Here is a 137,545-nt window from a genome sequence, read left to right on the forward strand (position 1 = left end):
TAGGACCCATGACATATGACTGAAACAGAGTTTTCCGAGAGTAGGCAGTATGTTTCCTCCCAGAATTCTTTGATAGTCTTGAGATTTTATTGTGCCCAGCAGAGATTCAACTCTGTGACAGATGCAGCAAACCAGCCTCAAAACATTACAAATTCTCTATTTTATTTTAACTGCAAGATTTGTTCAATGTAGAACTGATGTAAACTGTCAAACAGCTCCAGTTTTGTCTCATCTGTCTAAAGGACTTTCTCCCAAATGCATTCTGGCTTGTCAACATGCATTTTAGCAAATTCCAGTCTAGCTTTTTTATGTTTCCCAATAAACAGGGAAGTTCTCCTGGGTCTTCTTCCTTTGACAAGTACAATACTGTTGTACTTTGATCTTCAGTTTGTCTACCATTTGCACTATCCTTTGGTTCAATATGGGGTGGATTTCCCTAGTGTGGCCATGTTTAGCTAGTTCGGGACCACCCAACGCATATATACTGCGGCAGGGCGACCCGGCTGTGCAAAATCACGAAAAGGTACATGATGCGTGCTCCTGGGTCAGGGGCGCGCTCAGGCCGAACTGATCAGTCATCAGGTCCGGGCCAATGATTTATGGCCTGGACCTGGTGATCCCTTCTGACCAATTGCAGAGCGTCCTGTGCCTGTGTAATGTAAACACAGGCACAAGAAATTATGCAATCTTCTCTCCTGGTGCCCTATTCGATTCTAGCGTGAGAGAAGAGAGCATCACAGTGAGTACACAAGCACTACACTGACACCAATACACATAGGCACACATTTAATCCCCTGATCACCCCCCCCCCCCAGTTAACTCTCCCTGTCACAGTGTCACTATATACAGTATACAGATATCTTACTGATCACTGTATTAGTGTCACTGGTGACGACAGTTCGCGCCAGCGGAAGTCCCAGATAGGTTTAGGGTTCCCACCATATATCCCCTAATAAAGGTTTAACCCTTGATCACCCCCAATTAATACCCTTAAATTTCCTGTCACAGTGTCACTATATACAGGATAAAGATAAGTTACTGATCACTGTATTAGTGTCATGAGTGACGCTACATAGCTAGTTAGCATCAGTGTCAGTCTTAGTATAGCATCAGGGTCCCCACATATTTTATAATAAAGTTTTAACTCCCTGATCGTCCCCAGTTAAACCTTTCACTCACTGTCACAGTGTAACTAGTAAAGTGTACAGATCTTTTTTTCTGATCACTGTATTAGTGTCACGGGTGACACCAGCTAGTTAGTGTCAGCATTAGTTAGGGTCAATCCCAAATAGTCAGATTTTAACCATTTGATTGCCAGTAACACTAACACACACTCTATATACCTCCATTACTAGTATAGTGTCTGAACAGATCAATAGATTTGATCTGATCAGAACTATACTAGCGTCCCCAATAATTTAGTGTTCCCAAAAACGCAGCGTTAGTAGGATCAGCCCTGACACCTGCCAGCACCTGCATTTAGCCCCTCCGCCCAGCCCCCAAGAAGTGCAGTATCAATAGATCACTGTCACTTCCAATATACAGCACACAAACCACAGCGTTAGCAGAGTCAGGCCTGATCTCATCTAGCACTAGCAGTTTTTTTTTTTTTGTAGCAGTTCAAACATTCTCGACAAACAGGTGCTTCTTTACCTGTGAGTCACACTAGTACCTAGTGAAGAGGTCTACAGGATACTGAGCATGACAGATGAGAGCAATAGGGAGCTCACTGTGAGAATCAGGCTCAGTATACGAATCTGTAGAAAGCAGCGGCACCCTGACAGATAGCCCTGACGATGGAGTAAGTAGAGGTCCCTGCTAAGGTCAGGTGAACGCTACACCGCTCTTCTGTTGCTGAGGTGCAAAAACCGCATGATTCTCGTATGCAGCAGAGTGTCAGTACTAGTGCCTCTCAACCTCCTGGTGAACTGGCACCAGCAGCCCAGTAAACCCTGGTTGTAGACAAACCGGCACTGCAGTATCACTTGGTGACGTGCTAAGTCCCATAAGTACAGTTCAAGCTGGTGCGGCGGCTAGCACAAGTAGTGGCCTGCAGCCACCAAGGATTCCAACGCAGGCCTGTAGAGCCCATAGTGCACTTCCTGATGCGCTTGCAAATCCTGATTGGCAGCCCACAGATACTGCAGCGCTCGTACTTCCTCCATTCACTGGCCAACCCGGAATTCAGGTGGAAAAAGCACATTTTACTCCCCTTTTCTTTTTTAGCTGTTTTTCACAGAAGATCTGTACGGATCTATTGTGGACCAAAGCAATTTGTATGCTAATAAATTTATCGCCGCAAATCCAAATTTGACCCTTGCCAGACAATTTGGCTGGAAACCTAGAACAGTTCCCGAATTTGAAACTTTCTGGGTCTATCTCTCAACATGGGCATTATTAAAAAGAGTAAGTTGCGGTCATATTGGTCCACTGACCCAATTCATCATATGCCCGTATTCTCTGCTGCCATGGCCAGGGCTCAATAAAAGCAAATTTTGCGGCTCATGCACTTCAGTGACAATGAACTCTGTCATCCTTGGGTTGACCCCTGGATATGACCGGCTCCACAAAATTCAGCCCCTCGTAAACCACTTAAATCAAAGATTTGCAGCCTTGTTTATCCCCCCACAAGATGTCTGCTTTGACGATTCCTTAATTGCGTTTCCAGGCCGCCTTGTTTTCAAACAGTTTCCCCCCAGCAAGCGTGCCAGATATGGGGTCAAAATGTATAAGGTCTGTGACAGGGCAACAGGCTATACATGTAGTTTTATGGTTTACGAGGGAAAAGATAGCAATCTGGAGCCCCCCAACTGCCCAGACTACATAGGGAGCAGCGGCAAGATTGTCTGGGACTTAATATCACCCTTATTTGGAAAGGGGTACCATTTATATGTGGACAACTTCTATACAATCATGCCACTTTTTAGACACCTCTTTCAATTAGGAATTGGCGCATGTGTCACTGTGCAATCTAATCACCTGGGCTTCCCCCAACGGCTTTTAAATGCCCCACTTAGTCAGGGGGAGAGAGCCTACTTGAGGTGCAATGAATTGCTTACAGTGAAGGCCCGACGCTGGTATATGAAAGTGTCTGTATACCAATTGGCTATTTTCAACGCTTATGTACTATACAAAGCATCAGGAAAAAGTGGATCCTTCCTAAAATTCCAGGAAGAGATCATCACAGCTCTTCTGTATCCAGAAGGTGCTGTGGCCCAATTTCTCAATCAAGATGCAGTTAGTCGGCTGCATGAGAGGCATTTTCCAGATGTCCTCCCTGGTACCCCTACCCAAAGAACACTCCAAAAAAGATGCCATGTCTTTATCAAGCACGGATATAGGTGTGACACCCGCTATTTTTGTCTTGAAAGATGTTAGATGGCTATCACATTTTAAAAGACCCTAACCTGGAACATTTATAGTTACAATAAAAGTGTAAAATAAATAAATAAATAAAAAAAAAAAAAGACCAACATTTTTTTAAAAAGTGAATAAAAAAGAAAAAAAAAAAGCCAAAAATAGTTGTCGTTTTATTGTTCCAACTGTTTTATTCTATTTTATGCTACACTTTAATGTTTTATTGTTACTGTGGTTTATTGTTAACCATTGTTTGCTTTGCAGGTATCACTGTCACAGTGTAACTAGTAAAGTGTACAGATCTTTTTTTCTGATCACTGTATTAGTGTCACGGGTGACACCAGCTAGTTAGTGTCAGCATTAGTTAGGGTCAATTCCAAATAGTCAGATTTTAACCATTTGATTGCCAGTAACACTAACACACACTCTATATACCTCCATTACTAGTATAGTGTCTGAACAGATCAATAGATTTGATCTGATCAGAACTATACTAGCGTCCCCAATAATTTAGTGTTCCCAAAAACGCAGCGTTAGTAGGATCAGCCCTGACACCTGCCAGCACCTGCATTTAGCCCCTCCGCCCAGCCCCCAAGAAGTGCAGTATCAATAGATCACTGTCACTTCCAATATACAGCACAATATACAGAAGTGGATACTTCCTAAAATTCCAGGAAGAGATCATCACAGCTCTTCTGTATCCAGAAGGTGCTGTGGCCCAATTTCTCAATCAAGATGCAGTTAGTCGGCTGCATGAGAGGCATTTTCCAGATGTCCTCCCTGGTACCCCTACCCAAAGAACACTCCAAAAAAGATGCCATTCAGCTGCAGCACTGATTTGTTTATTTTGACAGCAACATGGTTTGTTCTCACATAATGTGAAATCAGCGACTCAAGCCCTGTAGGAGGTGATTTCACCACCACAGTTAAAAAAAGAGCAAATTTGGCGAAGCATAGGGGCAGGGGTGAACATAGGGGTGGGTTGCCCCTATGCTTCCCTATATATTTTTTTACTCTTTTTTTTTTTAGCACAGATTTCAATAAAAAAAGTAGTTTTATTCAAACTGTGTTTGATCATTAACCGTTGTTTGCTTTGCAGGTACGCCATTCAGCTGCAGCACTGATTTGTTTATTTTGACAGCAACATGGTTTGCTCTCATGATTCATGAATTTGTGACTTCAGCACTGTAGGAGGTGATTTCTCCAACGCAGTTAAAAAAAGAAAAGAAAAAAAAAAGCATATATGCTGGAGCATAGGCGATAGGGTGGACACAGAGGGAGGATCTTCGCTATGCTTTGCTATATATTTTTATTCGCTTTTCTTGGCAGAGATTTCTTGATCTATATCGATCGATGTGAATAGAGGAATCTGAAAGGTTCTTTTTTTTTTTTGATCAGTCCATGGGCTAAAAAAAAAAAAAAAAAAGAACAGTGCATGTATGCCCATCATTAGAAGTGGGTGGATGCAGGGCGGTATTCTAATGGTGGGCATACCACCAATCGATCAATGTGAATGGAGGAATCTGTTAGGTTCTCTTTTTTTATTTTTTTTTACACAAAGTTATTACTTAAATGATATATTGCTCAAACATGCCTCTTTTTATCATTTTTCAATCACTTGTGACACAAAAAAAAAAAATGCCTCCCAGCAAATTCCTTGGGGATAAACTAAAAGCTGCGTAAATTCAAGTAAATGTACCATAGTTTGTAGATGCTATAACTTTTTCGCAACCAATAAATATACACTTTTTGGAATTTGTTTTACCCAAGACATGTGGCTGAATATATTTTGGCCTAAATGTATGACAAAAATTTAGTTTGTTGGATTTTTTTTAAAACAAAAAATATAATTTTTTTTTACATTTTTCTGTCTTTTTTCATTTTATATTGCAAAAAATAAAAAACCCAATGGTGATCAAATACCACCAAAAGAAAGCTCTATTTGTGGGGGAAAAAAAGGATTCAAATTTAGTTTGGGTACAGCGTTGCATGTCCACGTAATTACCAGTTAAAGCAGCACAATGCCAAATTGCAAAAAGTGCTCTGGTCAGGAAGTGGCTAGAGCAGTTGGCAACAGTGCCATGAACTTCAGTCCAATAGAGCTGCTCTTATAGTCTTTACCTTTGACATTCTTGGCTACAAGTCTCTTTTAGTATCAAGACACTCTCATTTAGTCATTCTGGTTCATGTCCAGTGTGGTGCACATGATACCAAACAGCAGAGAGATTACTTTTCTCCATTTAAATAGACTGATTGACTACAGTATTAAAGACATATGTGATACTATTTGTAGAAACAATTTGTTTGAAATATCACTATGATCCAAGCATTTATGATCTTTTCTACAGGTACCATTAAATCTGTCCATGGCATTTTAGAATATCTTCAAAGAATAAACAATCATGCCCATCATCAGCCATCATCATCATCCTCCATCATGCACCACCGTTAAGGATTAAGTTTCCTGGCCTGCTCCTTAACAACCAGCTAATGTTAAAGATGCTGGTGGGCGCTGGTTCCAAAAATGTGCATCTGAACTGCATCTAAATGGCAGCTAAACAGCTGCTTATGAAAATTGCAGTGAAAAAGGAGGGGAAATTTACACCAGACATGTGTGAACCTAGCCTAAGGTTTTACAACCACTTTAAATCTGCTCCCACCACCATTATAAATCCTATAATAACTACCCTGTAGAAGGAAGATTATTATACTTTTTTTTTAATCTAATTGGTGGCTGTACTAACCGTTTTAAGTAGAATTCCAGGCTATTACTAACCTAAAATTTGCTCCTCCCCTTCTAAATCCTATATGAACTACCCTGTAGAATGGACTACACATTACCTATACTTGCCTATTCTTAGAGCACTCCGGTTTGGTCACATGATCAGCTCCCAGCGGCGGCTTCTGGAGAGAGGAGGGACAGCCGACAACAGATGCCTCATAGTAAGCCTATGGATAATGTCACAGCACAGGTATTGCAGCTATTGGCAGTGCTCTTTCCTCTCCCCTGAAGCCAGCTGCTGGGGACATCATATGACTGGCCCGGAGCGCTCTGAGAAGATGCAAGTAGAGGTAAAGTGTAGATCATTCTACAGTGATGTTCGTATAGGATTTAGAAGGGGAGAGTAAATTTAAATTAGTAATAGCATGGAATTGCACCTAAAACGGTTAGTAAAACCACCAATCAGATTCAAATGTTTATTCTTCAGCTATCATGTTCAAGTTCAGATTCTTAATATATATATATATATATATATATATACAAATATATATATATACAGTGGGTACGGAAAGTATTCAGACCCCCTTAAATTTTTCACTCTTTGTTATATTGCAGCCATTTGCTAAAATCATTTAAGTTCATTCTTCTTCCTCATGAATGTACACACAGCTCCCCATATTGACGGAAAAACACAGAATTGTTGACATTGTTGCAGATTTATTAAAAAAGAAAAACTGAAATATCACATGGTCCTAAGTATTCAGACCCTTTGCTGTGACACTCATATATTTAACTCAGGTGCTTTCCATTTCTTCTGATCATCCTTGAGATGGTTCTACACCTTCATTTGAGTCCAGCTGTGTTTGATTATACTGATTGGACTTGATTAGGAAAGCCACACACCTGTCTATATAAGACCTTCCAGATCACAATGCATGTCAGAGCAAATGAGAATCATGAGGTCAAAGGAACTGCCTGAAGAGCTCAGAGACAGAATTGTGGCAAGGCACAGATCTGGCCAAGGTTACAAAAAGATTTCTGCTGCACTTAAGGTTCCTAAGAGCACAGTGGCCTCCATAATCCTCAAATGGAAGACGTTTGGGACGACCAGAACCCTTCCTAGAGCTGGCCGTCCGGCCAAACTGAGCTATCGGGGGAGAAGAGCCTTGGTGAGAGAGGTAAAGAAGAACCCAAAGATCACTGTGGCTGAGCTCCAGAGATGCAGTCAGGAGATGGGAGAAAGTTGTAGAAAGTCAACCATCACTGCAGCCCTCCACCAGTCGGGGCTTTATGGCAGAGTGGCCCGACGGAAGCCTCTCCTCAGTGTAAGACACATGAAAGCCCGCATGGAGTTTGCTAAAAAAAACACCTGAAGGACTCCAAGATGGTGAGAAATAAGATTCTCTGGTCTGATGAGACCAAAATAGAACTTTTTGGCCTTAATTCTAAGCGGTATGTGTGGAGAAAACCAGGCACTGCTCATCACCTGTCCAATACAGTCCCAACAGTGAAGCATGGTGGTGGCAGCATCATGCTGTGGGGGTGTTTTTCAGCTGCAGGGACAGGACGACTGGTTGCAATCGAGGGAAAGATGAATGCGGCCAAGTACAGGGATATCCTGGACAAAAACCTTCTCCAGAGTGCACTGGAGCTCAGACTGGGCCGAAGGTTTACCTTCCAACAAGACAATGACCCTAAGCACACAGCTAAAATAACGAAGGAGTGGCTTCACAACAACTCCGTGACTGTTCTTGAATGGCCCAGCCAGAGCCCTGACTTAAACCCAATTGAGCATCTCTGGAGAGACCTAAAAATGGCTGTCCACCAACGTTTACCATCCAACCTGACAGAACTGGAGAGGATCTGCAAGGAGGAATGGCAGAGGATCTCCAAATCCAGGTGTGAAAGACTTGTTGCATCTTTCCCAAAAAGACTCCTGGCTGTATTAGATCAAAAGGGGGCTTCTACTAAATACTGAGCAAATGGTCTGAATACTTAGGACCATGTGATATTTCAGTTTTTCTTTTTTCATAAATCTGCAACAATGTCAACAATTCTGTGTTTTTCTGTCAGTATGGGGTGCTATGTGTACATTCATGAGGAAGAAGAATGAACTTAAATGATTTTAGCAAATGGCTGCAATATAACAAAGAGTGAAAAATTTAAGGGGGTCTGAATACTTTCCGTACCCATTGTGTGTATATATATATATATATATATATATATATATATATATATATATATATATACACACACACACACACACTGTATTTTCTGGCGTATAAGACTACTTTTGAACCTCAAAAAAAATCGCCCAAAAATGGGGGGTCGTCTTATAAACCGAGTATAATATCTCCAAGGTAACCTAAGTATAAGTATTACCGGTAGATGAAAATTAGGGGGGTAGTCTTATACGCCCAGTCGTCTTATACGCCGGAAAATACGGTATATTATATATATATATATAAATAAACTTACACACAAAATACCCCACAGCCTTGTAATACAAATTCTACTTCAGCTCCATGTTGTAGAAATGGTAAACTACAAATTTCAATATCCTTTGCAAACCGTCTAGATTTGAATTCATAATAGGCTTTAGGGCCTAAGCACACTGTATGCATTAACACGCATTGCTTTAACAAGCGCATTTTTGTGCTCCGAGGCGTATTGCCTTAAGGCAGCCATTTATTTTTAATAAGGTTGTCAGCGCAATGAAAAAAAAAAAAAAAAAAATGTGCCAGCAAAAACCTTTTAGAGCAGCACACCACAGCATAAAGATGGTTGCATCTGTTTGTTGTGGCACGACATAATGCAATTGTGTTGTAGTGCGCTAAGTATATGTGTTGGGACACCATTCAAAATGAACGCTTCTTTTAGTGCATTATTGAGTGTTTTCCATGTGTTGCTGCAGTACATAAGTACATAACCTTCCATACATGAACTCTCCATCTGAAAATACTAGTTGCATGGCTGTTACATTAATCCAACTGCTTCAACAATTTAGGAGTCAAAACAATTATGCAAATCAGGACTTCTGTGTATTCTTTAGGTTCACTAGCTACATGCTGCTGCCCTGTAAGTGGCCCTGAGGCCAAACACAGCAAGACAACTAGTACAGTTGTATTCAAAATTATTCAACCCCCCCCCCCCCCCCCAATGCTGTAAAGGGTTTTAGGGAATTTAGTGTACATTTGTAATTGTATTCAGAATGAAATCCTACAAGGACTTCTTAAAGAACCATATGCAACTAAAATGACATCAATTGGTTTTATAATGCAGTAGTAAATGTTTCTTTTGTGAATTCTTCATTGACACAATTATTCAACCCCTTAAAGACTACCACTCTGAAGAACAGAGGTTCATTGAAGTGTTTTCAATCAGGTATTGAAAACACCTGTGGATGTCAGGGAGCAGCAATAAAGCCTAACGCAGAGGCGTCAGCCATATATGCCATTCCCTATTCTATCAAGAGCAGGGAGTCCAGCGCCTCCTCTGTGCCAAGGACTTTTTCCAGATCACCACGGAGTTGTTTGAGCCAGAATGACACATTCCCGGCTACCCAGGTATTGGCCGCGTTAGGCTGAAATCCTGCTGCCCCTGCCTCGTAAGCCCTCCTTGCCTTAAGGAGTTCCTCCGTTTCTTCTGCTGGAAACAGGTGTTTAGGTATCTTTTGGGGTTCTGCACGGCCTGAAGAGTCCTATTCGCTTTTCTAGTTTGCCTTTGGAATCAGAGCCTTCTTTAAAGAGGCGATCCCCTTCCTCTTCAGAGTTGGAGGAAGTCCGCTGCAGCTGAGGGACAGCTGGAGATCTCAGAGTCTTCTCTCGAGGTGCACACCTCGGGTTGATGGTTGATCCACACTCTTGATTTCGCTAACAGATGCCTGAAGGGATTTTAGAGTGGATATTACTTCCTTCTTAAAATCTAGGAAGTCTTTTGCCAATGGTTTAGACTCCTCGTTGATAACCTTTTTTTATGCATCTATGGCACAACAGATTGTCGGTATCCAGGGGAATCTTTACGTACTTCTTTTTTGTTTTGTCTGCCGCCTCTGCAGCTTCCTGGGTTTTGGCTGTGAGATAAAAAAAAAACAAAAAAGCAAACAGAGGGGAGGGTTCCACCAGACCTGTGCCATTGATGGAAGGTGCCCCCCCCCCCCTTGGAGCTGCTGCACACATAAGGCAGTGCCCCATCCACATCCTTCCCTTCCACTTACCATTATAAAGCTGGGGCCTGATTCTGCAGCCTCTGGCAGGGGGGCAAGATCCTCCGCCATTAAGACCGCCTGGAGGGAAGCCTCTCCTGATAAACGCCACCGCCATCTTGTGAATATAGAGAGATATATATATATATATATATATATATATATATATATATATATATATATATATGAATAGAGGAGGGAGGACCCCGATATACCCCTCACTCAGCTGCTGGCGAATCAAAGCAAGAGAGGGCTTCCCCAGTGCTGGCCGTGGCTTTTCCCCCTATTCAAGATGGCCACCGGACTACTTCCAGTAGCGGCGCCATCTTCAAAACGCAATTTCCGTTGCGACCGATCGGAAGGCAGCATGCTGTGCGTGAGATCCCCAGCCCTTTGGCGTCCCTCGCGCAAGCCAAACACAATGAGTGGTGGGCAGCCTGACACAGAAACCTCCGACTGGCCAATGAGTGACCTCTGGGCTCTTCACCCTCCCCACACTTGGCCTGAAGCAGGGGTGAGTGAAAAAACGTTGGGGGGGGGGGGGGAGAAGACATAGCAATCCCCTTCCCCTGCCACTACCACAACATCACCTAGTGCAGGAATGGCAAGGAGAATATCAGCAGAAGGGAGGGGAAGCCCCATGGAAACACAGAGCTCTCCCCAGAGTATCCTCCATCTCTTCTCCAAAAGGTGCCTGAAACTGGCTGCCTCACCAGCTGGATACAGGCAGAGGGAGGAGTTATCCAGGGACGCCTGCCTTGGACCAGATATAAATAAACTGGGGATGAATGTCATCTTCAGTGCTCATGCTTGCAGGACAGGAAACACAAGAACTAAGGGGCAGCTGGTGGGCGGCCTTTTTAAACCTATCTGTGCTTGTGTTTCCTGCAGGAGGAGGAGCCTATCTCATGTGACCGTCCTGGAGGATGACTTGGGAAATTATCCTGGTTGTTTGGTAAGAGAGATTTGCTGATTTGTATAATAGTAGCCCTCCCATCTTCAGAATCTAAGAGATGGTTGTAATTGGAGTTCTTTATAACAGCATAAACCGCTCTGCAATGCAAAACTAAAGGTAGGTTTTCATTTACAGTATAGTAAATCTTCCATTTACAATGACTAAAATGCTTCAATAAAGGTGTGTCATCCCATAACGAAACCATGAGCAAATGTTTTCTTGTGATTATAAAACAATATAAAGAAAATACTGAGATGATTCAGAATCATAATACACACCATTGTTAATACCCAGTACAGATGTCACACTGCTAGGTCACCATCGTATGAAATTATGAGATGTGAAATATCAGGATCACACCATACTAATAAATACACCAAGTTCACTTCAATGCCATTGCTGATCATTGTAAAACCTGAACTCCAGGAAAACTACCAAATGCACCGATGAAATACACACGAGAGCAGTTTTACCTGCCAAATGTTCTGTATTTTTGTCTATCCAGCCTTGAGATTTACACAACATAGATAGACAGCACAGTCCAGTGGATAACACCACTTAAAGTGATTGTAAAGTCTTGTTTTTTTTTTTTTTTAATAACAAACATGTTATATTTACCTGCTCTGTGCAGTTGGTTTTGCACAGGGCAGCCCTGATCCTCCTCTTCTCAGGTCCCTCTTAGTTGCTCCTGGCCCCTCCCACCCATCGAGTGCCCCCACAGCAAGCAGCTTGCTATGGGGGGCATCCGAGCCGAGCTGCAGTTCCGTGTGTCCATTCAGACACAAAGCTGTGGTTTAGCCCCGCCCCCTCTCTCCTAATTGGCTAACTGACTTTGATTGACAGCCGCAGGAGCCAATGGCGCCGCGTCTTGGTCTCAGCCAAACAGGAGGGAGAGTCCCAGACGACCGGCAGACTCGTGGACATCGCTGGATAGAGATGGGGCTCAGGTAATTATTAGGGGTGCTGGGGAGGCTGCTGCACACAGAAGGCTTTTTATTTTAATGCATAGAATGCATTAAGAAAAAAAAAAACCTTCCGACTTTAAAACTCCTTTAAAGTGGAGGCAAATCAAAATCTAACCAAGCTTAAATCTACTTCTACCCCATTCTAAGCCAATTCTATCTACCCTGTAAAAGGAAAGATTATTATTCAACTTATTACTATAATTACCTATTCGGAGGATGCTCCGGTCTGGTCACATGACTGGGTCCCAGTGCCAGCTTCAGCGTAGAGGAGGAACTGCCCCATGGTAAGCCAATGGGTGAGGTCATCACACAGGCTCTGCCACTGTTGTTAGGCCACCTCTTCTCTACACTGAAGCCAGTGCTGGAAAGATCATGTAACTGAACCAGGGTCCTCAGAATAGGCCAGTATAGGAATCTTTCCTTTTACAAGGTAGATAGAATAGGCTTAGAATAGGGGGTGGTAATAGATTTAAGCTTAGTTAGGTTTTGACTTGCCTTCTACTTTAAAGCTGAACTCCATCCTTACCTTTGCCACACAGTTATAGCAAGACCTCTCCTATGTTGAGACTGGTTACTCTCATTTCACTGCAAACTTGAATATGTCCAATATAATCCCCATAATAGCTGCAGCAGCTATTTTGAGCCCACCTTTAATCATTTATCAATTACCTCTCATTTGATCTGTTTTGCTGTTAGTTGCCTCTCTCATCTTTCTCTGCCATCAATCATTTTGTTTTTATATGAAAGAACACATCCCGGCATTCCTTTAGATGTGCATGCTTCCGTGGGTGGTTTAGACCTTAGCTGTACAAATCAAGCAACTGATCAGCAGACTGTACAGTTAGCAACAACCACCCAGTAGCCAGCAGGGATGAGCATGCACCTCTAAAGGGATGCCAGGAACATGTTCTTTATTATAAATACCTCAAAAGAAGATTTGATGAAGAATTCTATGACATTTACAGGAACCGTCTGGCCCTCCCACCAAACTCTGTGCAAAGGTCAGCAGACAAAACCATTGATTACATCAATGGGTTCAAAAGAGGTATTTGAAAACAAAATAACTCAACTGAGATTGTAAATATGTGTGTGTTATATACAGTGTGTTTATTACATTTCAGCTTTAAAGTTAAAGTAGATCTAAACCAAATCACCAAAAAGTCATAAGCTTTCAAAAGTTGCTTTCTATCATTTTATGTCTTCAACCTGGTGATCCTGCCATGAAGTTTGGATACTCCCTGTTACAGGGTGGCATCTGTCTCCCAACTGTGCTAATGCATTGTCACCCTCTCACCTGCACCCCAGCTAGAGAATATAAGCAGCTATGCATTGTGCAGGGATGGTAAACTGTGGCCTCTAGCCACAGACACCCAATGATGTGCAACCGACACTGTAGTATGTGCATGTAGACAGGAAGTGACCGAAATAGCCAAGAGGAGATTCGCAGCACTGACATAAAGAAAAAAATAAATAAATAAAAAGGCCCTGTTCACACCTGAGCGTTTTTCAGCTCGTAGAACGCTCATCTCTGAAGTCTCAAAACGCCCAACAAGCAAAATCCCATTCATTTCAAAGGCCCCTGTTCACATCTGAGCGTTTTGTCACCTGAAGCAAAACGCCTGAAGCTCAAAAAAGTACATGAGCTTCTTTTTTGGCTGATTACAAGCGTTTTTGTTAGATGTTAATGACTGCTTTCAAACACCTGAAAAACACCTGAAAAACTATACGCTCAGGTGTAAATGAAGCCAAAAGGTGAAAACAGTATTTTATGACAAAAAAAATCCAATTGTTTATGACAGGAATTCCCAAACTGTGGGTCGGGACCCACTGGTGGGTCGCGAGCTGCATTTGAGTGGGTATTGCTGAGTCGGGTATCGCTGAGCCGGGCCCGCTTAACCGGTTGCCGACCGCCGCACGACGATATACGTCGGCAGTCAGCCCCGGCCAGGCAAAGTGACGTATATATACGTCACTAGCCTGTCACTTGCTTGGGAGCCAATAGCGGGCGAGCGCGCACCCGCGGAGGCGCGCTCCCGCCCCGGCTCGTTCCCCAGCAAGTCCGTGCGTGTGTACGGCGGACCCAATGTCCGCCGGTCACTCGGCGATCGTCGGTGGAGAGGGAGAAAGGCAGGTGGCTGATGTAAACAAGCCGCCTGTCATTCTCCCCTGTGTAGAAACAGTGATCATACGGTTCTACTATGTAGGACCGTTGATCACTGTTCCTACACCTCAAGCCACAGCCAATCACAGTTAGAATCACGCCCCTAGGGACACACACCACCCCTCCCGCTCAAATAAAGTTAACCCCTTCACTAACAGTGTCATTTAACAGTAACAGTGCATATGTATAGCACTGATTATTGCAGTAATGTCACTGGTAACCCCAAAAGTGTCAAAAATGTCAGTCAAGGGTCCGATCTGTCCGCCGCAATGTCGCAGTACCGCAAAAAAATCACAGATCACCGCCATTACGCGTTAAAAAAAAACACCAAAAATGACAGAAATCTTTCCCTTAGTTAGTAAACGCAATAACTTTTGCGCAAACCAATCAAAATACGCTTTTTGTGATTTTTTTTACCAAACATGTGTAGCAGAAAACAAATTGGCCAAAAATGTTAAAAAATTTTGATTTTTACATTTTTTTGGGGGAATTTCATATAAAAAAATGTGAAAAATATTGTTGTTTTTGCAAAATTTACGCTTTTTTTTGTTTAAAGCGCAAAAAGTAAAAATCGCACAGGTGATCAAATACCACCAAAAGAAAGCTCTGTTTGTGGGAAAAAAAGGACGTCAAATTTGTTTAGGTACAGCGTCGCACGACCGCGCAATTGTCCGTTAAAGTCACACAGTAAAAAATCGCATGTTCATGGAGTGCAGAGCCAGCTCCTCTGTCCTGCTGGCGGCAGCGGGGGTGGCAAGACTGGCAGCGGGATTCTCTCAGGCTCAGCTATAGCGGGCAGAAACGGCAGCCTTGGTTTCATAGGAGGACCAGGTGGTCCGGCGGTGTCAGGAGTTCATGGCAGCTTCTGTGACCCCAGTAGAGGATCTGAAGGAGAAGAGCCAGAACACCAAGACCAGCATAGAGCTCCTCATCATGGGGACTCTGGGTTTCTGTAGCGCTTTACAATAGTCAATTACAAGCAAATGGGTCCAGAAAAATAACTGTATGCAGAAGTGGGTCTTGGCCCAAAAAAGTTTGGGAAGCCCTGGTTTATGATATTCAGTGATTTAGCAAAATATCATCCAGTTAGTCATATTTTTCTAAAAGTTCAACTTTAAATGAGGTATATTTGTTGGCTGGCACTGGCAGGTTGGTTGCTCTTGCAATAAATTAGCCAGTCTTTGGGGATTTCTACAGATCCAGGCTTCAGGAGACTTATCTTTATTGTGGCTTCACTACAGTGTTACTCTGAGCTGGAACAGGCATGCTGCCAGTGAAGTCTGCAATGTTAAATCTCCTACCCTGAATACTTGTTACGTGTTAGGTCCCCTAAGATTGTGATGACAGACTTAGAACGGGGGGTCATCGCTGTGCCTATATTATGGAAAAAACTCATAATACACGCTACAGCAAGCACTGTATGCTGGCAGAATGCCCGGGTGACATTGTCTAAACCACCGGAAGGACCAAGTATTGTCATCTCATCATCAGATTCATCACATGCCACTCTGTGTAAACATACACACTGACAGGACCAGCTCGTTTACAATTCACACCACACCCTCCCTTTATGTACACTCACAGGGGAAGACAATCTGTGTATATCCTTCCCATTGCCTAGAGAAGCTCCCACCGCTACGGACACTCACCAGATGCAGCTGAGCAATGAAGTCTGCATTCCAATTCTACATGGTATTGATGAAATTATTGTATGTGACTGGCTGCATGGTATTTACATAGTCAGTGGGTAGAAGTGCAAATCACAGCTACGTGTATAAAATAAGAGATTATTGCTAAAAAACTTCCCAGCCAGTGTCATTAGTATAGAGACAGTATTATCACTGATCACTGTATTAGTGTCACTGGTGATGTCAGTGGCAGTTAGTCTACCTCCCAGCCAGTGTCACATATCCCCTCCAGTGTCAGTTAGCCACCGGTACTATCACAGTCCTACTATAAAAGTCGCTGATCACCACCATCGCTAGTATAGAAAAAATAATAATAATTCCACTTTATACTCCAGAATTTGTAGACACTAAAATTTTCAAACAAGCCAATCAACATACACTTATTGTGATTTTTTTTTCTACCAGGACATGTAGCAGAATACATTTTGGCCCAATTTTATAAGAATTTAATTCTTTTGATTAAATATGTTTTATAGTATAGCAAAATTGTCAGTCTTTTTTTTATTTATAATAAATAAAAAACCCCATGGTGATCAAATCCCACCAAAAGAAAGCTCTGTTTCTGTAAAAATAATAATAATATTAATAATAAATATATATATATATATATATACATACATACACACACACACACACACACACTATATATATATATATATATATATATATATATATATATATATATATATATATATATATATATATATACATATACACACACACACACATTATATATATATATATTTTTTTTTTTAAGTGATTGTAAAGTCTTGTTTTTTTTTTCCTCAATAAAAATAACAAACATGTCATACTTACCTGCTCTTCAAGGTTGGTTTTGCACAGAGCAGCCCGGATCCTCCTCTTCTCGGGTCCCCCCCCCCCCTTTGGGTGCCCCCACAGCAAGCAGCTTGCTATGAAGACACCCGATCCGAGGCACAGCTCCGGGTATCCATTCAGACACAGAGCTGTGGTTCGGCCCCACCCCCTCTCTCTCCTCATTGGCTAACTGACTTTGACAGCAGCGGGAGCCAATGGTGCCGCTGCTGTGTCTTACCCAATCAGGAGGGAGAGTCCCGTATGGCTGAGACATTTCTGGATTGAGAGGTTGCTCAGGTATTAGGGGGGCTGCTGCCCACATAAGTTTTTTTTTTATCTTAATGTATAGAATGCCTTAAGATAAAAAACCTTCTGACTTTACAACCCCTTTAATCTGCATACAGTGTTGCATGACCGCAAAATTGCCAGTTAAAGTAGCGCAGTGCCAGTAGCAAAAAATTGCCTGGTCATTAAAGGGACAAAACCTTCTGAAGCTGAAGTGGTTAAAGCAGAACTAAACCCTCCAATCCTTTTCAGCTAAGGAAGCTGCCATGTTGGCCTCTGCTTGATCTGCAGTTGCCATGATGCTGCACATGTGATCAGTTATGACATCAGCCATTGGGTGGTTTGACAGTTTGGTTGAGATGAGAATGTAACTGTATTCTGAAACCGGTAAATTGATGGGTTTAGTTCCATTTTAAAATATAACTAAAGGCAAAACTTTATTTATTTTTTTTAGGCCCCATTCACACTTTGCATAGCAGAAATGCATGTTCCGGTGTTCTATCAGAATACCGCTACCCATCAGAGAATGCAACGGAAGTGACGGTGCGAGCAAAATTGCTAATTGCGCATGCTCTAAGCGTTCCAACATGGCCGCTATGCGTTTCAATAAGTTTCCCAATCTGACATAACACGAAGGCGGCAGCGGACATCTTCTTACACCCAAGCAAGTCTTCAATCTCACACTTTTTTTTAGCAGTTAACTCATCTTATATACTAAAATAGACTACTTCACCACGACTGAGTAAAATAGTCTATTTCACTATATAATCAGTTCGGCGCTGAGCAGTGCTGGGTGTACCAAGATGGCCGCTGCCCCCTTCTGTCTGCAGGCTTGTCGCTGTATTTACTAGAATATTATAGGAATAAAAATGTATTAACCACTTAAGGACCAGGCCTATTTCTGACACTTGTTGTTTACAAGATAAAATCTGTATTTTTGCTAGAAAATTACTTAGAACCCCCAAACATTATATATTTTTTCTAGCAGAGACCCTTGAGAATAAAATGGAAATCGTTGCAATACTTTATGTCACACCGTATTTGCTCAGTGGTTATACAAACGCAATTTTGTTTGGAAAAAATAAACTTTTTTGAATTAAAAAATAAGAAGTTAGAGTTACAGAGGAGATCTAGGGCTGGAATTATTGCTCTCGCTCTAACGATTGTGCCGATACCTCACATGTGTGGTTTGAACGCCGTTTACATATGTGGGCGCGACTTGCGTGTGCATTCGCTTCTGCGCACGAGCTTGGAGGGAGGGGTCGTTAATTTTTTTTTTCTTATTTATTTTACCTTTTATTTTTAGACTGTCCCTTTATAGAGGAAGTAAACCCTCCTCTGCAACTTTTACCTATAGGTGATCCTATGATAAAGCTTACCTATAGGTACTGTAAATATCTCCTAAACATGTACCGTTTAGGAGATATTTACCTTACATGCAGCCAGTGACGTCACTGGCGCATGCGCTCTGAAGGAACGGCCGCTGGTGCCGTTCCTTCAGAGTCCCGTGCCGTGACCGTCGGCTCCCGCGTGCATGCGCGGGAGTGACGTCACCGCGGCTCCGGCCAATCAGATGGCCGGATGCCGCGATCCCGGAAGATGGGCGACTGGACATGTCGCCGTCATACAGGTAAGCGGGCAGCACGGCGGGGGCTTGTTCTAAGGTAAGTATTTCATAATGAGCTAGTATGCGATGCATACTAGCTCATTATGTGTTTCTCTTTCAGGTTGCAAAAAAAAAAAAAATTGTATGGGTTTACAAGCTCTTTAAAAAAAAATTGTAATCACTTTTATTTCTATTACAAGGAATGTAAACATCCCTTACAATAGAAATAAACAGGACAGGTGCCCTTTAATGTGTGATTTGGGGTCAAAAAGACCTCAGATCTCACATCTACACTTAAAAGCAAAAAAAAAAAAAATGGGCCCCTTAAGGCCGTTGGGCGGAAGCGACGTATGACGTCGCTCCGGTCCTCCAAGACCATAGAGTTGAGTGGTGGCCATCTTGCCCTCACTCGACTTCCTGCCTGGGACATGGACAAACCGGATCGTTTTCCCTGCTACCGATAGCTCCAGTAAGCGGCCAGGAAGGGGTGCGAGGGGGGTAAAATGACTGGTAAGCGGCGTTAGGGGGCACCTCTCCCGCCGTCTATAAAAGTGATCCCGCTAATGGGACCACTTTTATGTGAAAGAGGACCGCCCTCCCTGTAAGAAAATACTGGCATTATGGTAGCTATGTGCTGCCACAACCCCGGTATTTAACGTCGCATAGCGACGTATAACTGCGGTGGGCGGTCCGGATGTGGTTAATGTATTAACCACTTGCCGACCGCCGCAAGTAGATATACTGCGGCGGTCAGCCCCTCACAGGCAGAGTGACGTATGGGTACGTCACTAGCCTGTGAGGCTCTGGGGAGCGAGTGCGCTCCAGCTCCCGCTCGGTCACGGACCCCGATGTCTGCCGGTCACTCGCCGATCGTCGGTGGAGAGGGAGAAAGGCAGGCAGCTAATGTAAACAAGCCGCCTGTCATTCTCCCCCGTGTAGAAACACTGATCATACGGTTCTACTATGTAGGACCATTGATCACTGTTCCTACAGCTCAAGCCACAGCCAATCACAGTAAGAATCACGCCCCTAGGGACACACACAGCCCCTTCCTCTCAAAAAAAGTTAACCCCTTCACTACCAGTGCCATTTTACAGTATCAGTGCATATATATAGCACTGATTACTGCAGTAATGTCACTGGTAACCCCAAAAGTGTCAAAAATGTCAGTCAAGGGTCCGATCTGTCCCCCGCAATGTCGCAGTACCGCAAAAAAAAAAAAATTGCAGATCGCCGCTATTACGCGTTAAAAAAAAAAACAACAAAAATGACAAAAATCTTTCCCTTTGTTAGTAAACGCGATAACTTTTGCGCAAACCAATCAAAATACGCTTTTTGCGATTTTTTTTTTACCAAAAATATGTAGCATAAAACAAATTGGCTGAAAATGTTAAAAAATTTTGATTTTTACATTTTTTTTGGGGAATTTCATATAAAGAAATGGGGAAAATATTGTTATTTTTTCAAAATTGTGGCTCTTTTTTTGTTTATAGCGCATGATCAAAAAAAAAAAAAAAAAAAAAAAAATCGCACAGGTGATCAAATACCACCAAAAGAAATCTCTGTTTGTGGGGAAAAAAAGGAAGTCAAATTTGTTTAGGTACAGCGTCGCACGACCGCGCAATTGTCCATTAAAGTCACGCAGTGCCGAATCGCAAAATACCCCCTGGTCAGGAAGGAGGTAAAATCTTCCGGGGCTTAAGTGGTTAATATGTTTTTTTTATATATATATATGGGGAGTTTACTGCTAAAAATAAGTGAGAAATTGAAGACTTTCCTGCGTGTAGGAAGATGTCTGCTGATGCCTGCGTGTTCTGTCAGATCAGGAAACCTATTGGAACGCATGGCACATGCGCAGTAAGCATGTTTTATTCAGATCACTTGCGTTACATTTTCTGATGGGTAGCGGTATTCTGACGGGACACCGGCTCATGATTTTCCAAGTGTCACCCATAGGGCAGCCCAGTCATTACAAACGTTTATCGCACAGAAGAAGCTCCGCATCCTTCCAAGCTTCACACGATATATATTTTCTTACACACCATTGCTGCGATTTCCATGGATTTTTTGTGTCACGGCAATAGTGGAAAAATTGCAGTTTTTCTAGGTAAAATAGGGCCTACGTTTCGGATAGAGCAGAGAGGGATTAGAACACCTGACAGTTTTTATTGCGGTCCGTGTCAGCCGTAACTGTTTACCGTTATCATCAAAAGTGAAAGAAAACCTAAATTCTGGTCAGGAATAGAAGGGAAACCTTCCAATGGAGAGTTCTAGTGACAACTCTCACTTTTTAAAGGATTTCCTCTCACTTCCTGTTTGGGTTATAGGACAGGAAGTGAAGGGAAATCTCCCAATGGGGACACGGATAAAAACCTGTCAGGGGTGACAACCCTCACTTACTCTATCTAAGATGAAAACAAAGTTTTGCCTTTAGTTGTCCTCTCTGTCAGTAGAGGCTCTCTCCCCTGGTTGAAGTGTCACACACAGGCCTGAGCGGAGTGTCATGGTAGTGTCACAGCTCGGAGTGTACACACATCCCCCCTCCTATGTCACACACACATAAATATACACATACGGTGATAGAAGTAAGGAACACACACCTGCCGGTGACCGCCGCCGCCCTCCGCTGTCTTCTCTCTCCACCTCTCGTGTCAGGAAGAGCCGGCGCTTCCGTACTGCCCAGCTGTGACACTGCTCCGTTGCCATGCCAACAGCCGTGAGTGACACGGCGCGAGAGGAGGAGCGGCGAAGGGCGTGGCTAGCGCGCTGTAAACAAAACTTTATTGACAACGTGACTCGTCAGCTGAGGGGAAATTCCGGGCTTGCCAAACAAAATATGGCGGCCAGGATGTACGTTGTAGGCTTGTGTTTGGGTTCCGGGTTGGAGTTGGCGGATGTTTAATGGTTGGACTCGGTAGGTGTTGAGCGGAGGGGGCTCGGTGTGTGTGGGGGGTTGGAGGCTGCCATGTAATGACGCCATAGAAGTCAGTGTTATGGAAGGGAGAAGTACGTGGAGGTGATGTGATCATTATATTTACTATGGTGTGGTCACACCTCATATGACATGACTTCTGTCCTCTGCTCAGGCAGGTGGAGTGACAGTGGGAGGATTTGGGAAGGGAAGACTTTGCTGGAGGGGCTTTCAATGGTCACATTTTATTTATAGGCACAGTTCATCATGTGGGAAAATGCTAAATACACCCAGTGATGAAAGAACGAAAGGGGCATTTATTATGGTTTTACATTTAGGCCTGCAGAGCATTGAGTCCATCATAGGAGCAGAGCAAGATGGGACTTGTAGTTCATTTCCAGGTCTCTGTGAATGAATGATGCCACGGTGTGAGTGTAACATGGTGTAAGAGATGGAGTTAGCCTTTAACCACTCTAGTTCTCGGAATGGCCCCTGCGCGGCTCCCTAGTTCTCAGGAATGGCCCCTGCGCGGCTCTCTAGTTCTCAGGAATGGCCCCTGCGCGGCTCCCTAGTTCTCGGGATGGCCCCTGCACAGCTCTCTAGTTCTCAGGAATGGCCCCTGCACAGCTCCCTAGTTCTCAGGAATGGCCCCTGCACAGCTCTCTAGTTCTCAGGAATGGCCCCTGCGCGGCTCCCTAGTTCTGGGAATGGCCCCTGCGCGGCTCTCTAGTTCTGGGAATGGCCCCTGCGCGGCTCCCTAGTTCTCGGGATGGCCCCTGCGCAGCTCCCTAGTTCTCGGGATGGCCCCTGCGCGGCTCCCTAGTTCTCGGAATGGCCCCTGCGCGGCTCTCTAGTTCTCAGGGATGGCCCCTGCGCGGCTCCCTAGTTCTCGGAATGGCCCCTGCGCGGCTCTCTAGTTCTCGGAATGGCCCCTGCGCGGCTCCCTAGTTCTCGGGATGGCCCCTGCGCGGCTCCCTAGTTCTCGGGATGGCCCCTGCACGGCTCTATAGTTCTCGGAATGGCCCCTGTGCGGCTCCCTAGTTCTCGGGATGGCCCCTGCGCGGCTCCCTAGTTCTCGGGATGGCCCCTGCGCGGCTCCCTAGTTCTCGGGATGGCCCCTGCGCGGCTCCCTAGTTCTCGGGATGGCCCCTGCGCGGCTCCCTAGTTCTCGGGATGGCCCCTGCGCGGCTCCCTAGTTCTCGGGATGGCCCCTGCGCGGCTCCCTAGTTCTCGGGATGGCCCCTGCGCGGCTCCCTAGTTCTCGGGATGGCCCCTGCGCGGCTCCCTAGTTCTCGGGATGGCCCCTGCGCGGCTCCCTAGTTCTCGGGATGGCCCCTGCGCGGCGCTCTAGTTCTCGGGATGGCCCCTGCGCGGCTCTCTAGTTCTCGGGATGGCCCCTGCGCGGCTCTCTAGTTCTCGGGATGGCCCCTGCGCGGCTCTCTAGTTCTCGGGATGGCCCCTGCGCGGCTCTCTAGTTCTCGGGATGGCCCCTGCGCGGCTCTCTAGTTCTCGGGATGGCCCCTGCGCGGCTCCCTAGTTCTCGGGATGGCCCCTGCGCGGCTCCCTAGTTCTCGGGATGGCCCCTGCGCGGCTCCCTAGTTCTCGGGATGGCCCCTGCGCGGCTCTCTAGTTCTCGGGATGGCCCCTGCGCGGCTCTCTAGTTCTCGGGATGGCCCCTGCGCGGCTCTCTAGTTCTCGGGATGGCCCCTGCGCGGCTCTCTAGTTCTCGGGATGGCCCCTGCGCGGCTCTCTAGTTCTCGGGATGGCCCCTGCGCGGCTCTCTAGTTCTCGGGATGGCCCCTGCGCGGCTCCCTAGTTCTCGGGATGGCCCCTGCGCGGCTCCCTAGTTCTCGGGATGGCCCCTGCGCGGCTCCCTAGTTCTCGGGATGGCCCCTGCGCGGCTCCCTAGTTCTCGGAGAATGTTCATGGATGTCCTCCTGGGGCACGCATCTGGGACCACTGTGTCCATGGGACATAGGTGAAGGGCCAGTCACAGCTGATCACATGTAAACTGACTTGCCAGGTATCGGGATCTCTTTCCTTGCACGCTGTCTCTGTGTGTGCACAGGAGAGCAGATAAATAAAGCTGTAGGCACATTGTTTACACTGTTCATGAGTGCCCTGATTATCAATACAGCATCTTCAGTGCCTGTCAGCACCTCCTTATCAGCGCCCGTCAGTGCAATGTCCTAAGCACCCATCAGTGCAGCGTCTTTAGCGCCCATAAGCGCCTCCTCATCAGCACCCGTCAGCGCAGCGCTCTAAATCGCTTCTCAGCACAGCATCCTCAGTGCCTCCTCATCAGCGCCCGTCAGTGCAGCGCCCATCAGTGCAGCGTTTTCAGCACCCCTCAGAACCAGTCTCCTAAGCATCCATCAGTACAGCGTCTTCAGCGACCATAAGCGCCTCCTCATCAGCTCCCGTCAGTGCAGCATCATCAGCGCCTCCTCATCAGCACTCGTCAGTGCAGTGCCCCTCAGCACTGCGTCCTCATCGCCCATCAGTGCAGCGTCTTCAGTACACTTCAATGAAGAGGAAAAATTACTTATTTTAGTGTAGCACTGATATATATCGGCTGCCAAAAATAGGTTTAGGGGTTTTGCCAATAAAAAAAAAAAAAAAGTGGACATAATTGCCACCCAAAACGCTATTTTGTTTTTTTTTGCTATTTTCTGGTGCGTTTTTCTTAGGTCGTGTGACTCAAAAACAACACGTGTTCTTTTTGATGCGTTTTCAGTGAGATAGGGTGTTTTTGGTGTGATTATCTTTTTTTTCTTTCTGACCACATATGCCCCAAAAAAGCAGCAAGCAAAAAAGCAGCAAGGATTTTTAACACCACGCAAAGGACCAGTGTCAAGTCATAGAATTTAAAGGGATGCATTTTTCTTGAGCTTTTTTTATTAAACACAAAAGCATTTCAAAAACTGCACAGTGTGAAAGAAGCCTTTTGCAGAAAAGGTGCCAATAATGTCCAAAAAGAAATTCACTTTCAATTAAATTAATGATCTTATAAAGTCAATTATAATACTATTATGTATACAAAAAAAAAATGTATATATTTTTTTAAAAACTGTCCATTTTGGTTTTCAGCCAAATACATCCTGAAATTTTGATTTCGGTGCACCACTACTTATTCACAAAATTGTATACCAGAAACTAAGAAAAACATAACATTTTTAGTATGTTTAGTAGAAAATTGGAAAAAAAAAAACAGTGGTGATTAAATACCACCAAAAAAACTCTGTCTTTAAAAAAAAAAAAAGATACAAATTTCATTTGGGCACAGTGTTGCATGACCACGCAATTGTCATTCAAAGTGCGACAGCACTGAAAGCTGAAAATTGGCCTGGGCAGGAAGGGGGTGAAAGTGCCCGGTATTGAAGTGGTAAAAGCTGAACTCCAGTAAACCTGATAGTCCTCCTTTTGCTGTTGGGCAATGCCTGCACCGCAAGGGTTAAAGTGTCACTAAAGGCTTTGTAACCCCTGCCATTTTTTTTTTTTGCCATATGTGTCCTATAGGGGAGATTTCCCTTTATTCCTGTCCCATAGCCAAAAATAGTCAAAATGTCACCAGAACTAGTGTCCCTATTGGAAGATTCCCCCTCTATTACAGTGCATTTGAAAAAGTAATCATACCCTTTGCAATTTTCCACATTTTTCTCATGTTACAACCAAAAACATAATCGTTTTTATTTGTGATAGACCAACACAAAGTGGCAGATGATTGTGAGGTGGAAGGAAAATGATAAATGGTTTTCAAGCTTTTTTACTAATATATGAAAAGTGTGGCGTGCATTTGTATTCCCCTCCCTGAGTCAATAATTTGTAGAACCACCTGTCCCTGCAATTACAGCTGCAAGTCTTTTTGGGGATATCTCTACCAGCTTTGCACATCTAGAGAGTGAAATGTTTGCCCATTCTTCTTTGCAAAATATCTCAAGCGCTGTCAGATTGAATGGAGAGCGTCTGTGAACAGCAATTTTCAAGTCTTTACAATGGTGAAAAGATCAGGCGCCTTAGAAATCAATTAGGCCCCTTTCACACATATGGTCCGATCAGTTCAGTCACGTCAAAATGTATCAGTTTTTCGTCCGTTTTTTTTTTTTTTTAAATCCACTACCAATGAAAAAACGGATGAAAAACGGACCGTTTGTCTTTCGTCCAATCCGTTTTTTTTGACGGATGAAAAATAGGGCATTCATCCGTTCCAATTGACATTGACGGAAGCAGATGAAAACGGATGTTAACGGATGATCATCTGTCATCCGTTTTTACATAGAGATGCATCGATGTACGTTTTTCATCTGTCAAACGGACCGTATGTGTGAAAGGGGCCTTAATTATACTTTGATGGAACACTCAGAATAGCTGCTGATCAGCTATAGATGAACTATATATAGATGAAGGAATTGTAAAAAATCAGTGCAATATCTGTTGGTTCACCAATACTAAGATAAGTTATTATAGTACAATCCGTGGGGCTCTATCTGTGTATGAGATGTTATGCAAATAAATAAGATAAAAACCTCTAATAAAATCCAAAAATATGGTGTCAAATAGAAAAGTGCAAATGCAATATACCACTCCTAAATGTCAGAATACGTCACCTAGTATTCTGACAACAATTATAAATACAAAAAAAGTGCTAGTGCATAAATTCCAATATGTTAACACTATTGCTGTGTCATATATTGTGCAATAATCAAAGAATATATGGTAAATGGTAATAACAAAACAGTCCTCTGAAAACCTTCAAAGCAAAAAGTGCTAGTGCAATAAAATAATTTGTACTGTGATCACAACTGTAATAAATACAATAATTTTTGAAAAGTCAGAATATATCAGAAAATGTAGTAAAAAAATGTGAATTATATTCCGAAGTTCATCATAAAAAAAAAAAAATCCAGTGACTTTTGCAATAGTGCTGAAATCCAAATGGATGTTCAGTGTCCACATGTGAGAGACTTCCACCAACAGTGCTCCACTGATTCTGCTAGATAGAACTCACCAGAAGCGGAGCTGGTAAAATTATAAACCAGCAGAAACGCTCATCCAAAACAGAGGCCAGCCAGATATTAATCTCCTTCAACTTATTTGTGCTCACAACGGATGGATCAAGGATGGTATATATGAGGAAAGAAAACAGGAATGCCCACAATAGCATAATTCTGTATGACTATTTTATTAAATCAATAAAATGTTACACTCACAAAAGATGGTGACTGCCTGACACTAATTTTCAAGTCTTGCCACAGATTCTCAATTTGATTTAGGTCTGGACTTTGGGCCATTCTAACACATGAATATGCTATGATCTAAACCAGGGATTTCCAAACTATGGCCCTGCAGTTGTTCAGGAACTACAATTCCCATCATGCCTAGTCATGTATTGGAATGTCAGGGTTTTACATTGCCTCATGGAATGTGTAGTTCTGCAACAGCTGGAGGGCCGTAGTTTGGGAATCCCTGATCTAAACCATTCCAATGTAGCTCTGGCTGTATGTTCAGGGTTTTTGCCTGCTGGAAGGTGAATCTCTACCTCCGTCTCAAGTCTTTTGTAGACTCTTAACAGGTTTCCTTCTAAGACTGCCCTGTATTTGTCTCCGTCCATCCTCCCATCAACTTTGAACAGCTTCCCTGTCCTTGCTGAAGAAAAGCAGGCCCACAAGATGATGCTGCCCCCACCATGTTTCACAGTGGGGATGGTGTGTTCAGGGTGATGTGCAGTGTTAGTTTTCTGCCACACATAGTGTTTTGCTTTAAAGGCCAAAAAGTTCAATTTTGGTCTCATCTGACCAGAGCAGCTTCTTCCATGTTTGTTGTGTCCCCCACATGGCTTCTCACAAACTGCAAACAGAACTTCTTTATGGCTTTCTTTTCAACAATAGCTTTCTTCTTGCTACTCTTCCATAAAGGCCAGATTTGTTGAGTGCAGAACTAATAGTTGTCCTGTAGACAGATTCTCCCACCTGAGCTGTGGATCTTCAGCTCCTCCAGAGTTGCCATGGGCCTCTTTGCTGCTTCTCTAATTAATGCTCTCCTTGCCCGGCCCGTCAGTTTAGGTGGACGGCCATGTCTTGATAGGTTTGCAGTTGTGCCATACTCTTTCCATTTTCAGATAATGGATTGAACAGTGCTCCATGAGATGTTCAAAGCTTGGGATATAGTTTTATAACCTAACCCTGCTTTAAACTTCTCTAAAACTTTATCCCTGACCTGTCTGGCGTGTCTCTTCACCTTCATGATGCGGTTTGTTCACTAATGCCCCATACACACCTGCAGATTATCTGCAGACTTTTGTCTGCAGACTTACCAAAACCATATAATATGAGGTCAAACCTAAACACTTTCAATTTGTATGCAATCCGGCAGGCCCTTGCACTACATAGAAAAGGTAAGTCTGCAGACAAAAGTCTGCAGATAATCTGCACGTGTGTATGGGGCATAAGGTTCTCTAACAAACCTCTAAGTGCTTCACAGAACAGCTGTATTTATACTGAGATTAAATTACACAGGTGGACTCTATTTACTAATTAGGTGACTAATGAAGGCAATTGGTCCCACTAGATTTTAGTTGGGGCTATCGGAGTAAAGGGGGTTGAATACAAATGCATGCCACACTTTTCAGATATTTTATTTGCAAACATTTTTAAAAACCATTTATCATTTTCTTTCCACTTCACAATTATGTGCCACTTTGTGTCTGTCTATCCCAATAAAATACATTTACGTTTTTGGCTGTAACATGACAAAATGTGGAAAATTTCAAGAGGTATGAATACTTTTTCAAGGCACTGTACTTTTTTTTGGGGGGCAAGCCAAATTTTGAGCTTTCCTTTCACTTTCATCGATAACAGTAAACAGGGCAGATCTCCTTAATGGGAGCAGAGGTGTGAATAAAAGGTTTGTGGCAGGGGAGTGGCAAAGGCAGGCCTTGCGAAGTGCTGTGCAATGATTTTGGCTGAAGTCAGCAGATCGGCTGTGACCAATCACGAGAACTCTGTGTACTGTGAGCAGTGCTCTGGCTTTTACTTCTCCCTGGTTTAAAAAACAGCCCTATAGTAAAGTAAACACATTACACGTAGTTAGACACACAGTTAACTCCTTGATTGCCCCTAGATGTTTACCCCTTCCCAGCCAATGTCAGTGTACAGTATTATTAGTAAACACTGTATTAAGGTCACCAGTGATGTCAGTGACACTTACAGATGGGGTGGAAGGCAATCTGGCGCCAAAACACACAATCAGCCACCTTATAAGTCGCTGATTGCCGCCATTTCTGTATAGCATCTATAGCTGTCTAAATTCCAGTATATATACTATACGTCGCACAAACCAATTAATATACACTTATTGGGAATGTTTTAATTTTTTTTTTTTTTACCAAAGACCTGTATGTTTTGGCATAAATTTATGAAGAAATTCGATTTTTTAACATTTTTATTGGATATGTTTTATAGCAGAAAGTAGAAAATAAAAAAATATATCATTTTTTTTTTTTTTTTCCAAAAACGTCTGCCTTTTTTTGGTAAATAAAAAAAAAACCCAGCAACGATCAAATACCACCAGAAGAAAGCTCTATGTGTGTGTAAAAAAAATAAATAAATAAAAATTAAATTGGGTTCAGTGTAGCATGACCACGCATTTGCTAGTTACAGCAGCACCAAGTTGAATAGTAAAAATGCCCTTATCATAGGTGGGGGGTAAAACTTTCCAGAGGTCAAGTAGGTAAATATTTCCACGCAAAACAGAACAAGTTCACTCCCCCCCTCCTAACAGCTATGTTGACTAACCTGTGTAAGTAAGATGTATGTACTACTTATTTTCAGGCCGCTCCAGTCCCATCACATTAACTCCTCTCTGTCAGCCAGTGGCTGTGTAGAGAAGGGTAGAGAGCACTGGGCAACGGCTGGTAATACCTGGGAGTTGTGATGTCACCCATAGACTTCTTATGGCCCATCTGTGGACAGTGTTCGCTTCTCGGCCTTTTGGCTAAGATCAAGTGTAGTATCTATTCTTATCAGTTGGTATGGAACCTGATGGTTAGTATCGGTGGGGGCCGAAATGAACCAGGGCGCTCCGGAACAACCGGGGGACTGGGAAGTAAGCCACATCAGAGAAAGCCGGATGGGTCCATTTCCTTCTGATTTGAATGGGTCCGCCCCTATCAGTTTGAAGGGAGCGAGAAAACTGGATCTGTGGCCAGTTAGTACTGCTCCTGGATGTGATTGGTAAGGAACGGCGGATGGCGGTGGGAGGGCCTTTCCTCCTGGGTTGAATCTGGCCTTGCAAAAGGCTTGTCCCCAGTTGAAGGCAGGCTCACCCTAAGCTGTCTAAAGTTCTGATGCCTCCTGGTAGGTTAGGGCTACACTCGGTCTGGCCTTAGGGCCGGGGTAGAAAAAGCCCGTAGTGTACGTGCCCCTGGGGTGGCAGCCCAGGGGTGCCTTAATTCTCACTGGTGAGGGGCAGCTCGCCTTGAGTTTTTCGGCACCATGGTCACTGCACCTACACACTTTTTTAAGCACCTGCCTCTTGGGCAAGGCCTTTTGGCTTCGACCAGAGGAATTTTTATTCCGGCCGGAAGGCCTGCCTTTGTTTTTCACTTAGGCACTAATTCACTCCTCCACTCCCCTTTCCCCACCTTTTTGTTTGTGTGTTTTTTTTTCTTTGTGGTGTGTCACTTCACTTTCACTCTTCTCTTCCTGCACGACGAGTACGGTGTGGGTCTCTGGGCCTACATTGAAAGTCTTGGGAGGGGGTGGACATGGCCTTTTGGCTTAGTTCGCCCTCTCTCATGGGGGTCTCCCTTCGGGGGAGCCCCACCCAGTACTTGGGGTGGGCTGTTTCGGCAGTCCCCCTGGAGAACGGGGTTTGCCTGGTCTCGGCCAGGCAAACCATAGGAAGTACCTCAGTCCCTGTCAGGAGTCTTGCGCCCCGGGGGATCAAGGTATAGGTCCAACCTCTTCGGAGGCCAGACCATTTCGCACACCCTGTGCAGTTTTTGTGTGTTCACGTTTGCGTGTGTGCACTTTTTTATGCACCGGGTGCTAAGTCTTTTTTGAGTGTGATTCACACGCTTCGGGCTAAAAAAAAAAAAATCTGTGGACAGTGTTCCATCCTCTCCCCTGCAACCGCCAGTGGCTGCCCCAGGGGTTCTTGTGACCGAAGTGGTCTACAAATAGTTGTATATACATCTTTCTTACATAGCGTTAGTATAGGTGCTAGGGAGGGGGGTGGGGACAGTTTTTTAAGAATGGTTGCTGTTAAGCTTTACAGTTATTGTAAAGGGAAAAGGTATTTGTTTACCCTAATGCATTCTCTGCATTAAGGTAAAAAACCTTCATATAGCGTCCCCCCCCTTCCCCCAGGCTCCTCCCAAAAACTTGCCTAGTTCTAACTCGCTCCATTGCTGTGCCTGGCTTTACTACTTCTTTCCCCTCTTCGTGATCTCGCAAGCTTGGCTGAGAGCACCATTGGCTCCTGCTGCTGTCAGTCAAATCATGGAGGGGGCGGGGCCAAACCGCAATATATGTCTATAGACGCACACAGCCTGTCATTCAAATCATGAGGGGGGGGGTGCAGGCTGCTTGGAAGCGAGCCCACAAAAGTGGAATGGTAGCTCGGCCTTGTGAGCTGTCACTCACGTGGCCCACCTCTGCTCTTTATTAACCACTTCCCAACCACCCGCCGCCTATTTACTGCGGCAGGACGGCTCTCCTGCGCAAACCGACGTAGATCTACCTCGGTCGCGCGCAGGAAGCCAGGGAGCCGATGCGTGTGTCAGGTGGCTCCGATTGTCGCCTGACACCTGCGATCGCTCTCCGCTGAGAGAGGACGGTCGGCTATTGCAAACACAGCTGACCGTTCTCCCTGCAATGATCACAGAGCTTATGTGATTCTTCTATATAGGATCACATATCTCTATGGTGATTTCAGAAGCCACGCCCCCCCACCAGTTAGAATCACTCCCCTAGACTCACATTTAACCCCTTGATCAACTATACTGTTAACCCCTTCCCTGCCAGTGTCATTATTACAGCAACAGTGCATATGTATAGCACTGATTACTGTAGTAATGTCACTGGTACCCCCAAAAGTGTCAAAAATGTCAGGGGTCCGATCTGTCCACCGCAATGTCAAAGTCCCGCAAAAAATCACAGATTGCCGCCATTACTAGTAAAAAAACAAAACAATTACATAAATCTTTCTCGTAGTTGGACGCGATAACTTTTGCGCAAACGCTTATTGCGGGGTTTTTTTTTTTTTACGAAAAATATGTAGCAGAATACAAATTTGCCTAAAATGTTACAAATTTTGATTTTTAAATAATTATTATTATTTATTTTATTTTTTTTTGAGAATGTCATATAGCAGAATGTGAAAAATATTGTTTTTTTTTTCTTCAAAATTGTCACTCTTTTTTTGTTTTATAGCGGAAAAAAATACAAATCGCAGAGGTGATCAAATACCACCAAAAGAAATATGTGGGGAAAAAAGGAAGTCAATTTTATTTGGGTGCAGCGTCGCACAACCGCGCAATTGTCCATTAAAGTAATGCAGTGCCGAATCGCAAAATAGGGCCTGGTCATTAAGGGGGCAAATCCTTCTAGTTTTAAAGTGGTTTAAAAAAAGAGCGGCACATATTGCACACATTACACATTGTTAGGCACACAGTTAACTTTCATTGACCCTAGATGTTAACCCCTTCCCAGCCAGCATTATTATTACAGTGAGTGTGTATAGTATTAGTACTGATTAATGTATTAGTGTCATTGGTGATGTCAGTTCCCACTTGCCTGCCGCACTATCACAGTCCTACCATAAGTCACTGATCCCTTCTATTACTGGTTTTAAAAAAAACATAGTGTATATATACCATAGTTTGTAGAACTTAATGTTCATGCAAACCAATTTATATACACTTATTGGGATTTTATTTTAGCAAAAACATAGTAGAGAACACTTTGGTCTAAATTTATGGAAAAAATGTGGTCTCTCAATTTTTTTTTTTTTTTTTTCTTGGATATGTTTTATAACAGAAAGTAAAAAATATTCCTTTGTTCACTATTTTCTTTTTTTGTTTTCATTTATAAAAATATCAAACCCAGTGGTGATCAAATACCACCAAAAGAAAGCTGTGTTTGTGTGGAAAAAAAAGATATAGGTTTAATTTGGGTACAGTGTTGCAATTTGCAGTTAAAATAGCGCAGTGCCGAATAGGAAAAAATGCTCTGGTCGTGAAGGGGTTAAAACCTTTCAGAGCTTAAGAGGTTAAAGTGATATTAAAGGCTCCTGCTTTATTTAAAAAAAAAAAAGAACATGTCACACACCCCTGCTCTGTGCAGTGGTTTTGCACAGAGCAGCCCCGTCCGATCTTCCATTTCTTGCTGGCGCTCTTGGCCCCACTATCCTGCTGAGTGCTCCCTGAGCAAGCAGCTTTGCAATGGGGGCACTCAAGCAGGCTTGCTTCCGAGTCGCGGCTCTGCGTGCCCATTCACACACATAGCCGTAGCTCGCCCCGTCCCTTCTCTCTCCTCATTGGCTCACTAGCTGTGATTGACAGCAGTGGGAGCCAATAGGGAAGAAAAGTCCCCAAAGAGCCATGGCTCTTGTGTGCATCACTAGATCGATATGGGGCTCAGGTAAGTATTGGGGGGGGGCTGGGGGGACTGTTGCACAAAGAAGGTAGATAGGATGCATGAAGGTTAAAAAAATAACTTTGAGCCTTTAGGACCACTTTAACCACCTCCTACCTGGCCACTGTACATACACAGCTGGGTGGGCCTTTTGCCATTCTAAATGGACATTCAGGAACGTCCCTTAAAACGAGTGCCTGCAGCGCGGCCCAATCCTGTAATGGCTGTGATCACAGGACACAGCCAAGACAGGATCGGGATATGGACCCTGTGATTGGCGCTCCCGATCATGTGATGGCTGTGTCCAATCACAGCCTGCACACTGTAAACAGAGAGCTCAGTGTGGGGGGGGGAGAGCGGGGGAATCTGCAGGGTCTGTGGCAGCTCTATTTAAAGCGGAGTTCCACCCATGTTTTAAACTTTTTAGAAATTGCTGGCATTCCTCAATTTAAAAACAGCATTGCCGACTTTTTATTTTTTATTTTTTGCCTTGATTGGCTTACCTTGTTGCTACGGGGTAAGCAATTTTCTTCCTCCTCCGGCGCCGCGGCGAGCTACGTCACTTCCTGCGGCGCACAGGCTCCTGGGAGATGTGCGTCATCAATTTTAATACAGAGCAGACAGCTTACTGACAGGAGGCGGGGCTGAGGCAGGACGGAGTTGGGTCCTTAAAGGGGGCGGGGCCGATGGGAGAGCTGAGAGGAGGCAGGACGGAGGTGGAGGAAAATTTTAATACAGAGTGAACAGCTGAGAGGAGGCACGTCTTCGGGTCCTTGCAGGGGGCGGGGCTGGGCGGATGGGAGAGCTGAGAGGAGGCAGGACGGAAGTGGAGGAAAATTGGAAGAGCGGAGAGCTGACTGAGAGGAGGTGGGACGGAGGTGCGGGCGTGTCAGTAATGCAGGGCTTCTGGCTATCAAAAGCTAGAGCTGCATTACTGACACGGCCGCACCTCCGTCCCACCTCAGCCCCGCCTCCTCTAAGTCAGCTGTCCGCTCTGTATTAAAATTTTCCTCGACCCTCGAGTATGTCTTCTGACTCTGGTAAACCAGCAGCACCTATTCCTGGAAGAAGGTACATGTGGGCTTCACATGCCCACATCTAAGATGGGATCCCGCTGCAGAAGAAATATAAAGTTAGTTTGTTAAAAAAAAAAATAATGTATAACACAGCACACAATAATTATATTAGCTAATATAAAATAAACATGGATTAAAAAGAATATCTCTGGGGTTTAAAAAAAAAAAAATTGTCTGGAACTCCGCTTTAAGGACGATTTTACACATACAGCTGTCACAGATTCTCCCCCTTCCACACACACAGTACACCAATCACCACTGTCCCTGTCACCAAAAACCTCTGTCGCAGTGCCCTCCTACACATCTGTGCCAGTGCACAAAACATCTGTCGGTGTCCCATCACATCTGTACCAGTGCACAAAACATCTGCAATAGTGTACCATTGTGACATCAACATCTGTCAGTGTCCCCCAATGGCCGATCAACATCTGTCAGTGTACAAAAACATCTGTCAGTATCCCACCAATAAATAAATAAAACATTTAAAGCGCCCCTGTGCTCGCGTGCAAAGGCGAACAAACCTGTTGGTCCCGTACGCAAACATAAACATCGATAGCACCACACGTGAGGTAACGTCAGAGCGAGATCAATAATTCTAGCACCAGACTTCCTGTGTAACTCTAAACTTGTAACCAATAAAGAATTATAAAATGTAATCTATGGAGACTTTCAAATCCCAAAGTTTGATGCCATTTCACAAGCGTGTGCAATTTTGAAGCACGATATGTTTGGTATCTACCCGGCGTAACACCATATTTTACCAATAATTTGGGTATTCTGTTGTCTCTGTGTGCATTGAAATTCATTAAAATGTATTAATGTGTTAGAGTGTAAAATTGCAATAAAAAAACTGCTACGCAAATGCTGTGTGACATACAAATTTGCAAAACCCACCATTTTATTCTCTAGGGCCACTGCTACAAAAATGTATAATGTTTGGGGGTTCCAAGTCATTTTCTAGCAAAAATACAGATTTTTACTTGTAAGCAAAAAGTGTTAGAAGAAGGCCTGGTCCTAAAGTGGATAATAACTGAAGGTGCTACATTGATGTTGCGCTTCTCTATGTGGCCAGGCTGTGAAAACGTCTCACATTTAGTATTGCTACACTCAGGAGGAGTGGCAGAATGTATTTTGGGTTGTAGTTGCAAGTATGCATATGCGGTTTTTGAGTAATGACTTGTTAATATGAAATTATTATGAACAAAAATGTATTTCCTATTTTTACAAAGAATTGTAGTACAACTTCAAAAAACTTGTCATGCCTCTTACTAAATACCTTGGACTATCTATTTTATAAAAAGGGATCATTTGGGAAATATTTGTACTGTCTTGACATGTCAGGGCCTCAAGAAATGAGAGAGGCCGTCAGTACCTCAGGTGTTATCAATTTTCAATGATTGATACCATAGCTTGTGGACTTTCACACAGACCAAAAAATATACACTGATATGAGTTATTTTTCCCAGAGAAATGTAGCAGAATAAATTTTGATGAAAATTTTATGAAGAGAAATGACTTATTTGCAAAATGTTATAACAGAAAAATGCATTTTTTTTCTAGGATTTTTTTCATTTGTAGCGCAAAAAATAAAAACCCCAGTGGTGATTAAATGCCACCAAAAGAAAGCTTTAGGAACTGTACCAGGTGACTGGAGGAAAGCTAACATGATCCCAATATTCAAAAAAGGGCAGAGGTATATCCTGGGCAATTATAGCACGGTCAGCCTGACGTCAGTAGTATTTAAATTTACTGGAAGGCATGATAAGAGGCTATATCCAAGAATTTGTTAAAGTCAAAAGTACCATCAGCAGTAACCAGCACGGGTTTACAAAAGGACGTTCTTGTCAGACCAATCTGTTGACATTCTACGAGGAGGTGAGCTAGATAGGGGGAGACCTGTTGATGTGGTGTACAAACTATTAATTTACAAAATAAGGTCTGCAGGCTTAGACCACAAGCTTTGCTTTTGGATAGAAAACTGGTTAAAGGGGCATGTCCAAAGGGTGGTAATAAATAACGCATACTCAGACTGGTCTGGAGTGATAAGTCGGGTTCCCCAAGGCTCAGTCCTGGGACCAATTTTGTTCAATTTTTTCATTAATAGCATGAGGACAGGATCATTAGCTCAATATCAGTTTTTGCAGATGACACAACATTAAGCAGGGCAATAACTCCACATCATGATGCAGAAATCTTTCAGCATAGCCTGAACAAAATAACAGAGTGGACAACTACATGGCAAATGAGGTTTAATATGGAGAAGTTTAAGGTATTGCACTTGGAGACTAAAAACATAAACACAAAATACGTGTTGAGGGGGAACCTGTGGGGGAATCAAAAATGGAGAAAGATCTGGCAGTCTTAGTAGAAGATAGACTAAGCAATAGCATGCAATGTCAAGCTGCAGCTGCCAAAGCAGGCAGAATATTAGCATGCATAAGGAAGGGGATGTATTCCAGAGATTAAACTATAATCCTATCACTTTATAAAACTCTGGTCCGGCCACATCTGGAGTATTCTGTCCAGTTCTTGTCGCCAATCCTCCGAAAGGATGTGCTTGAACTGGAGAGAGTCCAGAGAAGGGCAACAAAACGAATTAGGGGATTGGAGGACCTAAATTTTGAGGAGCGTTTACAAGCGCTCAATTTATTCTCCCTAGAGAAGAGACGCCTGAGAGGGGACATGATAGCGATTTACAAATACCTCAACGGTGATCTCAGCATAGAAAAAAAATATTCAGTCGCAAGGAATGTAAGAGGACACGAGGCCATACAATGCGATTAGAGGAAAAGCGATTTAACCTCAGGCTAGGCAAGGGGTTTTTTAGAGTAAGGGCAATAAGATTGTGGAACTCTCTTCCACCAATCGTGGTAACTGCGGGGAGTATGGCAACTTTTAAAATACTTTTGGACATACATCTCAAAGATCAAAACATTCAGGGGTATGGAAAAGAATACGTCCACACACACACCTACACAGGTTGCTGTGGAAACAAGGATTGGTGATCAAGCTTCAATGGAGACACCTTTTTCCCATGAGAACTCTTACAGGAGGGAATTTCCCTTCCTAGGGCTAGATTTCTCCTCACTTCTTGTTGTCTCCCTCCGTTTGTAAGTAGGAGTCATTTGTAAGTCAGATGTTTGTAACCCGGGGACCGCTTGTGTACTGCACCGATGTACTTAGAGTGTTAGTGCAGTGGTGTGAATTTGTTCATATACTGAATACTGTTAGTACATGCATTATTCATGTACGGCTATTCAAATACAATAGCATTTTGTCTCTTTACGGGACACTCTCTTAGCTACTAGCCGATGACTGGTTGCTTTGGGTTACTAGTAAAATAGGGTGAGTATTTCTGCGCTAAAAAGTGATAGTACAAAATGTGATGGGAAAAAAAAAAGGGTTTGTTACAAACGAAAAAGCAGCTAAACACAAGATCTACAGACAGTGATCAATAATGCAATATTAATAAAAAAGTGTAGCGCTAATCAAAAACATAAGTGAATAATACAAAACAATAAATCATCATCCAGAGGGATGAAAAAATTCCAAAGGAAAATATTGTGAATATAGTCCCAAAGAGCAGTATAAGGGTCCTTTCACACGACCGCTCAGCTGCTTAAGTCCGCTGCGGGACTTTTTTTTTTTCACGGAGCGGATGACATTTGTGTCATCCGCTCCGTGTGCCCGCATATCATCCCATCCGTTTGCGGATGATATGCGGACATAATGTAAGTATATGGCACTGCGGATGTCAGCGGATGACACCGCTGACATCCGATTTTCCTTCCTTTCCGTTTTTTACACGGAAGAAAAAATGGGGTTCTGTTCCATTCGAAAAAACGGAACAGAACTGAAAGGAGGAAAATCGGATGTCAGCGGATGGTATTCCGCTGACATCCGCAGTGCCATTCACTTACATTATGTCCGCAAATCATCCGCAAACGGATGGGATGATTTGTGGACACACTGAGCGGCCGTGTGAAAGGACCCTAAATAATGGCGAAAGTCCCAAAAAAATCCAAGCTGAAATAACATGAAAAACGATCCTTCTTGTGACACCCAGGGAAGTGTGTAGAATGGGGACACCACAGTGCACAAATGTGGGGAGCAGCTTACCAAAGCGCCATGGCTACTCAAATAAATGAGAAAGCCTCACCAAGCAAAGGGATGTTTCATATGAACCTCAATAGCTCCAAGGGGAAATGGTCAGCGCCATGGAAGGGTCAGTCCCTCATAATCACTCCGTGATGGTCAAACAGGTATATAAAGGGAAATGGAGGACCATAGTGTAATCCCGTAAACACATACAAAATATTTTATTAAAAAACTACTCACAATGACACGGTACAAGCAAGCACATAAATATGGCAGCTGAAGGTCCGACCGCGGCGTCCCGCGTGTATCCAGTCAGCATACAAGGCAGTAGGCCGGCTCAGTAAGGGGGCGTGTGGACGATGCGTCTCGTCATCAAAAGACATCGTCTGGGCGTCGTATGATTCTCTATTTATTTCCCTTTTATATACCTGTTTGACCATCACGGAGTGATTATGAGGGACTGACCCTTCCATGGCACTGACCATTTCCCCTTGGAGCTATTGAGGACCATGTGAAACATCCCTTTGCTTGGTGAGGCTTTCTCATTCATTTGAGTAGCCATGGCGCTTTGGTAAGCTGCTCCCCACATTTGTGCACTGTGGTGTCCCCATTCTACACACTTCCCTGGGTATCACAAAAAGGATCGTTTTTCATGTTATTTCAGCTTGGATTTTTTTTGGACTTTCACCATTATTTATACTGCTCTTTGGGACTATATTCACAATATTTTCCTTTGGAATTTTTTCATCCATCAGGATGATGATTTATTGTTTTGTATTATTCACTTATGCTTTGGGTTACTGTACATGGTTACAGCTGCAGCTCCATGTTGGTGGATGGGCAGGAAGAGGTCCTCTGTGCATAGAGTGGTGGGCTGCTTGTTTGATCCACAGCTCTCCCACACTCTGATAAACAGACTATGCAGCAGTTGTGTATTGTACCACGTTTGCCATTAATTGATGCAGATAGTTTGGAATTTGTGATACCCTTCATTGAGCAACTTAGGTTATTTAAGTTGCTTGCTTGTGGGTTTCCTTACTCAGGCTTTATATTGTGTGTGTGTGTGTGTGTGGACTTGGCATAAGCACTGCAGATCTTTAGGTACATCTTTCTTTCCTGCAAGGAGAATGAGCAGTGACATGCAAATCAGAAAAAAAACTGATTGCACACCGCAGTTGTAATCCAATAAAAACGTCCTTCTATTCTTCAAATATGGGACAATGGCACAGGATAGGCTATGGTGGACATGTTTCAGACGTAGGAGTGCTTCGTCATAAGTTAGTGACATTTTTATTGGATTATAACTGCGTTGTGTGACCAGTTTTCTTCTAATTTCCAAAGCCTGTCAACGCATAACCTAAAATTTGACTCCAGATGCTATCAGGCTAGCACTAAGAGGCACCGTGCCTTAGGCTGGCTGTACATCTTCAATTTTCTTGTACAGCACAGGTGTCAAACACAAGGCCCGCGGGCCGAATCCGGCCCTCCAGACCATTTCATGTGGCCCTCGCACCTCTCCTGCAGCTGTAGGAGAGTTCTAGCCCTCCTTTGGTCCTCCTCTAGACCCTGAACTTTCTGCTTCCCAACAATGCCCCAGCACAAGGTAAGGGAGGGTGGGGAACTCTTGACTTCTGATGGTGGGCGGGCGGGGTGCCCTGGACATCTAATCTTACAGATTCAACCGGCCCTTTGAGGGCAATCATAATGCTGACGCGGCCCAAGAAGAAATTGAGTTTGACACCCCTGTTGTACAGTTTTCTGTTAGATTTACCAAAATCTATATAAAATGAGGTCAAAACTAAACAACACTTTCAGTTGTATCCTATAAGGAAGGCCTTTGTAATACATAGTTGAAAGTAAATCTAAAGAAAATTGTAAGAAACTTGTATAATGCATGGCCAGCCTTAGATGATCTCACGCTGCAGATATACAGCTCTATGGCGAGAGTCAATAGAAGTGCACTTATTTATTTTTTTAAGGTAAAAATTAGGTTTTTCAGGGTACAATTTTAATTTTGAGGTGTTCCCAATTTATTTTATTTTTATTTAAAACAATTTTATGCCATGATACCGATTGATGCTACTTTGAAATTTATGCTACTTCACTTGAAGTAGCACAATTTTCAGTTGCTACTTGGCAAAGAGCAAATGACTCCTGCGCTTGAGGGGTGGCCTTGCGGCTGGTATCCTGAAAATGTGATTCAGGTCGAATTGTAGTAAATTCAGGCTGTGCTGCCACTCTCAACTGGTCGTGGTAACCCAAAGCAGATACTAGAAAAGAGAAATTGACAGAGGGTGCACCAGCCTAGCGCATTATCTTTAAAACAATTTATTGTAATAGACATGTATACACAGAGCTCTGATGAAGGGGGAACACCCGAAATGCGTAAGAGTTTTTACATCCTTCTACATCCTTCCATGGCCTGCGGCAGCTGAGGAGGCCCAGTAGAGACCCCTGGTGGTCCCTCATTGCTTATTGCCCGTGTTTTATAATCGTTTTGTTGAGTATAATGTGTATACATGTCTATTACAATAAATTGTTTTATAGATAATGCGCTAGGCTGGTGGGCCCTCTGTCCATTTCTCTTTTCTAGTAGCTACTTGGGTGACATCTGTGTCACTTCATGCACAGATGTCTATGCAAGTCGCACCTGAAATCGCAAAAAATAGTGCAAGAGCCTGTTTTTCAAATCAGGGCGGCACTGCAAAGTTGGAGTCACACCGATTTGAATGGTTCCATTGCTGACAATAGGGTGCCAGTTTTTATGCAATTTGGAACGGTCAAATTGCATGACACGTTGCACCAGTGTGAACAGGGGCTCAATGAAATTTATCTTAAATGATCATTTGTTTTTGAATTTCAGGTATGATGTGAAGCAATGAAACACGCTGAGATTGTTTCAGATTCCTTTGATTTGTCTCCTGCTTCTGCAAACCACAAAACCATTTCTGTCTGTGAGTATTCCATTTTGTTCTTCAGCTTATACGTTTTTAAAGTGTTATTTTACCATAGAATTTTTAAATAAATTGCAGCAGCTTAACTCCGTACTTGTGTGCTACTTCTTTTTAAAATCTTGCCTTTTATTTATTTTTTTATTTGAGTCAGTCCAAAAGTAGCTGGTTCTCAGTTGGCTCCAGTGTCTTCCAGGATACTATCAAGCCACCCTTACATACATGCTCCTGGACGAGAGACTCCAGGCCAATGCTTTGATGTTGCCTGTGCCAACATGCACAACAGCCAGGGAGCAATGACAAGGCATGCATAGTGTCAAGAAGGGAGACTAAAATAGAGGAGCTTTCTCTAAAGTAATGTGTGCTTGCTCCCCAACCAGTCGTTTGCGGAAGTAGCGCATAGGAACCCAGAGATTGTTTCCTTGAGTGATGCAGCCTTGGTATCCTTGTCATAGCTAATTGCATAGTTGCTGTTAAGATAATACATGGAATTTATTTTGTAATCTCAATGTAGTCTCGTAGTGTGAAAATCCACACTTGTGAGACACAATATAAAGATTTTGGGGGCGATTAAGCAAGGAATTTGTGACACAGTTCTGGTGGTATGTATGCATTCAAAAGACTTATGCCAAAATCTTTTTTTTTATTGATTAATACTGACATGTGTGAAACTTATACAGCATGACCCTGTTGTGTTAAAATTCTGCCATATCAGTGGAGGCAAATCAGAGCTCTTCTGTATAAGAGTAAATCGTTGAAAGAATTGTTGTTGAGTAAATTGTTGAAAGGAAAGAATGACATACTGCATCCTCAAGTAGCCTTCTGGGTTACCAATGTCCCATCCAGGGAGGTTGCAGAAGGCTCCCCACAGCTCAGAAAGAGGCATACATTTCCTCAGGGCATTGGCCAGTGCCGTGTTATCAGAGGATGGCTGTAAGAACCTGGAAGACATGGGTGTCTTTCAATTATGTAAATCTGGCCATAGACGAATCACTTTTTTCACTCACCCAGTAGGCTGAACGAAATAAAACATGCATTCCTCTATCCACACAAGCCTGGAAGATGGCGGAATCCCCCCCCCCCCCCAAATTCTGTTGAGCAGTGTCAGCCACACATGGATTAAACTTTGGCTGGTCCCTGCTGAAGTGGCTGAAATTTGATCCAAAAATACACAGATAAAGTCCATTCAGTTCAATAAAAGGATCAAGTCCATGAAAATTAAGTCCATATAAAAATGTTTTCCCTAATGGCTGCCGGCTCACAGAAGATCTAGAAGGGACTCTGAAACAGGAAAGGAAAAGGGAAACAGTGCCATTTAAGTGTAGCAATAAAGCGACTTAATAATAAAAAAGTCACAGATACACTTACAAGATCAGGATAAAAACCAGCATGAAAATATGGGGTTCATCCCCTGCCCCAGGTTGAATGCTGTGGATATGTCTGTGGCCGCAGGCTGGCAGCATCCATGGCCACACCCACAGCACTCCACACGTGGCAGAGCGGATGAACCCAATTTCTCTTTCATTCACTGACGGACACAACTCCACGTCTTCTAGTCCATTGAGCAGCATAAGCCCAAGGATCTTGAAGACATAGTGCCGTGTCCGTCAGTGAACCTCAGAGAAAAGGATTTTACGGTAAGGGAAAAATCCAGTTCTTTTCTTTCCACTTCACTATTATGTGCCACTTTGTGTTGGTCTATCACATAATATCCCCAAAAAATACATTTATGTTTTTGGTTGTACCATGACAAAAATGTGGAAAACTTCAAGGGGTATGAATACTTTTTCAATACACTGTATACTGTAGAAAAACATAAAATGAGTCCCCCAGAAAAAAAAATGTCCTCTAGATCGTGCTTATGATAAATTAAAACCACAAAAAACCCTCATCCAACTTATACTTTCACAATTTGACACAAAGTAATACATAAAGTCCCACGGAAAAGTAGTAGCAGCAGATTCATGAAGTGAATCTGTGCTTTTCTCTTTCCTTATCTCCTTGCCACACCACCAGAATCCACTACAGTTTTCTTCCTGACTTGGTCAGTGATGCAGTGTAGCAAAAGTATGCTAAATGTTTTGTCCCCAAATAAAGGGGAACAATCAGCTATGTCAGTGCAGACCTTTTCACAAGTGTCAGCAATTTTTTTTTTTTATTGCCTCTGAGACCTAATTGGAGCGATTTCCCTGTGCTCTCTGTCAATCTGACAACAGGAGAAGAAATTAGAAGAAAGGGTGTTGTCGGGACTAAGAGACTTTGACACCAGTTAAATAAAAGATTCTAAAGCTGCCTATGGATAATTCAAAATATGGTAGTTCAGCAGGGACCAGTCAAGTTTCAATCCATCTATGGCTATTCTGTTTGAGAGGAATCCATCAAATAATCTACCCCTCTCAAACAGGACTGCTGGTAAATTTCCATTTGGTGAACATCTGCAGCCAATTGGCTGCAGCAATAATCAAGGTATTCTGGGAGCAGAGGAGTCCCCACTGTCAGAATTTTTCCATCCACCTTGAATGTGTGGATGGGCCAATCTGTTCAGTTTTTTGTTTTTTTTTTTTTATCGGCCTGCTGACTAATCAATGTATGGTCAGCTTAATTTTTCCATATTATAATCAAAGGCTAAGTTTTTTTAGTTAAAAAAAAAATCTGCACGAGAAATTACTTTCTAACAGTCTGTGCTTCTAGCACCTGTGTTTCTTGAAAACTTCTTCCTCTGATGCCCCTCACCCGCCGTCATTATTTTCCACTGCGACGGGGTTTAATAGAGTTGAGGAAGCTGTGACAAGCTGTCAAGAGTATCCAACTATGCCCACCCTCTTTGCTCACCTTCTCCATTCGTAGAAGCCATACTATAGCTTCTATAGCTAAAAAAGGAATAGAGAGGACTAACCTTTCAATCATCCCCCCGTCGTCGTCCTTTCATAGATTGTTTAATTCATAGAAGCTATGGTATGGCTTCTACTAATAGAGTAGGTGGGCAGAAAAGGGAGGGCATAGTCTTGATGAGAACCAATGGCCAAAATCTCTTGCGCTCGACAGAGATTTGGTGGCGGTGGGTCTCTAGAGATGCGTGTGTAAGCACAGATTTTGCTGCCCTCCTGGGGTCAGGGGATACCTGATAGGAAAACTGTTTAAAGAGCAAAAAGAGGGCGCAGCGACACGGCGAGCATCTTCTACGTGTGTTTTCCCTATGTGCAGCATCCATCAACTCCGGGGGCATAGTGCCTCCACTAGTAATTTCCCATTACTTAATTTCCCTATGGCACGCTGTCGGAGACCTAAAATAATGGGACAAACAAACAAAGGTTTGGGGGGCACACCCTAAACATACATTCCTAAGGTTGGTGCTGCTATAGAGACCAATATACAAATTAAACCATAGATAATGGCACACGCAACAAAAAAAAAGTAACTTTTAAATCTTGCAAGGCTGCTTAAAAACACCTGATCTACATAAGTAAATATGGGGATATTTGTTTGTTACATACTGAGCCCTGACCAGACTTCTGGGTAGAGCACCCCACTCTCTCACATCGGTACTTCATTCGCAGTGTCCACCAGTAAGTAGTTATAGGAGGAGTGCCTTTATAGTGCAGTTTTAGCAGAGGATTCTGCAGCTTACACATGTCTCCCATGTAAGGGGTCAGTATGCCCCATGGTTTTGAGAAGTGGCATTATCTTCCATTCTATGAATAGCGTAGGACCCACTAAAAATGGGGTACTTTGATGTAGCTGTGGGCTTAAGCACGGTATGGCCATATGGTGTGATTAAATCCTCCTATTAACTTAATAAGTTGTTTTTAGGTAGCCTTGCAAGATTTGAAAGCAACCTTTTTTTTTTGTGTGCGCTATTCTCTATGGTTCAATTATTAAAATAATGGGACACCCGCCATAATTGGGCAGTATAACAAGAAAGGAGAGAACAGATATTTTATACAAAATAGAAAAAAGGTGTTTTTTTTTTTTTTTTCTTCTTTGGGCTGAAGCTGGGCTTTACAGTATATCTAATCCTACGAACAAACGAGTCTTTAGATGTGCTGGCTGAATTAGGCAAACTTTTCAGGTTAAATTGAATCTTTAATTTAAAAAAAAATTGTGAACAGGCAGGTTTCTCTATCATTCATTGACAGACACAGCTCCATATTCTTCTTGACCATTGGGTTATGCTGCCCCCTACAGGAGTAGGACACTAGGCAGGAAAAATCTTTACCATGCCTATGGGGCACTCCCTGCAGGCATACACCCGCTCACTCTGCTATAGGATTCAGTTTGTTTATGCCTAGTTTAGGAGTAGGACCTAATTCCCGGCTGGGACTTCGGTCTTAGCTTGTCTTTTTTTATTTTAAAGAGAAACTTTGTTAAAAAATTAAAAACATTTTTAGCTAGTTTTGTTCCTGAGAGAACTGCAGGCAACAGCCGGCTGTGGTTTTGGACTGGATAATCTAGATCATAAAGATCTCCCAGCCTGGCCAGCAAGCGTGCGCAGGTTATAGCCCAGCGCTAGGCCTCGCCACGACAGAGCCCCAATGGACGGGGGCTGGCCTGCAAGTGAAACACCTCGCCGGGATGCACATGACCTGATTCGGCCTGAGCCACAGCGTAGCCTTTGGCCGTCAGCACCCCCACCCCGAGTGGAGAGGTAGTCTGTCCGGAGTGGCGCCCACCCGATGTCGTTGGGATGGTGAGTAGTGTCTCCCCATAGCTCTGGTGGTCTTGGGGCAGATATGGGCCCCTCCCTGGGAAGGTCGGACCCTCGGGTATCTCTCATTCCCCCTGGCCTCTTGGTATGTACCAGCCTCCCCCAAGGCCTCCCTCCCAACCATCATAGAGGTCCCTACCTCAGCGACGGGGGTTCTCGGGGAAGTGAACACGCGGATCCGCTGGGGGGGGGTTAATCGAGGTGGGGGTCCTGATGCCCTGATCCCGGTGCCACTAATCGCTTGGACTTCTTAGGGGGTCCTTGAGACTGCATGGCACGCCCAGGGGGCCGCCATTTTGCTATAGAATTGTTCAGCCTCAGTATGCAGAAGCTCCCATTAAAATGCATGGGCGGCCATGTTTTTGTTGTTTCCCCGTAGGAATGCATTGGGCGGCCATTTTTTCGGAGTCCGTGAACGCTGGACAGCAGGGAGCAGCTAGGTCTTTACTCTAGTTATGACCCAGGTACTTCCTCTTCCTGTGAAGATCGTTTTCTCTGCACAGCTGACCATTCCGTTTTTCCTCCATATCGAATGGTGGTATGTCTTTTGGGGTCCCTGTAGGTCTCTCTCTCACCCTGCTATCTGCAGTGCTAGTTGCTGGAACTTGTAGTAACGCTGGTGCAGCGGTGTGGGTCCGTTTTTTTTTTTTTTTTTGCAGTTTTCTTAAAGTTTCACTGCGCTATTCTAGGGTTCATATGGAGTCCCAGGAACACATTTCACCTACAGATTCCCTCCTTGTGGTTTCGGGGACCTCCGGTTCGCAACCCCTGTCTGCCTTAACATTGGTTTTGGAAAACCTGGTATCAAAAGTGGATTTGGTGTTTAAAGATACCACTAGTAAAAAGCGCCCTATGCCCTCCCCTGCCTCTCCTGTATCCTCAGATTCTGAGGTAGATATGGCCGCCGCGGACGCATGTCACCCAGGGGGTTCTGCGTCATCACACTTGGATTGCGAGGACGACATATCCTCATCTGCAGCCACGTGGGAAAGCGTGCTGGTGGAGGCACTTATAGTGTCAGTGCGGGAAGCTCTAAAAATGGTGGATGATTTTACAACGTCAGGGACACAGGTGTCTTTTGGCACTCGCAAATCCCAAAAGTCAGGCAAGGTCTTCCCTTGTTCAGAACTTTTTGACAAAATTGTCTCTGACCAATGGGGGCACCTCAAACAGATGTTAGTGGTGCCGATGCATTTTAAGAGGCGCTATTCATTCCCAGACGCTGTATCCGCAAAATGGACCATTCCACCGAAGATGAAACATCCGGTCTCCAGACTTAACAAATCTTCTGTGGTCCCGGTGTAGGAGTCCCCGGTCTTTACAGACCCTGTGGACAGACAGATTGAGTCTGTTCTGCCAATTACATGTGATAGCAGGCTCAATACTTAAACCGATCTTCATGATCACTCTGGTGTCCCAGACCATAACGGAATGGGCAAAGTTACTAAAAAGTGACCTAGAAACAGAACAGCTACCTCCGGGTCTGGCATAGCTAACGGACCAAATGGTCCAAGCCCTACTATTTATACGTGATGCGTCGCTAGATGCGGCCCCTCTTGAAGACAGAGTATCCGCGGTGGGGGTAGCTATTAGAAGCATGGTGTGGCTAAAAAGCTGGTCTGCGGATCAGGCTTCAAAAAAGGCTCTATCAGAGCTCCCCTTTACGGGGGGGCCGTTTGTTTGGGCCTTCATTAGACGAAATGATCAAGGGTCCTACAGGAGGGAGTACTCTTCTTCCTCAATCCTCCAAGAGCAAATCACCATGTAACAGACGGGGACCTTATTTTACAGCCCACAGTTAGCCTTTTTGTGCCTCCGGCACGCAGGAGAAAGTATCTAAGCCATTTAGGTCTTCTGGGGGTTCCAAGAACAGATTCTTCCCATCCAATCTACGCCTATCTCCAGATTGGTTGAGGGATCTACGAGATGCGATACAAGATCTGCTGTTGCAAGGGGTGATTGTGCCGGTTCCCTCTCAGAAACTTTTTCGGGGGTTCTATTCAAACCTGTTCACTGTTCCCAGGAAAGAAGGCAAAGTGCGTCCAATCCTGGACCTCAAGGCTCTGAACCACTTTTTTCGGGTACAGACTTTTCGAACGGAGTCCATTCACACGCTAGTGGCGTCCCTACACCAAGGAGACTTTTTGGCCTCCATTGATATCAAGGACGCATATCTACACATCCCTATTTACGCTGGACACCAGTGTATTCTTCGCTTCGCTGTAGGAGAGGAGCTTTATCAATTTTATTGGCATTACTGCGACAACGGGGGATTGCGGTACTGGAGTACCTGGATGATCTCCTCTTAAGAGCAGATTCACATTCAGTCCTGTTGGGCGACTTGACAATCACTGTACGTACTCTGCAAGAGTTCGGTTGGAACATCAATTTTAACAAATCTCCTCTGGTACCATCTTCAAAACTGGATTATCTGGGCCTGATTCTGGATTCAGCTTCCGCGAGTTCCCCCGGAAAAGCTGCAAAAGTTGCAGAGGGTGATTAGTTTGCTGTTATCTAGCAACCTGTCCTCTCTGTGGACTTTCATGCGAGCCTTAGGCCTGATGGTGTTGACCTTCAAGGCGGTTCCATTTGCTCAGTTCCACACAAGACCCTTACAAAGGGAAATTCTTGTCAAGTGGAACAAAGATCCAAAATTCTTGGACACTATGATTTTGGTTGAGTCACAGCACAAAGAGTGCTCTTCTGTGGTGGCTTCGCTCGTTGGCCCTATGCCAGGAAAAGTCCTTCTTCCCATTGTATTGGACCGTGGTAACCACAGATGCCAGCCTGACCAGCTGGGGAGGAGTGCTTGGGAAGCTGTGTGTCCAAGGGTCCTGGATCGTGGAGGAGTCCAGACTACCGATCAATATTTTGGAACTCAGAGTGATAATGCTTTGCCTGAGTCACTGGACAAATCGTCTGCAGGGTTGTCCAGTTCGGAATCAATCCGACAATGTCATGGCTGTGGCTTACGTCCATCATCAAAGGGGCACCAAGAGTGTCTTGGCGGCCCGGGAGGTGGCCGAGATCCTGAAATGGGCAGAAATATTTGTTCCAGCCCTTTCCACCATGCATATCGCAGGAGTGGAGAACTGGCAGGCAGATTACATGTGTCGTCAGGTGTTGGATCAGGGGGGAATGATCACTGCACCCGGAGTTGTTTCACCTGCTGTGTGTCCAGTGGGGGACATCCAACGTCGACCTATTAGGCTCTTGACTCAACAAGAAGGTACCGAGGTTTGTAGCCAGGTCTCGGGATCCTCTGGCTGACGCCACAGACGCACTGGTGGCTCCTTTGGGTCAGTATTGGCTAATCTATGTGTTCCTTCCGCTACTGCACATAATAGAGGCAGAAGGGATTCCAGTCATTCTGGTGGCCTCAGACTGGCCTTGCCGGTCTTTGTACGCAGATCTGGTAAGGCTGGTCGCTGATGCTCCTTGGAGACTTCCTCTCAGGGAGGATCTGCTGTCTCAAGGGCCTATCTTCCATCCTGCTTTATAGTCGCTGGCTTGAACGGCATGGCTGTTGAAAGCCAGGTATTGAAGGACAGGGGTTTTTCTGTCTCAGATTCCTACACTGTTGAAGGCTAGAAAATCTACCTCCAGGAAGATCTATCATCGTACGTGTAAATCGTCCATCTCCATGATGTGAATCGCTGAAGGTGCATCCTCCCCTTTTTTCGGTGGCTAGGATTTAGACCTTTCTCAAAAGAGGGGTTGAACCGCGGTTGGCATTGGGTACTATAAAAGGCCAAATGTCGGCTTTGGCTGTGTTATTTTTCCAACGCCCTTTAGCTATGCATGCTTTGATTCACACTTTTATTCAAGGGGTTTGCCATATGGCTCTTCCAATACGGGTCCCCATTACTTCCGTGGGATCTTAACTTGGTACTGTCTGTTCTTCAAAAACATCCCTTTGAGAACATTAGGGAGATTCCTCTGCTTACACTGTCACAGAAGGTAGCCTTTTTGGTGGCTGGTACTTCGACCTAATCAGTCATTTCTTCCTTAGGTGGTTTCTGATTTCCATTTGAATTAAGACCTTGTGCTGCCTTCACTCTGTCCTAAGCATAAGCATCCCAAGGAAATTGCCTTGCAATCTTTGGATGTGGTTCAGGCAATTAGGGTTTAACTGGCGGCAACTGAATCTTTCAGGAAATCAGTCTTTTTTTTTTTTTGTCCTCACGGAAAGACCTCGAAAGGATTTGCTGCGTCTGCCATGACCATATCCAGATGCACAGACGTACAGGCTTATTCACTGAAGGGTCAGGCTCCAACTTTCCCTGTGAAGGTGCATTCTACTAGGGCGCTGACTGCCTCTTGGGGTTTTCGCCATCAGGCGTCTGTAATGCAAGTTTCCAAGGCGGCAAATTGGTTGTCAGTGCACACGTTAGAAAAATTCTACAAAGTAGATGTGTTGGCATCCTCGGATGCTGCTTTTGGCTGCAAGGTTTTGCGGGCTGCTGTTTAAAAGAGAAAATATTCTCTTTGAGGGTGTATGTTTTCTAGATGAGCTCCAGTTGTACCTGGTTGAGCTCCAGGTTCACTGGTTGGCTAAGTTTAGCCTTTTGGGAATTACGTTCTTTTCTGCATTGTTTTCCCACCCCTCATGCAAGTACTGCTTTGGGATGTCACAATGGTCAAGAAGAATACGGAGTTGTGTCTGTCAATGAACAATAGAGAAAACTGAATTTTTGACCTACCTTAAAATCCTTTTCTCTGAAGTTCAATGACAGACGCAGCACCCGTCCCTCTAATTATGAGTGGGATGGGGTTTTTTCTTCTAAACACTGCTTGCAACAAAACAGAATCCTATCGCAGAGTGAGTGAGTGTATGTCTGCAGCAACTGCCCTATAGGCATGGTAAAGATTTTTCCTGCCTAGTGTCCTGGGGGCAGCATAACCCAATGGTCAAGAATATGGAGCTACTTCGGTCAATGAACTTCAGAGAAAAGGATTTTACGGTAAGTCAAAAATCCAGTTTTTTTCAATGCAGGAGAGACCTATTTTCTCTCTTTTGCAAAAAAGTTTTTACCTGCCTGTCCACACTGTACACTGAGCTGCGCATCCACTTCTACTAAGATGAATGAACGTCCTCTTGGCCTGGCCAATCAAAACAGCCACAGATCAGATCCCAGAAGAAGATTGGCTAAAGATGCCAGTGGTCAGTAATGGAGCCCTAGAGTATCACAGCCCTGGAGTGGAGGTGAGTATTGTCTCGATATGAGATGCATAGAAATACCTGTTGATTTTTTCCAGAAACCCAGTGTGCTGGTAACATCCTGTGCAATGAACTGAAGACTCAAACATTGTTCCAATCCTTTCCAGCTCTTGTCTGTGGAGTACAGACCCCCCATATATCCCTTCCCACGTTATAAGGAAAGGAGAAAGTGTTTTGTAGACAAAATCAGGAGCGCATAGGGTGACAACAGTTCCTCTCCATAAATGCAGTGTCAGTGAGTTAGCGTTGTCACCCTAGGACAGGAATTATGGTGGCAGAATTACGAGGTTAAAAATAAAGGGGGGGGGGGGAGGCCTGAAAACAGATATCTAATGCGACCACCACATCCAAGATTTGGCAAACGGGAACATGTTCAATATTTGTTTTTGGATTAAGATACTCTTTGGTGTCTGGCACTTTCATGTTGCTTTGCTGTGTGCTGCTGTTCTTTCCTGTGGTTTATGCTAGTTGCAACCCCTTAAGTGACCTAATACACAGCTAAAATAATTTATTTATTTTTGTGGCTTGGTTTTATTGAAGGTGAAGCAAAAACATTCTGGCAAGATCAGCATGCACAAGGAAATGTTGACGTATTATTTGAAAAAGTAGAGAAGAAACTTAGGCTGCTGTGCCAAAAAATCAAAGACGAGTCTGCAACTGACAAAGGTATGTTAGCAAATCATTTTTGGAAAATGGCCAGATCCATTTATCTTCTTTTATTGTGTTTTGAATTGGTATTTCCTTTCTAGATTTTAATCATGCACTTGCAGGACCCTCTGAAAATTATACACTGGAAGAGTCTTCAGATGCTTTTCCCAAAAGCTTACCTTATGCCATTGGCTCCTGCTGCTGTCATTTAAAACCTGAGCTCTTGGGAGCAGGAATAAGCTAGTGTGTGTGTGTGTGTGTGTGTGTGTGTGTGTAGACTCATACAGTCCAGCTCAGGATCAAGCCTGCAGGGGGAACGCAGAGCAGGAGTGAGGAGGTTCGGGGTTGCCCTGTGTATTGCACAGAGCAGCAAAGCACATGTTTGCTATTTTAATTAACAAAAAAATACCTTTACAAACGGTTTCATTTTATCTGGAGGAGGCCGCAGGCCACTCCCCTTAGGGTCGCTTATACTCCCACCACAATATTAAAAGCTATTAGCAGTTCCTCCATATGAGAACAAAATTATGTACACTCTACATGCCAAAACAAACACCTGCTGAACTACCCATAAATTGACACTTGCATCCCTGCCTCACCACTGACAATATGTGATTCTGTTGACTACAACCCAGTAAGCCCTGGACTGCCCACCCACAGCTTATTTACAGTGCTTTGCGAAAGTATTCAGCCCCCTTGAACTTTGCGACCTTTTGCCACATTTCAGGCTTCAAACATAAAGATCTAAAACTGTAATTTTTTGTGAAGAATCAACAACAAGTGGGACACAATCATGAAGTGGAACGATATTTATTGGATATTTCAAACTTTTTTAACAAATAAAAAACTGAAAAATTGGGCGTGCAAAATTATTCAGCCCCCTTAAGTTAATACTTTGTAGCGCCACCTTTTGCTGCGATTACAGCTGTAAGTCGCTTGGGGTATGTCTCTATCAGTTTTGCACATCGAGAGACTGAAATTTTTGCCCATTCCTCCTTGCAAAACAGCTCGAGCTCAGTGAGGTTGGATGGAGAGCGTTTGTGAACAGCAGTTTTCAGTTCTTTCCACAGATTCTCCATTGGATTCAGGTCTGGACTTTGACTTGGCTATTCTAACACCTGGATATGTTTATTTGTGAACCATTCCATTGTAGATTTTGCTTTATGTTTTGTATAAATCTTTTTATTAACATTTTCAACATAAAAGTACAAACATTCGGGAAGTACCATTCCCATAAACAGTCGTCCAAAACAGTATAACCATAATATGCACATGGAGAGCAGTAAATATGAGTACAGAGATAACATCCTTAAGTAAGTAGTCTTCCTATTGGCACAATCTGTTGCATAATGAAAACGACAGTGGAATCAAGAGAACCAAAGTTGGAGCAATACCTATCCACCACCACTAGATGTCGCCAACATCACAAATTAAGCAAAAATGGGAATATAGCCCTTCGGTAGGGTCGCATGCCGCCGGCATCCGGGTGTCCCAGAGACGCACACCCCTAATGGGAACCACACTGTGTCCATCTCCAGGACACCGGACCCCAGCAGAGCAAACCCTTAATAACCTAATGGGAGTGGGTCACGGATTATGACCTGTTTAACCAAGAAATCCAAGGTTGCCATAGCTTAGTCATACGGGTGGTGGATTGATTTTTCAGGGACAAGGATCGTTCGTAGGAGTGATTTGTTGTAACCATCTCAATCAGTCCCTGAATTAGAGGTGGTGACTCCTGTTTCCAAGACCTGGCTATAAGTAATCTGGCTGCAAGCAAGCAGTGGGTAATTGTGTGCCTCAGTGAGTGGGGTATCTTCTCAGAGCTCAGAGATAACAGTGCTAGTCCAGGTTCTGGAGTGAGCGGGGTGTTCGTCACGTTGGATATTAAGGAGAGTACCTCCTGCCAAAAAGTCTGGATACGTGGGCACTGCCAGAAGATGTGGAAAAGAGTACCCACTTGATCGCCAGCACTCACCGTTACAATTCTCGTCGAATTTATGAATTCTGTCTGGAGTGAGGTACCATCGGAGGTGACAGTTTCAAGGTCAATTCCCATAAGTTGGAATTACATGTCGTCGAGTAGATAGATTTCAGTGTGAGATAAATTGGTTGAATTGTGCTCAACACTCAAAACACAAAGTGCTTGTGTGCATAAATATAATAAATATAAAAAATATAAATACAAATAGTCCTTAGGTGAATAAATACAGTGATAAAAAGTCCTTAAAGTGCCCAGTGCAACACGGATCTCTCAGCGAAAACTGAATACACTTTATCTTCATGTGAGGGACCTCCACCATAAAAACTCTCTCCACCCAGTGCTCAGGGTAAATACTCCTTACCGGAACTGTTGGACCCCTTGGTTATAGGGGGTCTCAAACAGCATAAATAATCCACAGATGCCTCCAAGCTATCCTTAGGATGTCCTTATAGGTAAGGCTCAGCTAGCATAGGGAACTCCAGGATGTATGGAGAAAAAGATAAAGGAAACTCCAATAGCGTAATACGTTCTAATACTCGGGGTTTAATAATAGAATTGCACTTACTCAAACACAAAGTTCATAATGCCTTCATTCAAAAAGTACAGCATAGGTTCGGTGTACGAGACGCTCCTCCCGCTCCTGCGTACCACCAACCCGGAACTCAACGGTCTCACGTTCCCGACGCACGTTTCGTCAGGCGTGCTGACGTCATCAGGGGATCATGTGACCGTACGTTTCCATTCACAATAAATAGAGGATTTCAGCTGACAACATCCAATCGCTGGCCAGCGGTTCCTGAACCGCCCATTCCCCACGGAATCATAGGTTCTCTCCCATAGCCAGGAAGTTCACCGTGGCCATCTTTTGTTTGGGCAAATCACCAGTGTAACTCGTCTTGCAACACTCAAACTTTAATTAGCAAGCCTGAATATACAATGATGCAATGGAGTTGGATTGCCAGACTAATGATTAATCAGTTTAGCGCTAAATATTAATCAATATATATCAAATTAGAGCGATGGAATGCTGTTTACAATAAATGGAATTATAATTATATATATTGCCCCCAATCGAGTATATTAAACCATACTACATATGAGATTTTATTATAATAAAAATTTATTAAAAATTTATTAAAAATAAATTTATTTTTTTCAACATATCCCTGAAGGTATAAAATCCTAAAATTCAATTAAATTAATGTGTAGTTAATTGGTTAATCCCTAAAATTATTTTATTTAATATTATATATTAAAAAGGCAGATTTAATGGTGAACGGTTGAAAAATTTTTTTTTTTTTTTTTTATGGGATAAAGATTAAAATTAATAGTATTTTTAATAATTTTAAAAATTTGAAATGAAACAATTTAGGTCGATGTCAATATTCATACTCGACGGCTGTAAAGTTTGCATTTTGTAGATCCATTGGGTTTCATTCATAGAGATTTTTTTTTAGTCATATTTCCCCCTCTCCAGTGGCGATCTACTGTGTCAATACCACAAAAAGACATCTGGGATGGATCTTTGTTATGGTACAGACGGAAATGGTTGGAGTGGCTATGCTTGGGAAAGCCTCTCCTTACATTCCCAATATGCTCATTAATCCTAATGGAAAGCTCTCGTGTGGTCCTGCCTATGTATTGTAATCCACATGGACAGCTTATTAGGTAGGTCACATGGGTGGATCTGCATGAAATGAGCTTTTTAATTGCAATTTGTTGTCCTGTGACTTTGGACTGGAAGCTAGGGTTTTTCTTCGTCATCAGGCAGGCATTACATTTACCACAAGGAAAAAAACCTTTCACGTCCAAAAAGGTTGGTTTTCTCTTTGGGGGATCAGGTATATTTGGTGCCAGCATGTGTCTCAGGTTTGGGGCCTTCCTATAAATAAAATGCGGTCTTTTGGGAAGGACTTTATTGAGTGTTTTATCTTTTAATAAAATCGACCAGTGCTTACGCACAATTGCTTCAATCTGTTTATAATTCCTGTTAAAATCGGTTAAAAACACCAGTTCCCCTTTAGTCTCTGTTTCCTTCTTTTTAGTTTTTAACAACTCACTCCTAGGCATCCGATGTACAAGTCTCTGGTTTTGGTGACCTCTTCAAGTTTGTAGCCTTTTTCTACAAATCTTGCTGTCAATAAATTAGATTGAGCCTGAAAGTCTGGCAATCCAACTCCATTGCATCATTGTATATTCAGGCTTGCTAATTAAAGTTTGAGTGTTGCAAGACGAGTTACACTGGTGATTTGCCCAAACAAAAGATGGCCACGGTGAACTTCCTGGCTATGGGAGAGAACCTATGATTCCGTGGGGAATGGGCGGTTCAGGAACCGCTGGCCAGCGATTGGATGTTGTCAGCTGAAATCCTCTATTGTGAATGGAAACGTACGGTCACATGATCCCCTGATGACGTCAGCACGACTGACGAAACGTGCGTCGGGAACGTGAGACCGTTGAGTTCCGGGTTGGTGGTACGCAGGAGCGGGAGGAGCGTCTCGTACACCGAACCTATGCTGTACTTTTTGAATGAAGGCATTATGAACTTTGTGTTTTGAGTAAGTGCAATTCTATTATTAAACCCCGAGTATTAGAACGTATTACGCTATTGGAGTTTCCTTTATCTTTTTCTCCATACATCCTGGAGTTCCCTATGCTAGCTGAGCCTTACCTATAAGGACATCCTAAGGATAGCTTGGAGGCATCTGTGGATTATTTATGCTGTTTGAGACCCCCTATAACCAAGGGGTCCACCAGTTCCGGTAAGGAGTATTTACCCTGAGCACTGGGTGGAGAGAGTTTTTATGGTGGAGGTCCCTCACATGAAGATAAAGTGTATTCAGTTTTCGCTGAGAGATCCGTGTTGCACTGGGCACTTTAAGGACTTTTTATCACTGTATTTATTCACCTAAGGATTATTTGTATTTATATTTTTTATATTTATGCACACAAGCACTTTCTTGTGTTTTGAGTGTTGAGCGCAATTCAACCAATTTATCGCACATTTATACGTTTTTACACGTTTTTTATTGCAGCTTGCACTGTGGAAGGAATTTCCCATATATTTATTTGAATTAATCACACTGACATATTTATATTTATTTCTTTATTATTGTCAGATATCACCGTTTGCGCAGTTTCTTTTGGGCTACCAAATTTCTATAGATAGATTTCAGTGCCTGCGTCCATTGTACGTCTGTGTATTCCATACCCAAGTCCCTCTCCCATTGAACATGGGGGAGCGACTTGGAGAAGAATGTCTTCTGTTGAAGGAGATTATAAAATGTAGTGATGCCCTTGACCTTAGGAGGTGTACTAGAGTTTAGGTATTTCCATGCCGAGGCTTGAATAGTCAGTGGCCAGTTGGAGATGGAGGAAAGGAAATGACGAGTTCTAATATGTAAGAATAGATCAGTGTTGGGTAGGTGGAATTTATTCTGTAGAGTAGGGAATGGAACTATTGTGGAGTCGTTCTATAGGTCGTTTAAATTGGTTATGCCTCTTTTGGTCCAAGAGGTAAAGCATGTATTCACCATCAGAGAGTGGAGGGCTGTCAGGGGTATCGTGAGATCTATCGCGCTGGGGCCTTTGGAATGTTGGGTTATCAACACTTTCCAAGCGGTAACAGTAGCCACCATGGGCGGAGGCAAGTGAGACGGGATTTTCGCCCCCAGGGACGTCGCCAATAACTATGCAGGTAGGTCTGATTTGATGCAGTAAGATTCCTCAATTCTCCGCCATAAAGAGGGGCTGTCGGGGACAAACCATTCTCGTAGTTGTGTAAGGATAGAGGCAAGGTAGTAATCATAGATGTCCACATAGCCCGCTCCACCTTGGGAATGCGATTTAATAAGTTTTACGTGTGAGCATCTAGGCTTCTTACCCTGCCATACGTAAGTTGAAATAAGGGATTGCAGTGAGCGAAAAAATTTCTTAGGTACCGGGATAGGCATGGTTCGGAAAATATCATATTTTATTTTTCCAATTAAGAAGGGTTCGGTGAATGCGCATATGAAACTGGTGGGGTTCAGTACCTCCAACAAGGTTAAGAACCACTGATCTATCGTATTTAGGCATTAAACTGACGGCGAACCCAAAAACACTCTTCTTACATAACTACATCCCGGCACGCAGTCGTCTCCAAAATTACCTCAAACAACTCCAGTCCTCTGGTTTCTCCTGGTTGGGGAGGCTGGCAGTGTTCAAGAAGATGCACCTCCCACAATTATTATATTTTTTCAAATTCAAAACATAGGTATATATTATTTTAGGTATATATTTATACATAGGTGCACAAAATGAACAAAACCATTAAGAACAAAGAACAAAACCATTAAAACATGATTTTCACACAAAAACATAATAATGAATATTTACTGCAAATTAGAGTGACTTCTGCTGTTGTCTTTCAGAGACCAGTTCAGAAATGCGCGGCTTTATCTTGGCAAGTGCCACTCTCATGTCATTTTCGCAACAAAGTCTGTTCCTTTTTCTTTGTTTTTATGTCCAGCATCCCCCCTTACAGCAGGCCAGGGTGAGGTGAGGTCCCGTCCCCTATATAGATCACCCCTTTTACAGTAGGCCAGAGTGAGGGGGATCTATATGGGGGACCACGGACTTCACCTCACCCTGGCCTGCTGTAAGGGGGATCTATATGGGGCACCTCTCCTCACCCTGGCCTGCTGTAAGGGGGGATCTATATGGGGGACCTCGCCTCACCCTGGCCTGCTGTAAGGGGGGATCTATATGGGGGATGGGACCTCACCTCACCCTGGCCTGCTGTAAGGGGGGAGATCTATATGGGGGACGGGACCTCATCTCACCCTGGCCTGCTGTAAGGGGGATCTATATGGGGGACCTAGGATCTATATGGGGGACCTCACCCTGGCATGCTGTAAGGGGGATCTATATGGGGAACCAGGTCCCCCATATGGATCCCCCCTTACAGCTGGAAGGGTGAGGTGAGGTCCGGACCCTGGCCTGCTGTAAGGGGGGATCTATATGGGGGACGCCAGTGACCTAACCTCACCCTGGCCTGCTGTAAGGGGGGATCTATTTGGGGGACCCCAGAGTGACCTAACCTCACCCTGGCCTGCTGTAGGGGGGGATCTATATGGGGGACCTCACCTTACCCTGGCCTACTGTAAGGGGGGATCTATATGGGGGGATCATGTCCCCATATAGATCCCCCCTTACAGCAGGCCAGGGTGAGGTGAGGTCCCGTCCCCCATTTAGATCTCCCCCCCTTACAGCAGGCCAGGTTCCCCATAAAATAGATCCCCTTTACATAGTCTTCTCAGTGTTCTCACACAGTCAGTCAGACAGTCAGTCACTAGACTAGTACAGCCAGTACTACTCCAGTCCTACCTTTTTTTCACCTGTGTCCCGACTCCCGATCACAGGCTAGGTTTTCCTCCTGCAGGCTGCAGCACCACTGTCACCACTGGCTCTCTGGCCTCTCACCTGCCTGCTTCTTCTGCTGCTGTGGCTGCCTGGTGGTTCTCTCCCGCGCTGCGCTGGGCGGCCGCTGCATGGGTTAGTCCCTCCCCCAGACAGTCCCTCTCCGCACCGCACGCCTGACCTGTCTCCCCCCCCCCCACCACTCCACAGTTGGCGACGCCGGCTCCGGCTGGATCGGATTCGGCCGGGAGCCGAGCAGCACAGCCAGCAGTGAGAGTGAGCCAGGGGCAGAGAGAGCTGCGAGTGCGAGCAGACTCAGCGGGCGGCGGCGGCCAGCCTATCATGACAGAGTGAGTGACATGACACTGTGAAGCGGATGCGCCCCCCCCCCCCCCCCCCAGATGTTGCGCCCGGTGCGGTCGCAACCCCCCCCCACCCTCTCCCCCCCTAAGCTACGCCACTGGATGTTATGTATTTCCATGATGACGGCGCGGAGCGGGAGCGGAAGGACATGCCCGAAACTGGAGAAATAGTCCCTGACAGCGAAGTGGTACTAGCGGAGGGTGTGCCGAACCCTCGAGACTGACCCACCGAACCCCTTGGGTTCGATCGAACCCAGGTTAAGAACCACTGCGATAGATTGTTGTCCGTCCAAGTGTAAGGGAACCAATGTTGTAATAGGGCACTGGTGGCTGCATCAATTCCAATATTTAGAATCTGTGACTTAGTTTCATAGACTTTGTACAGGGACACCGCTCCAAACCAGTTAAAGATTTTTTGAATTTCGGGAAGGGAACTGGTAGGATTAGTAACCATAAGGATGACATTGTCTGCAAATCGACTGATCTTTTGTTGGGCTCCTGCAATGTCAATTCCTGATATGAGAATTGGAGCAAATGTGTTCTGCTAGGGGTTCCATTACCATATTGAATATTATGGGGGATAGGGGGCACCCCTGCCTAGTACCATTCGAAATCTCGAAAGGGGCGGAGATTGCTTCAGGGGTGCGCACCCTCGCCGATGGATTCGAGTATAAAGCCATTATGGCTCTATACAGGAAGCCATGGATTCCAAACTTGTGTAGAACAGCAGAGAGAAACCCCAGTGGACTCTGTCGAACGCCTTCTCTGCATCCAAGGAGAGGAGCAGAGAAGGCGTTCCGGCGTTCTTGGTGTAGTGTATGGCATTAATGACCCTTCTGGTCGCATCAGATGCTTGGCGGCCCTTTGTAAAACCCTACTGGTCTTTGTGTATGATTGTTGGCAAGACATCAAGTAGGCGTATGGCAATCAGTTTAGCATACAGTTTAGCATCAAGATTCAGAAGCGAAATTGGCCTAAAGTTCTGGGGTTGGGGTTTGTTCCTTCCCAGGTTTAGGCAAAGTCACGATCATTGCGCTAAGCATCTCTTTTGGGAAGGAGGAGAAGGTGGCAGCTGAGTTGAACATTTTAACCAGTAGAGGCGTGAGCAACCTGGAGAACCGCTTATAATATTCGGCTGTGAAGCCGTCTGGACCAGGAGACTTCAGGTTGGGGAAAGAAGAAATAGCTTTTAGAATTTCCAAGTCAGAAAATGGTTGGTTAAGGAGTTCCAATGTATCGGGGGGGGGGGGGGTGGAGGGTAAATTTTATATGGTCAAGGAAGGCTGCTATTTCTTCGGGACATGGTTGGTGACTATGTGGATCAGCTTTGATATTATAAAGCGATTCATAATATGTGCTAAAAGCGTTTGCTATAAGACTAGGTTTAAGTAGCTTGTCTTTGGTGTGGGGATGAAAGATGTACTGTATTCTGGCTTTAATCCGAAGGGCCTTTAATCCGAAGGGCCATGGCTTTAGACGCCTTCTGCCTGGTAGAATACGAGTTTACTTTCCACTTTTTAAGAGTGTCACTATATTTCTCCATCAGCATGGATCTCAAATCCTGTCTAAGTGAGAAAATTTTGTCAGTGAGGGCCCTAGAGGGGTTTTGTTGGTTTTGGGAGTCTAGGGAAGTTAATTGCTCAGTAAGATCATTCAGTCTCTGCGACCTCTTTCTCCTTTCCCTAGCTCCAAGTTGAATGAGTACTCCCCTCAACACTGCTTTGTGGGCATTCCACACTGTCACCGGGTCCGAGCCGTCTGTCGCATTGTCTAGAACGTAATTCTGAAGATGTTGTTGGATTTCCGAGGCATAAGTTGGGTTAGTCAATAGGTGATTATGTAGTCTCCAGACATACGGAGCTTGCGTATGCTGACCCAAGGTCAACGTGATCGTCAATGGTGAATGGTCGGACCAGGTGGCAGTATGGAGCTTCACATCAGATACACTTTCCAACACTTTCTTATCAGATATGCATAAATCTATACGGGAGTAGGTGCCGTGATGCGGGGACAGGAACGAATAATCCCTCTCCGACGCGTGACAGCACCTCCACACATATAATTCCTGAGACCAGAGAAATTTGGAGAGAGATGAGTTAGGACTAGAGTTGCGCAGACACCTGGATGTCCGTGTTCGGCGGGTTCGGCCGAACTTTAAAAAAAAGTCCGGGTCCGTGTCCCGGACTTTTGCCGAACTTTTCCCGGACACCAAACCCCATTGAAGTCAATGGGGACCCGAACTTTCAGGCACTAAAATGGCTCTAAAACACCAATGGAAAGGGCTAGAGTGCTGCAAATGGCAGCAAAACGTAGTTAAGACCATGGCAGGTGCTCTGCAAACAAATGTGGATAGGGAAATAACTTAAAACAACAAAAAAAACCCCCAGAAAAATAAAACCATGTTCTTCATCTCTGAAGGACGAGGCCCATATGGAGTAGGAGGGAGGTTGAGGTGGTGGTGGATGTGGCGGTGTCATAGGCGTGCGCACAGGGTGTGCCGGGTGTACCTGGGCACACCCTAATCACCTAGGGCACATAGCATTATTGCTCTGTTTGCCAGTGAGGAGATGGGAAAGATCTTCCTCGGACCTGCTCTGCTCTATTTCTCTTTGCCAGCAGGGAGAGTAATGTATCGGGGCCATGTACATGTAGGCAAACACATGCATGTGTATTTAAACTTTGGGGTGCACACCCTAATGCAATAGGCTGCGCACACCTATGGGCGGTGTCGGTGGAAGCGGCGGTGGAGGAGGACCAGGGACGGATTAAGAGCATCATGGGCTTGGTGCTGAGGATTTTGAAGGGCCTTAAGGGCCGTGCCTTGGCATGCACCCAGAGGAGGAAGGGTGCAGCCATGCATGCCTAATTCAACATGGGATGCTGTCTCTGAAGCCCATAAACACATCCATGCATCGGCAACTGTCCCTCCTTGTCCGGCCTTCGTGCTGTGTGGGGAGGTTCTGAGGGAGCTGCCTGGGGAAGCGAGCATAGAAGCCAGACTTCTGTGTTTACAAGTGACAGAAGAGCGGTAACAGTGAATATTGCCAACCCGGGGCCTATATTAAGGTAGGGGCCTGGAGCTGCAGCTCCAATAGCCCCTACGTTAATCTGGCCCTGAGGAGGACGAGGTAGCCAACACTGCTTCTTTTCAGAAATTTTAAATGAGGGTACACCCCAAAAGAGTAAGAGCAAAAATAGAACAATGGCTGGGTAAGGTCTGTATCCATCGCTATTCTGCACAAGGTACGGAAAAGTCCAGTGAGATCCATGCCTGGTTCATTTTAATGAACGTGAGCTTGTCCATATTGTCTCTGGACAGGCGGCTGCGCTTGTCTGTGATAACGCCCCCAGCCATGCTAAATACCCGTTCAGATAATACACTGGCTGCAGGGCACGCCAGCACCTCCAAGGTGTAAAGGGCAAGCTCAGGCCATGTGCCCAACTTGGAGACCCAGAAGTTGAAGGGGGCAGACCCGTCATTCAGTACGTCTAGGCGTGTGCACACATACTGCTCCACCATGTTGGTGAAATGCTGCCTCCTGCTAAGACGTTCCATATGAGCTGCTGGTGCTGCTGTTCTGGCGTGCTGACAAAGCTTTTCCACATTTCGGCCATGCTAACCCTGCCTTCTGAGGTGCTGGCGGTGCCCTGGTTGCGTTGGCGACCTCTTCCTCCTCCTCCTCCTCCTCCTCCTCCTCCTCCGCCTTGTGCTTCCACTGTGGCCCCGCTGTCAGGTGGGAATGCCAGCAGCATCGCGTCTACCAGCGTGCGCTTGAACTCGCGCATCTTGCGATTGCGCTCCAGTGAGTGAATTAAGGACGGTACATTGTCCTTGTAACGGGGATCCAGCAGCGTGGCCACCCAGTAATCAGCACAAGTTAGAATGTGGGCAACTCGGCGGTCGTTGTGGAGACACTGCAGCATGTAATCGCTCATGTGTGCCAGGCTGCCCAGAGGCAACGAAAGGCTGTGGGAGGTGTATCGTCTGTGTCCTCTGTATCCCCCCAGCCACGCACCAGTGATGGCCATGAGCTGGCCTGGGTGCCACCCTGCTGTGAACATGGATCCATCTCCTCCTCCAGCTCCTCCTCCTTATCCTCCAGAACTGTGCCCCTGCTGGACAATTGTGTACCTGGCGTTTGTGTGTGCAGGAAACCACCCTCGGAGCCCCTTGTGAATGACTGCCCTGAAAGCCTTGGAAATGTTACCTCTTCATCCTCCTCCTCATCCTGTGCCACATCCTCTTCCATCATCGCCCAAATTGTTTTTTCAAGGAGGCATAGAAGTGGGATAGTTAAGTTGAAAACGACGTCATCGGCACTGGCCATGTTGGTGGAGTATTCAAAACAGCGCAACAAGGCACACAGGTCTTGCATGGAGGCCCAGTTATTGGTGGTGAAGTGGTGCTGTTCCGCAGAGCGACTCACGCGTGCATGCTGCAGCTGAATCTCCACTATGGCCTGCTGCTGCTCGCACAGTCTTTCCAGCATGTGCAAGGTGGAGTTCCACCTTGTGGGCACGTCACATATGAGGCGGTGAGAGGGAAGGCCGAAGTTGCGCTGCAGCGCTGACAGGCGAGCAGCAGCAGGGTGAGAACGCCGAAAGTGCGCACAGACGGCCCGCACTTTCTGCAGCAGCTCTGACATATCGGGGTAGTTTTTAAGGAACCTCTGCACCACCAAATTCAGCACATGCGCCAGGCAAGGGATGTGCAACAAACCGGCTAGGCCCAGAGCTGCTATGAGATTTCGCCCGTTATCGCACATAACCAGGCCGGGCTTGAGGCTCGCTGGCAGCAACCACTCATTTGTCTGCTGTTCCATGCTCCTCCACAACTCCTGCGCGGTGTGTGGTTTGTCCCCCAAACAGGCAAGTTTTAAAACTGCCTGCTGTCGTTTACCCCTGGCCGTGCTGAAGTTGGTGGTGAAGGTGTTACTCTGTCCGTATGAGGAGGCGGTAGAGGATGAGGAAGCGGAGTAGGAGGAGTTAGGAACAGGAGGCAAACTGAAGCGCCCTGCAATCCTCGGTGGTGGAAGGACATGCGCCAAATTGCTATCCGCCTCAGGCCCATCCGCAACTGCATTTACCCAGTGTGCCGTTAGGGAGATATAACGCCCCTGACCGTGCTTACTGGTCCACGTATCGGTAGTTAGGTGGACCTTGGCACAGATAGCGTTGCGCAGTGCACACCTGATTTTTTCCCCCACTTGGTTGTGCAGGGAAGGGATGGCTTGCCTGGAAAAGTAGTGGCGGCTGGGCACGACGTACTGTGGGACAGCCACCGACATAAGGTTTTTAAAACTGTGCGTCTCCACCAGACGGAATGACAGCATTTCAAAGGCCAAGAATTTTGAAATGCTGGCATTCAGGGCCAGGGATCACGGGTGGGTAGGGGGGTACTTCCTCTTCCTCTGAAGTGTTTGGGAGATGGAAAGCTGAACGCTTCCACGGGACATTGTGGAGATGGTTGGTGACCCAGGTGGTGGTGTTGCTGACAGATCCTCTGTTTGCGAGGTGGCAGGTGCCGGTATCACTACAGATGTGGCTGGAGCGGCCGAGACTGCAGCAGAAGAGGAAGCAGGATGAGCCAGAGACGTTTCTTGGTTTTGAAGGTGTCTACTCCACTGCAGCTCGTGCTTTGCACTTAGATGCCTGATCATGCAGGTTGTGCTCAGGTTGAGAAGGTTTATGCCTCGCTTCAGGCTCTGATTGCACAGGGTGCAAACCACTCTTGTCTTGTCATCGGCACATTTTCTAAAGAACTTCCACGCTAGAGAACTCCTTTGAGCTGGCTTTGGTGCGCTCGTTCCCTTGCTGCGTTGGGCAGTAGCAGGCGTAGTGTCTAGGGCACGGCCGCTCCGCTTCTGCACCCTGCTCCCTCTTCTGCTGTGCTGTTGGCTCTGTGCGACCACCGCCTCTTCCTCCAAACTACTCAGGTCACCTGCATGACCTTCATTCCATGTGGGGTCGAGGACCTCATCGTCCTCCACATCATCTTCCACCCAGTCTTCACCCCTGCCCTCCTTGTCGGTCTCCACAATTCTGAACGCCGCAGCAGTTGGCACCTGCGTTTCGTCGTCATCGGAGACGTGCTGCGATGGTCCTTGCATGTACTCATCTTGAGAAATAAGCGGTTGGGCATCGCTGCACTCAATCTCTTCCACTTCTGGGGCAGGGCTAGGTGGATGGCCCTGGGAAACCCTGCTGACAGAGTCCTCAAAAAGAACAAGAGACTGCTGTATGGCTTGGGGCTCAGACTGCTTGCCTGATTTGCAAGGAGGTGAGGTGAAATACGGTTGGACATCGGCTGCAGGTGCCAACTCTGACCTTTCTGCAGTAGACTGGGTGGGAGACAATGTGAAGGAACTGGAGGCAGTGTCAGCAGCAAACCAATCTACTATCGCCTCTACGTGTTCTGGCCTCATCACTTCTAGAGGTGTATGATGCCCTACCAAATACTGATGCAGGTTCTGTCGCCTACTAACACTTGAGGAAGGTGTTTCACTTGTGCGTGTAGCTGGCACAGATCGACCACGTCCTCTCCTTGCAACAGGAGCTCTACCAGCAGCACCACGACCCAGGCCACGGCCCCTATTTGACGGTCTCCTCCTATTTCTGTAATTTAAGATCTTGCCCTAGAAAGGTGTTTATTGAATAGCGGAACAAAACAACAACAGTATCGCACGGGTGTATTTCACAGTCAAATATGCAAACTATGCCGCAATTTAATGTTTTTTACCCCAAAAGGGTGTATATTGAATAGCGGAATAGGATAAAAAACTGTGTATCTCACACGTACAAACACAGACTAGGCCCCGATTAAAATTTTTTGTACCCTAAAGGGAGGATGAGGAGTAGGAGGAGTTGGGAACAGGAGGCAAACTGAAGCGCCCTGCAATCCTTGGCGGTGGAAGGAGATGCGCCAAACAAATTTAAAAGATGTATCTCACACGTACCGATACAGACTATGCCGTAATTTAATTTTTTACACTCCAAAAGGGTGTATATTGAATAGCGGAATAGGAAAAATGTTATAATACGGTGTATCTCACACGTACAAACACAGACTAGGCCCCGATTACAATTTTTTGTACCCTAAAGGCAGGATGAGGAAGAGGAGTTGGGAACAGGAGGCAAACTGAAGCGCCCTGCAATCCTCGGCGGTAGAAGGAGATGCGCCAAACAAATTTAAAAAGGTGTATCTCACATGTACCGATACAGACTATCCCGCAATTTAATTTTTTACACTCCAAAAGGGTGTATATTGAATAGCGGAATAGGACAAATTTTACAAAACGGTGTATCTCACACGTACAAACACAAACTAGGCCCCGATTACAATTTTTTGTACCCTAAAGGCAGGATGAGGAGTAGGAGGAGTTCGGAACAGGCAGGAGGCAGACTGAAGCACCCTCAAATCCTCGGCAGTATGAGATGCGCCCCAAAAATTGGAAAGGTGTATCTCACACGTACCAACACAGACTGTCCCGCAATTTAATTGATACCCAAAGGTTTTGAATAGCGGAATAGAAAATATGATCAAAAAAAGTGTATGTATCTCACACGTACAGAACCACACTAGGCCCCAATTACTATTGTTTGTACCCCTAAAGGCAGGATGAAGAGTAGGAGGAGTTTGGAACAGGCAACACCCTCAAATCTTCAGAAGTATGAGATGAACCCCAAAAACTTGGAAAGGTGTATCTCACACGTACCAACACAGACTATCCCGCAATTTAATTGATACCCAAAGGTTTTTATTGAATAGTGGAATAGAAAATATGATATAAAATTGGTGTGATTTATCAATAGCACATGATGTGAACAGCAGTGTCTTATATCATTCAGCTCTGCTGCAGGCCACAATTTAATTTTTTTTAACCCAAGGCTGTATATTGAATAGTGGAATAGAAAAAAGTGTATGATTTTTGAAACCACTCAATAATAGCACATGTGAACTGAACACTGAACACAGCAGTGTATGATCAGAGTCAGCACAGCACAGCTGAAGGACAAACGCTGCACACAGTGACTGATAGAAAAAGACTTTTCTCCCTCCTCCTAAGTGGGCAAAAAAGATTGTGTTCACTGCACCCCACACACAGCAAAATCGATGTGGACCACTGACACCTGCCTATCTCCAGCCTCTCCCTAAAAGGATTGATAAGATCGGTCACTGCAAACCCCCCCCCCCCCACACAGCAATATCGATTGTAGAACACACTGTCTGACCCTAAAAATCAGCAGCCTCCCTCCCTAAAAGGATTGATAAGATCGGTCACTGCAAACCCCACCCCACACAGCAATATCGATTGTAGAACACACTGTCTGACCCTAAAAATCAGCAGCCTCTCTCCCTAAAAGGATTGATAAGATCGGTCACTGCAAACCCCACCCCACACAGCAATATCGATTGTAGAACACACTGTCTGACCCTAAAAATCAGCAGCCTCTCTCCCTAAAAGGATTGATAAGATCGGTCACTGCAAACCCCACCCCACACAGCAATATCGATTGTAGAACACACTGTCTGACCCTAAAAATCAGCAGCCTCTCTCCCTAAAAGGATTGATAAGATCGTAGATCGGTCACTGCAAACCCCCCCCACACAGCAAAATCAATCGTAGAAAACTGACCCTAAAAATCAGCAGCCTCGCCCTAAAATGCCTACAACTCGCCCTGCCTAACACACTCCGACCTGTCCCTCAATTTTATGCGGACACAAATGAGTTTTGCCTGCCTGTCTGTCCCTAATCAGCAGCCAGCACGTATAATGTGTGCTCTGTCCCTGAACTACACAGCAGAATGACGCCGCAGCGGCGCTGGCTCGAACTTATAAAGACTTGGTCACATGCTTCAGATGGCCAATCACAGCTACTAATACATTTGTAGGCATGGCTGGGATGGCTTAAGGCACACCAGTTAAACGCTTGTTGATTGGCTGTTGAAAGCCCGCCATGAAAAGCGCGCCAATGCATACAAAACCCGGAAATAAAACGACCCAACACGGATTTTTACCCGAATATACAGTAAAGTTTTCGGGTCCGTGTTCGGGTAACAAAAAAACCAATTATTCGGTACGAACACGAATAATACAGTCCGTGTTCGCTCAACCCTAGTTAGGACGTTTGGGTTTAGCTGTCGAGTCAAGAACACTATCAGGTGTAAGATTGAAATCTCCACATAGGAGGAGATTTCCGAAGGCAAGAGCCTTTGCTTTGGTTACCACTGACTTTATAAATGACAATTGGTGTTGATTCGGGGCATACAAGTTCACGATGGTGAATTTTTTTCCAAGGATCGTGCATTGCAGAATAAGAAATCTGCCTTTAGGGTCGATCACGTCTGCGTGATGGTGGAAGTCCAGAGTGTCTCTGACGGCAATTAATACTCCTTTCCTCTTTTTCTTGCCAGAGGCAAAGTACATGAACGGGTAGTTCTTATGGGTGCATTTTGGCATGGCGTCAAGGGTGAAGAGGGTTTCCTGGACACACAGTAAATCACTGTGCAAAGATGTGGCAGTGGACCATAATGAGGAGCGCTTAATTGTACAATAAATGCATATTCCAAACAAAAATTGACTGGATATACATCAAAATTTAAAATTGCATGCAAGAACAATTTAAGAGGGTGAAAAAAGAGAAGCTGGCATGCGCCTAAGGTGCTCATGGGCGCCACAGTGATCCACTTGACCAAAGAAATCCCTACATATATGTATGGGTACCTGTTATAGATGAGTATTTAGCGTGGCTAGAGGTCAACAGAGTAAGGTAGGGGTGTCCATCAGCTATATGGAGTATTCCAAAGATGGAGGTGTGTAGCCTCCTATGGGAGCTGGCGGCCTCTGCGTGCACCTTAGGCGCATGCTAGCTTCTCTTTTTTCACCCTCTTACTCAGTGAACTATGTTTGTGGGAGACTCGGTATTCCTCTTTCGGTATACTTACCGTTTTAATTAACAGTCCATCTCTCTCCATATGAAGACTCCCCCTGGCACACTTAGTGTTTTGAAATCTGGTTGACCCCTGAAGAAGGGTATTATACCCGAAACCCTTTCTCCCTCCCCCTGCAGGGAGGGAGACATGTTTTGTAATTAAATGTCTTCAGCTTGAGACTGTGGACTGCTAAATGAACAGCTGTGTGCCTTCTTGTACCAATTAACTCAGGGTGTAAGCAATTACATTCCTATCCACCTTTTACTTGGTTTATCTACAAAAGGTTGCTGGCATCCACAGTCTCAAGGTGTGTGGTTATGAATAAGCGATTTTTATTGTGAAACGCGTCAACCCGACACGTCTGTTCGTGTATTGCACTGTCTGTCTGCTGTCTGTTGGATTTATGGAGAATAAAGGAGTCCTAAGGATTTTCATTTAACATCTTTGAGTGCGGTCTCTCTCTTTTGGATGTCTACATGCTTGGATGGCGGATCTGACCTGCACCGAGTGCTGAACTTGCACCTGAGCGGCTTTCTTCCTTGTTTTTGCTATTATACCCGAAACTCGTAGGATCCTGTCCGGTTTTCTCCACCAGCTGTACCTAGGAGTCTTCTGCGCCGAGGATGGTCTGTTCTTGCATGCAATTTTAAATTTTGATGTATATCCAGTCAATTTTTGTTTGGAATATGCATTTATTGTACAATTCATTTTTCTTCTTGTGTATAAATAAAAATTGATTCCTTTTAATACTCTGGTGTATACTCTTTTCAGTGTTAAGTGGCATTTATAGTCCCAAACAACTGGGGGTACCCTCCTTGCCCCTCGGTGGGTCAGGTACGATAACCCATGCGTGCAGTAATTTCATGCCGCCTTCTATTGTGGATATAGAGTGAGGTATCCCATTATAGGTAACCATCAGAGTCGCTGGATGGCGCCATTTGTAAGTGATCTTGTGGTTCGCTAAGGCTTTGGTCAGCGTTTTGAGCTGTCTGCGCCGTTGGAGCGTGTGTTGGGAGAGGTCAGCGAACAACTGGATTTGCGTGTAGGGAGCCGGTAAAGTACCTAGTGTCCTAGATGCCAGCAGAATTTTCTCCTTTGCGGGGTAAAAGTGTACTCTCAATAGCACATCCCTGGGAACTGATGCTTCCAGAAACCTGGGTTTTGGCAGCCTGTGGATTCTATCGATTGTGAGTTAGATAGGGGTCAAGGCAGGTACTAAGGAGGAAAGTAGGGTGGATGCGTATTGCTGGAGATCCGCAGGAGGAACATCTTCAGGGATGCCCCTGATTTTGACATTGTTGCGGCGAAAACGATCTTCTAGATCAGCCAGCTTGTTTTTTATCCAAACATTATCCTCCTTCTGCTCGGTATACGCATCTATTAAATCATTAACAGTATCAGTACATTCCTCCATTTTCTGCTCCATGTAATGTACCCTATTCCCCATGTGTTTCATCTCAAATGCAAACTTGTCCATGATAGAAGAGAGGTTGGACATAAGGGACGATTGAAACGTGATGAGCATGTTCTTCATGGTGGTATCTAATACTGGCTGCCCTGTAGTGGGGAACGCTGCTATGGATGATTGCAGGGATGACATAGAATGCATGGAGTACATGCTTTTACTCACTGCGGAGTCTGACTGACTGTGGCCATCCATTCGCATCCGCGCTTTAGCAGGGCTCCCAGAGACCGGAGTTGCTGGGGCAGAATCCGGAGGGGATTGTAGTGGGGGACCGTCCCCTGAGGTGGAGGGATCTGCGTCCGGCAGATCTGTGTAGGCCTCCTGGCGGTGCCATCTTGGTTCCTTCCTGGTAGCGAGGGCGGCCTGGAGAAGAAGGTCGTGAGCTTGGTGGGGCCCCGCTCGTCCTTTTGTTTCCTCGATGCCATCTCCCCAGTAGTCAGGGCAGTCTGCAGAGGTGAGTGTGTGCGTTCCGTCCCCGATAGAGATAGTTTTCCTGGCTGGCTACTGCAAGCTATCGGCTTATGCGGCCATTCCGTGTGCGCGCAAGCCACGCCCCTTGCTTTATGTTTTGGATCATTTTCTTGTTGAAAGACAAATCTCCGTCCCAGTCTCAGGTCTTTTGCAGACTCCATCAGGTTTTCTTCCAGAATGGTCCTGTATTTGGCTCCATCCATCTTCCCATCAATTTTAACCATCTTCCCTGTCCCTGCTGAAGAAAAGCAGGCCCAAACCATGATGCTGCCACCACCATGTTTGACAGTGGGGGTGGGGTGTTCAGGGTGATGAGCTGTGTTGCTTTTACGCCAAACATAACGTTTTGCATTGTTGCCAAAAAGTTCGATTTTGGTTTCATCTGACCAGAGCACCTTCTTCCACATGTTTGGTGTGTCTCCCAGGTGGCTTGCGGCAAACTTTAAACTACACTTTTTATGGATATCTTTAAGAAATGGCTTTCTTCTTGCCACTCTTCAATAAAGGCCAGATTTGTGCAGTATACGACTGATTGTTGTCCTATGGACAGAGTCTCCCACCTCAGCTGTAGATCTCTGCAGTTCATCCAGAGTGATCATGGGCCTCTTGGCTGCATCTCTGATTAATCTTCTCCTTGTATGAGCTGAAAGCTTAGAGGGACAGCCAGGTCTTTGTAGATTTGCAGTGGTCTGATACTCCTTCCATTTCAATATTATTGCTTGCACAGTGCTCCTTGGGATGTTTAAAGCTTGGGAAATCTTTTTGTATCCAAATCCAGCTTTAAACTTCTCCACAACAGTATCTCGGACCTCCCTGGTGTGTTCCTTGTTCTTCCTGATGCTCTCTGCGCTTTAAACGGACCTCTGAGACTATCACAGTGCAGGTGTATTTATACGGAGACTTGATTACACACATGTGGATTATATTTATCATCATTAGTCATTTAGGTCAACATTGGATCATTCAGAGATCCTCACTAAACTTCTGGAGGGAGTTTGCTGCACTGAAAGTAAAGGGGCTGAATAATTATGCACGCCCAATTTTTCATTTTTTTTATTTAACAAAGTTTGAAATATCCAATAAATTTCGTTCCACTTCATGATTGTGTCCCACTTGTTGTTGATTCTTCACAAAAAATTACAGTTTTATATCTTTATGTTTGAAGCCTGAAATGTGGCAAAAGGTCGCAAAGTTCAAAGGGGGCGAATACTTTCGCAAGGCACTGTAGAACAGCATGGTCACTGCTCATCTACTTTGCTGGCCTCCCATCCCTCCTTTTCAGTGCATTGGTCACTACTGACTCCTCCTTGTTTCACTGCAACCTGCACCGCTGGCCTCCCCATCCACCGCGCTGTTTACTTCTGTTACTGCTATCCTCTAGCAGCCTTCTACTAGCACCGTTTTTTACTTCTGTTACTGCTATCCTCTAGCAGCCTTCTACTAGCATGTTTTCAACCACAATATGAATAATCAAGTGGTGTAAAAAATTCTTGCACTTGAACCTATGCAATATTATTGTAAAGATTACTGTGCAGTATTTCTGCTATTTAAATTACAAGCAGATTGAAAAAAACTGCAGATTCTTCAAGCTGTTATTGTATCAATAAAATGCAATATTGAGCTGTCTCACAGGTTTTTTTTTTTCTACCCTGTTCTGATTCAAATGCTGAAAAATGTAATGATATGCCTCCTAGGCCTGCCCTGTCTATGTCAACAGTATGGCTGCTTGCTGACTTGACCTAATCCATAGGCAGCTTAACTGTTCAATAAGACACAGATGTTGAATATAGCACAGATCTACCTTGGGTAAGTTCAGTACGGAGGATGTTTTTCCAGTTTTGAAGCCTAAGAAGATAATGACTTTCCTAAGCAAGGAAAGGAACCACTGCACAGTGAGAGTGGCATACAGTGTCTAGCTAAAGACTGTACCAACTAGCACCAAAACAGGAGGGAGGAATATACTAAAGATAACTAAGATAAGACCAGTTGTAGCAACACATACTCCTTTTATGGCTTCTTTGTTTTCCTAAGATTAAAGGAGAAATTTTGGGTATAAAAAAACAAACCTCTGTATTCACCGCTATGCTGCAGCACCGGTCTGATGCTGCAGCTGTCCCACATCAGCTTTTGGCCCAGCAACAGCCCACTCTCAGCTGACTCTGGATCACAGGAGAGAAAGCTAAGTGCTCTTCTGTGACCCAGAAAGGAAAAAAAAAGCTTTGGCCAGACTTCTTTTTTAATATTAGGTGTATGAACGTGAGCAGTCCAAGATCTTGTGATTTGTGATACGATATTTAATGCTACATGTAAGAGTATCATTACCCTATCTCTGCACAATTGACAACTTGGATCTTGCAGTGACATCATCTACATATGATGCATTGGTGACACTGGTGATTTATTTGTTTTACAGCTGCCATCTAGGGATTGCTAGAGCTGTGACATGGAGAAACTGATCAATAATGAAATTAAAACTGGCTTTTTGCATAGACACTGTTAGATGGGATAACAAGAAGAGTGACATGTGTCACTTCAAATATATATTATTCGTTTATGATCATTTCCTGGAATAAAGTAACTTTTAAAAACATTTTAACATAATTTGCAATTTCATGTTTAGTGGTGCTTCAAGTCTGCCTTATGTGCTTGATCAGCCATCCTCATCATAGGGTTCGCCCATTGTTTATTAGGGGGTTCTTTGAGTTTGAGTGGCTGATCAATCACCCAGTTGGTTAGTTCCGCAGCATAATACTAATGATCATTTCAGCTTTCAGTAAGTAAGGGCATTTCAGCTGTCAGGGTGGCATTGTGACTGTCACAGTAAATGGGGCATTGTTTACCTTGTTCCCTGATTAATTGATTTTAGACGTGGCTCCCTGAGCCAACAAATTATCTGGAATAAATATATTGAGACTATAGTGACTTATTTTTCTTTTCTTTTTAGAATATACAAGTGCCTTCCTGTTGGTGAATGACCATTTACTAGATGAAGCACCTTACTGCAGTAAGTAAGCATTTCTAAGGACACCTTTGCATTACAGAAACCGTGTCAAAGTGGTTTATTAGCCTAGCACTACAACCTGCTTTAAATCTGAGCTTCATAATGCTGCCACCTAAGCCTGATTTTTCTCTTAGCATGGTTCCTTTACTTGGATGCCTAATTCTGTGTTAGGCAGTAGCCTTATAAATAATAATAAATAACCAGGAGCCAGATAATGCATACCTGGACAAACCTTTGCAAAAAGAGAACATGTCAGGATAGAAATTTGGAATATGCCCTGCTGACTTGTTCCTAATTGTCCCCCAGCATGCCATTCTTATTCTTTCTTAATTTTTAAAAACCTTTGGGCTTGTCTGCACTTGCATGTTCATTGTAGGATGATACAGCTGGTGCGTCCAAGTACCTGCAGACATTTAGTTACTATCCAGAGCACTTCCCGGGACAATTCATTATGCAAATGTTAATTACACCTTGTATAGTCACACTGTCATCTGCACTCCGCAGCTCTCTATAGGCTTCTAAGTGTGATTGGTTATAGATGGCTGCCTACACACTGCAATGTGTACAGAGAAAGATCTTTAGTGACTTTAATTGCTTCTCAGCCTTTTGGCTAAGATCAAGTGTAGTATCTCTTCTTAACATTTTTAGGAAGGCGAATGGAGTGCCCATATGGTGGGGGGTGCTCGCTAGTAATCTTCCTTTTCCCTCCCCGGTTGATTCTGACCTGGGACGCCAGGCTTGTCCCCCGTTGAAGGCAGGATTCTCCCCAAGTTCTAATGCCTTTCTGACTTTAATGGGGCTGCATTTGTCTCAGCTGGGATGTGGCAAAGAGCTCCTGGTAATGTGCCCCCTGAGCCTGGCGTCCCAGGGGTGCCAGAAAGACATTTGGTTCCACCAATTCTTATACTGGCCAAAAGTCCAGCTGTATATTAAACATAGAATGTTTGGCACTATTTATTCACAAGCACTTACACTGCACGCGTGTTGTTTTTTTTTTTTTGGGGGGGGGGGTTGTGTGTGTTTGCCCTGATGTTATAGGGGAGGTTCTGTGTGCTTCGGGTCTTTTGCCTCTCCCCATCCGGAGGGGTGTTTCTTTGAGAGAGCCCCTCACCAAATACTTAGTGGATCAGCTTCGGCAGGTCCCTAAGGAGTGGGACCCACTTGGCTTCGGCCTAGTTAGAAGATGGCATGCCTTACCTCTGTCAGGAGCCTTGTGCCCTGGTTCAGGATCCGAGATCCTTTCTCTTCAGAGGCTTGGCCATACTGTACACTCTGTGCACTTTGTGTGCTTGTGATTTCACATTTCACTTTTATTGTTCCCGGGGGTTCAACAAAGCACTGCACCGTTAAAAAAAAAAAAAAACACAAATAAAGATCTTTAGTCGCTGGAGGGGTCCGAAAATAAAGTGGGGATGCATTCCAAGCAATGGAAACATTCCTGCATGTCATGACATTACCACATCGACCTGCAATAGAACAGTGTTTTGCTACTGTATGTTCTCACTGCACACCTGAGAGCAAGACCAAGGATTATGTGCCCAGAGTTTGCAACCCAGCCTAAAAAAAAAAATATATATATATATATATAGGTGGTGTTTTGGTTTGTCATCATTTAAAACTAAAAATCAATTAATCTTTTGGCAGCTGCCAAAGCCAGCAGAATATTAGCATGCATAAAGAAAGGGATGTATTCCAGAGATAAGACTATAATCCTTCCACTTTATAAAACGCTGGTCCGACCACATCTGGAGTATTCTGTCCAGTTCTGGTCGCAAGTCCTCAGGAGGGATGTGTTGGAGCTGGAGAGAGTCCAGAGAAGGGCAACTAAACTAATTAGGGGATTGGAGGACCTTGACTATGAAGAGCGTCTACAATCGCTCGATTTATTCTCCCTGGAGAAGAGACGTCTGAGGGGGGACATGATAGCAATTTATAAATATCTTAATGGGGATCCCAGCTTAGAAAAAAAGCTGTTCATTCGAAGGGATTGCATGAGGACTCGAGGGCATACAATGCGATTAGAGGAGAAGCGTTTTAACCTCAGGCAACGTGGGGGGTTCTTTACTGTTAGGGCTACAAGATTGTGGAATTCTCTACCACAAGAGGTGGTTTCTGCGGGTAGTATGGTGGCTTTCAAAAGACTCTTAGACTTACATCTCAAGGATCAGAACATTCAGGGGTATGTGAGATGATTACAGCCACACACACCTACACAGGTTGAACTGGATGGACTATTGTCTTTATTCAACCTCACCTACTATGTAAATACATACAGAAAATCAGATACGTTTTTGTCTGCATAGAACACATTTAATCTGTATATAATGTACATTATATTGATATTTATTACAGGTAATTACAATATATAACTGTCAATTTATGCAGTGCATTCATATCGGTCCCTGTCCTTCGAGGAGTTTGAAATGTAAGGTCCTTATCCCACATACATACACACTATGGCTGATTTAGACAGCAGCCAATTAACCCACCAGCATGTTTTTGGAGTCTTGGTGGACACCCGAGTACCTGAAGAAAACCTACACATGCACAGGGAGAACATGTATATTCCATTCTGGTAGTGTCCCTGCTGAGACACTTCTGCAGCACAGAAGTGCTACCCACTAAGCCACTTTGCTGCCCATCTTTTTCTCCAGTTTTATATAACAGTCATCTGATGTCTTTTTTCAGATATGTGAAATGGGTCTGGTGTATATATACTGTAGTTTGAATGCCATTTGTTACATCTGTTCAATAAGTGCAAAAACAACACCTATTCTGCCAGCAATCATGTGAGCTCATACTTAATTGTACACTCTGCCTCTGCTGTTGTTAGCATTGTTCCTAGCTATCTCGGATTATCCGCATTTTAAACTTTAGAGGGAAAGGTAATCTGTTGTCCTGTCCTAGGGTGTGACAATGCTGCTCCTCTATATATGTCCTAGGGTGACGTTGGTCACCCAGTTTTCTGTATAAAGTGTTGCAGCCAAGATCATTTTTAAATAAAAAGGGTGGAGAAGCCTGCAGAAAAAAATGTATGTGACCACCACATCTGAAGACTGGTAAGCTACAATATACACTCTAATGCTGCAGGAAAGTCGAGCAGAGAAAAAGTGTTCTAAAAAAAAAAACAAAAAAAACCCCAGCATAGCAAGTGGTAATGCAGTATATTCCTACTCGTTCTTATTCATACAGATGAAAATACTTCAGTTGAACTGCCAAAAGATGAGGATCAATTCCCAGAAAGAAGGTAAGCATTATCAGCCCACTTCATATCTGAACTGCCAGTGTGTATTACGTTTTTTTTAACTAAAGGTTTTTGTAGTCAGTGTGAGTGTATTTTTTATGGGATTATTTTAGAAATGTATTTTTCTTTTCTGGTTATAATTTATATTAATATTGTATCACCTGGTCCTAGACTTTTTTTTTTCTTAAAGAGGAACTAAACTTTGCGATACTTAACTCTCCTTCAGTGGTCCAGAATCCCCGACTGGCATCTTCTACCCAGCTTCTTCCGTGTTCTTGGCTTTAGTTGTTTTCATTGGCCAGCATGTTATGACATCACTTCTGTGCATATGCAGGAGTTCAGTCATCCCAGCACACAGGATCTGTGTCGTAATGTAATCTGTGGTGTGCAGCTCAGTATACATTCCAAGGAAGACTGCAAGCAGGCAGGTGTATTTTATTGCAGAAGAGACATTGTATCTCGTTTCTGCAATAAAGAGCCTGTCTGCTTGCAGTCTTTAGAGATCAGACTTCATTTCTGCTTTAAATATGAACTGCATGCTTTATGGTAGTAACCTTGTTATTGACCTATTGCTATTTAGGCCCAAGTTAGGACTCTAAATCTTGGTGCACACCAGCCTTTCTCAAGATTCCTGGCCCAGTCCTGGCTCTTTGCTCAGCTCGGAGGGGGAGAACTGAACGATCAGCAATCATTCTCTTTTTTTTTTTTTTTTTTTTTTTTTTTCAATTAAAATAGCAAACCTGTTATACTTCCTTCCTTTGTGCAGCAGTTTTGCACAGGGCAGCCCAGATCCTCCTCTTCTTTAGGTCCCTCTTCAGCTCTCCTGCCTCCTCCCTCCTGTTGAGTGGCCCACAGCAAGCAGCTTGCTATGGGGGCATCCGAGCCAAGCTGCAGCTCCGTATATCCATTTAGACACAGGACTGCTATTTGGCCCCACCCCCTCTCTCTCCTGATTGGCTAACTGACAGAAGAGGGAGCCAATGGTGCCGCTGCTATGTCTTAGCCAATCAGGAGAGAGAGTCCAGGTCTAAAGGCACTCGTGGACATCGCTGGATAGTGAGGGGGCTCAGGTAAGTATTAGGGGAGCTGCTACAGACAGAAGGCTTTTTATCTTGATACATAGAATGCATTAAGATAAAAAAAAAAAAACCTTCTGACTTTACCACCCCTTTAACGTTCCTTGTAATGAATAACTATTCCTGCTGAATTCTTTCATATTCACTTGACTTTTAGAAGGATGCAGACCACATAAAGGGAGTTTGTTTTGCTAACTCATCACTATTTTACTACTGTTTTTTTCTCTGAATTGAATTGAGACTATTATGCAATTCGTTTAGATGCAAACCGTGCTTAGCTTATTTTTATGAGATTCGGATGAAAATTTCCAACCTGTCCAAATTTATCTTCTAGGTTTGTTGTCAAAAGGTTATCCTTAGTTTTGTGTCTTACCACTTTCCTCTATTTATTGGAATCCTCGCTATCCGATTTGAGTCAGGTATGCTTACATATGAGTAATACTTTTTCTGACATTTTTATTGTGTTATGTTCCCCTGCAGTGAAGAAGAGGTGACCAGCCCAGACCCCAATGAAATAGATACAGCTTTACCTTCCACCACACAGTGTGTTCGTTATTTGGAACATACATGTGGAGAGGCATGCCTATCTGAGGTGAATCCATACTTTAGCAAAAGAGGAAACCCACTCAGATTTCCAATCCTGTGCCAGTTCCAGCGGTGGCACGCCAAGTCTGGCCTTCTTTCCAGAACACTAGATGTCATCTACAAAGCCCCTTGTGGAAAGGGTCTGCGGAACTTTGATGATGTGCAGGCTTACCTCTTTCAGACAAAATGCAACTTTTTATTTCTGGACTATTTTTCATTCAACACTTACCTCCAGCTGGAGAGAAATCTCATAATGGGCCCAGTTGTAACTCAAGAAGCAGATATTAGCAGAGATGTGGAGCTGGTGCCAGTCTCACTCTGTAATGAAATTGATAAAATCATACCATCTTCGTTTACATATAGGAAGAGCCCATGGCCACATGGATACTCGGTTAATAATTTTACTGATCTCTTCATTGGATGCTGTGACTGTACAGACGGATGTTTAGATGTGTAAGTATGCTTCATTTGCCCTGAGGAGTGTATTAAAAGCTAGGAAATCTACAGAAAAATTGGGTATACCTTGTTTGTCAAGTTCATTATTGTGGAAACAGAAGGCCGTATGTGCATATCATTTTGTTTTGCTTTTTGTTTTTTATTGTTTTTTTTTGAGGATGGTACGAACTAGGTTTGAACACTCAAGACTTCATTGCTGTTGTTCAGGTCCTGCAGGAACGACTGTTGTCAGCAGCTGTGTATTACTGCGGAGAATCCAGAAGAGGGAGGAGTGAATAAAATATTGTGTATCTTGCACCCTCTAGTAAAGACTTTTGCAACATTTGTGCCCCAGAGGAACCAGTGATGTAGATTCTTAGGTCTCTGGAAACCTGTGCCAAAAGCAATTAATCACGAGTCAGTGGAGGGTAAAAGCCTGGCCATAGCTGGCCAGTGTTAGGAATGCCCCTGACATTACTGGTCAGAATGCTACCCTTACAGACGGCTAAAAAGATCATTGGTGTAATCCAGCTAGCTCTGTGAAGTGGTGTTGGCACATTAACTATCTAGGCACCATCAGATCAGGGAGGTCAATCAGCCACAGCTTGAGCAACCCCCTAGGAATGTCTCTAAGAAAGGCTACACTAATGGATCCTTCATAGAAATAAGTGAAGACTCACAGGAAGATGTACGGTCAGCACCGAGGATCCAGCAAAGCAATAAACCTTGCCCCACTCCTGACTACTTTTTATTTGTTAATAGGGCTGCTATTTTTTTGCCATATCTCCAATTCCTTTTAATACACTCCTGTTGTGTTGTTCATTTATACAAAAATGCTAAATATTTAACTGTACTGAGTCAAACATTGATGCTACTTGTTTTCTTTTCCCACAAAATTGTGTTTGTATGTGAATATGAAGACTAATTTTGATTGTGGATGAAGTGTGGATGGTATTTTTCCAGGACACAGTTATAGCCCCACAGATCAAAAATTAAAGCGAAGTATGGGCTATGGGGGAAAAAAAAACATTATACTCTCCTAGGTGGATGCAGCATCAATCCGATGCTGCAGCTGTCTCCCGCCAGTTCTGCACACCTCTGATCGCTCAGTTTTCCCCTTTCACTCTGAGCAGAAAGCCATGACTGTTGGTCACTGGCTGTCTGCTCTGCCCCTCCAGTGCTCACTGGAGCGTTGGGCTATGGAGTGGGCAGGAGCTGCTGGCTCAGGCTTTCAGCAGTTAGCTGAGAGTCTGAGCCAGGTTTCGGTCTAGGTTTATGGGCAGATCCTGACCATACAGTCTGGATGTTTTCAGAGCCTGGACCAGCTCTGTGATGTCAACCGACAGCGGGCTTGAGTCCACTGTCAGCTGAAAACTGAAGAATCTGCACTCCTATGACACATAGGAGAAGTATAGCCAAAATAGCTTTGACTATACTTTTATTTTGACTCCTCCTTTTTTAACACATTTTTATTGTACATAGTTAAAATCCACTCTTACCTAGAATAACATGATCTGATAAAAATTGAAACGACCACCAATACATATCCACTGTAAGCTGCATAGAGATTACAGAATAAGCCCCAACGTATTTCAGTTCACAAAAAGCAATCTTCATCAGGGGGTTAGATAGATATGGTGGTAAATTCTGAAATGTACATAAGTATACATCAGATTCCAACAACACAATTCTACATAAACTATACAATTTATATTAAGATCAATTGACTTACAAAAATCAAAGCCACCATTATAATGGGTATGGTTACCTGATGAAGATTGCTTTTTTGTAAATTGAAACGTGCTGAGCTTTATTCTGTAATCCAGGGGTGCTCAACATGTGGCCCTCAAAGCCCTCTAAAGTGGCCCCTGACCTCAAACTAGGGAAGCGCATGCCTATGCTCTGGGATAGTGAGTCGGCAAGACCAGATTACTTTTAACGGCTTGTCACCCGCCACCCCAGAGCATCAGAGTGCATGAAGCCGACAGCGGTGAAAGCAGGAGGCTGTGGAAAGGAGCAGGAGCCGCATAATCTTATGCTTCCTTTGTAGCACTGACTCCTGTCCTAGGCAGAGTGATACCAAGTACACCTCACCTGGGACCTTTCTAGCAGCCTGAAGAGCGATGCCAGCAGAAGCAGGACGAGGAAAAGGTCAGTGAAATAAACATCACGTACAGTACACTGCACTTCTGCAATATCCATATTAGCACTTATAAAAAGGGTTCTTAGACCGCTTTCACACTGATCCGCAGGTACAGCGCAATGCACCTGAAGCTTTCCTGTGGATTAGCTGTACTGAGCCATAGACTTTTATTATATCCCGCTGGTTTGGTGCGCTTTCTGAAAGCAGTTAACCCGCAGGAAAGCCACGGGTGCACTGCTCTTCACCCACGGTGCGGGTAAACCGCAGTGCATCAATGTGAAAGCAGTCTTATGGGGGGCTCAGGACAGTAAGGGCTCATTTAAATTTGTGGTTTGGGGGGCGGTAACACCCCATAGTTCATTGTGGCCCACAACCGGTTACCAAATCACTTAAAGCGGAGTTCCACATACTGCTGACTTTTACTATTCGGACACTTACCTGTCCTGGAGTCCAGCGATGTCAGCACCGCACAGTTGGTGGACAGTGGGTGCTGCTGCCGCCATTGCCGGTAAGGGAACCTGGCAGTAAAGCCATGTCCTTACTGCGCAAAGCACGCTTCGCTCGGTAATTGGCCACAAAGCAGAGGGAGGAGCCCCCCCCCCGAATAGTGCCAATTGTGGCACCGGAAGAGGGGGGAGGAGACAGATAAGTGGAAGTTCCACTTTAAGTGGCCCTCGCTCTTCAAAAGTTTGAGCACACCTGCTGTATACTCTATGCAGCTTACAGTGTATTTGTATTGGTGGTCATTTCAGTTTTTATCAGATCATTTTATGCTATGCATACTGTGGATTTACATTTTTGTACAATAAAGATTTGTTCATTTTAATCTGTATGATTATCATTTTGTGACTGAAAAATTCCATCCACGCTTCAAAATGAGTCTTCCTATTTCAGGGATGTGGCACAATTTCTGGTCACTACTATTTGAATCTATTACTTTAATCTATTACCTCTGAAAAACAACCCCACACCATAACCCCCCTTAACCAAACAAGGGGAGGAGTCCAGCGACGTAGGTCTACGTCGCTGGACGGAATCGAGCCACTTTGCCCCAGTACAGTCCCAGTGACTGGTCGGCAAGTGGTTAAAAGAAGCTAAAGTGTTGATTTTGATCTCTGTAAAAATGAATATGATGCTACAATATTGCTTTGTAGTTATATTAAAGAGGAAGTAAACTTCCTCTGCAGACATATACCTACAGGTAAGCCTATAATAAATTCCATCCACGCTTCAAAATGAGTCTTCCTATTTCAGGGATGTGGCACAATTTCTGGTCACTACTATTTGAATCTATTACTTTAATCTATTACCTCTGAAAAACAACCCCACACCATAACCCCCCCTTAACCAAATGATTTAAACAATTGCACAAAGCAAGGTCCATAAAGACATGGATGAGCAAGGCAAGTTTGGGGTGGAGGAACTTGACTGGTCCTGTGACCTCAACCCATTTTTGGCATAATTCAGAGCAGAGACTGCGAACTAGGCCTTTTCTCCAACATCAGTGCCTCACCTCACAAATGTGTTTCTGGAAGAATGGTCAAACATTTCCATAGACACACTCCTATACCTTGTGGACAGCCTTCCCAAAGGAGCTGAAGCTGTTATAGCTGCAAAGGGTGCGCCAACTCAATATTGAACCTTACGGGCTAAGACGCCATTAAAGTTCATGTGCGTGTAAATGCAGGTGTCCCGATACTTTTGGTAATATAGTGTAGTTTATATAGTATAGTAATATAGTGCAGTTTAAATTAACCACTTTACCACCGGAGGATTTTGCTGTCTTGCGTCCAGGCCACTTTTTGCGATTCGGCACTGTGCGACTTTAACTGACAATTGCGCGGTCGTGCGACGCCGTACCCAAACAAAATTTACGTCCTTTTTTTCCCACAAACAGAGCTTTCTTTTGGTGGTATTTGATCACCTGTGCAATTTTTACTTTTTGCGCTATGAACAAAAAAAGAGCGTAAATTTTGAAAAAATAACAATATTTTTCACATTTTTTTAATATGAAATCCCCCCCCCCCCCCCAAAAAAATGTAAAAATCTAAATTTTTTTAAATTTTTTGGCCAATTTGTTTTCTGCTACCTATGTTTGGTAAAAAAAAAATCACAATAAGCGTATTTTGATTGGTTTGCGCAAAAGTTATTGCGTTTACTAACTAAGGAAAAGATTTCTGTCATTTTTGGTGTTTTTTTTTTTTTTTAACGAGTAATGGCGGCGATCTGCGATTTTTTTTTTACACAAGCGGGCGGCTCTCCAAACTCGATTCCCCGACGATCGGGGAAGAGCAGCGGCAATAGCCGCTGCTCCTCCCCTGGCCCGACTCGAGCGAGCCTCCGGCGGCGCGCGAGCGCCGCCCACAAGGGGAGGAGTCCAGCGACGTAGGTCTACGTCGCTGGACGGAATCGAGCCACTTTGCCCCAGTACAGTCCCAGTGACTGGTCGGCAAGTGGTTAAAAGAAGCTAAAGTGTTGATTTTGATCTCTGTAAAAATGAATATGATGCTACAATATTGCTTTGTAGTTATATTAAAGAGGAAGTAAACTTCCTCTGCAGACATATACCTACAGGTAAGCCTATAATAAGGCTTACCTATAGGTAGTGAAAATATCTCCTAAATGTGTACAGTTTAGGAGATATTTACATTGCATGCAGCCAGTGACATCACTGGCGCATTTTCTCTGAAGGAACAGCCACGGGTGCCGTTCCTTTCCGAGCCCCGTGCTGTGAACAACTGCTCCTGCTCGCATGCATGGGATGTCATCACAGCTTCAGCCAGTCACCGCGCCGGAGCCTGCAAACCTGGAAGAAACTAGGGAAAATGTTAGCGGTGGGCAGGCTCTGCTGGAACAGCTTCATTCTAAGGTAAGTATTACATAATGAGCTTGTATGCAATGCATACTCGCTCATTATGCCTTTTTGTCTTACATGGGTTTTTTTTTTTTTTTTCTTTTTTCTGAGTTTACAACTTCTTTAACCTTTCTTTTATCATGTTGCCTCTTTTTAGATCAACATGTACATGTTTGCAGCTGACAGCCAGAGCATGTAATAACAATGTATCATCACCCAGGCAGTCAGTTTCAACCGGTTACAAGTATAAGCGCCTCCAAGCTCCTATTCCTTCTGGGTAAGAAGTATGTAAGCTAGTTCTTTTCTTGTGATGGCAAATATGTTTCTGTTAGATTTGCAGTATTCTGCAGTAGTTTTGTATAAAACGAGTGAATGACACCTTCTCTTGAATCAACACCCTAATAATTTAGGAGGACGTAACATCTCCTTATAAAGAGAATCGGCACAGTACTGTTTTAATAAGAGGAATGCACTACCAGATGGTGGTCCTCTGAGTGCATATATGTTGTAAGAAAGTGCCACATCCTAACATTTAGACAAGAAAAGTTGATTGGAAAACATGAACTTTATCTGCACAAATGTATAAAAAATAACCATTTATTGTTGCAAATTTAAAAACCGAAACACAGCCTACAGCATTGGCGGCTGGTGCTCCATGGGCCGGGGGGGGGGGGGGGGTGGGGGCGCGCAGACGGACCACACCATACCCAGACCCCCACCCGACCACACCAGCCCGCACACCGGTCACCGGCTCACTCACCCTGGACATGTGGAGGGCAGCAGCAGCGGCTTCCCCCTCGCTCGGTCTCCGGTGTCTCCTCCCTCCTCCTCCTCAGCCAATGGCATGGCTTCTCCTTTCAGTCAATCGGGAAACGGGTCTCAGGACCCGCTTCCTGATTGGCCAGGAGCAGAGTCCGTGTGACAATAGCAAATATTCCTTCGCTATTATCACACAACTGGGTGGGCTCGGGGCGCAGTGCTCTGCACCCCAAGCCCACCCTTTTTTAAAGCCTTTTAGAGATTCTGGCTGTAATCACGTGCTTCAAAAAAAAAAAAAAAACCCATTGGAATCCATGCGTCCGGTGTCCTGCATGTAGATAAGGGGGCGGCGCCCCCAATGAACGGGCCGCCCCTGGCCTACAGGGCAACAATATGCCGGCAGTGCTGTAACTGTTCTCTTGAATCAACACCCTAATAATTTAGGATGTAACATCTCCTTATAAAAAAAAAAAAAAAATCGGCAACCCTTTTTCAAGTCCTGCTTGAAAAAGAGTTGTTTTAAACGTATGTGATTTTTTTAGGCCACGTGTTGTTCCTTACTTAGGGCGATGGTGTCATAGTGCCTCCATGAGCAAGGGACCCTGTGCAGCCCCTTAATATTGGCCCTATTTGACCTCTGTGATGTTTTACGAATAAAAACGTGTTCATCTTCAAACTAGTACAGTTGACTGTTACTTTGGCAGAGCAAAAAGATAAGTTTCCATCAGTACTCAGTGAGGTAGATTTACTAAAACGAGTGCAGTCAGAATCTGGTGGATGGAAGCCAATTAGCTTCTAACTTCATCTTGTTCAATTAAGCTTTGTCTATAAAACCTGGAAGCTGGTTGGTTTCTGTGCAGAGTTGCACCAGATTTTTGCACTCTCCAGCTTTAGCAATTCACCCCCAGTATGTCAGTATTCTGGCAGTCTGACTGACGTCCACCTCCCCCAGCATGCCTAGTCACTGTCAATCCAAATGTGTTAAAGCTTAACTCCGAAAACATAAAAATCCTCCCATGCAGTGAGGCTGGTAAAGTGGTTATTACCCACCCAGTGCTCCACTCCTGCAGGCTCCTCCATGATGCTAGACAGGAATTGGCAACCTTTTTTCCCTCTTCCCGATGTTTTAAGGTCCTCTGATGTCATCAAGACCAATGCAGGGCCCATAGTCCTCTTTTGGATGTTAAGAAGCTGAGAAACAGTTCACTGCCTGAGCAAGGGGGGGCGCCATCTGTTGGGTAAGCAGAGGATCAGGTAAGTAAAGTTTCCATTACGCAGACTAAACAAGCAATCACCCCTTTAGTGCGGGTACAGCTCTATTGCAAAAAAAAATTTTTTAGCTTTTCTGGAGTTAGGTTGGAGTATTTGTCTTCTTAAAAGCAGCACGGTTGGACAGCAGTGAAGGGAGGTGGAAGTCCTGGTAAACCACACTAGCTTAGCAGCCAGAACACAGAGAAAAATAGGACAGCATGGTAAATGCTTTTGATACTCTGACTATGAAGGGCTAATGGCCCTTTCACATGGGCGTTCCATCTATCTATTTTTCATTTATCCATGAAATGAAAAACATACAGCAGTGCATTCCTATGGTCAAACTGGTGTACACAGATGATTATCTGTTTACATCCATGTCCGTTCAGGTCTGTTTTTTTTTTTTTAACCGCTTGCCGACCGCCGCAAGTAGATTTACTGCAGTGGTCAGCCCCTGCCAGGCAGAGTGACGTTAATTAACGTCACTAGCCTGGGAGGGTCTGGGGAGCGAGCGCGCGCCCGCGGAGGCGCGCTCCCGCGTGGTCACGGACCCCCCGCGCGTGTGACCAGCGGACCCGATGTCCGCCGGCCACTCGGCGATCGTCGGGGGAGAGGGAGAATGTCAGGCAGCTTGTTTAAACAAGCTGCCTGTCATTCTCCTCGCTGTAAAGACACTGATCACATGGATCTAGTATGTAGATCCGTTGATCAGTGTCCTTACAGCTAGAGCCACAGCCAATCACAGTAAGAATCACGCCCCTAGGGACACACACAGCCCCTCCCTCCCAAACAAAGTTAACCCCTTCACTGCCAGTGTATTTTTACAGTAACAGTGCATATGTATAGCACTGATTACTGTAGAAATGTCACTGGTAACCCCAAAAGTGTCAAAAATGTCAGTCAAGGGTCCGATCTGTCCGCCGCAATGTCGCAGTACCACAAAAAAAATCGCAGATCGCCGCCATTACGCGTTAAAAAAAAAAAACAACAAAAATGACAAATCTTTCCCTTTGTTAGTAAACGCGATAACTTTTGCGCAAACCAATCAAAATACGCTTTTTGCGATTTTTTTTTTTTTTACCAAACATAGGTAGGATAAAACAAATTGGCCAAAAATGTTAAAAAATTTTGATTTTTACATTTTTTTGGGGGAATTTCATATAAAAAAATGTGAAAAATATTGCTATTTTTGCAAAATTGTCGCGCTTTTTTTGTTTATAGCGCGTGATCAAAAAATCGCACAGGTGATCAAATACCACCAAAAGAAAGCTCTGTTTGTGGGAAAAAAAAGGACGTCAAATTCGTTTAGGTACAGTGTCGCACGACCGCGCAATTGTCCGTTAAAGTCACGCAGTGCCGAATCGCAAAATACCCCCTGGTCTTTTAGCAGGAAAATCCTCCGGGGCTTAAGTGGTTAAAGGGAGCAAATCTCTGTTTTTGTTTCGTTTAAAAAGGAAAAAAAAAAGCGGACCTAAACAGATGTAAACAGACAAATGATCAATTTTTGCATCTGTTTCTATGTGCCAGCACTCTCTGGCACCCTAACAACCAGTGACTCATCCCTGCTGTCAGCAGCAGGAATGAGTCATTGGTTAAGGAGCCAGCACTTGCCAGATTCCTAACAACGATGAGTCATCCATGCTGTCAGCGGAAGATCCCAGCTTACAGCAGAATGTAAACAAAAGAGCTGAAAATACAAAACAAAATGGCGTGAGATTCCCCCCTTCCCCAATTAATACCAGTTGCTTCGGGTCAGGTATGTGGGGAGGAGGCCTTTGTTCTCATCAACATGGGCACAAGCTACTTTGCCAGAGAGTGTCCCCCTAACAATGCACGGCCCCCATATTGAAGGCATGTGGCCTGGCATGGTTTGAGGATGCTCATCTCCAAACACCTTTTGCTGGCCTGCATGCTCGGATAAGAATCTGGTAAAGATTTTGGGGTGACTCAACTTTCTTATTTTTTTTTTTCCATGTGTAACGCTTCTGCGTTTCTTATATGGTGTGGATTTTCAGCTGCAGAAATAGTTCCACGTCAGTAGTCATGTAAGAGATATGCTGAGATACCATTCCCAACCTCAATGACTCATCATGTGTGGAAGGTCTTATTTCAGCCAGTAAATACACACAATTAGCAAGCTGGTTCCTAGAGTGACTTTATGTATGTGGTAACACAATGATGAAGGTTGAGGGATAGGTTGAGTGGAGGTGGTAGGTGATAGACACTTGAAGGTGAGACAGTAGCAGATGGATGCAGGAAGGTTTAGCAATGTTGTATGATAGCAGATGATAGAATAGCAGGTGGACATACAAAAGAGATCAACCCAGTGCAGAAAAGTAGCAGTAGTCTCAAGAGCTAGCAATCTAGTTATGCAGATGTGATAAACAGTCTTTACTATGCAGAGCTAGATAGTGTAAGCTTAGTATAAGTTTATAGAGAATTCCCCTGCGGGGTACTTAGCACTATTAGCGATACAGCCGAAGGGTGGTTCAGGAGAGGCGGATGATCCAGTAGCGGGATACAGGGATCAGCGCAGCGAGGTTCCGTCAGCGAAGTAAGCTTGCAAGCATGGAAGCTTCAAGCAAGGTTAGCATCCAGGTAAGGGTGTTTGAACGAACACATGTGAGTGAGAACCGGCGCTTTAAATAGCCATCTAGTCCGGCGCTGGGTGATGACAGCTCCAGTCTTAAAGGTGTATGCGCACCTTTCCAAAAGTAAATGGTGGGGCGCATACACTTGTGGAAAGTGTAATTTAGGGTACCAAAGGTACCGGAACATTACACCATGATGTTTCACCCCCTAAATCCATACCAGACCCGAAACAGAAGGGGGAGTGGGGATAACCTCACGCCAATTATTTTATTTGCAGCTCTTTTGTTTTACCAGGGATGAGTCACTGGTTGTTTGAAAACCCCTGGAGGGTGTCAGCTTCTAACAACCAATTCAAAAACAGACCTTTGTCTGTTAACATCCATTTTAGGTCTGTTTCCTAAACTGACACGGATGTAAATGGATGAGTATCCATTTGCTGGTTTTCATCCGTTCGCGGATGGATGAAAAAACAGACAGACGAAATGTCTGTGTAAAAGGTCCCTAAATAAAATGTTAATGAGACTGTACATAAGGCAACGTTGATTGCTTTTTATAGTTATGACTGTGAAAAATGAATTAAAATGAAATATTATATGCTATGTAAGATATGTGAGAATCTTTTCTCTGTAAAGGTCAACTGTTCCATGTAGTAGAATGTTTGAAATGGGAACATACAGAAATCACTGGACTTAATATTTTTTTTTTTCCACTGCAGGCTGTATGAATGTAATGTATCTTGTAAATGTGATCGAAGGATGTGTCAGAACCGGCTTGTACAGCACGGTCTTCAAGTCCGACTTCAGGTGTACAAAACCAAAGAGAGAGGCTGGGGGGTGCGATGCCTGGACGATCTTGACAAAGGGACATTTGTATGCATCTATGCAGGCAAGTTGCATCTGTAACAGTATTCAGGATGTCCGTTTTCTTGTATTTGATTCTTCAATTTTATTTCTTACATCAAGAATTATATTAAGATTAGATTAACAGGAGTGTATTCACACAGTGTTTTTTTTTCCCCATAGTGTGTAGTAATGCCACGCACATACAGTATATGCACAGAGTTCTAGAAGTACCATCAAACTGAGAAAAAATACATAAAACTTGCTTGTGGAAACCTTCTATTTATACTCCGCATAGTCCTGTTCATTGTCATATTTTTTTAAAGTTAAGGTCAGCATTTATAATTAGTGGTATGGTCCCTCACCATGGCAAAACAGCTGCTTAAAAATAAATATAGCAGATCTACAAACCATAGCAATGTGCTTTACAAAGGTGCTTAAAGTGGTTGTTAAGCTACTTTATACTTTTTATATAATCTTCTCTGTTTCCTAATCCTGTGTGGGTTTTATAAAAAAAAATGCTGTCTATACCTGATTTCAGAGTGTTCACGTGACCCACCATCTTATTCCTCCCTCCATCTGACAGCTGCAGCAGGAGGGGACTAAGAATCTCCCACTTACGTCAGTTGAAAAGGAGGAGACAGGCCAGCCAGTCACGTGAGTGGCGCTCTGACATCAGTTATAGATGGCATTTTTTTATAAAAAGCACACAGGATTAAGAAACCAAGGATTATGTAAAAAATATAATAGTTATATTAGCCACAAGAGTGGAGGGGCGGACACTGTCACTAGCTGACAGGCAGGGAGGGGAGTGGGGAGAGGACGGGGGATAGCAGAAAGGAAGGTTGCGGATGATGTAAACTGACCCCAATGTCAGGGCTCAGCAGCCATGATAAACTGTGGTCAGTTTACAAAGAAGGGGGCAGAACCAGGCAGGATCAGCCAGGAATTTCAGGTGATACAGGGAGCAAATTACACAGCACAAACACTGTGCTGTATAACAGGCTTTAAAGGAACATGCTTTTTTCTCTATCGCTCATTGACAGACGTAGTCTTCTTGATTCTCAAGAGCTGGGTTATGTTGTCTCCGCAGGAGTAGGACTAGGCAGAAAGACAAAACGTTCTGGCTCCACCTTAGGGGCAGTCCCTGAGGGTATATCCTCCCTCTCTCTGCTACAGGGAATCAGTTTTTTTCTGTCTAGTCAGGAGTAAGGACCTAAGTTCCTTGCTGGGATCTTTTGGTCCTGGCAAGACTTTTTTCTTTAAGAAAAAGACATTTTTTAGGTAGTTTTCTCCGGTGTTTTTTCCTGTGAGATCTTCAAGCAAAAATGCCGGACTGGGCGACACTTGTGGTCACCCCAGCCGGCCTACGAGCGCGCGCAGACCATGGCATTGCGCTTGGTCGGCCGCGACACATTCAAGTAAGTATGCGGGGCCGGGCGACGGGCTGGATGTTGAGATCCAGTGGTCACCCCGGTTTCTGCCTACGAGCGCGTGCAGACCAGAGCTCCGCGCTGGATCGGCCGCGACGGAGTCCCAGTGCAGGGACTGACCTTGCGAGTTAAAAGTCTCGCTTGGACGCCAGGAACCAGAGAGTCGAGGCGTCCGGAGTGGTCCACAAACCCCCACCCCGGTGGAGAGGGTATTGTGAAGAGAGGGTGCCTGTCGGTTCGGTATGGTGAGTAAACGTTCCCTTTTTTTCCTCGATATGAGGCAGTATGTATTATGGGCCCCTCCATATATGGTCAGTATATATCTGATACTTACAAGTCCCCCTTGTAATACAGCATGTGTTTGTGGGAAGTGGACTTGGTTTAAGAGCTAACACTCTACCCAGCAGACTGTAACATTACAGCAGACATAGGAGGTATAATCCTACCTTATGTGTAGTGTATCTCCTGTAGATCCATATATCGCCTCTTAGCAGAGATGCAGGTGGATGTGCTGGGAAAACGATTTCGGCGGTCCGCCGCCATTTTGCCGTAGACCAAATGCATGTATGTCCTCAGGTCACGCCGGCCGCCATGTTTTTGGAGTCTTATGTCTCTTCTATGGGGGCGGCCATGTTTTGTGAGCCCAGCTACCTCGTGGAGAGCTGGGAACGCCGGAAGGCGTACACAGGGGGCGGAGCCACGTCCTTCTACCCGGGAAAAAGCAAACAGCTCCTTCCAGTCTGTGTAAGACAGACGCTGACTGCAGTTGGTTGGAAACTGCACTGCATCGGTTGGTGAGCCTTGGGGGTCCCTCTCTCTCTCTGTGGGATCGAGAAGCAGGTACTCTGAGGGGCGCTATTGCGCTAGGGGGAGAGACACAAAAAAAAAAAAAAAAAAAAGTTTTTTTGTTTTGCTGGCAAAGGTGTCCTGAATTAACATGGACCCTGACACTCATGTATCTCCTCCGGATCCCCTCGAGGGGTCTGCGGATCCTCCAGCACCCCATTGACAATTGAATCATTGTCAGCTATTATGGAAACTTTTGTGTCCCGGGTGGAAGTGGCTTGTCAGGGACAGGGCGCAAGAAAGCGACCCCCGCCTAACCCCTTATTATCTGAAACCTCGGATTCAGACTCTGAGCCCATTTCTGCAGTTGCAGGTACTTCATCTGGGATTGGTGTCTCGGGTCCTGTCTCTTCAGACAGTGAGGAGGATGTTTCGGCATCCGCCATAGCCCGAGAGGAAGCGTTGGTAAACGCACTCATTGTATCTGTTCAAGAGACCTTAAGGTTACAGGGTATTCCTTCGGAAATAGCTGAAGCTGAAATCCCTTTTGGGACTAAAAAACGCATCAAAGTGGCGAAGGTTTTTCCATTGCCCAAATGTTTTGGCAATCCAATCGAAGAAGAATGGCGTCTGCCAAAACGCACTTTTACTATTTCTAAACGCATTGACAGGCGTTATCCGTTTGAGGAAACCCTTATTAAGAAATGGACAGAACCACCTGTGGTGGATTCACCAATTGCTAGATTGAATAAAGCCACGGTTATTCCTTTAGAAGACGCTCCGTCTTTTAAAGATCCAGTGGAGCGCAAGATAGAAGCTATGTCTCGCACCATGTTTTCCTTGATTGGATCAGCTTTCAGACCTATAATAGCTATTGGTCTGGTTTCGCAGGCTGTAACTGAATGGACCAAGTGGTTATGCCGGGACTTAGAAGAGGTCCCTCAGGCGGTATCAGATTTGTTGGAACAAATGATACAGGGGTTACAGTTTGTGTGTGATGCGGCGTTAGACGCCACTCCATTATTGGCGCGAGCATCAGTCTCAGCAGTGGTTCTCAGGCGTACACTGTGGCTAAAAGGTTGGTTAGCTGACCAAGGTTCCAAAAAAGCATTGGCTAATATCCCCTTTTCAGGAGAGCGTCTATTTGGAGCCAACTTAGATGAGATCATTAAAGATCTCACGGGTGGAAAGAGCACCTTTTTACCGCAAAATTTTAAAGGTAGAGGAACTCTTCAAAGACGAGGGCCTTCTTTTTCTGCTCACAAGAGGTTTTTTCGTCCCGCGGGTGAAAAAACTAAGTCCTCCAAAGCTCCTGCAGGAGGCGTCAGGGGTCGTTGGTCGGGCAAGCAAAAGCCCGCCCCCTCCAGACCTGAAGATAAACCATCCAAAGCCTGAAGGTGCGCCCCCACCCATAACTGGGGTGGGGGGACGTCTTCGCCGGTTCCCGGATCCATGGCTTTCCAGAATCCCGGACAAATGGGTTTGCGAAGTCATAAGGTCAGGGTACAAGATCGAGTTTCGATCTCTCCCACCGGCGCGATTCTTCCCTTCCAATATCCGACTATCCTCAGATCGTTTAGAAGATCTGCGGAGAGCAGTCACAGATTTACTACAACAAGGAGTGGCAGTCCACGTTCCTTGGACAGAACGGTTTCAAGGGTTTTATTCAAACCTATTTACAATACCCAGGAAAGAGGGCAAAGTGCGTCCAATTCTGGACTTAAGAGCACTCAATTCTTTTGTCAACATAAGAAGATTCAGAATGGAGTCCATTCGCACAGTAGCAGCCTTCCTGCATCCAGGGGATGTCCTAGCGTCCATAGACATCAAGGACGCCTATCTTCACATTCCCATTTTCGCAGGACATCAGCGGTTTCTACGCTTTTCCGTAGAAGAGAACCACTATCAGTTTGTGGCGTTACCTTTCGGTCTCGCCACGGCTCCGCGGGTCTTCACAAAGGTGTTGGCCCCAATGTTGGCACTTCTGCGCCAAAGAGGCATATCGATCCTTGGTTACCTAGACGATCTTCTGCTTCATGCAGAGTCTCCTCAGACCTTGCTACAAAACATAGAAATTACTATGATTTCTTTACAGGAATTCGGGTGGCTGGTGAACCAGCAAAAGTCATTTCTGGTTCCCACCCAGAGGCTCGAATATCTGGGTCTAATTTTAGACACAGTCAAGACAAGAGTTTTTCTTCCGGTAGGGAAACTCCGAAAGATTCAATCAGCAGTCCAGTTGTTACTGTCCAACAGCTGGTCTTCCCTTCGGACTTGCATGAGGGTTCTGGGGTTGATGGTGGCTTCATTCGAAGCAGTCCCATTTGCCCAGTCCCATACCCGAATTCTTCAGCAAGAGATTCTTCTCAGATGGAATCGGAATCCGGAATCCCTGGACAATCAGATCCGATTGAGCAAACAGACCAGAGAGTCTCTGGTCTGGTGGCTTCGGTCTCCAATGCTCAGCCAGGGAAAGTCATTTCTGCCAATATATTGGACGATAGTGACCACGGATGCCAGTCTATCCGGATGGGGAGGAATTCTCGGTCAGTTATCTGTCCAGGGACTTTGGTCCCCGGAAGAATCCAGGTTACCGATAAATGTATTGGAACTGAGAGCGATCAGACTTTGTCTGATTCACTGGACCGAGCAGCTCCAGGGCAGCCCGGTTCGGATCCAGTCGGACAATGCCACGGCCGTGGCTTATGTCAATCATCAGGGGGGCACCAAGAGTGTCCGAGCGGCCAAAGAAGTGGCTTGCATTCTTCGCTGGGCGGAACGATTTGTTCCAGCAATCTCTGCGGTGTTCATTCCGGGGGTGGAGAATTGGCAGGCAGATTATCTCAGCCGTCAGACTCTGGATCAGGGGGAATGGTCCCTCCATCCAGACGTTTTCCACCAGTTGTGCCTACGGTGGGGCACCCCGGATGTGGATCTGTTGGCATCACGATTCAACAGGAAAGTTCAGAGATTCGTGGCTCGCTCCCGCGATCCTCTAGCAGAAACCGCAGACGCACTGATCGCCCCGTGGGGGCAATACCAGCTAATGTATGCCTTCCCTCCTCTCGCGTTACTGCCAAGACTTCTTCGCAGGATAGAGGAGGAAGGAATTCCAGTAATTCTGGTAGCTCCGGACTGGCCTCGTCGAGCTTGGTACGCCGACATGGTCAGACTGGTGGCGGACGTCCCGTGGAGACTTCCTCTCAGGGAGGATCTACTGTCTCAGGGACCGATCTTCCATCCTGCTTTACGATCGCTGGCTTTAACGGCCTGGCTATTGAGACCCAGGTGCTGAAGGACAAAGGTTTGTCAGCTTCAGTTATTCCTACTCTAGTTGAAGCAAGGAAAGCGACTTCCAGAAAGATTTATCATCGCACATGGAAGTCCTACATTGCATGGTGTGAACCTTTGGGGTTCCGTCCTCGGTCTTATTCGATTAGTCGAATATTGGCTTTTCTGCAACAAGGGGTTGAGCAGAAACTGGCCTTGAGTACTATCAAGGGTCAGGTCTCAGCACTAGCCATCTTCTTTCAGAAGCCTTTGGCTACTCATTCCTTGGTGCGGAATTTCATCCAGGGGGTGCGACATCTGGCTCCGCCAGTGCACGCGCCGTTACCCCCCTGGGATCTTAATTTAGTGTTGTCGGTTCTTCAGAAACCTCCCTTTGAAGATATTAGGGAGATTCCTCTACCTACGTTGTCCCAGAAGGTGGCCTTCTTGGTGGCTATTACTTCTGCACGCAGGGTGTCAGAACTGGCCGCATTATCTTGTCGTTCACCATATCTGGTGGTTCATAGAGATAAAGTGGTTCTTCGTCCGAATCCATCCTTCCTACCAAAAGTGGTTTCAGAATTTCATCTGAATGAAGAAATTGTATTACCTTCCCTGTGTCCTAAGCCCAGTCATCCTCGGGAGTTTGCTTTACACTCCTTGGATGTGGTCCGGGCGATCAGGGTATACTTGAAAACGACAGACTCGTTTCGCAAGACGGATTCACTTTTTGTGATCCCAGATGGACCCAAAAAGGGGTTGCCTGCATCTGCCGCGACCATTTCCAGATGGATCAGACAGACGGTAGTACAGGCTTATTCTATTAAGGGTCGGGAGCCCCCGTTCCCTGTTAAGGCGCACTCCACTCGGGCACTTAGTGCGTCATGGGCCTTTCGCCATCAGGCGTCAGTGGTCCAGGTGTGCAAGGCGGCTACCTGGTCGTCGGTGCATACCTTTACTAAACATTATAAAGTTGATGTAATGGCATCGTCTGATGCCTCGTTTGGCCGCAAGGTTTTGCAGGCCGCAATTTGAGGAGACCAGTGGTCTACCTCGAGGGTTTTTTCCGTTGGAAAATTTTTCTTTAGTCTCATTCTTTGTTTATAATGAGCCTTTAAAACTTCTAGTTTGGCACCGGTTGGGCCTTCTAGATTGGATTTGATTTTGTCAATCCCACCCCTCATTTGTGGCACTGCTTCTGGATGTCCCAGCTCTTGAGAATCAAGAAGACTACGTCTGTCAATGAGCGATAGAGAAAAATGGATTTTTGTAAGATCTTACCGTAAAATCCTTTTCTCTTAAGCTCATTGACAGACGTAGTACCCGCCCCTCTATCATTGAGTTGGGTTGGGTTAAATTCTCTGTACTGCTTTAAAACAGAACTGATTCCCTGTAGCAGAGAGAGGGAGGATATACCCTCAGGGACTGCCCCTAAGGTGGAGCCAGAACATTTTGTCTTTCTGCCTAGTCCTACTCCTGCGGAGACAACATAACCCAGCTCTTGAGAATCAAGAAGACTACGTCTGTCAATGAGCTTAAGAGAAAAGGATTTTACGGTAAGATCTTACAAAAATCCATTTTTTTAGGGTAACAAACGCTTTACCACTCCACTTGCTTCGGTACTCTCAAGCCAGTGGACACTATAAAAGCTGAATGCTAGGATAAGAAAATATTTGTCTAAATAAAAGGTGTGTGTATTCTTACTTCAGTTTCAGTGTATATTTCTACCAGATCTTTGCAGTAGTCTATTATGAAACGTTAGCTTTGTATATGAGCTTCTTCTAAAAAGGGAAGCGCTCTCTTTGTGCATCCTGTAGTGGGTGGACCTGCTGGACTCATTCCACAACTTTGCTTCTACACAAACTATGTACACCATTGTGATGATGTCGCTGGGTATGCAAAAGCCTTAGGTTCATATAAAAATGATGGTCATGCTATAGAGTAATACTTTAACATAACGGAGGGAATATAATGATATCAATTGGCATTTAAATAAAAAGTTCACCTTTAGTAAAATGTTACATCCATATTTAGGGTGTAACATGTTCTAACTGTGCAGCCCCTGCAACCTCCCCCCAGTCTCCATTGTTACCGTGGTCTGGGAATCTTCACCCCACATCTGCTGTCACAAATGTAAAAAATGCGTCCATGTGGGGCTCTGCCCACCCAGCCGCCTCATTTATTCAGAGTTCTGTGAATGGGGGAACTACAACTACCGTCAGCCATTGTGGCTGGCAGCTTGCAGTTCTCAGTGAACTACCAGGGCACTAATGAGCACTGTTGGTAGTTATTTGATTCTTCTTGTCATTCAGTAACTGCCTGCCCGTACGGGGTACCAGAAAGATACACTGACAGTCCGCAGGAGCCTGAGATTGCAGGATTAGGCTCCTAATAAAAATGCATTTTTTTTTTTACCTGCAAAACAGATGTGCATTTATTTAAAAAGTGAACCTATTCTTTAATGCTTTTGCTGCCAAGGATGTGTCTCTTCATGGGAGTGAAAGGGTTCAAACAACTCACAGCAATACCAGAGTTGACCTTAATTTAGATTGAATCTGGGTGGCTTTAAAGCAAGGAAATCCTTTCCCTGGTATCTGCTGTAATTAATGGCTCCAAAAAGCCTTCTACTCTGGCCAGGCAAAGAGCAGTTATAGAACCGTTGATGATTGATCTGCTTAGGCAGAGAGCAAGGGTGTTTTTAGAGATCTAATAGACTCCGTAAATAGTATTGGTCACCTGCCCAATGCTATAAGGAGTGGGGGGGGGGGGGGGGGTTGCTTGTCGGACCCCTTGTAATAGCAGTTAAATGTTGTTTTTTATTTTTTATTAAGGTACACACAGACGGAGCATGCACATATGTAGATGATTATGCAACCCGCATTAATTGATTATAGTACTCAGACAGCTGTAATTTAAAGTATCTCACAAAAGAGAGTACACCCCTCACATTTTGTAAATATTTTATTATATCTTTTCATGTGACAACACTGAAGAAATTCCACTTTGCTACAATGTAAAGTAGTGAGTGTACAGCTTGTATAACAGTGTAAACTTGCTGTCCCCTCAAAATAACTCAACCCACAGCCATTAATATCTAAACCGCTGGCAACAAAAGTGAGTGCACCCCTAAGTGAAAATGTCCAAATTGGGCCCAATTAGCCATTTCTCTTTTGTTTATTGACTGACACAGCTCTTCATCTTCATGACCATAGGTTATACTGCCCCCTACAGGAGTAGGACACTAGGCAGAGAAAAAAGCTTGAGCACACCTATGGGGCAGTCCCTGGGGGTATACTCCCACTTCCTGTTATATGTATTCAGTTTCTTCTGTCTAGTCAGGAGTAAGGACCTAGTTCCTTGCTGGGACTAGCAAATGGAATTTTTTTCCTCCTTTTTATTATTTTGTTCCTGTGAGAATCTACAATCAAGTGCCGGACTGGGCGATACAACGCATAATCTAGATCCTTAGGGTCCCCACAGTCCGGCCAGCGAGCGAGCACATTCAGACCACAGCTCTGCGCTAGGTCGCCCGTGGCATAGCCCCACTAGATGGGGGCTTGCCTGCGAGTTAAATGGCTCGTGAGGGCACATACGAAATCGTTCCTCTGCTTTCCTTCTGGCCGAAAGCATCCACATTACAATGAAGCGGTTTCCCGTCCAGGGCAGTGCCTACCCTGTTCCTGGTGTGGTAAGTAGCTGCCCCCCTCTACCCCTGGTGGGTTTGGGGTGGACGTGGGCCCCCCCCCCCCCCCCCTGGGATGGTCAGACCCACGGACCCCCCCCCTCCAAGGTCTATTGCGGCCTGTGCCCCCCATCCCCCCCTTCCTGCTTTTGCAGTGGTCTGTGCTGGGCCTTGTAGTGCCACGGCGCGTGGGGTGTCGCTTTTTGCAGTGTTTTATGCTCATTTTTATAGGTTCCCCTCTTCATTTATGGAGCATGTTTCACCACCTGACCCCCTCTCAGAGGCTGCGAGGGGCCCCCCAGGGCCCAACAACTATCTGCACTGTCGGCGGTCCTGGAGGCCTTGGTGTCCAAAGTAGATTTGGTCCTGGGCAAACGGGCTAGCAAAAGGCACCAAGGAGGCACAAGAAGTGTTGTGGCCGCTTGTAAGTATCTGGCATTCTAAGGTGGGCAGAACGAATTGTTCCAGCCCTCTCTGCTGTGCTCTTTCAAGAGTGGAAAATTGGCAGGTGGACTATCTGTCGACAGGCATTAGACCAAGGAGAATGGTCACTTCATCCGGAGGTGTTGCATCAGTTGTGTCTCTGGGCGACTCCCGAGGTGGATTTTTTGGCCTTTTGTCACAACAGAAAAGTACAGAGGTTTGTGGCACAGTCTCGGGATCTTCTAATCGATGCCACAGATGCCTTAGTGGTTCCCTGGAGTCAGTATAGTCTAATATACTCATTTCCTCCTCTCAAGCTTCTTGCGAGACTCCTGCGCAGGATCGAGACGGAAGGATTCCGGTCATCCTAGTGGCTCCAGACTGGCCTCGCTGGTCTTGGTACGCTGATCTGGTACAGCTGGTGGCCAATACTCCTTGGAGATTTCCTCTCAGGGAAGATCTGCTGTCCCAAGGACCGATCTTCCGTCCTGCTTTACAGTCGCTGGCTTTGATGGCTGCTGTTGAAAGCCAAGTTTTGAAGGATAGAGGGTTGTCTGAATCTGTGATTCCTACGCTTTTAAAAGCTAGAAAATCTTCCTCTAAGAAGATTTACCATGGTACTTGGAAGACATACATTGCATGGTGTGAATCCCTACAGGTTCACCCTCGCTACTTTTCGGTGACTCGGATCTTGGCCTTTCTCTAGCGAGGAGTCGAGCAGTGTCTTGCCTTGAGTACCATCAATGGCCAGGTCTCGGCCTTGGCAATTTTCTTTCAATGTCCATTGGCCAGACACTCCTTGATGTGTACCTTTCTCCAGGGAGTGAGGCACATGCTTCCTCCGGTGCGGTCTCCATTGCCACCGTGGGACCTCAATTTGGTGTTGTCAGTTCTCCAGAAACCTCCCTTTGAAAATATTCGGGAGATTTCCCTGCTTACGTTGTCCAAAAAGGTGACCTTTTTGGTGGCTATTACTTCTGCCTGCAGGGTGTCTGAGCTGGCGGCGCTGTATTGCCATTCACCTTACCTAGTGGTTCACAGGGATAAGGTGGATCTTTTGGCCATGTCCATCGTTCCTTTCAAAGGTCGTCTCCGATTTTTCATCTGAGTGAAGACATTGTGTTGCCCTCCCTGTATCCCAAGCCTAAGCATCATAAGGAAGTTGCCTTGCATTCCCTGGATGTGGTTCGGGAAATTAGGGTGCCTGGCAGCTACAAAGTCGTTTTGAAAGTCAGACTCACTATTTGTCTTTACGGATGGACCTTGCAAAGGGGCTAATTGCTTCTGCTGCAACCATTTCCAGATGGATCGGACAGACTGTGATTCAGGCTTATTCTATTAAGTGTCAGGTCCCTCCTTTCCCTGTCAGGGCACACTCTACTCAGGCGCTTGGTGCCTCCTGGGCTTTCCGCCATCTGTCGCCAGTGACGCAGGTTTGCAAGGCGGCCACCTGGTCGTCTGTACACGCATTCACAAAGTTTTATAAAGTGGATGTGTTTGCATCTGCGGATGCTTCTTTTGGCTGCAAAGTTTTGCAGGCTGCTATTTAGAGGACTTGTCCTCCTTTTGAGGGTGTTTTTTTTCAGGTGAGCTTCACTTGTTAATAGTTGAGCTCCAAGTTACCTGGTTGGCTATGTTAGCCTTGGGGAGGTTTGTTTTCTGCTGTTCCCGTCCCTCATGTTTGACACTGCTTTGCGACGTCCCTACGATCATGTAGATGAAGAGCTGTGTCCGTCAATGAAAGAAAGAGAAAATGGGATTTTTGACTTACATAAAATCAATTACTCTGCTATTCATTGACAGACACCGCACCCACTCAACTTTTGATTTGGATTTTTTTCTTCTGACACTGCTTGTTACAAAAATGAATACCTATAGCAGAAAGTGAGAGTATACCCCCAGGGACTGCTCCATAGGGTTTTTTTTTTCTCTGCCTAGTGTCCTACTCCTGTAGGGGGCATTATAACCCTACGGTCATGAGAATGAAGAGCTGTGTCCGTCAATGAACATCAGAAAAATGGATTTTACAGTAAGTCAAAAATCCAATTTTTCCCTCCCCAGTGTCATGTGACTCAGTGTTACAAGGTCTCAGGTGTGAATGGGGAGCAGGTGTGTTAAATTTGGTGTTATCGCTCTCACTCATACTGGTCACTGGACGTTCAACATGGCACCTCATGGCAAAGAACTCTCGGAGGAGGTTCAGATGGTGTCAAGCGTGTGTGGCAACCACTTTGTACCAGAGTACAAAGGCAAGTGTGTCTTGCCTACAGTCAAGCATGGTGGTGGAAGTGCCATGGTCTGGGGTTGCATGAGTGCTGCCGGCACTGGGGAGCTACAGTTCATTGAGGGAACCATGAATGCCAACATGTACTGTGACATACTGAAGCAGAGCATGATCCCCTCCCTTCGAAGACTGGGCTGCAAGGCAGTATTCCAGCATAACGACCCCAAACATGCCTCCAAGATGACCACTGCCTTGCTAAAGAAGCTGAGGGTAAAGGTCGTGGACTGGCCAAGCATGTCTCCAGACCTAAACCCTATTGAGCATTTGTGGGGCATCCTGAAACGGAAGATGGAGGAGCGCAAGGTCTCTAACATCCACCAGCTCAGTGATGTCGTCATGGAGGAGTGGAAGACCTGTGAAGCTCTAGTGAACTTAATGTCCAAGAGGGTTAAGGCAGTGCTGGGAAATAATGGTGGCCACACAAAATATTGACACTTTGGGCCCAATTTGGAGATTTTAACTTAAGGGTGTACTCCCTTTTGTTGCCAGCGGTTTAGATATTAATGGCTGTGCTGTTGTTTTAGGGGACAGCAAATGTACACTGTTATACAAGCTGTACACTCACTACTTTACACTGTAGCAAAGTGTCATTTCTTCAGTGTTGTCACATGGAAAGATATAATAAAATATTTACAAAAATGTGAGGGGTGTACTAACTTTTGTAACTTACACACAAATACCCATCAGATTCAGCAGTCACTGGAAACCTTAGGTTTCTTAGGTTTCAGAAGCCCGGGTTTCTGAAGCTCTGTGAATGCTTTTGTTACAACCTCCTGATTTGTCAGTTCTCCAGGTAATCGCCCATAGCTCAGCAATCGCCCCAAGCTCTTTCTCCTCCTCCTAGATTTTTGGTCATTCTCAAGCTCCACAACAGCACAGCCAAACAGGATTTCAGCTTCAGATCACCTGGGATTTTCCATCTCTCCGTTATATCGCACAGGAACTCGATCTAGTCACAGAGTTTAAAAGAAAACTAAAGCCAGAATAGTGGGTCTCTGATTCATATATTTATTGTACAAAATAAAACTAATTAAAAACGGCTCTAGCAGGTCCAAATATTTATGCTTCCCTGTTTCATATTTATGGAGCTACATACAGTAGATCAGCTAGAAGTTATTGGATTGCAATGGACAGCAGACAATTTCTTTTAAAAATGGGTAATCTAGTTTTTAGATGCATCATTCTATGTAGGGCTAATCAGATGGAGACCACACAAACACTAACTAACTAAATATGTGTGTATGTATATGTGTGTGTGTGTGTGTATATATATATATATATATATATACACATACATCACTAGATATAGGCAAAAATTTTAGAAACACCCCAATTTTTCCTGTTTTTATTAAGACCCAAAGTGATTGTAAACCTTCACCTTGTAGAACAACCCATTCTGTTTAAAATAGAAATTATATATTATAAACACCATTTTTCCCCTGCTTTTTTATAGGTGATCACCTTCCCTCTGTTCTTAGCTGTATAAGAGCTGGAGGAGGAGAAACAGCAGTACACTGAGTTTCCCAGTGAAAGGCTGTACGGGGGGGGGGGGGGGTCTGCACAAGTCTGATCATTGGAGGAGAGCAGGCTGAGTTGCCAGCACACCTAGAGAACTGATCACAGTGGGGTTAATTTAATCACACTGGAGAGTGCAAAACCTGGTGCAGCGGGGCATGTAAACCAATCGTCTTCCAGGTTTTATTGTCAAAGCCTAATTGGGCAAGCTGAAATTAGAAGCTCATTGGCTACCATGTGCAGCTGCACTAGATTTTTCACTCTCCATTTTTTGTAAATCAACCCCAGGGTGTTCGTCTGTTTAGTGTGGTCAGTTTTTAATAGGAAAGCAGAGGGACTGGCAGGACACCAGGGATTTCACACAAAGGAAGCAATACAAAGAGAACCGAATACTTTTTCATTCAAGTACATGGTACAGCAGGCACATTATCGGGAATATGAAATGTTGGGTTTACAAGTCCAGTGAATAAGCTAAAATGGTACACAGGTAGGCAGTTAACTGCTAGAAGTGAAATAAAAAAAGTTTAGGTTAACAAAAAAGCTGAAAAATAAGGTATGTGTCAGAGTTCTCCCATACGGCCCTTTTCAGGGAAGAAGTAATGGGGTTACAACTCAGTTCTGTAGAAATGTAAGTAACTTACGCCTTGAAAGTTTGTGCTAACAATTCATGTGAACAAGCATATCTGGCTTCCCGCCAGCCATGCTCTGCCTGCACTGCATAGAGAAGCACTGACACCTAGTGATGAGGTTACTAAATTACAAAATAAGGTAAATAATGAAAACCGGTTTTATTTAGTGATTTTATTAGCATGTTGATGGAGGGGGGAGAAACCAGGGGGAGCAAAACATGCAGAAACTTCAGCTTTATTGTTCAAATCCATAATGTAGATTTAGCATGCATGTGAGAAATGGAAAATATAATCTGACAACAAAAAGTGTAAATGCCATCTATGTTTGCCTCTGCTGTTTTATTAATTCAGGCCTTTTAAATATTACTTTTTTTTTTTTCTTGTAGGTCGGATTTTAACGAAAGCCTCAAATGTAGACCCACAAGATACTAGTAAATCTGTAATGCAGCCTGATGACAATAAGCCCTCTTCCATTTTTTCTAAAAGAAAACGTCCCATTTCCCTCTCTGATTCTGAAGTCACTAATCTGCCACCAGATTCTTCCAGCAGCCAGAAGCCTAGGGACACTCGGGTGACTTCAGGCTCACGTCCTCAACCAAATTTTCTAAGCAGGTGTGAATCGTTTATAATATAAATATTTTACTGCTAGTCCTCATGGTCAGAAAATCATCACACACACACAAAAAAAAAGAAACTGACAAGTGAAAATATTGTTAAAGCGGAGTTCCGGCCTCAAATACCTTTTTTTAACTAAAAATACCCCTACAATACTAATCCATCGCCCTTTACAGAACCGCTATTCTCATACTTACAAGGTGTACAGTATTGGATTTTAGTCGAAATCTTGCTTTTAAAAACACTGTCTGGGCGCGGCCATCTTAGACGTGGGCATCTGAAGCCACAGTGTAATCTGCTGTGTCCTTCTTCCTGATTCCAGGGAGTGTTCTGGGAGTTCTTCCTGATTCCAGCCTCCTGGGAGTGATGACAAACAGCTCCCAGGATGCAATGCAAAGGCAGAAGTGATGTCGGTGGCCGTGGCCACAGAGGGGGGGGGGGAGGAGGAAGTGGAATCAAAAATGCCCTGAAAATAAGGTAAGGGACCCCCGAAAGAAAAATTGAAAATGCCCAATTGTTGATCAGCGAGCACTCCAGGAATCACTAAAGTTGCAAAATAGTCCAGAACTCCACTTTAATATACATAAGTTGTTCCATTACCTCCCCCTCCATCTTACTGTATGGTGTTAAGGTACCTTATACCAATATGTTCTTACAATTTGTACTGTTTAAATTCACACTCGTACTATGCTGTATTATTTTTTTAAAAAACAAAAAAATATACATAATTTGTAACCAATGTTGGTGGACAGTGATTTGTGCACAGTGGTGTAAGGCTCCTTTCACATGGGCAATATGATCAGGTCCTCTTGTCTGTTTTCCATGTATCCCTTGTGACTACAATAGGCAGTGACAGACCCCAGATATCTCCTGTGGCTCGAATGCAGCCGATCAGACATAGATCGGTCTGAATGGCTGCTTCACGAACACCGAGTCAAAACCAGAAGTGATTAAATCCTCGTTGCTTCCTGTTGTCACACAGTTGGAGGAACAACATCCGTTCCTCTCATTGTGTCAGAGGGATAGGGGTAGCCTCAACCATGATCCCGGTATAACCACTTCCATACCAGGCTGTATATATACGTATGGTTGGTTATCTGCAAATATCACTCAAATGTAATTAAAGTGGTTCTAAAGGCAGAAGGTTTTTTATCTTAATTCTCTGCATTAAGATAGAAAACCTTCTGTGTGCAGCAGCCCACCACAGCCCCCCAAATACTTACCTAATACTTACCTGAGCCCATCTCGATCCAGCGATGTTGTATGAGAGCCTCGGCTGTCCAGGACTCTCCTTCTTCATTGGCTGAGAGACAGCAGCGGGCGCCATTGGCTTCCGCTGTTGTCAGTCAAAATTGGTCAGTCAATGAGGCGAGAGAGAGGACGGGGCCGATCTGTTGCTCAGTGTCTGAATAGACACACAGAGCAGCAGCTCTGCTCAGGTTCCCCCATAGCAAGCTGCTTGCTGTGGGGGCATTCGGCAGGAGGGAAGGGCTAGGAGTTCTCACTGGCCCAGGCCGGTGATTCTCACGCACCTCATTCAAAGTCACAATCTTTTTTTCCCTAATTTCCTGGATTCTTCTTTTCTTGGGTACCACGTTGGCCCTCCTGGCCCCTCCCTCCTGCTATGTGCCCCCCACAGCAAGCAGCTTGCTCTGGAGGCAGCCGAGCTGAGCCACGGAGCCGTGGCTCGGCCTGCCCCGCCGCCTACATCTTTTGATTGGCTCACTGGCTGTGATTGACAGCAGCAGGAGCCAGTGGCTCCCGCTGCTGCCAAAAGCGCAATCAGGAGTGCTAGTCCCCGGAGAAGCAAGGCTCTCCTGCACATCACTGGGGGCTCAGGTAAGTATTAAGTGAGGCTATTAAGTGAGGCTATTGCACATAGAAGGTTTTTTAAACTTCATGCATGAAGGTAAAAAAAACTTGTGGCTTTACAACCACTTTAATATCACTTTAAAGCTAATACCATGTTCTAGGTATATATTCACAGTCCTTTATAATTTTATATCTTTTTTTTCCCCAGAAACAAAATAAGCAGGACTCATGAAAGAAATCTAGATTTGTTATCTGTTAGGAGACCTAAAACCAAGACTGCCATTCTCCAGAAGCGCAGAATGCAACTCAGGGAAAAGGTAACCTTTCAAAATTCCCATACTGTTTAATTGCATAAGAGATTCCATGAGATCATTACAGTAATATTTAGGCCCAAAACCATCTTCCCACTGTACCTGTTATCACATTTGGAATAAGTGTAAATCAAGAACTGATTGTCGTGGCTCAGCACTTTACTTTATCTGAATCTGGCCATTGATTTAATCATGTTTACCCCTGAAGCTTAACATGATTAAATCAATGGCCAGATTCAGATAAATTACCAAAATGAACAGTTCGTGATGCTCATGATCCAATTAGAGTACCATTATCAGATGATTTACTCTAATTGAACAGAGGTGCAACAGGTAAGTAAATATATTAAACCATACGCATAGTGGTATGCATCTATTTTATTTATCATAGTTGGAACTAAATAATAACAATTTGGGAAATATTTTGTTTTTAGTCAGGTAAATATAAAATTTTGCTTATTTTAATGCATTCCCATTTTCCAATATAATGTTTTTTGGCTTTTTTTTTTTTTCCACATGGATTTTAGCTTCTTTCTTTCTTTTGCGAAAAAAAACCTGTTGTATACAAAGCTCAAGCTGAAATTTAGAAAAATGACAACCCTTTTTGTGAAAGGTTTGACTCAGTCAGGCACATGGTGTGAGCCCTGGCCTGAACCTGGAGTTCTCACAACTGAGTTTCAGAATGATAAAGGCACAGTGCTTGGATAGTAAAGCATTTGTCCTTTCTCTGGTGTAGATGCCTATAGGTAGCTAGGCTGAATTTGTGTCAGCTTTGCATTTGTGTTTTAAATGCTCTTATTGTGGGTCACTTTAATGATATATCTTTGTTAGTGCAGGTGCAGAACAGACTTCTTACACTGTCTGGTTCACACCCGATGCAGGCCAGTGCATTTTTATTCTGCATCACAAAATGCATAGACATTGTTTAACATGTATTCCAATGGCCCTAATTCATACCAGTGCAATGTGTTCCAGTGCAGGCAAAAAAAGTAGAACATGTTATGGAACACATCTAGAACAGGGTAAAACGTATCACATATGCACCGGAATGCAGATCTTCTCAATTAAGAGGAAGAAAAAGGGGGGGGGGGGAGGCACTGGAATGCATGAAAAATGCACAGTAACCCCTCCATAGTGATGTCAACCGGTCCTTAAAGTGGCTGTAAACCCCAACAATGAACTTCTTAGTTCTTTTTGGTCTGTTTAAATATACCATTGGAAGCGTTTTGCTATAGCTTTTTTATAAGTGCCAAAACACTTCCTTGGACTACAGAATAGTTAGCCTTTATGTTGTGGAGATCTTATAGTGGGAGTAATTCAGCAAAAGACAGCTGGGCAGGGCATGTGCCCCATACATTATGTGTATGTGTGCTCATACATTAAAGAGGAACTGCAGTCTTCTGACATAAGTTGTAATAAAAACATCTTTGCCATTCTAAAAGTTTCCTCTAACCACTTTGCATATTATTTTAATCTGTAAAGAAAAGCGCACGCAACCTCGGGCAATAACGCTTTAATAAAGGACAATAACACAGTACATTGGAATTGCACTCACACTTTTCCTTTAAGACTCGCTTTACAGCATTCCAACAGGAGCTACTCGCTCCTCCCGTCCCTCCAGATGGTGACTCTGCGGTCTCCTCATTCGCGGCTGCCGCCGCTGTATCCCCGCTCTCCTTCACTTCCTGTGTTGCCTGGTCACCGGATGCCGGTTCTAGTGCGCCTGCACACTATACCAACGTGATCTACGGCGCCTCAGGAGAGCCTTAGCCAAAGCCGGAGCCACAAGTTGTACGGAGCTGCGAGGTGGGGGATTCAAGACACGGGTGCACTGCCTCTGCTGTTACTACGGACAACGCGTTTCGGAGGCGGAGCCTCCTTCCTCAGGTCCCCTGAGGAAGGAGGCTCCGCCTCGGAAACGCGTTGTCCGTAGTAACAGCAAAGGCAGTGCACCCGTGTCTTGAATCCCCCACCTCCCAGCTCCGTACAACTCGTGGCTCCGGCTTTGGCTGAGGCTCTCCTGAGGCGCCGTAGATCACGTTGGTATAGTGTGCAGGCGCACTAGAACCGGCATCCGGTGACCAGGCAACACAGGAAGTGAAGGAGAGCGGGGATACAGCGGCGGCAGCCGCGAATGAGGAGACCGCAGAGTCACCATCTGGAGGGACGGGAGGAGCGAGTAGCTCCTGTTGGAATGCTGTAAAGCGAGTCTTAAAGGAAAAGTGTGAGTGCAATTCCAATGTACTGTGTTATTGTCCTTTATTAAAGCGTTATTGCCCGAGGTTGCGTGCGCTTTTCTTTACAGATTTGAATTGTTTTGATCCGCCCCCCCCCCCCCCCCCCCCAGTGGAGTGAGAGGGGAGCAGCAGCAACCAGGGCATTTCAGCTAAAAAACATACATACAAACAAAGAAGGTGAACACATGGACAGCGCCATGGGCTGGTGAAGTACTCCTCGTTGTACTTGTTGTATATCAGCATGTGCAGGATCTGTCCTTTTTCATTGGCATATTATTTTATATGTATTGTGATTCCCTGCTTGCCAAGTATACTGCAAAAATCTTCCAGCACAAAGTCTGGCTGCAGCCATTTTAACTGTGGACAGCTGAAGCTGCTACCTGTCCACCTCCTGGATTTCTGTGCTTTGTAGCATGTACTTCATAGTCTCATGCAGTAAAGAAACTGTGGGAGCACATTGTTATTAATAAGTTGCCATAGGAATGGCAGTTTCTTTGGAAGTTCATGCCCTGTTATAGCAAGGTATCAACAACATGGAACACAGAAACAGCCGAGGAAAGTGTACATAACTAAGCTTGTTCAAACAGAAAAGCAGCAAACAAAAGTTTTTTCCATTTTACCATGATGTAACTGTATTTCTTTCTCACCCAAACTGCCAACATTGAGGAAACAAGTCTCAGCTGCTGCTGCCAAGTCCTGCCACAGAATCTTTTACACACACCAATCCTCAGTCAGAGACCTGCAGAAAGCTGTCCGACATCTCCTATGCAGCTGAGATAAGGAGTTTAAACTTATCCAGGGGAGATTGTGCAGATAGGCCTGGGCAGTGTAATAGGTTTATAGATGGACAGACTGCTGCCTCCCCCGTCTCTCAAGTAATGTAGTGTGCTGCTCTTCCCTCCCTCCTCCCCTAGTAATGCGTACTGTGCAGCCATCCTCGGCTCTCCGGTTACTCCCCGAGTTTTTTTTTTATTAAAATAATTACAGTGCCATCATCCACATACAGAAATAGAAGGGACAATGTAAAATAAATAGTGTGTGTTTAGTATCACTTAAAGCAAGCTGCTGGCACGTTTCAGCAGGCTTTCAAGTTCTGAAGCCTGTTAGCAGCTTGCTTAAAGTGGCAATCAGCACTCCCATTAGTATCTGTGTTCAGTATTTTATAAACTGGAGCTGAATGGTACTTTAAAAGCTTTAACAAAGCTTGCTGAAAGCTCTGCAAATGTTTTTTTTAAAGCTAACTGTTCACCCTGCTCTTATACAAGCTGAAGCCCATTTGAAACAGGCCTTAAAGCAGGGGTCTCAAACTGGTGGCCATCCAGCTTTTGCAGAACTACAATTCCCAGGAGGTATTGCAAGGCTGACAGTTACAAGCATGACTCCTATAGTCAGAGGCATGATGGGACTTGAAGTTCAGCAGCAGCTGGAGGGCTGCCAGTTTGAGACCCCTGCCTTCAAGGAAGGCCATCCAAGTTTCCTCTGAAACAGACTTTTGTATCACAGACCTTAGCAGGGTTGCCAATTGTCAGTAAATTCATGGACAGTTTGTGAAATCCATGCTTCTTACATCTGTCCATGAATCTCCATCACTGACCTGTAGATTACATGTCTGTAATGGGCATTCATGGACAGATGTAAAAATCATGGATTTTACAAACTGACTGTGAATTTACTGACAATTGGCAACCCTGGACCTTAGGCAGAAGCAACTTTAGTCTCCAGAAGTTCTGTGACTGCAGACCACACTGTGTCAGCAAGAGAGCACTGCCACATTTCGTGGTTACATTGATTCTATGCTCCACATCTCCAAAGCTGATACAATAATTTCAGGTGAATTACCTAGTGAAGATAACCTAGGTAATACCAGTAAATTCAAAATCTGCCTAGTCCCCTGGGGTCAATATGTTGTTGGGTTCTGCAATTTTTTTGGCATTGTGATGTCTACGAATAGGCCAAAGGTAATGTCAAATTGGCCTTGTGATATCTACTAACTGGTCAGTAGTAATGTCGAATTGGCCTTGTGATATCTACTACCTGGTCAGTAGTAATGTCGAATAGTATTTTTAAAGATCAGCCTAGTCCTGTCCCCCTGAAGCAGAAGTGCAAATGTTTTACTAAAATGTTTTCTATTGTGTACTTAGGGTGCAGTCACAGTGCAGCACAGTTCTGATGATGAAGAGTTTGTCATACCTGTTAGTTCTGAAAACACATTGCACAAAAACCGCTCAGGACATGAAGGTACTTCTGTTTCATAGGTGGCAGTTCATAACATATTATGCATATTATTTTTCAGATCCCTGCAGGTGTTAAAGGGTTGGAACCAAAGTAAAATTTGCCTCCTGTTCCTTTCTTTCCCAAATTAATTCAAAATTAAAAGTTTTTGATTTAAGTTCCACTATAAGAACAAATCAGATCTTAGTAACATGTTGTTATGTTGGTTAAAGATATATCCACTTAAAGCGTAGTACACACGCAAAGAATTTCCGCCGACCTGTCGTTTGTCTTTTGTCCAGAGTGGTGTCTGTTGGTTTGAATGTGCTCTAGACTGCACACGAATTTTGTCGTCCGACAGAATTATACTTCAGAAGTGATGTCATGTGTTGGATTGCTTTCTTTGTGTTCTTTCATCTCTGAGCATGCCCAGTCTTGCTCATAAGATTTTTCCCTGTCGAAATCTGTACTGACTGCACGAAAATCGGACGTGTTTTGACGGTGGACAAAAATTTTATAGCCTGCACACCAGAATTTTTTCGGCCGAAAAGTCGGAGTCGGTTGTCGAAAGCACCATACTAACAAGCCGAAAATCGGCCGATCGGTCATCGGACGAAAATTCCCGGCCGAATTTTGACTCGTGTGTACAGGCCTTTAGTCACGCTGCCAGTGGATTCAGCAGGTGCCCATCCTACCAGGGCCTGCATGATATAAAACATATACTGTATGAACACAATACCTTTGCCTAAAATAGGTATAGAAAAAAAAGAATATTGTTAGAATGGTGTGATTTGCTGTCTGAGCGTCTAATATATCTGATTATTACCTTAAAGTTATTGCTAGCAAGGGTAGCAACAAAGCAAACAAAAAAGAAAATAGAGAGAGAGCATCATGCGAAAACAAAATAACTTGGCTAGCTGGTACACAGAACTTACCAAGTCCTTTTTTACGAAAATCAGTTTTGTTGAACATCATAATGGCAAATTGAAGCTAAAATCCAGGCAAACTGCTAAATACAACTATGGGACATGTTTTTATCTGTCAAGGATTTGTCTTTTGGTTTCACAATTTACACAGCCCCATCACACCTGATTTTTTTATTTTTCTTTCTGCAGTTAAGTAACGCATACAAGTCTTTTCCAAAACTGTGACTAGACAGTAAAAAGAGTAGCAGCTAACTGATTTGGCAATCTTGGTCACACTGCTCTCTCCTCATTTCAGCATATCCCATGTCTGCTCCTTGTGCTGCTTCTCCCTTTCACAGAGTGAACTTTTCTGTATACCAGTTTTCCAAAGATGACTGTAGAAACCCAACTATTTTATTCCATCATTATTATAAAAGCATAAACAGCAACCACAACATGACAGGAGAAACCTAAATGTGTAATGCTGTACTGGCTTCATGTGCTGCTTCTTCCTTTTCCAGTCCGAGATCTGCTGAACAAGGCTGATACCCAAATTTAGGTACTTAACTGCTTGCATTTAAAACAATACATTACCTATGTATTCATGAATCCAGAGCTACAATATTGTTGTGTCTCTTATTTCTGCTTGCAGTTCAGCTTTAACAGTGTGTTTGATCGGGTTTGCAATGTACAGTTTGTGTTTTTTTTTTTTTTTTTACAATTAAAAAAATGAGACTCACAAGGTGTTCCACAAAACAGGGGGAGATTCTGAAAGGACCGATGATGTAGGCTATTTATCAGATAACAGCACTTTGTCTATACAATCAAGTGAGACTAATGTCCTGCTGTCTGGCTGTAAACGAAAGGATGCGTTTCCTCACTCCGAAAGCGAAGAATATATTTGTGTCTTAGATGCATCGAAGGAAGGCAATGTGGCACGATTTTTAAATGTACGTATTGGACAAAACGTAAATATAATGTAGTATTGTTGTGGAAGAACAGAACAGTTTTGAACTGTACACAAATAACTGTTGGGGAATAAAGAAAGAGAAATCACTTTGACTGGTCATAAACAGTGTAGTTTCTCCCTCCATGGGCTGAACAAGAATTTACTTGATGGAGGAATCTCCTCTGCTAGCAGTTGTATACAGACAGCCTTTGAATCTGCAGCTGCCTAAATACCTGAACAATGACCACGTCTGATAGGATGCAGTCACTGTTCAGTTGATAATTTTCCACCCAGCTTCATTTTGATTTTAAAATTAATTTTTGTTGAGCCAGTTGTGCTTGCAGCGCCATCCATGGCTCAAATTTCATCTGATTCAGGATGAATTGGCTGAAGTTCAAGCCATCCATAGCTAGCGTTAGTCTTCTGTTGTGAATTTAATTCAGCTGCTACTCTTGAAGTAAAAAAAGAAACTGCACAGAAAGAACTTATCCGCATCTACATTCTGTTCCTGTAACATATTATCTTGCATAGATGGTTAACTACAGTCAGGGCCAGGCTGAGGCAGAGGGCAGAGAGTGCACTTTGGCATCTTTGTCTTGGATGTTAGAAGACCTTGGCCTGGAACCTGACTACAGCCCAGCAGGTAAGGGAGGGCAAACCCATTTTCCTCCTTTTTTGCCCTATACACAAGCAACTAATTTAACCTGCTTAACTAAGTTATGAAGAGACTTTAAAATGCCCACTAATTTTTTTATTATCTCTAGAGCACTATATAACGAATATTTCTTTATCATGAAGGGCCACAGGATCCATAGTTATTCTGATATGACTGGGTTATACTGCCATCTTCAGGATGATTTGGACACTGGCAAAAAAAAAAAAAAGCTATTTGCCAGCCAGGTACAACCAACCTTTCCTACTCCCAACATGTCTCAGTTTTTTTTTCTAGTGTTCTCTGAGGTTGGACACCTTTTCTATTATGAGAGGTTTTCCCCTTTTTTGTATTTTTAATAGCCTTTTTCTTTTCTCCAAAAACATTTTTTCTTCAATCAGATCAACTCAATCTGCACAGTACTGCGATAGGCTCACTCATTAAAAACCCTACCTGTCAGTGGTTATAAAAAAAATAAATAAATTGAGTTTAATTCCACATTAAGGGACACAATGCTTTTGTGATCTACTGCTAAGTACAACCTTTCTACAAAAGTGAAGCATGCTGAGAGTGGGAGGGTTTATAACTGGCTGGCTTAGGGCTTTTATGTTTCCAGTGACCAAATCCCCCTGCAGGTGGCAGTTATATTCAGATTGTATCAGAACAACTACTGAACCTCAAGTAACTAAGTTTAATTTCAAGTAGAAGTTCAGTGAAAAGCGAACTAAGGCTAAATCTGCTTCCACCCACCAATCTTAGGACTATTCTATGTAACCTGTGATCGAAAAGATGCTTATTGTGTAAGTTTACCGTTACAGAAAATCTGTAAGGTGAACTTACACTGGACGCCCTCCCCATCCTACCCAGTCCTGCTGTATCGGAGTCCTGCGATTATCTGCTGTGAGACATCAGGCTGTTGCTTTACCGGTCCTGGGATTTGAAATCACCACGGCTTTCTCTCCTCTTCTCCAGCACTGACAGGACGGGCGAGGCGGGTTCTGATTGGTCAGCACCGTCACATGAATGCCTCCTATAAGTAAATTTACGTTTAGGAGAATAAAGCTGGATACACACTATACAACTTTTGTTGGTAGATTTCTTTTAGATTTACCTTTTCTATGTAGTGCAAGGGCCTGCCTGATTGCATACAAATGTAAAGTGTTTAGGTTTGACCTCATATTATATGGTTTTGGTAAGTCTGAAGGAAAAAATCTAAAGAAAATTGTATAGTGTGTATGGCCCTTTAGGCACTGAGATTTCAAATCCCTGGACTGGGGAAGCTGTGACCAAATGTGTGACTAGAGGTCGATCTGCTGACAGCCTAAAGATTTGCTGCTGCTCAGAGCTGGCGTCAGTAAAATGGCAGCACACACTGATTTTTGTAGCCTAATTATTGATGTGCACTGTATTGTTTCTTGCTAAAGAACATTATTTTTCAAGTTGTTATGGGTAAAGTTACGCTTTAAAGTGATTGTAAACGATCACCTTGTAAAACAACCTATTCAGTTTTTAAAGTAGACATATATTTTTTTTTTTTTTTTTTTTGCAGATATAAAAAAAAAAATTTTTCTTTTTTTTCCTTTTTTCTTTTTTTCACATTCTCTCTGTTCTCAGCTGCATCAGAGCTGCGGGGAGGAGAAGCAGCAGCACACTTAGCTTTCCAGTGAATGGCTGTGCAGCTGGGCCCTGGACAAGTCTGATCATTGGAGGAGAGCATACTGAGTTCCCAGCATAGCTAGAGAGCTGACCACAGTGTGCTCTCCTGCATAGTGTGGTCATTTTTTTTTTTTTTTTTTTTCCAGCAAAGCAAGGGGACTGGCAGGAACACCAAGGATTTTACTAAAAGGAAGAAATACAAAGAGAACAGGATATTCTCTGATACAAGTTTATAGTACAGCAGGCACATATCAGGAATATTAAGTGTTTGGGTAACTAACGCTTTATGTAATTATTTCCATTTTAGGAATGTTCTGGTATCTTAGACATTATGACATTTTTGAAAATTAATTGCTAGAGTGCGCTTTTCCTTATTGGGGGTTATGCAATTGCTTTCCATTATTAAGAAAACAAGAGCTGTCTGTGTTTTAATGATGATGGGTGTTTTAAATTCATTTGAAGAATATGAGAGTTATCGCTTCAGTTTGTTACTCATTTTATTTAGGTACTGCACATATAGTGTATGTGTAGTAATTATCTTTGTGTTAAAATAAAACTCTGCGATATAGAAATTTTTTGTTTAATATATTGTATTTTCTCCCTTAACACAGCATAGCTGTTCACCAAACCTGTTTGTACAACCCGTGTTTGTAGAAACTCATTCAAAGAAATTTCCCTGGGTCGCATTTTTTACTAAGAGGTTTGTACCATTTTTTTGTTTATCTGTCAATTTGAATTTCCACTGAAGAATATTTTAGTTTGCTACTCTAAATAAAAAATGTTTATGACCGTATATAAATATATAATATATATAACGTGCACCAGTGCTTCAACAAATACAAGTGTATGTGCAAACAATCATAATAAAGCTATTAGACCATAATAAAGTGAGTGTGCAAAAAAGTACATAAATACTGCACACCATCCAACAAGTGAAATGATGAATCCAAGTCCCAAAAAATGTAAAATACTAAAGTCAAAGAATGTAAACAAATATACTGTGCAATGGTGAGGAAAAAAAGTCTATTACTCTGTGAATGCAGTAATCCAAAAATGTAGTGACAACGGTGCTATCTCCCAACAACTCAGGGGCGGACGTACAGGGGTCGCAGGGGTCGCCATGGCGACCGGGCCCCATGCTGCAGGGGGCCTGAGAGGGCCCCCTGTATGTATAGAGAGGAGGATCGGCAACCGCAGCTGAGACCGAGCTCCCCCGATCCTCCTGAAAGAGCTGATCGTGATCACATTGGAAATTGGAATGGAAAGTGAAAGCAAAGCACAGTGTGTGCTGTGCTCTCTGCCTCCCTCTACAGTGCAATACCCGGCAGGAACTTACATGTAGGTACAGTCCTCTCTCTGCCGTTTTTAAAAGGCTTTCTGTATGTATGTATGTATGTGTGTGTGTGTATGTGTGTGTGAGTGTGTGTGTGTGTATGTATGTGTGTGTGTGTGTATGTATGTGTGTGTGAGTGTGTGTATGTGTGTGTGTGTGAGTGTGTATGTGTGTGTGTGTGTGTATGTATATGTGTGTGAGTGTGTGTATGTGTATGTGTGTGTGTGTGTATATGTATGTGTGACTGTGTTTATATGTGTCTGCATATGTGCATCTATGTATGTGTGTGCATGTATGTATGTTTGTGTGTTTATATGTGTATGGATATATGTACGTGTGCGTGCTTACATGCCAGTTGTGTGGGGGACACTTACCATCTAGGAAGCAATGTGTGGTGTGCTTGTCAACTGGGAGGCGTTGTGTGTGCGGGCACCAATCCTGGGGGATGCTCTGAGTGGGGAGCTTGTCAACTGTGGAGTGCTGTGTGTGGGGTGCTCATTATCTGTGTGTGGGCTGCTTGTTATATGAGGGGGGCTATGTGTGGGTAACGCGTATCAGCTGGGAGATGCCTGTCAGCTTTGTGGGACACATCAACTGGGAAGTGTATGCTTTTATATATATGTGTGTGTGTGTGTGTGTATGTGCTTATATATGAGTATGTATATGTGTGTACATGTGCGGTTATGTGTGTGTGTGCACATTACTTTTAATCCTGACCCCATATATGTGTACAATCAGAAGTAATTTTTTTTTTTTCAGGTTGTTCATAGTACCAGCAAGAAAATGCTATTCCTCTGAAAAGCGATCCATACTCATATCGCTTTTCAGAGGCATTTGACAGGAGGTGAAAAGGCAATATGTTGCTTCCTCACCGCCTGCTTTAACCCCCTAATGCAGGGGTGGGGAACCTGCGGCCCGCACAATCATTGCGTCCGCCGCCCCCCCCCCACACCCCCCGTGCCGCTGAGCCTGTGTATGCCAGTGGAGCTGTCAGAAGGAGCCAATGGCTCCATCCTGACAGTGTGAGTCACAGAAAAGCTTCATAAAAGGGTGGACCCGGGACGCAGAGCAGTGCGCCCCGAGCCCACCCATTTGTGTGACAATAGCGAATGAAAATTCACTATTGTCACACAGATCCTCCTCCTAACCAATCAGGAAGCGGGTCCAAGACCCGCTTCCTGATTGGGTCTTGGACGAAAGGCAAACACATGCCATTGGTCGAGGAGGAGGTGGGAGGACTCAAGTAGAAGCCGCCGCTGCAGGTAAGTACACTGGCTTTCTGCATTGAAAGGGGGCACGCTGTGGTCAGTCTGCATTGAAAGGGGGCATGCTGTGGTCAGTCTGCATTGAAAGGGGGCACGCAGTGGTCACTCTGCATTGATGGGGGCATGCTGTGGTCAGTCTGCATTGAAAGGGGGCATGCTGTGGTCAGTCTGCATTGAAAGGGGGCATGCTGTGGTCAGTCTGCATTGAAAGAGGGCACGCAGTGGTCACTCTGCATTGATGGGGGCATGCTGTGGTCAGTCTGCATTGAAAGGGGGCACGCTGTGGTCAGTCTGCATTGAAAGGGGGCATGCTGTGGTCAATCTGCATTGATGGGGGCACTCTGTGGTCAGTCTGCATTGAAAGGGGGCATGCTGTGGTCAGTCTGCATTGAAAGGGGGCACGCTGTGGTCAGTCTGCATTGAAAGGGGGCATGCTGTGGTCAATCTGCATTGATGGGGGCATGTTGTTGTCAGTCTGCTTTGAAAGGGGGCACGCTGTGGTCACTCTGCATTGAAAGGGGGCACAAACATTGCACTTGCGACCGGCCCTGGCGTTCCGCCACCAGGCTGGGAGGGAAGGGCCCCGTCCGGGGGGCCCTTTATGGTTTCTTGCATCGGGGCCCTGAAGGTTCTAGTTACGCCACTGCAACAACTGCTATCTAACATGAAAGCGGAGTTCCACCCGTTTTTGTGTTTATTAAAAGCCAGCAGCTACAAAAAAGGATCCAGCGATGCGGCCGGTGGGAGCTTCGGTTCTCTCCCTCTTCTCCCCGCGGCGCCTGCACCTTTAGTGTGGGCATCCGGCTGCGACAACTTGCCGCTTCATAGCCGGGTGTGCACTGCGTGTCCTGAGTGAACGGGCAATCTGCCCCCAAGGCAGCCTGAGCAGAAGTGGAAGAGGGTACCTGTCAAATCTAGGTATCCGCTCCCCTCCAAAAAAAATGACCTGCCATATGTGGCATGTCAAGGGGATCAGGAGGCCTTAAGCATTGAGGATGCCATTGATACTGACCCGAATCTTCAACTCTTTTTGCAGAAATGCACCCCTAAATTTGCAAGGAGCCTCCACCATGCTTCACTGTTGCCTGCGTACAGTGGAGTTGCTTAGCCTTGATGAGTCCGACTTTAAAATATTTGGCTTAAGCAGAAGGCAGTTTGCCGAATGGCTGGAGAGCAGTACAATAATTAATGTCTGCAGGCAAAAGTGAAGCATGGTGGAGGATCCTTGCAAGATTGTGGCTGCATTTCTGCAAATGGAGATTTGTTCAGGATCTTTGGTGGTATCCTCAATGCTGAGAATAACCGCTGCTACACCATGTGCTTAGAGCAGCGAGGTGCCTCACGGCATTTAACTGAAAAAAAACTACTCCGCCATACTCAGCCACCTTGTATACTAGAATTAAAGATGTAGCACTTATGGAAAAATTTACTTTTGGATAAATAAAAGGCCCATAACCAAATATGGGAGTTTTGGCATCTTAGAGAAGATCTGCCCTGAATGGACCCACACTCTTGACTTGGTTTACATCCCAGTCCTTGGGTCACTGTTAAAGCTCAGGAGTGTTACTGCACTCCTTCCTTTCCCCTTTCTCTTTTCTGCATTTCTTTCTAATCGGGGTTCCCTCTTTCAATTTACAGAATACGTTGTATTCAAGATCAGTTATATGTTAAGATTTGCTCGTAGTGTTTAATTTTTTTTTTTTGATCCTTATGTTCGCACACTTCCTTTGTTTGATGTGACCATTTACTTTCCATTGATAGGACCAGAGACCCATTATGTTTTTCTTGGTGTATACTTACATGCTTTGTACAGTCGTTTTGCACAGAGCAGCCTGGAGCCTCCTCTTCTCAGGTCCCACGCTGGCACCCCTGGCTCCTCCCTCCTTCCGAGTGCCCCCACGGCAAGCAGCTTGCTCTGGGGTACCCAAGCAAGCTTGCTCCCGAGCCGTAGCTCTGTGTATCCATTTACACACAGAGCCGTGTCTTGGCCCTGCCCCTTTTGTCTCCTGATTGGCTCACTCGCTGTGATTGACAAAAGCCTGTCAGGAGTGTGAGTCCCTGGAGAGGCAAGGCTCTCGTGGACATTGCTGGATCGAGAGAGGGTTCAGGTGAGTATTGGGAGAGGCGTTGATAACATTTATTTTTTACACCATTCTATACATGTGTGTGACCTAAACTAATATTTCATCAAAAGTTGTAATCTAGTGTATCAGATCACCAGATGGTGTCTAGTATTTAAGATCTAAGGCAGTGAGATTCCTGCTCTTTGTCCCTACGTCTGCTTTCCTGGTCAGCAATTATGCCTCCTTTCTGATTGATTCTCCATCATCTTTGCATTATGGAGATTTCAGTACTGAGAAGTGAGACTGCCTTTCTAGATTTTCTATTGACCACATTGATGTACTCAAAGTAAACATTTTGGGTTATTTTTCATTTCTGATTTCCTGGGTATGGCACCTCATTCTCGTATATCTGTATGTTATGTATTTGGTAAATATTTGTACCATTATCCTATTAAGATACACACTTTCCTGTTGTCATGCAGATGTTTTCTTTCTTTCTTGCAGCCACATAAAAGCTGGTACTGAACTTACATGGGATTACAACTACAATATCGGGAGTGTTCCTGAGGAGGAGATTCCATGCCTGTGTGGACATAAGACTTGCCAAAATATAACAATTTGACTGTTAAATATGCAAAAGCTTTAAGTACAACTAAAGGCTCGTAAATAGCTCCTACTTCATTTAAGTCTCACAGGCTCTCATAACAGCCAGCCCCTTCTTCTCAGACACTGCCATAAATCCAGGAAAAAATGGGCAGCACTAGGTGTTGATAGCCATGCACCCTGCAACATTTTTTCATCCCACTGTAGTGCAAGCAGGCACAGCCTACATGAGAGTGGCAACTCTGTCCTGAATTCAGGAGCTTTCATATGCTACACAATCAGAGGAAGCAGAATTAGGTGGACTTCACTGGCAAGATCAACAGGTATTTATGATAACTTTGCAGGGCGTTAAAGGACTCTTCAGAGGGCATTTAACAGGCAGGAGGAGGCACCTATTTTAACCCCTAAAAGCCCGAACTACTGCAGCCCTGTACATTGCATGCTCTTATAAGATGGGCCCATTCAATTAAATGGAGCACATTCGGCAGGCACCGTTGCCTGCAGAACGCAATGGATGATGGTGTAGGGGGGATGTTTGCCGTGTCGTGGCATGTGTACACCCTCACTTGCTGCTTCACAGTGAACAGTTGTGGAATAATAAAAACATCTCTCACGCGTGTTTTTACCGTGTGTGCCCCCCTAACTACAAATGTAAAGGGGGGAGGCCTAAGAGAAAATTGTAAGTGAAAAATGAACTTATAGGTAATCCTTAATAGGAGGTAATAATTCTATTTGTGTTTTTCAAATAGCATTTTTACTTTATATTAAAAGCAATGCGTTTTGCTCTTGATAATTATATCTCATTTATATTTCGTAATTTTATGTATATCATGTATCTTTAGCAATTGTCTATATTTATGTAATAATGCAATAGATTTTTGGAAGAAAATATTTGTACTGTTTTTAGGAACAGATAAAAATAAGCACTTCCAAGCTAGTGTGTGTGTTTGTGTATATATTTACCAATCAACACTAACATGACCACTGACAGGTAAAGTGAAGAACATTGATTATCTCATTACAATGGCATCTGTGCGATGTTACTGGTCTGCAGTGGTCAGGTTCTACCAGAAGTGGTTCGAGGAAGGAAAACCAGTCACCATGGCTCATTGAGGCACGTGGGAGCAAAGGCTGGCCCGTGTAGTCCGATCAAATTGAAGAGCTGCTGTAGCTCAAATTATACTAAAAGTTAATTCTGGTTCCAATGGAATTGTGGCAGAACACAATGCATCAATTTACTGCATAATCGCAGATGTGTCCACAGCCAAAAGTGCCTACAATGGGCACATGAGAGTTGAAACTTCACCAAGGAACAATGGAAAAAGGTAACCTGGTCTCATGAATGCATTAATCATTTGAGGATCACTCCAGATCTCAGTCCAATTGAACATTTGGGGGGATGTGCTGTGAAAAAAAGTCTGATCTGTGGAGGGCCATCTCAAAACTTTACAGCGCTTAAAATATCTGCTAATGACAATTTGGTGCCAGATACCACAGCATATACCTTTTTTGAAGGTCTAGTGGAGACTGTGCCTTGACAGGTTGAGGTGGGTGATCATAAAAGGTCTACACACCCCAGTAAAAATGCCAAATTTTTGAGATGTAAAAAAATCAAACCCAAGATAAATCCCTTCTAATTTTTTTCCACTTTACGGGTTCCCCTACAGGCAATGGCGGCGGCGGCACCTGACAGCCAATGGAAACATTGGCTGCGGTGCTGACATCGCTGGAGTCCAGGACAGGTAAGTGTCTTAACATTAAAAGTCAGCAGCTACAGTATGTGTAGCTGCTGACTATTAATTTTTGGAGGGGGAGGCTGGAACACCGCTTTAAGGACCGGAAGGTTTTACCCCCTTAATGACCAGGCCATTTTTTGCAATTTTTACACTGGGTGATTTTAACTGGTAATTGCGCAGTCATGCAATACTGTACCCAAACAGAATTTGTCCTTTTTTTCCCACAAATAGAGCTTTCTTTTGGTGGTATTTGATCGCCTCTGCGGTTTTTAAACAAAAAAAGACAAAGTTTTGAGAAAAAATTACATTTTCAAATTTTTCTTATAAAAAATATCCAATGAACTCAATTACATTACATTACATAACTCAAATACATTTAGGCCAAATTGTATTTAGCTTCATATCCCCATAGCTTCATAAAAAAAAAAAAATCTCAATAAGTATATATTGGTTTGCGCAAAAGGTATAGCAACTATGGTGTATATATTGGAATTTATGTGCTAAAATGGCAGGGCAGTACAACCTCCTCCCCCCCCCCCCAAATTACCCCTTTTTTTGGAAAGTAGACAGCCCAAGGAATTTCCTGAGAGGCATGTTGAGCCCATTGCATATTACATTTTCATTGTCACAGGTGTTTAAAAATAAGAAAAAATTTTTTTTTTTTCATGTAAACAAAAAGTGTCAGAAAAGGCTTGGTCTTCAAGTGGTTAGAAGGGTGGATGACGGTTGGCATAAGTTTCTAATATTGGGCATAAAATGCCAGGACAGTTCAAACACCCCCAAATTACCCCTTTTTGGAAAGTAGACACCCTAAGCTATTTTCCAGAGAGGCATGTTGAGTCCTTGGAATATTTTATATTTCTCTATCATCCATTGACAGATGCAGCTTTCATACTACTTATCCATTGGGTTATGCTGCCCCCTGCAGGAGTAGTTCTAGGCAGGAAAAAAAGCAATTCTCCACGACCACAGGGCTGTCCCCATAAGCATAACCCCACACCCTCTGCTCCACCAAACCAGTTTGTTTCTGCCCAGAGAAGGAGTTGAACCTAGGTTTCCTGCTGGGACTTCGGTCTCAGTTTTTTTATTCTTTTAAGAACATTTTGTTTTGTCTCTACTCACTTTGCTAGTTAGTGTTCAGGGGGATCCTCCTGGTTATCTACAAGCAATGCCGGCTGCGGTTTTGCACTGGATAATGTAGATCCTTAAGGTCTCCCAGCCTGGCCTACGAGCGTGAGCAGGTTATAATGCCGCACTAGGCCTCGAGATGATGGAGCCCCGTTTTGGATGGGGACGAGCGTGCGAGTGGATGTCTCGCTGGGACGCGATGACCTGGAACGCCCTGAGTCGTAGCATACCCCTTGGCTGGCACCACCCCCACCCGGTCCATGGTATGGTGAGTAAATGTAGCCCCCCTTGTCTCTTGGTGGTCTTGGGGGTATGTGGGCCTTCTCCTAGGGATAATGGGACCTGGACTTCCTTAAAGATCCCCTTGTCCTGCCAGGTTGCCTTGTGCCCTGTCCCCCTCTCCTGCCCCCTGGGGGGTGCTGTGGCTGGGGCGCCTGGCGTCCTGAGGGGGGGTGGCGGCAATGGTACCTTTTTTTTTTTTTTCCTTTCCTGCTGGGTCTGCTTGTAAATCCTTGAGGCCTTCATATTGGGGGTCCCTGGCCGCATGGCACGCCGTGGGCGCCGCCATCTTTAGTGTGGGCAATGTTAAATATTTTTCTCATTGACTTGTATGGGGCAGCCATTTTCCCTTTGCTTCCTATTGATTTACTTCGGTAGCCATTTTTGTGTAGCCCTATGGAGCTACACAAGCAGCGTGACCTTTCAAATTTCTGGCTGATGTCATATCCTGTGACTCCCACATTCTGTTGCACAGTCCGCTTCTGAGGAAAGCTCCTGAATGTGGTCAAGTACCGGGGTCTTTTGTGGGCAAATCCCTGCACACTCTGCTGTTGGTATATCTTTAAGGGGGACTCCGCATACCGTGGCGATCGGCGGTGGGAACCGCAATCTGCGTTTTTAAAGTGACAGTACTCCTTTTTTCTGTTGCAGTGATTTCACCCTCAGACCCCCTCAGTGTGACGCCTAGACCTTCTGGATCGCAGTCGCTGGCCGCGATTTCAGCAGCTCTGGAAAGCCTGGTGACCAAGGTCGATTTTCGAATCAAAAAGGTTACTAGCCGAAAATGGCCGCTGCCTTCTCCATCATTGGTGGTGTCCTCTGATTCAGAGGCTCATATGGTCACCATGGACACCCCCCTGCCTGAGGGGTCTTTTGGCTCCCGCAAGACCCAAAAATCGAGCAAGGTTTTTCCTTGTCCCGAGAATTTTCATGCTATTGTTAATGACCAATGACGGCGCATCAAGCACGTGCTAGTAGTGCCTCAGCGTTTTAAACGCCGTTACCCAAGGTGGATCATCCTGTTTCCAGGTTGAACAAATCTGCTATAGTGCCTGTGGAAGATTCCCCGGTTTTTACAGATCCTGTGGACAGGCGGGTGGAATCCCTTTCCCGCCATCTTCATGTGTTGGCGGGTTCTATTCTAAAACCGTTTTTTGTGTCTGTTTTGGTATCACAGACAGTTGCGGAATGGATTAAGGTTCTGAAGGGGAACTTGGATCCTGACATAGTCCCCCCGGAGCTGATGGAACTTATGGACCAGATGGCCCAGGCCCTGGTGTTCCTGTGTGATGTGTCCTCAGATGCGGCTCCCCTGGTGGCTGTGGGGATTGCCTTAAGACGCATGGGTTGGCTGAAGAGCTGGTCAGCTGACTAGGCTTCCAAGAAAGCCCTGACGGATCTTCCTTTTTCTGGGAGAGCGATTATTTGGTGCCTCGCTGGATAAGTTGATTAAGGGTCTGACTGGCGGGAAGAGTGCTCTTCTTCCTCAATCCTTCAAAGGTAAAGCACCCCGTCATAAGCGGGGGGCCTTCCTTTGCCGCCCATAGACGTTTTTTTAGTGCCTCCGGGGTGCAAGAAAAAGGTAAGCCATTCAGAGCGTCTGGAGGGACTAAGAAGCAATGGGGCAAGCCCAAGACCAGTCAGCCTGGTTCTGCGGACAAGTCCTCTTCAGCATGAAGGGGCCCCCTCACCCGATTCTGGGGTGGGGGGACGTCTGCACTTCTTTCAGGAACCCACAAGTTTTAGGAAAATGACAAATTTATTTATTTATTTTTTACACAAAGTTGTCACCTAAATGATATATTGTGCACACATGCCATGGTTATATGTGAAATGACACCCAAAAATACATTCTGCTGCTTCTCCTGAGTATGGAGAACACCACATGTGGGACCTTTTGGCAGTCTAGCCATGTACAGGACCCCGAAAACAAACCAATCACTGCCTTCAGGCTTTCTACGAGCGTAAATTGTTGATTTCACTCCTCCCCAATTATCACTGTTTCGGAGGTCATGAAATGCCAAGACAGCACAAAACTCCCTCAAATTACCACTTTTCGGAAAGTCGACACCCTAAGCTATTTGCTGAGAGGCATGTTGAGTGTTTTGCAGATCTCACTTTGTAACAAAGTTTTGAAATTTGAAAAAAGAAAAAAACATTTTTTTATAACCACTTCCCGCCCGCCCTATTACAAATTGACGGCGGGAATGTGGTTGAGTTATCCTGACCGGACGTCATATGACGGCGGCAGGATAACACCGCTCTGGGTGCCCCCCGGGGGCGCGCAGAGCGGCGAACGGTGATGCGAGGTGTCAGTCTGACACCCTGCATCTCCGATCTCGGTAAAGAGCCTCTGACGGAGGCTCTTTACCATGTGATCAGCCATGTCCAATCACGGCTGGTCACATAGTAAAACAGGAACAGCCGTTGATTGGCTTTCCTTAGTTCGTGCCTGACAGGCACGAGTAGAGGAGCGCCGATCGGCGGCTCCCCTGACGGGGGGGGTCGGCACTGGTAATCAGATCATTGATTACCAGTGCAGACCCTCGGGGGGGGATGCCACTAGATCCACCAGGGATGCCCACTATGACCCCAGGGATGCCCACTATGACCCCAGGGATGCCCACTATGGCCACCAGGGATGGCGATCAGGGCTCAGGGAGCCCCCCATTGCCCTCCCCATCAGTGCTGCCCACAAGTGCCCATCATTGCCATCCTTTAATGTCGCCCACCAGTGCCCATTATTGCCCACCAGTGCCGCCTATCAGTGCCCATTAGTGCCCATCAGTGCCGCCCGTCAGTGCCGCCCATCAGTGCCCACCAGTGCCGCCTATCAGTGCCCGTCAGTGCCGCCTATCAGTGCCCATCAATGCCGCCTATCAGTGCCCAGCAGTGTCGCCTATCAGTGCCCACCAATGCTGCATATCAGTGCTACCTATCAGTGCCTATCAGTGCCGCCCATCAGTGCCACCCCATCATTGCCTCCTCATCAGTGCCTGTCAGTGCAGTCTGATCAGTGCTCATCAGTGCAGGAAAAAAACTTATTTATTTACAAAATTGTATAACATAAACAAAAAAACTTTTCTCTTACGTCCTCCGACAGTCGCCGCCTCTTCATATTCGTCACATATGGGGTATTAGACTTTGCTCCGAAGGAGTAGCTAGGCAACAGAATATGTTAACAATAAAGCTTTAACATATCCCACCCTCAAGGGGTGGTCCCCTCAGTCAATACCCTCCTACTTCCTGCAACCATATCTCAGTTTTAATGTCTAGCTTGTCAGGAGTGGCTGGCTCTCTCTGTGCTGGGACTTTTTGTCCCAGACTCTTTCTTCTTTTTAATATTTTATTTGAGTTTTTTTCTCTACCTTTACTTAGCTGTTGTTTTTGTCAGCATTAGTTAGTTCTTCGGACGAAGAGGATCATGCGGACTGGGTCTCGGGCTGATCCCCCTGATCGCAGATCGTGGGTCAGTGGCTTCCCAGTCTGCCATCGAGCGTTCAGCCAGGTAACGCTCCTGGCACGGTGAACGACCCATCCCTGTTCGGTGCAGGGATGATTGGTGAGGTGGCTACCTCACCGGACGCTGTGCGGTTTCTTAACCGCCATTGTGTGCGTCTTGAATTGCGACTCTCCCTGCCTCATGTGCAGCGGCTTGTTCGCCTGTGCGGGTTCCCCACGCCATATGAGGTAAGTGTGTCTATGTGGGGACCTGTCTGTCTGGGGGGGTGTCAGTCTGGGACTGTGTAACCTGCCTCTATTCACACTGCTTGTCTCCCTATCTCTCGGCTGCATGCTGTGGGCTGCAAGGGGGGGGGGGGGAGCTGTATGACACTGTGTGTGTCAGGCTGGGCAGTATGGGAAGCTGTGTGCTGTGGGGCATGTTTTTAATGGCATGTTGGGGCATATACAGCGATCGCTGCGGCGATCTAACATGTATCCATATAATGGGATGAAATTGTGTGTGTTTTTATGCACTGTGGAGCGGCGATTTCGGCGCCAAACGACGCCATTTTACCGGCGCCCGCTCCGGCCGCATGGTTTACATGCACGGCGGCCATTTTCTTGTAGCCTCCATAGGCTTACATAGAGCGCCCTGGCAGCATCACTTCCTCTTTCCTGGAACACCGGTCGAGGCAGCAGCAGCAGCGGGGTCTCCTCAGGTTTTATCCTTCTATTCCTGTTGTCCATTGCCTGTATTCAGTCTGTATATTCCCTGTGGGGGTCTCATTGTGCCTGAGTGTGTGCGGTGGGCTGCGCTTGCCGCGCTTGCTGAAAGGGGGCAGTTAACCCTTGGTTGTCTGGCGTACTGGGGCAATGGATTCTCAGGAGGGCAAGTTTCCCACAGTATTGGTGGAAAGCCAGGGGATCGCTGTTTCCCCCCCAGGGGGGGATTTAGCCACTATTGTGGCTGGCCTTGCTGCCCAGGTGCAAATGCTGGTGGCTGCTCAATCTACTAAACGGCCCAGAGTTGCTCTGTCCTCCGATTCTGAGGGTGAAGGTGATGGGGCTGTTCTGGCAGGGACCCCCCTATCGGGGTCCCGCTCCTCTCTTGATCTAGTGGGGTCTGAGGTAGAGGCTGAGGTTGAGGGGGTTGATCATTCTCCCCCTGGCTCGCCTGAAGAGCTTGCAATCATGGATGAGTTGATTGCTTCCATTAAGCAGACGCTACGTTTGCAGGACGAAGTGTGTCCCCCCCGCTGCCTTGGCGGCTTATGGGACGCAGAGAAAACGCAGGACGCCGCAGGTTTTTCCCTGCAATGCTGATTTTCAGCGCGCTGTAAAGGATCAATGGCGCGATCTGCGCAAGCCTTTTGCGGTACCAAGTAAATTCAAGCTGCGTTATCCTTTCTCCCCTGCCACTGATGAACGGTGGTGTGTGCCTCCGCCAGTGGATCATGCAATTGCGGTTTTGAACAAAGCCACTGCGATTCCTGCAGAGGGATCCCCTGTTTTCCGTGATGCCACGGATAGGAGACTGGAATCTCTTGCCCGTCATACTTATTCTGTTACGGGTTCTATGCTTAAGGCTCTATTTGCTTCTCTCATGGCGGCCCAGGCGATCGCAAGTTGGACGCAGATGCTTAGGCGCGTCCTAGTGGCCGATTCGGCCTCGGCGGCGACCCTGGACATGGTGGATCAGATCCACCAGGGTGTCATGTATCTGTGTGATGCGGACCTGGACCTGATTCCGTTGGCTGCACGTGTGCACAGCGTGGCGGTGTTGTCTCGCCGCCTGGTTTGGTTGAAATGTTGGTCGGTGGACCAATCTTCACGTAAAACCTTAGCCTATCTGCCTTATGATGGGTCTCGCCTTTTTGGGGAGTCCCTGGATGTGTTGATTAAGGGGATCACCGGGGGTAAGAGCACTCTCTTGCCCCATTTCCCCAAGGCTAAGGGGGCTTCTGGGAAGAAGCATGCGAATTTTCGGCCCCCTCAGGGGTCCTTTCGTGCCTTTCGGCCGCACTACAAGGGCAAACCGTTCAAAGGCCAGGGCTCTCAGAAGAAACCCTGGTCTGGGAAACAGAAGTCCGGCCAATCCGGACCTGCAGCCCATAACAGTTCGGCCTGAAGGGGCGCCCTCACCCAGTTTTGGGGTGGGGGGACGCTTGTTCGGTTTTCTTCAGCCCTGGTTGGCCCGTGTGCGGGACAGATGGGTTCTGGAAATCGTTCGATCTGGTTACAAGATCGAGTTTCTCTCTCGGCCGGAGAGCAGATTTTTTCCCTCAAATCTACAACTGTCTCCAGAGCGCCTGCGGGATCTGCACCTGGCGGTGCGGGACCTGAGGGCTCAGGGAGTGGTGGTTCCGGTGCCTCATCGGGACAGATTTCGGGGGTTTTATTCCAATCTGTTCACCGTGCCCAGAAAGGAGGGCAAGGTTCGTCCGATTCTGGACTTGAAAGCTCTGAACCGCTCTGTGCGGGTTCGCAAGTTCCGCATGGAATCCCTGCGCTCGGTGGTGGCTGCCCTGGTTCCGGGGGAATTCATGGCCTCCATCGATTTGAAGGATGCGTATCTTCACATCCCCATATTCGAGGGTCATCAGAGATACCTTCGATTTGCCATTGCGGAGGATCACTACCAGTTCGTGGCGTTGCCCTTTGGGCTCGCCTCGGCTCCGCGGGTCTTCACCAAGGTGCTTGCACCGGTTCTGGCATTATTGAGGGCCCAGGGCATTTCTGTCCTGGGGTATCTGGACGACATTCTGATTCGGTCTGCGACCAGTCAGGGTCTGGAGAAGGACCTGTCTGTCACGATGCAAACTCTGCAGGAGTTCGGTTGGACGATAAATGTTCCAAAGTCGACACTGAGTCCGTCGGTTCGTCTTCCCTATCTGGGAATGATACTGGACTCGGTGCAGGCGAAGGTCTTCCTGCCGGAAGACAAACTCAGGACTCTTCAGGAGGAAGTCAGGTCCCTCAGGGACGTTCCGAACTCGTCTCTGCGGACGTGTATGAGATGTCTGGGATTGATGGTCTCGGCTTTCGAGGCGATTCTTTTCGCGCAGTTTCACACGCGGGGTCTCCAGGCGGAGATCTTGTCCAAGTGGGACGGGCGACCTCAATCTCTGGATCTTCAGATCTCGTTGAGTCATCGCACCAGGGAAAACCTTCTGTGGTGGCTCCAGTCCCCGTTGGTGTCCGGGGGCAAGTCGTTTCGTCCGATCTCGTGGACGATAATCACCACGGATGCCAGCCTGTCGGGCTGGGGTGGTGTTCTGGGCGTTCTGTCCGCCCAGGGGACCTGGTCGGAGGGGGAGTCTTCCCTCCCGATCAACATTCTGGAATTGCGTGCGATAAGGCTCTGTCTTCATCGCTGGACGGACCGGCTGCAGGGCTGCCCGGTTCGGGTGCAGACGGACAATGCCACGGCGGTGGCCTACATCAACCACCAAGGGGGCACCAGGAGTGCCCGAGCGGCTCGAGAAGTGGCCGACATTCTGTCTTGGGCCGAGACTCATGTCCCGGCGATAACGGCGGTTCACATTCCGGGAGTGGAGAACTGGCAGGCGGACTATCTGAGTCGCCAGACCCTGGATCAGGGGGAATGGTCTCTCCATCCGGCTGTCTTCCAGATGTTGTGCGCGAAGTGGGGTCTTCCAGATGTGGACCTGTTCGCGTCTCGCCTCAACTACAAGGTGAAGAGGTTCGTGGCAAGGACGCGCGACCCTCGGGCAGACGCGTCGGACGCGTTAGTGGCCCCGTGGCATCAGTACAGGCTGATGTACGCGTTTCCACCGATTCAGTTGCTGTCCAGGTTCCTTCGCAGGTTACACTCGGAACGCAGCACGGTGATTCTTGTGGCACCGGACTGGCCTCGCCGGTCCTGGTACGCAGACCTCGTGAATCTGGCGGTCGACGCCCCCTGGCGTCTGCCTCTTCGGGACGATCTACTGTCTCAAGGACCGATTTACCATCCTGCTTTACAGTCGCTGGCTTTGACGGCCTGGCTGTTGAGACCGAGGTCCTGAAGGAGAAGGGTCTCTCTCCAGAGGTTGTTCATACCTTGATCAACGCGAGGAAGTCTTCCTCGGGAAAGGTTTATTACCGTACTTGGAAGGCCTATTTTGCCTGGTGTGAGTCCAGGGGGTTTTCACCCCGCACGTACTCGGTTTCCCGTGTGCTGTCTTTCCTTCAGACGGGTGTCGATCAGCGTTTGGCGCTGGCTACGATAAAGGGTCAGGTGTCTGCGCTGGCCGTTCTGTTTCAACGTCCCGTGGCTTCCAACTCCTTGGTTGGCACTTTTATTCAGGGTGTGCGGCATCTGGTTCCTCCTAGGAGGGATCCTTTGCCCCCTTGGGACTTGAATCTCGTTCTATCTGCGTTACAACGTGCTCCTTTTGAACAGATCAGGGAGATCTCGTTGTCTATGTTGTCCAAAAAGGTCGCCTTTTTGGTGGCGATCACTTCGGCTCGCAGAGTGTCGGAACTGGCGGCTTTGTCCTGCAAGTCTCCGTACCTGGTTGTTCATTTGGATAAGGTGGTCTTGCGACCTAATCCTTCTTTTCTGCCGAAACGAGTTTCGGAATTCCATCTTAACGAGGATATTGTTTTACCTTCGTTGTGCACGAAGCCTAAACATCCAAAGGAAGTGAGATTGCACTCTCTGGATGTTGTTCGGGCGATAAGGGTTTACCTTAAATCGACTGAGTCTTTTCGTAAGACGGACTCCTTGTTTGTTCTTCCAGAGGGTCCTCGGAAGGGCATGGCGGCTTCGGCCTCCACCATCGCCAAATGGATCAGGCAGACCATTGAACAGGCCTATGCCTTGCAGGGGAAGGTTCCCCCTGTGCCTGTGAAGGCGCACTCTACTAGATCTCTGAGTACGTCTTGGGCCTGCCGTCATGGGGCTTCTGTAGCCCAGGTGTGTAAGGCGGCGACTTGGTCGACCGTGCACACTTTCACAAAATTCTACAAAGTAGATGTTCAGGCATCGGCGGATGCTTCCTTTGGCCGCAAGGTTCTTAGTGCGGCTGTTCCATAGGGTCCCTTGTTGGGGACTCCTGGCTGTTGGGATAGTTTTTTTGTATCCCCTGGTTTTTTGTCTTTTCCTGGGTTGTTGCTCCTGTTGAGCACTTATTTTTGCTGTTGCCCAGCTGGTTTCCTTCCTTTGGTAAGGTTCCTTTCTTTGATGTGGAGACTGCGTTGCCTTTCGGCGCGGATGCGTTTCCCACCCCTCATGTTTGCACTGCTTTGGGACGTCCCCATATGTGACGAATATGAAGAGGCGGCGACTGTCGGAGGACGTAAGAGAAAACGGAATTTTTGTAAAATCTTACCTGTAAAATTCCTTTCTCTGAGTCCTCCGACAGTCGCCGCCCCCGCCCCTCTTTTGGGGTTTGAATGTATACTCTACTGCTATTCCACTAAAACTGAGATATGGTTGCAGGAAGTAGGAGGGTATTGACTGAGGGGACCACCCCTTGAGGGTGGGATATGTTAAAGCTTTATTGTTAACATATTCTGTTGCCTAGCTACTCCTTCGGAGCAAAGTCTAATACCCCATATGTGACGAATATGAAGAGGCGGCGACTGTCGGAGGACTCAGAGAAAGGAATTTTACAGGTAAGATTTTACAAAAATTCCGTTTTTTTTTTTTTCAAACTTTTCTGTCTTTTTTTATTTGTTTAGCAAAAAGTAAAAATCGCACAGGTGATCAAATACCACCAAAAGAAAGCTCTATTTGTGGGGGAAAATGATATAAATTTGGTGTAAGTACAGTGTTGCATGACCGCGCAATTGTCATTCAAAATGCAACATCGCTAAAAGGGGAAAATTGGCCTTGGCGGGAAGGGAGGGAAGTGCCCTGTATTAAAGTGGTTAATTTTCTAAAACAAATGAGAGCTACAAAATACTCACCATGCCTCTTATCAAATACCTTGGGGGTGTCGACTTTGCGAAAAGAGGTCAACACATTACGCCCTAAGCCTGAAGGCGGTGATTGGTTTTTGGGGTCCTGTACGTGGATAGACTGCCATGTGGATAGACTGTGGTATCCCCATGGTCAGGAGAAGCAGAAGAATGTATTTTGGGGTGTAATTTCACATATACCATGGCGTGTTTGAGCAAGATATCATTAAGTGACAACTTTGTGTAAAAATATAAAATATTTCATGGACTCAGCATGCCTCTCATCATATAGCTTGCGATGTCTACTTTCTAAAAAAAGGGTCATTTTGTGGGTGTTTGAACTGTCCTGGCATTTTATGCCCAATATTAGAAGCTTATGCCACACATCACCCACTCTTCTAACCACTTGAAGACCAAGCCTTTTCTGACACTTTTTGTTTACATGAAACATTTTTTTTTTTTTTTACTAGAAAATTACTTTGAACCCCCAAACATTGTATATATATATTTTTTAAAAGCAAAGGGCTTACAGAACAAAATGGTTGGTGTTGCAATTTTTTTTTGTCACACGGTATTTGCACAGACATTTTCCAAACACAATTTCTTGGGAAATAAAAAACACTTTTCTCTTCATTGACGAACACAGCTTCATAACTTCTTTGACCGATAGGTTATGCTGCTCTCCTTAGGAGTAGGACACTAGGCGGAAAAGGGTTAACAAAGCTTGACTATGCCTATAGGGCAGTCCCAGGGGTTATACTCCCACTTCCTGCAATAGGATCTCAGCTTTTGCTGCCTAGTCAGGAGTAAGGACCTATCTCCTTGCTGGGATCTCTGGTCCTGGCATTTTTTTCCTCTTTTAACCTCTTTGGCGGTATGATTATTTCAGATTTTTATGTGCTGAAAGCGGTACCATTATTTTGCATGTAATTCTTAAGGACCAGCAGCCCAAATCAACTATTAACATATGATTTTTATTTTTATTTTTTTTTTGTGCGTTCTTCTTTATAACATCTCTCGGGTATGATAAAGTTTGAACACAAAACATAAATTATAATATAATAAATAATTATAAAATAAGTTTAAAGTGTGTGTGTGTGTGTGTGTGTGTATATATATATATATATATATATATATATATATATATATATATATATATATATATATATATATATATACACACACAAGGGCACTGGAGGGGCAAACTAAGGTTAATTTATTTTATTTAGTAATTTATCAGCGTGTTTGTTTGTTTTACTTTTTGAATTTGCCATCGGTTCCACCCCCCCTGTGATGGACGCTCGCAGGGAACGGAAGCCGTGCACACAGCATCAGGCGGAAGATCCGGCCGCCATACACTGCCGGAATACATTGCGGAATCCCGGGGACAAGGTAAGTAACCTCTTCCAGGATCCAGCGATTTCTCCCTGGCGGTACCCCGAGTGTGGCTTGGGGTTACCGCTAATGGTACTGGAATTCCACCCCGAGCCACACTCGGGAATACTGCCAGGAAGGTTAACTGAACTTTTTCCTTTTTGTTGTTTTCCTTCTACAATCAAGTCTGTTCCTGTGAGAATTACAGTCAGCTGCTGGACTGAGTGACGCACTGGATATACTAGATCCTTAGGTCTCCCCAGTCTAGCTAGCCGAGCGCGTGCAGAGCACAGCTCCGCGCTAGGTTGGCCACGACATAGTCCTGGATGGGGCTGGGCTGCGAGTGAAACACCTTGAGGATGCACACGACCTGGTCGCGGATGTACCTTTGACGTTCAGCACCTTCCTTTCCAAGATGGGGAGGTGACCTACCCCAGAGTGGTGCCCATCCAGTTCCGAAGGTGTGGTGAGTAGTGCCCCCCTCTTCAGGAAAATTTTGGGTGGACGTGGGTGCCTCCCAGGGTCGGTAGGCTCCCCATAGGTCCTTCCTACCCAGACGCAACACCCCCGCCTCACTAGCGGGTTACACCTTCTCTACCACCCCCAGCCCGCTACCTTCTAGGGATAGGGAGAAATGCCACCTTTATTCTATTGCAACTTCCTCTATGTGGTGTGGGTGAGCTGTGCCTAACGGCCGCTCCTCTTGCTGTTTGTGGGTTTTTTTCCCTGAAGGGGGGGGGGGGGTCCCTATATAAGACCCCCTTGCTGCTGTCAGTGTTTAGGGGTCCCTGTGTGGCCGAAAATCGCGCGCCTTGCCGCACGGCGCAGCCATTCTGCTGGTGGCTGCATGCAGAGGAGCGGCTGCCATGTTTTCGGTGGCTTCTATACTTTATAATGGTGGCCATTTTGTTGTGGCCTGAAGGAGCGGTGCTGGGGGGGGGGGGGCGGGGGGGTGACAGCTCAACTGTTTCCTCTTCCTCTGGATCGGCTTGCTGCAGGCTGTTGGCGCTTTTTCTCTCTCCCCTTCGTTTGGTGGTGAGTCCTGGGGCGGTATATTTCCCTTTTTTCTGCTATCACAGCGCTGCTGGGACCTGTAGTGCGGTGGGGGGTGTTTTCACAGCGTTCCTTATAATGCTACATTATTTTTGCTGACGCTCCCCAGCCCCTAGAACACATGTCACCACCTGAACCGCTCTCAGAAGCTGTGGGACCCTCTGGGTCTCAGTTTGCATGGCGGCCGATCGCGGTCCTGCAGTCTTTGGTGTCAAAAGTGGACATGGTCCTGCAAAAGAGACCTGTTAAAAAGCGCCCTCCACCTTCACCTGTCTCCTCTGCTTCCTCAGATTCTGATTTGCTCTGACAGTGAAGATGATTCCTCTTCCACTACATCTGCGCAAAAAAAAGGCGCTTGTGGAGGCACTGATTGTATCAATGTCGGTAACTTTAAAAATAGAGGACACAGCTAATGCTGTGTCGGCTGCGCTGGTGCAATTTGGCACCCCAGACCATCCAAGTTGACTAAAGGCCCGTACACACGTACCGATCGTCGGCATACAAACGTCGGTGGACGAAGGATCTGCCGATTGTACGCGTGTTAGTATGGTGCCTCCGACAGATGTCTGCGCACAATCCGCGGACAAAAGTCTTTCGTGCAAACATGAAAATATTTGTATGCCGACACCAGAACGGACGATTGTTCGCCTGTCAGTACACAATTCGGCCGACAGACCGCAGATTTGCAAGACTGGGCATGCTCAGAAAATTAGAAAACACAGGGAAAGTTAACCATTACATGACATCACTTCTGCAGTCGGCGGACAAAATTCTTGTGCTGTCCTTGTGCTGTCTTTGCACTTTTCAGCAGACACCGACATCCCGGGGAGAAAAGAGGAACATTTGTAAGCCGACCATCGGTACGTGTGTACGGGGCTTAAGGCGTTCCCCTTTCCTGCCTATTTCAATGAGATTGCTGCTAGTCAGTGGGGAGTCCCTGAAACCCATGGTTGGAATACCTAAGCGTTGCGGTTGGAGGTATCCTTTTCGAGGATTAAATCACTTGGGCATCAGGCTTGTCTTAGCCTGATCATCAGCCTTTTTAATAATTTTGCTAATCTTTTTTCTTAAAACTGCATACCAAATAGCAATTATACAGGACAAGTATAACCAAAACAATAACAGACAGCGAGTGGGTAGAAAAAAAAGTTCCTGCCACCTCACTTCCTGTAGGTGACCACCCTGTAAACACATCATACCATGAATGGTAGGTATCCTATGACAACTGAGTGCTGGCTGCTGCAAGTTTGCTCCTCATAATGGTTGTTTGCCTGATGCACTGTCAAATTATGTTATTAAGGTGCTCTAAAAATGTCCTTTGTTGCTTGAATACATCTATAATTGGACCTATGAGCAGTGAAAAATCACCTATTGGGAGTGCATGGACTTATTTTTCTTGTCATAGTCCTCAAAACACACAGGCCTGAATGGGCTTAAGTAAGTTCGTTATGATCCCATGATGGCAGAAAGGCCAACAAAATCAAAAGCCTAAGTCCACACAGTAAAAGTGTAAAGATTTATCAGCGCAATAATATAGTGACACAATTAATTCCAAAATACCAGTGTCCGGCTGCCAACACTAATTGTGTTT

At 45.1% G+C, this 137,545-nt stretch overlaps 2 protein-coding genes across 2 annotated transcripts in view; one reads left to right on the top strand and one right to left on the bottom strand.

The window, feature by feature from the left end:
• CAB39L (calcium binding protein 39 like) overlaps positions 1-21,469 on the bottom strand; it is a 169,672-nt gene extending 148,203 nt beyond the window's left edge. Inside the window, exon 1 of the mRNA XM_082246332.1 lies at positions 21,360-21,469. The gene's annotated coding sequence lies outside the window, so the exon portion shown is untranslated. The remainder of the gene's footprint in view (positions 1-21,359) is intronic.
• A 19,889-nt stretch (positions 21,470-41,358) lies between these two features.
• LOC309547015 (histone-lysine N-methyltransferase SETDB2-like) lies at positions 41,359-121,288 on the top strand (the record flags this gene model as incomplete). The annotated part of the gene is made up of 13 exons (XM_082246789.1): positions 41,359-41,434; positions 51,898-52,023; positions 74,565-74,624; positions 77,814-77,868; positions 79,422-79,979; positions 85,116-85,235; positions 90,276-90,445; positions 104,808-105,033; positions 107,057-107,165; positions 111,538-111,634; positions 113,272-113,462; positions 116,381-116,469; positions 120,935-121,288. 13 exons carry the CDS (start codon positions 41,359-41,361, stop codon positions 121,050-121,052), a joined length of 1,995 nt encoding a protein of 664 aa, XP_082102915.1. The 3' UTR covers positions 121,053-121,288.
• Positions 121,289-137,545: the final 16,257 nt, after the last annotated feature.

Source organism: Pelophylax lessonae (genome assembly GCF_965119305.1).
Source record: "Pelophylax lessonae genome assembly, chromosome: 2".
Classification (NCBI taxonomy): domain Eukaryota; kingdom Metazoa; phylum Chordata; class Amphibia; order Anura; family Ranidae; genus Pelophylax; species Pelophylax lessonae.